The sequence below is a fragment of the Octopus sinensis genome, linkage group LG14, assembly GCF_006345805.1.
Source record: "Octopus sinensis linkage group LG14, ASM634580v1, whole genome shotgun sequence".
NCBI classification, from domain to species: Eukaryota; Metazoa; Mollusca; class Cephalopoda; order Octopoda; family Octopodidae; genus Octopus; species Octopus sinensis.
In genome coordinates this window covers 18,189,981-18,294,980 of record NC_043010.1, presented here as the reverse complement: position 1 = coordinate 18,294,980, position 105,000 = coordinate 18,189,981, and the positions used below count along the sequence as shown (strand labels likewise).

The window sequence follows — 105,000 nt, the reverse complement described above, 5'->3', positions numbered from 1 at the left end:
AGAAGGCCCACGACTTCCAGGCCGGATTCCAAAAGTGGCAGGGATGCTGGGACCGGCGTATTGCTACGCAAGGTGACTTTTTCGAAGGAGAGGATGTTAAAGGTTCGGTAAATAATTTTTTTTTTAAACATAGCTTGTTGGGGAACTCTTTGATGCCACCTCATAAAATTACAATAATACCACCAACAATAACAAAAACAGGGCGACTTCTCTGTGCTCGTAGTATTAATAAACTAGAAAAGCTCTACGACGACGACCACCACCACCACCAACATCATCAGAAACATTGTCATTGCTTCCACTTCAACCACATACACCGCCATCAATGTTATCATGACGGTTACCTTGACAGTCACTTTCACTACCACAACCAGTATAACCACTGCAATACCGCCATCACATAACTAACACTATCATCGACACCACTATTACCACCATCACCTCAGCATCAGACATCACACCGCTCCTGTCGCCATTTTAACCACCGATACTATTTTATCCTCTTCCCATACTTATCTCGACCATCGTCATCATCAACACTGTCTCTCCTCTCACCACAATCACCATCAAAACTACGGTCACCACAATCAGTTTCTTTACACTGTTGAAAACCCATTATCCGATACTCATGGGACCGAGATTGTTGCGGATTTTTTGACTTTTCTGATTTCGGAGTGCTTTATTAAAAAAAAATTGCATCTACAAAACTTCTTCCCACAGAGCCATGCTTGTGTCTACAGTAAAGAAAAAACCCACAAATCACTACCAGCATTAAAGAGACACCATACATGCCCTACACTCGTGAAAAAAGGATATGCAGATATAATGCGAAAAAAAGCCATCAAACAAAGGCATTTTTTTTCTTTTGTCTGAGTCACAAAAGACAGCACAGGAATTGTTAACATCTTAGAAACGAATGTGACTTACGGTCTTTTATTAGAATAGCGAATGGTACATTTGCTGATTTACGAAAAGCTTTGTCAGGCTGGAATAAATTACTTAGGGCGCACTAAACAGCGTTGAGTAAATCCTATTTGTGGACAGTCACATTTTCATCATGTTCGTGTACATTCGGCCATGGAATGACAATACGTTGTTCAAGTTGACTCGAGAGAAGAAATTCTTCACGAAATGCACCCCTAGGTATGAATGGTGTGATCGAGCCGTAAGACGCAGCTACAGCCATCGTTCTTGTTCACTAAGAACCGGTCACTCTTATATTAGAATAGCAAACAGTACATTTGCTTATTTGTAAAAATCTTTGTCAAACAGGGAAAAATGAACTAAATGTACCCTGAGCAGCGTTGAATGAAATACAGTCGTGTAACGTTTTGTGTAACCTGTTCGCGTAACATGCGGACATGGAAAGACAATATGCGGCTCAAGTTATCTCGAGAGAAGAAATTCCCTTTATAGATAATATGCGTGTAAATGCACGACTGGGCCGTGGATGATGTATTGTATAGACGTGAGGGGAATAGACTAATGTGAAATAGGAGACTGTGTCCCAAGAAGAGTGTAGTTTATGGATGAATATTCCAGAGAAGAGTGTACTATAGAAGTTTGTGAAGCAGAAAAGTTGCAGAAGAATATGGTATATAAAAATGTGTCAGAGAAAAGTATGGAGCAGAGGAGGTGTATGTGGAACAGGATTGTGATTGCAATGGGAGTGTGTGATGTAGGAGAGTGTGACATTGAAGGTTGTGATGTGAAAGAGGGTGACCAACAAATTATGTGACAAATAAGGATGTGACATGCAAAACGTGACACAGCATATTGTAAAGTAAAAGAAACTGACGTGATAGTGTGACACAGATGTGTCACGCATTAGTGTGTGGTATGGAGGAATTGATACAGTAGAGTGTGACGCAGAAGAATGTGTCTTTGAAGGGTGCCGTACAGAGGAGTTAAAAAGAGTGTGACGTAGAAGAGCTTGGCTCAGATAAATGTATAGTTAAAGCCATTGATCAGATCGATTGGTCAATGATCAAGTAGGTAGGTCATTGATGAGATAGGTATGTCAGTGATCAGATAGATAGATTATTGATCAAATCGGTAGGTCATTGATCAAATAGGTTATTGATCTGACAGGTCGTCCATTTATTGATCAAATATGATGTTAGGTAGTGATGGAAACGAAGAGGGATAAGTAGGGAATGGTGTTCCCTGTTTCTTCAATTCACGAACATGGCTGGCTTAAAGCATCGAGTCCTACTTCCCCAACCGCAGCCCCACAGCCCCTAGTCTACCCTTCATTCCTTATATCCATTTCCACCACTCCACTATAGACCGGGGTTGTTGACAATATTGGTTTGGTATTTCGTGCCGCAACACTGGTGTGAAGTTGCATAAGAATTTACTCTTCTTACATTGGAACTACAGAGTGGCACATCTCCTCGTAGACAATAATTGCTCCTCTAAACGTCTCTACCAGATTTGTAGCTTAAAGAGCTGAGAGACTCGTGAAATTCGAACATGAATAAAGTGTTGTTGTCTCTCTCGACGCATCAACTTAGCTGATCATCAGGAAAAGTAACGAACACATAAGAAGCCAGCCTCCCTCATAGAACAGGGACTCCCTATTTGAAGCACATGAAAATATCAACTCACAAACATACGCAGGCGCATGCACACACACACAAACATACACGCTTGTGCACATGCACCCTCCCGCTACATATACGTGTAAATACTCTCTATTTATATCACATCGAAACTAACTATGACTTAAATTTTCCTCTCACACCGTCTCCGATGAAGGGATATTATTAATTAATATCCTAGAAACAGCTGTAAGACCTTCTATCTATAAATGCTCTAATATCTATACAGCCTTGGTTTTTTTTATCTCATTACGCAAAAAATTCATATATACACACGCTGACATAAAACCAACGTTGAACCCTTTATTCGCAATATTACCGAATCTGGAACTTAACTATGGTCTGTCTATAGCATTTATTCAACATTACCTGACACCTTTGGGTCTCAATGACACCATTATCTCGGATCTTTTCGGTTTGAACGGCAGTTTTTTCTAGCGGTGTTAGGGGTGGGGGAAGGGTATCCTTTTTTTCTTCACAAATGTAAATAAACCCAATCTGTTTCTTAAACGAGGGACATATTCATACGACACAGAATGTTTTTTTTACCTCAATAGACGTATTTGATTGGTTGAAATTGCAAAAATTGAAGAAAAACAACAACAGATATCTTACAAACTATAGAATTTTCTCAATAAATCCAAGAGAAAAAGATGTTTTATAAACACATTCTACCAGTATACGAAGTTTAAAATTTTTTAGTTACCTAGAAATTATGTTAAAAACTGCCGTTCAAACCGAAAAGATCCATTATCTCTTATATACGTGTAAATATACATACATATTTAAGTGTATGTGTGTGTGTGTGTTCACAGTCTGTTTCGCTTAGGTGACGAAAACTTATCAAAATCCTGGCATTTATGCAAGTGTGTTAGTTTGACAATGGAGGCTCGACTAAAATCCTATAAGACGTCGTCGTACAGTGTTGACACGAATACATAAACAGCTTTATGGGGATCCGTTGGAGAGCTTTCAGGAAACGAAAAATGAAAAAAAAAAGCAGAAAACTAAATCAGTAAGTAACAAGAGTTGGCTGTCAAGGTTACCGATCGTAATTCTTTCCCAGTGGCAACAATATCCGACAGAATAGCATAAAAATCCGAGAAAGGAAGCAGCAACAACAACAACAGCAACGAGGATGTTAATCTACAGAAACCATAACAAGTAGTTTTGTGGAACGACTGGCTGAGATAAAACTTAATCCAAGTGCTCACGTAAGTCTTCCTATGTTATTAACACAAGCCTTTTCTCCGGCATCTTTCTACATTTCTCTAAATTTCATTTTGTTGAAATTTCTTTTTTTCTTAATAATTTGCTAATTTGTTGTTATTTTTTGTTTCTTTTTAGTCAAACCATAGAATGGTTTCGCCTCCGTGCTGTTGATCTTCTTGCTGTGTTATTCTGTGTAAAACGTTATTTGGCCTTGATGTAGATTATTATTATTATTATTATTATTATTATTATTATTATTAATGTTATTTTCTTTTTCGATTTCGTCTTAACTCCTACTTTATGGTGTTCAAATTTATCGTTATTTGTTGTTTTTTACTTCATGTTTGTATGTTTTGTGTTTGTTAACGTGTATTTTGTTATAACGCATTTTTCTCATACATGGTTTAATTCTAATTGTAATTTTTACCTTATATGGTATGGCGCGATAATTTCTTTATTTATATTTATATGTGTTTTTGTTTTTTTTCGTTTTTGTTTTTCTTAATTTTTATATGCCATAATTGGAAGCGACGCAGCTGGAACTGCTAAGAGAGTCAAACCACTACAGAGAGGGCAGCGTGTGTTCAAATCCACTGCAAGTGCTTCAGTTAAAGGACGGAGTGGGGCGATGTCGGTACAGAGACCTACATTGGCGTCTTTCTATTAAAAGCCCTGGTTCCAAAACTTGAGCCTTACATTTCACCGGAGGGCATTTGATATATATAAATATTAGTGCGTGCGTGTAAGGCGGCGAGCTTAGCACGCCGGACAAAATACTTGGTGACATTTCATCTGTCTTTACGTTCTGAGTTCAAATTCCCCCGAGGTCGATTTTGCCTTTCATCCTTTCGGGAACGATAAAATAAGTACCAGTTAAACAATTGGGTCAACTCAACCCCTCTCAACCCCCCAAAATCTAAAGCTAATATTAGTGTACAAACGGAAGTGACTAATGAGTTTTGTTATGTTTAATACTGATAGGAGAATGAATAATCTTCATCGATGTTTATTTATAACACTGAATATTTAAAAAAAGAATATACATAATGTGAATCAATAACGGATTGTCAAAAGAGCAGAGAAGAAATACAGGCGCAGGCGTGACTGTGTGGTAAGAAGTTTGCTTCCCAGTCACAATGTTCTGAGTTCGGTCCCACTGCGTGGCACCTTGGGCAAGTGTCTTCTACTATAGCCTCGCGCTGACCAAAGCCTTGCGAGTGGATTTGGTTGACGAAAAGTGAAAAGAAACCTGTCGTGTGTGTGTGTGTCACCACCGCCTGACAACCGGTGTTGGTGTGTTTAAGTCTCCATAACTTAGCTATTCGACAAAGGAGTCCGATAGAATAAGTACCATGCTCCAAAGAAAATAAGTACTTGTTCTACTGAAAATTCTTCATGGCGGTGCCCCAGCATGGCCGCAGTCTAATGACTGAAACAGACAGAAGATAAAAGAAAAAAGGAAAAGAAAATATACCAGGACATACTTAACGATTCTAACAGGAATAATCTCCAAAAGAGCAAGTTGAGGGATGAAGATTATCTTATTAAACATGGGTCTAGAGACAGACGGTTTGCCAGGCATTTTTTTATAAACTCGCCAAAACCTTCGAGAATGTTCCATAAGGTCTTTAGGCGCAAAAATTAAACATTCCTTTTTGCTGTCACAACCTATCTCAAACTGATATGGCGGATGATTAATTGAATGTTCCGAGTAATCTTACGAGGTTTGGTCGATGCTGTTTTGTTTGTTTGTTTGTTGAGCGAAGTGGTCTTCGTCCTAGAAGTCCGAAACGTGGTCCTTTGCTATTCGTAAGACCCGCAGAAGAGAAAGCAGGTCAGCCCCCGACAGCAAGAGCATCGACGGATGGAATGCGCATCCAGGCTCAGCAGGATGTCGGGGACAAGAAACAGGAAGAAAGAGTGAGAGAAAGTTGGAGCGAAAGAGTATAAACAGGGGTCGCCATCTCCCCCTGCCGGAGCCTCGTGGAGCTTTAGGTGTTTTCGCTCAATAAACACACACATCGCCCGGTTAGGGAATCGAAACCGCGAGTCCGCTGCCCTAACCATTGGGCCATTGCGCCTCCACTGGTCGATGCTGCTATGGTGACTGGTTGAGTTAATGAATGTTTCTTAGGCTGCATGAAGAAGTAACTGAACAGTACCCTCGAACATTTAGCAGAAGAATTTATTGTCGCACATAAAGATAAACTGCGTTGGCCTTTTACAGTTAACAACAACAACAACAACGGTAATTGCAGACTGGGAAAGAGATGCTGTTCTGAGATTGCAGAAAGCTATTGATACGCAACACACAGCTTGCCCAAAATATCTGAAAATAATTGTGCTACGTTCGTGACGACGAAGGATCTTGGTCATCTGTCTTGACTGTCTTCCAGAGTCATCTGGCTGTAAAAATGAGCACCGAAAGGTTTTTATAAGAGACTGAAAACCAAATTCTAGAATGTTCGAGAAAACCCGGTCCACACCATTTTGAAAAAACAATGAAGCTGCAGTTCTTTGGTCAGAGAGTAAGAGCACAAGATATACAACGGTAAAAGCTTGTTTGACAGCATCAAGGACGGGGGCTAAATCATCGCATTGTGAATGTGTAAGAATGGCCGAGAAAATACCCGAATGGAGATTCTTGATATTCAGTCTGCGGAGCGTAGATAACACATATAGATGATGATGAGGAAGGGGAGAAGGATGTACCTAATTTTCAGTCATCTTAGACTGGGATCGCATCAGTGACCAGGTTGCAAATGGTGTAACGAAAATCTTGAAACTCCAATATGATGAAGTGTCATCATTTTCAAATGAAATATAAACGGTTCTCCGTGTTAGACGCTAAAATGACTTTCCCACCATGTTTTTATTTACAAGTTTTTTTTTTTTATATTGGTTTCAAATGTTGGCACGAAGCCGGCAATTTCAGAGGAGTGGATAATTTGATTACATCAACTGCAGGGCTCAACTGGTACTTTATTTTATCGGCCCCGAAAAGGATGAAAGGCAAAGTCGACCTCTGCGGCTTTTGAATTCAGAACGTAAAGACGAACTAAATGACGCCACGCATTTTGTCCGGCGTGCTAACGAGTCTGCCAGCTCATCCCCTTATATTTTCTTTATATTAATATATTAACTGTATCTCCTTATTTTTAAGTAAAATTTCAAAGTCCTTTCTTTGTCTCCCTTAACCAATCCCATGACCCGTTGGGTCACCTGGAAAGTCTGAGTTTCCCCAGCAACAGAATTTTGCTTCGTGGGTTTTTCTTTTTTCTTTTCCAGGTTATTTCGCATGCTTTCAACGAATGTGACATCGAAATCACGCGTAAACGGCTCCTCTCCCCGGAAAAGGAAGGATTTGGCTGCTATTTCTTGCACACCCTGCTACCATGTAACAGGTATTTGAGGTCCTTTATCGCAAATAGCTGTTAGGTGGTAGCAGGGCGTGCTAGAAATAGCATCCAAATCTTAGGAGTTGAGATATGTTGAATGCACTCGAAAGATTTTTTGTAATGTTATTCCCTTGGGGTGATCTTTCGCTTTGACCCTCAGAACTGTCACCCGAATTAGCTGGTTTTGTTCGTTAATTTCCGTAAAAAATTTTTATCTATTTACTTTTGTTTTAAAGTGAAAGTGAAAAGTGTATGGATGTGTATATGAAATGGACGTGTGTGTGTGTGTGTGTGTGTGTGTGTGTGTGTGTGTGTGTGTGTGACAGTGAGAGAATGAGAGAGAATGTGTCACTTACACATATGTAAGAAAACACACGTTCACCCACCCACTCACTCCCTCTTTCATCTCTTTCACATGCACACGTACATACAAAAAAACATGCATATATATGTATTGATGTATGTACGTATACATGACAACACACCCCTTCACTCACTCTCTCTCTCTCTCTTTTTCTCTCTCTCTCTCTCTCTCTCTCTCTCTCACTTTCACACACGCACGTCCATTTCATATACATATACATACATCTTTCACTTTAAAACAAAAGTAGATAGATAAAAAGTTTAACAGAAATTAATGAACTCCGGATGACAAGCGAAAGATTGCCATTCACTTTAAAATAATTTTTAAAAAACATTGAAATATTGTCTGTTTAAAGAAAGCTAAAATATAAACACTTACTGTACAAACAACTTACATTTTTGAAATCACATTCAGTTAAAAATATTTCTAGGATAATAATATGCAGTTCAATGCTGGAAAATTCCAAGCCCTGCGCTACCAGCATCCAAAACTGAATATGAAACTTTCAGGGTACACTGGTCCACAGGGAATTACAATACCAGAGCCTAAATCAGTGCGGGACTTGGGTATCGACATGAGTGATAATGCCTCTTTCCAAGTGCACATTTCCAGGATGGCGACAAAATGCGGACGACTAGCTGGATGGATCTTGAGAACATTCAGAACCAGAGATAAGGAAACCATGATGGTCCTCTGGAAGACATTCGTCCTCGGCCGCCTGGATTACTGCTCCCAGCTATGGTCAACCAACAGTGTAAAATTATAAGTGGACCTTAAAGCAATCCACGAAGCTTCACAAAGGAGATCATCTCTTTGCAACGGCTCAGCTACTGGGAAAAGCTGAAACACCTAAGACTCTACCCCCTGGAGCGAAGGCGGGAGAGGTATGCAGTAATATACATCTGGAAGACCCTGGAAGGAATTGTGCTTAATTTTGGCTTTGAAAGCTACACCAATGCCAGAACGGGTCGACACTGCACAGTGCCAAAGATCCCAGCAAAGCTATCGTGCTTCAGGACCAGTTACTGAAACAGCCTGGATTTCAGGGGTCCACTGCTTTTTAATACTCTCCCAAAGAGCCTGAGCAACCTCCACAAAGTAGATGAAGGTGTTTTTAAATCAAAGCTGGACCTCTTCCTGTCGAGAGTCCCAGACGAACCTACCTCACTGCAAGAGGTGCAAATGAGGGAAGCTACATCAAACTCCATTCTTCACCAAGTGCCACATATTAGAGGAGGATCTCAGTAATAACAGTATAGCAAAACGGTGGTGCTCCAGCATGGCCATAGCTCTGAGCTGAAACTACAAAAAAAAATGAATAAAATATTGTGTACGTCAAAACGTCAACGTTTTTTTTCTTAGAGAGCACGAGGACTATGTGTGTGTATATGTCACAGAAAGCGGACGTGTATTTGTGTTGATTGACTAGCCATGACATTCATTATATGTGTGTGTATTCTGTATGTGTGTTGACGTCACGAGTAAACACAAAAATTGTGTTTACTCGTTTTCATTATTAAATAGCGGTCCAAATGTCGCAAAAAATTGTACTGCACTGCTGAAGGTAAGTATGAAAATAAATATGTAAAAAAATTAAGATAAAATATACTATTTCTGGGATATTACAGGTACACACAAACATCCTTAGAATTTTAGTATTATTAAGATTGTTCTCTTATCCTAGCGTGATACTGTAATGCTGCTTCCCCAATTATTCACATTTCAACTCATTTTTATGTATGAATGAAATTTAAATATCACTAGTTAAATAAATAAAAGAATCGTGGTAAATGCGTCGAATCTGCACGAAGAAAAAACAACTTCCGGTACAAACGGAAGAAGCAGCATAGAAACGGCATGCCCAGTTTACAAAATCGGTCATTTTACATAAGTTACGACTGAAATGAATTAAACTGAGGCCATTTTATGATAAATTCTGTTGACTCAAAACTGCACACCTTAGAATTTTTGTTGGCATTCGAGAATCCCACGTACGTAATGAGCCTAGAAGGGGACCTGTAATTACTACGACCAATTAAACTGGCTGAATAATTGTTTGTGAGTATATTTTATAAACAACGAAACCCACACTTTGTCAGTTTTGTAACCATTCAGGGCGTCCATCTTGTCATTTCTAAGTCTTCCGATTTTACCGAATATGTTTCTTTTCGCAGTTACTGCTGTTATTCACAGTGCAAGAGTCTAAGACAAAAACAACTGATTTGTAACCAAGGATCGAAATCTCAGTCTTAATGCTCGTTTCCATTGTCGTTGGATGGTACACGTAAAATATGTGCTTAACCTGTCAAATTTCCCACCATCTTAGGTTAAACACAATTTAATCGAGTAAGCTCAGCCGTTTCTAATTTCAGTTACATAGTTCAGCTTTAACACGGGCATATATTCGCGATACCTGCAAAAAAAAAATAGAATCAGTCCGTTTCTTTCGGGACTTTCAGGCAGTTTACTTGTGTCATCTTTACCAATTTCCAAACTTACAGAGAGAAAGAGAGAGAGAGGTCATCGTTAATGTATAGAGAATTAGTTTTACCCAAGCTCCTCCAATATTTGAAATTCTTGTTATAACAAAAGAAAAGGCTGAAACATAGCATTAAAAGACATTGTCTTGATAAGAATTTAATCTACAAAAGCAGAAGAATTCACTGAAAAACGGACAGGGGCAAAATGCAAAATTGGTTTCTTTGTTTCACAAAAGGAGGGGCTACTTTTTCGGTCCTCACAAAACAAGAATTAAATGAAACACTTGTGGACATATCGGCTAGTATTATCTATTTGACATTCAGAACCAAAGACTAGCTTATGCACGAAACAACCGTCCAAAAGCTTGTACCGCTGTTCATAAAACAGCGTAACACAAGAGTCAGGTGTACGGCGTTGATTTGTTGTAGCTCCTCTAAAGAAGTACGAGCGGGTATTAAGCGCACAAGTAGTAAGGACTGATGTGTGAACGGTGGAGGCCCGTGGCTTAGTCATGTGGCATTCATGATTGGAAGATTGTAGTTTCGATTCCTGGACTGCGAGATGCGTTGAGGTCATGAGCAAAACACTTCAGCTCACGTTACCCCTGTCCACTCAGCAGGCGGGGGAATTATATACTCTACAGAATCTAGGAAATCGTCGTTATGAACCTACGGTTCGGAAAGGACGTTTTGACGTTTTGTGTATGAACAGGAGGGTGAGCACGGACTTGTAATTCTTTGTCACCCCTTGTAACCCCCGAGATATGCCTTGTTGTCAGTACAGAATCTAAAGCCGTAACACTGAGGATACGGGACAGAAAACCCGGTTGTTTCATTTGAGACAGCAAAATCCCACTGAAGGTTTTCTGGCCAAATGAACTGGAAGAACACAGAAAGATTGAGTAGTGTCGAGAGACTGCGGGTCCAGAAGCACCTTCCATCGTTGCTCCGACCATGACCGAGGATGCTGAACTATGATTGAAAAATATATGCTACGGCATCAGTTTTGTGGAACATGCCCATAAATTCAAGTACGAAAAGTTTGTGCACGTCCGCGCGTGCATGCGATTGTGGGTGGGTGGGTGGGTGTGTACACCGGCTTCACTGCTTGTATGCGTATGTGAGGGTGTGTGTGCATTAGCCATCTATGATCTCTTTTAGGTCAATCTGGTCTCAGATCTGGACGGACACACACTCACACTTAGACACACACACATAAATTCTTCGTTTACACTCACCCTTCTTCTAAACAAACACACAGTGACATACACACTTACAAGTGTACATACACACGGGCATAAGATCAGATCTCGGACAGACTCAGCGCAAACCTTGAGAGGAGAGGACAAGTCATGAGAAGATGGCGAATAGCGACGAAAGGACTTTGACTAACAATAAAGAAGCGATATTGAACTAGTGCGTGTGTTGTTATTGGCGAAATGACCCTCCCAGCACACACGATTATACCGTTCAGAAAAGACATACCAGTTTCTCTCATTCTCGAAGAATGATATACGACATAAGTAATTATATTTTCATCCGATGGCCTTTGGATTTAGGTACACTGATAAAGAAACAAAAAAGAAAACGAAACCAAAAATCGCCTTTTATACTAATAAATACAATTTTTACTTCTGCAGACGATCTCGCTTCTGGAATAAGCTCTCTCTCTCTCTCTCTCTCTCTCTCTCTATCCACACACATATACACACAAAGTGCACAAGATAAGTTATCGAAAGACATGGAATGACCGTTTGCCTTGTTAAGTGTAGCTGTTAAAGCTCCATAAAAATTACATCTTATAAAGGGAAAAAAACAAACACATCGAGTAATGAGGTCCAGAGTACACTTTTTCTAAATAAAAAATGTCGTGGCCTCAATCAAAACTTCTTTCATCCTTATCTACTGTGTCACAGTTGAATCAACGGCGCTGTGCTATTTATTTCAGACGGGAGAGTTTTTCCTGTGACACCGTCTTAAAGTTTGTACACCGGTAAAACATGGCTGATGTTTCTGCAAAATTGAAAGAAGCTTTTCAGTCGGGACCAGTAACAGCCCTAAAAATAATAGGAGACACCGTTTTAGCTGGTAGGTATTATATCAACTCAACTCTCTTTATCCTCCTTATTTGCTCACATAATTAAACACAGTCGAAGAACTTTTTGTGTACAAATATTTTCTCAATTAAGTCCGCTTGTTCGTATATCAACGTGTTGCATACACATGGTATACACTCGTTTATTTATATGTATACACTCACTGATTACTATGAGGTGTTGAACCTTCCGAACGGCCGAGGTGTAGCACATGTACCCCACCGTTTGCACTTTCTCCCTCCCTCTCTCTCTCTCCCTCCCTCTCTCTCTCCCTCCCTCCCTCTCCCTCCCTCTCCCTCCCTCCCTCTCCCTCCCTCTCTCTCTCTCTCTCTCTATATATATATATATATACTAGCAGTATCGCCCGGCGTTGCTCGGGTTTGTAAGGGAAATAACTATATAAGCATTTTTAGAGATGTAAAGTATAATAGCCATCTCAATATGGCTAACCACAAAGGGGGATGTTACTGTAGCTTTTTACGTTCTGAGATTTAATAATACATTTTTAGAGAGTTACTTCCCTTATATAATAGCAAAAAAATACATTGAAAATGGGAAAAAGTGATGGTAAATTTTGTTTTAAACCGTAGACTCATCGTAGACGCGCACTCCCAGAAGGGCTCAATATGAATCACGACTATAAGATACCCGCTTTTGGTTACACTGTACCGCAAAATGTGGGAGTAGTTAGGAATCTAAATCGTAGGAGACAGACACGCAACTTCACTTTTATATATAAAGATATATACATATATATATATATATATATACATACATACATACATATATATACATTTATATATATATATATATATATATATATATATGCATATATCGTTTTTGTATTTGGTTTGCAAGATTCTTTATGTGAGTTTGTGTGTTGAAGTATATTCTGTTGTGTCTGGGGAGAGTCATTCTTTTTGGGTACCTTATAGTTCAACACACTCACCGGTAAAATTTCCACATTTATTTTTTATTTTTTTAAAATTTCGTTGCGTCTTGCAACTTCTTCAATAGACTCTCCCCACACACAACAGAACACACACACACACACACACATATATATATATATATATATATATATATATATATATAGTGTGTGAGAGAGGTGCTTAGCCTAGTGGTGATCGTGCTTGTAGCTTGCTAATGCAGTGCTTTGGGATTCCATCTCTAACACTGTTATACGCCATCTTTCCAACCTGTAGTTCGTTCTTTCACGCATGTCAGTGGGTCTTCCACTGCCATCAGTGGGACTGTCTCCATGGTAACAACATTACAGTGGACATAAACATTAGAACTGTTCTGCCCCATTGTGGTTGCGAAGCAAACTTTTTACCACATAGCCACCTTCGTCCTCCTCCGATTAACAGAAATATTGTAAGCTCTTCTGAATCCATAATCAGCAGGTATCTCAAAGGTATGAACATTTCATCCCTTAGCCTGTACAATTCACCTGATTCGGGCAGCAAGGACTGAATTAGTCTTTGCTTCTCGAAGGGTTCCATCTTTGGTCTCTTATCAACCATAGTCACCTTGAGTTGGTTTCAGCTGCCATGCCTGTCTACTCTGTGGTTTTCTTTAGCTGTTTGGGTTCAAGTCCAATCTTCTGCAGGCAATATAGTGCTGCAACAGCCAACTTCAACAGGTAATGAGGCTGCATACCATCCTTTGACAAATGCTTTGTAGACCAAGTCCTGATATTTGGTTTTCTTCAGCTGTTGAGAAATATCAAGTCTGTCTTCCCTGGGCTCTGTGAGTCTAGCCATGATGATTGTTTTGTACTCTTGGAGAACAAGAACCTGTCTGGCCAAAATGATGTTACCACCACCTTTTCTAGGAAGATGAGGTGACCCTTCAGGTCTATTTGCAACTCCCAGTCTGGTGCCGGATGCAAAATAGAAATATACTATACTACCATTTCCAAAATCAAAATAGTTCCAAATTCCAAATATACCTGCTGCCAAGGGATTTGGATAAGAGATTGTGTTCTTGTAAGCGTATTGTGTAGAGTGCTCAGGTTCAAAATTTATTAAAGTTGATGCAGGAGATGCTTGATCTGAAAGTAAATTCTCTTTACTTTTTAGGAACTTCATTCTCTACACAAAAATATACCAAAATTTGTACTAATTTTCTCAGTCAATCTTATATTTAACTCCTTTTTTTTTAATTCTTAGACTTGCCTTTTTGTTTTTCACTCTGTTGTATTTTTTTTTTTTTTACATTTATTTCCTGTCATTACAAATTATGAGCTCCTTCATGTCTGCTAAAGCCATCACCAATAATTCTTTATTGGGTTTTAAATGAATAGTGGGTCTTTGTTGGCAAGGATCAATTCATTGTAAAGATATCTGTTAGTGTGTCACCAGGAAATATAACATTCCAAGACTTCACCGGATTTCTTGTGTGTTATGTTCCATTTGTCTAAAAGTCCAACCCTCACTGAGAAACTGTTTAGAAAACCAGCCTATATATATATATATATATATATATATATGGTCACAGGTGCTAGAAATAGCAGCTGAGATCTACATCAAGCCACAGACAATTGTCTGAGAGAAAAAGAAAAGAACACATGATAATCATCATCATCATCGTTTAACGTCTGCTTTCCATGCTGGCATGGGTTGGACGGTTTGACTGAGGACTGGTGAGCCAGAGGCTGCACCAGGCTCAATCAGATCTGACAAAGTTTCTACAACTGGATGCCCTTCCTAATGCCAACCACTCCAAGAGTGTAGTGGGTGCTTTTACGTGCCACATGCACGAGGGCCAGTCAGGCAGTTCTGGCAACAACCATGCTCAAAAGGTGTTTTTTTACGTGCTACCTACATGGGAACCAGTCTGACAGCACTGGCAACGACCGCGCTCAAATGTTGTTTTTCACGTGCCACCGGGACATGTGCCATAAAAGTTAAATTTAATCCATCTCTAAAACTTGAATAACATTAATTGTAGGAACATGAGTAAGATCGACCTATGACAGAAGCCTTACTAGAATAACTCATACCATGAGAAGCTGACAAAATATTAAACCATTACTTATTGAGTAAAAGAAATTCACTGCCAACAACTAACCCACCATCGAGGAACTGACTAAAGTTGACTTATCAGTAAGACGTGGCTAACATCAACCCACCAAACAAGAACTGTAACATGGGAGAGAATTTTGAATTCCAAATACATGACAGGTGTGTTTAGGGCAACTCATGTAAATACAGTGAGTTGGAAAACTTCAATTAGTTGATGTTATGCAATTAACACAAAAATTGCAAAAAGATCAATTAATTTAATTTTTTTCTTTTTTTTTTTGAAAATAAAAGCAAGGTAAATGGGAGTGAGTCTTGATTTCATACTCATCTGTCAACAAACTGGGAAAGCATTGAAGTTGAAAGTTTCATAATATCATTTGTACTTGTAGATGTTCATAAAGAATCTACTTGTATATAGTCATGGAAGGAAAGATTGGTAAATATTTCACCAATGCCAGATATAAAGCTTGAATGAGTAGAACATTTACAAAAGAGCTGAGTGTCCACTTGGGGAAAGCGGGAATATTGCAATTTGTTCCTCCTTTAGTTTGGTGTAACCAGGGCTATCAGAGTGACACAAGGACAGAATGTGGAATGCCACTAGAATGGCAGAACAGTCCAAACCATCAGTTATCTGTCGGTTTGTCCATTACTAAATTATTCTTCAGGTGATTCAAGGAATAATGTATAAAATACACAAAATCTAAGTAAAAAAAAAGGAGTGTTTGTTATGGACACTGTGTCATCATCATCATCATTTAACGTCCGTTTTCAGTGCTGCCATGGGTTAGACAGTTTGACTGGAACTGCTAAGCCAAAGAGCTGCACCAAACCCCAGTTGTCAGTTTTATTAAGTCCTCCAATTGTTTTTCACTTTCCATTTCGCTCCACTCCAGGTATTGGTTGTTATTTACACATCTATGACTTGATCACAACTCGCAGACTACAATCTACAAAAGTTTTACCTCATCAGAACATTCATGGCATTGAAAAAGGTAAGCTCTTGTATTTTTGTAGTTTCCTTTTTATATTTTCGAATTTTCTTGTTTCTTCCTTGAATTCTTTATTTATCAACCATGTTTCAGGGGATGGGGAGCAGATTTTCTGCAGTTGCAGAGCCTGGCTATGTAAGAAGTTCATTTTGAACCATCAACCTACAATCAAGGAACTTACAAGTTGACCTACTGCTAAGAAATGGAATCTTGGTGGTTTTTGGTTCAATCCCACTGCACAGAACTTTGGTCAAATGTCTTCTACCTTAGCCTTAGGTCAATCAGTCAAATCATTCTAAGTGGAATTTCTCAGAAAGATCATGTGGAAGTCTGTTACCAATGATCATTCCAGTTCTCGGGTGGTAAAATTAATCCTTTGCCCAGTTTAACACCACCACATGGTCTCAGGGTGAATTCAGTAGGGTCCACATCATCACCATCATCCACGCTCTTTGTAATTATAGGGACCAGGTCTTCACTCTTACTTTCTTCCTCTTATGGGTCTTGGAATCCTGAGGAATGCCATTGGTGCTGCTCATCCACCTCTGAGAAACAAACACTGACTTCAACGTTGGTAATGAGGTAACCTACTGAGCTCATAGTTATAAGTTCAAATCTTACTAGTGTCTCATTGATTGCATTTCCAAGTAAGACGTCTAACGCTGATGTGGTTTGTGTCATAGCTGTTAATGTTAGGCCAGCCCTGACTGGTTAGAACTGTTACCCTAATTCTTCATGTGACCATACTGTCTCCTCTTTTCTCCCCCCCCCATCACCACTGCTCTAATCTAAACCACTTCTACTCCCTAATTACTCCTCTTCCACCACCACCACCCTAACCAAATTACTGCTCCCATTTCCATTTTCAGACCACACCACTACCACGACCACCCCCACAGAAGGTTTCCTCTGCATTTATGGTGAGAAGATACTCAATATTGTTTCCTATTCTGGCAAAAGGTAAATATTTTTGTTTTTATGTTGTTTTTACTGCTGTTATTTATTCTCTGGATCCAGTATGGTCATTATAACCGGTTTGGGTGGGGGTTGGGGGGAACCATTGCTTGTCATGAACAATGATGATGATGGTAGCAGTGATGGTGGTGGTGTGGATGTGGGGTATTTGTTGAGGGTGGTGGTGGTGTGGTAATGGTATTTGTTATGGTGTTGTGGGGATGTTGTAGATGATGATGATGATGATAGTGATGCTGAGGATAGTGGAAGTAGTGGAGTTCTTGTTATGTACTCATCTCATCTCATGAGCTCTGATCAAATCCATTCCAGACATGACCACCCTGTCCTTTTGTGTTATTACCCGCTTTACATTGTCCAATGTTTTTTTTTCTTATTATTTTGTGAAGAGGGTGATGAATGAATTGAGAGAGATTTGGTTGCTATAGCTACTGGGTTGATCAAACGAGTAGAAGACCCCATATTGAGATGATAATGTCTAGGGTGGTGATGGAAGTATTTACCAATTCTCCCTGTGTCCCCCCACCCCACTTATCCTTTGTAAGCCTAGTACTTATTCTATCGGTCTCTTTTGTTGAACCACTAAGTTACAGGGACCTAAAAACACCAGCATCGGTTGTCAAGCGATGTTGGGGGGGACAAACACACACACACACACATATATATATATATATTTACTGAATATTTTCTTTTAACAGAATCACAGAGGAACACAGAAGTCGAGAATTTCAGGATTGGATCTGGGATGTTCGATGGCTGACAAATGTACGAGCAACATTATTAACTTCTAACCCCATCATTTTGATATACACGCATGCACCCAACACGTAATTTTTAATTTAATAATTGAATAATAATTATCTAATACTCTGAAATTAATTTCTATAAATATATCTTAGTACAGTTTTCTAAATTGTGTTTTGCTCCTATATTTTTTTTGCCTCTATCTCCATCTTGTTTCCAGACTGACCAATGTCCAAACAGCAATCTTGCCATTACATTGGGCCACAATGTCATTGTTCAATGGAATTGGACAGCTGACCAACTGCTTAATTATGTTCACTGTCAGGAACAATGTATTCTGTATCCTTTCATTGCTTCTCTCTCTCTCTCTCTCTTGTCTTCTGACTGTACTCACTCACCCTTACTCTTTTACTTGTTTCACTCATTTGACTGTGGCCATGCTGGAGCACTGCTTTCAGTCGAGCAAATCGACCCCAGGACTTATCCTTTGTAAGCCTAGTACTTATTCTATCGGTCTCTTTTGTCGAACTGCTAAGTTACAGGGACCTAAAAACACCAGCATCGGTTGTCAAGCGATGTTGGGGGGACAAACAAACACACACACACACACATATATATATATATATATATATATATATATATATTTCTTTACTACCCACAAAGGGCTAAACACAGAGGGGACAAACAAGGACAGACAAAGGGATTAAGTCGACTACATCGACCCCAGTGCGTAACTGGTACTTAATTTATCGACCCTGAAAGGATGAAAGACAAAGTCGACCTCGGCGGAATTTGAACTCGGAACGTAACGACAGACGAGATACGGCTACGAATTTCGCCCGGCGTGCTAACGTTTCTACCAGCTCGCCGCCTTACATATACATACATACATATATGACGGGCTTCTTTCAGTTTCCGTCTACCAAATCCACTCACAAGGCTTTGGTTGGCCCAAGGCTATAGTAGAAGACACTTGCCCAAGGTGCCACGCAGTGGGACTGAACCCTGGACCATGTAGTTCGTAAGCAAGCTACTTACCACACAGCCACTCCTACATTGTAATGTCATCATCATAAACCCAACCACAATGACATCACATCTATCTCAACCTTCTCTCCTTCAAATTATACCCTCCTGGGGCTGACCTGGGGTTAAACAGCATCTCTGTAATCTTTAACTCGTTAACCAGATACTCTGCACATTTTATAGGAGTCAGTTGGAACCAGCTGCTGTTAGCTTCTGGTACAGTGTTCAACCAGGTTGTAGTGTGGTCACCTGTGGTCAACACCACAGTTGATCACTCTGGTCAAACCTTCAGTAAGCCATTGCAATACTTCACAGGACATCAGGTGAGTTGGTTCTTTAGCTTCTAACTTCTACTACCTCCTCACCCTACCTCCTTTCCACACCTACCACTACTCTGCACTCTACATCTATGCCCTCCACCTTACTCTAGACTTGTTTTCTTCACATTTTCTCCACTCCTCCTCTCTCTACATCTCCCTCTTTCTACCTCTCTCTCTCCCCTCTCTCCTTCCTTCCCTCACTCCACACATATACCAAAGTACTTGTCTGCTGGATGGTGTACTACGCAATATTATACCCTGATAGAATCAGATCAGTCTCCTCGTTTTCCTTGTTAATTACAATATTTCAGTCAATTTGCCCTCTGGACCCTTTTATTGGTATCTGTCATATTCGATAATATTTTTGGAACTTGGAACCAAACCTGCTAATAAATCCATGGAGTTTAGTTGTTCTCTTAGAGTTGACCATAGCAAGACCAGTCTCCAACATGTGGTGTTGCCCACTTGTTCTGCTTGAGCCAGTGTTTATTACCTTACCTAAGGATTGAACCTTTGTCCTCTCACTAAACTCCTACATTTAATGCTTGATACTTTATCAATGCTTATATTCACTTTGCCAATCATATTCCTAGTATGACTTATCCAGATATTGTTGCTTTTTATTTCTATTCATGTCCAATGTTATTCAGTCAAGGGTGTAATTATGTTTTTTTTCCAGTCATGAATCTCAAATGGTCCCTTTTACTAACGATTCACCCTCTCCCTAGAGATATTCAAATGTATAGAGAACTATTCCCCTCCCTTTATGTATCTTCAATTAAAATGTTGCACTCAAAGTTGATACTTTTTTTCTTTTATTCATATTGCTTCTATCCAGGGAGTGATTTTCTCAATCCATTACCATCAGCACCAACAACTGATGTGCAGTGTTTCGGATGACCGAAGTATCCGAGTATGGAAGCTCACATTCCAAGGGAAGAATGCTCCTGAATCTATTTGGCCTGAAGACTGGGCGATGGCCACCAGTGAAATTGTCCATGTATTATATGGCCACTCAGCAAGAGTATGGAGGGCTCGACTGTTAACGACTGGAATCATAAGCATTGGAGAAGTATGTTGTTTTGTCTAGCTTTACTGAGCGATTCTTAAGTAAGGGCCTATAACTCTATCTGACTAACGAAAACTGATTTCAGGATGCTGGGCCTCGCATGCATGATATCAGATCACCCAGGTCAGTAATGATAACTGTAAAGCAAACCTTCAAATCCATAGCAACATTAAAAACAAACCATGAATATATGTATGTATGTATGTATGTATATATATATATATATATATATATATATATATATATAAATATGCTAAATGGGGAACTTGTGAATGGAAAGAGACCCCAGTAGAAACTAAGGCTGCAATTTGACTGTGTCAAGTCCTCATTAAAGGCCTGTGATATGCAGGAGACTGACTGGGAGAGCACTGCCTGTCATCACCACAGATGGAAGAAGCAGGTTAAGGAGCGGGGTTTGACACTTTAGAGAGAGCACGTATTCTGCATGAAGAACTTAAGCGTGTTGCTTGAAGTGCACTGCTAGTGTAGTGAATGGGGAAAGCTTGGTCTGCAATGTTTGCAGTTGTGTATGCTTGTCAAGAGCAGGGCTCATTAGCCACCAACAGAGCTGCATATGCAGAATGTAAGTTAGTCTTAGAGCGCACAATGTTCTTGAGGGTCAGCAATGGTCTTCCTCGATCACGAGTGGACGGCCATCATATATATTCCAAAAATTTAACAAAAACACAAAAAACGAAAAATTTGTTGCTAATTCCTCATCAGTCAACGTCCAAAAGATCATAACAATTTTGCGCCTTTAACAATGATATTGTTCACTTTTGGTGGCGCCAGGGGTGAGAAGCGACTGGGAATAGCTAATGGCACACAGGACAGTGATAGAAACAAACATGACAACATAAAATAATTATACATAAACAACAACAAAAAAATGGCTGTGTGGCCACAAGATGGACAAATAAGGGGTAATGCAAAGGACAACGAAAATGTTCAATAGGATGGAAAGAAGAAAGGGACAGATAGAAAGTCAGAATGAAAGATGAAGAAACCAAATGGTGTATAAAATCTGTAGGAGCAGAGAAACATGACTGACGGAGTCAATGGTGAGGTGATGGCTCTCTTGGTCAAGTTTCTCTAATTGTCAATGGTGAGGTGACGGCTCTCTTGGTCAAGTTTCTCTCTGCTCCTATTTTTTTTCTTCATCTTTCATTCTGACTTTCTGTTTGTCCCGTTTTCATTTCCATCCTGTATTACATTTTCATTGTTCTATGCATTACCCCCATATCTGCCCATCGTGTGGCCGCACAGCCTTTTTCCATCATACAATTATTGTTGTGTTTGTTTTTGTCATTGTCCTATACATCCTTACCTATTCCCAGTGGCTTCTCACCACTGGCACCAGTAGGGAGAAGCCACTGTTCTTTAACAACAGTAGTAAATTGATTTTGCAAAATTCTCTTTAATAGTTTTGTTTCATTTCTGTCCTCTTTTCCCAGGATGCAGCTTGTTGTATTTGGAATGCAGAAGGTCAAATAATTCAGAAATTTAAAGGTCATAAGGTGGGTCAAAGGTCACATAGATGACATCCTCAAGACTTCAGCTTGGTCTCTTTTTTTCTTTGATTTTCATCTCTGTTTTCTGTCCTTTCATACAACCATCTCTAACACTTCATACTATAACCCTAACCCACCCACCACCTCACACTCCACAATGTTGCTACCATCATCATCACACTTCTGCCACCACCACCACCAACACTTTATTGATTGGCTTAGGTGTGATTTGAAGGCAGTTTCATTGGTACAACAATCTCAACCTTTAATCATCTGTCACACCACTTTCCTCACTCTTGTGTTCCTCCTACATCTCTCTCTCTCTCTCTCCTTCACATGCAGCCTCTATGTTATGGCCTGACGGACTATGAGAAACAAGAAGGAGCTGAGAGCCAATCTTTGGTGAACTCCTACCTGTACTCTCAGTTCCTTGCCATACTCATTGCTGACTTTCACCTTACTAGCAACATCCCTGTACATGGCTTGGACAGCTCTCTCTCCAACCACTCACCTACCCATAGCTTCTGCAGTGAACTCCCGAGGGACCCTATCAAAGGCTTTCTCCATGTCAACAAAAGCCAAGTGCAGAGGTTTATTTTTGGTTAAATACTTCTCCTGCAGTTATCTTACCAGGAATATAGCATTAGTAGAGCTTCTCCCTGGCACAAAACCAAACTGCATCTTATCTAGGCTAACTCTCTCCCTAATTCGTTGAGCTATGATCCTTTGACCCTTTCTGTAACTTTCATGACCTGGTCCAGCAATTTCATACTTCTGTCATTATTCTTGTCCAAGGCATCACCTTTGCCTTTGTAGCAGTTAACTATAATGCTGCTACACCAATCATTAGGTATCACTCTCTCATGATTAACTACACAGGTGACTAGGTTGTATCCTACTCCTCCAGATATTTTAAGCAGCTCAGCAGTAATTTCTGATGGACCAGGGGCTTTCTCTCATATTGTTGCTGTTATTCATCATCATCATCATCGTTTAACGTCCGTTTTCCATGCTGGCATGGGTTGGATGGTTCGACTGGGGTCCGGGAAGCCAGGAGGCTGCACCAGGCTCCAGTACGATCTGGCAGTGTTTCTACAGCTGGATGCCCTTCCTAACGCCAACCACTCCGTGAGTGTAGTGGGTGCTTTTTTACGTGCCACTGGCACGGGGGCCAGAGGGAACTAGCAAACGCCCACGATCGGTTGGTGCTTTTACATGTCACCGACACAGACGCCAGTCAGGCAGCGCTGGCATCTGTCACATTTGGACGGTGCTTTTCTTTTAACATGTCACCAGCACAGGTGTCTTAACTACTATTTCCATTCAATTTTCGTTTGATGTTGGTGTTAACGTACTTGACTCAATAGGTCTCCTCAAGAACAGCAGGTCACTCTACGATCCAAGGTTAGCACAGCAGGCCATCCTGCAAGCCATGAACTCACTTCATTCGTCGGGTCTTCGAAGTCACAGCATATCTCCAGAGGACTTGGTCTTTCGTCATAGCCTCTGTGAGGCTCAACGTACGAAGGTCATGCTTGACCACCTCGTTCCATGTCTTCCTGGGTCTACCTTATTAATACTATATTATGCTTCAGGACCAGGTTCAACAACCACATGTCCTCATTTAATATCCAAGAGAGGCATCTTATGACATTCCTAGTGAGACATGTATAGACATTGAAGGAAAGTGCTGCACATTATGACATCGGGGGATATTATGCAAGTGCGTTCCATTACTACTAACAGCAGTAGGAGGTGTAGATTCTGCTTGGCTGGGAAAAGAATCATAGTGAAGAACTCCATTTAGCCACGTCTCCTACCTAAACTTTAAAGGTGAGGGGTTAGCTCCTGCCCTCATGATTTAGTAAATTGGTCAGTTTAAAATTTAAGCATTAGTCCTTCCCCTGGCAGTGTTTCCACTGGACACAATGTGAGGAGTTGTTTGTTCCCCGTACACCCAACTTTGTTACATACCAGCCTGAATACGTACACCTGGATGTATGCAACCACACACGGTTTTAAAACCAATCTGAATGTAACACTTTCAGGCCTACAGTAACAAAGATTCCAGGCCATACTCTTCCATGCAGCCATTTCTGATGATTGCTGGATTTAGTTTTCCATCTCTGGTATGAAACTATTTGCTAATTTAACTAACATGAGATTGATTAAATAATATTAGATTAATAGTAATTTAGCCACCCTATTACTTTTTTTTTTAGAGATATTGTTGCTTTCTGTATGTGTCTATACATTTACATGTGTATGTCTATATAATGTATGTAGATGTTGTTGTATTTCAGGGCAAGAGTATCTGGAGCCTGGCCATAGATGAAGAAGAAACTATTGCAGTGAGTAAACCCTTCTTATTAAGGGTTTAGTTAGAAGGAGGAGTACGGGGACAGTGCCTACAGTCTTTCTAGACCCTCCTACACTAAACAGATTGCTATGGGGCATGGTCAATAAAAACATTTCTCCATCAAAACATGTGGAAAAATCTATGTTGGTCAGTGGAGAATTCCAAAAGCCTTACAATCATGGAATGGAAATGGTTAAGGTGTCTGGGGAAGGGTTGATGAGTTGTGAGGGAAACAGTGCGGTATGGGGGTGGGGGGATCATACCATGTGGCAGGTACAGTCCACTTAGCTGTAAAAAGGCCCCATATGGTAAAACTGTTTCATCAGCAGGAAAGGGGCTGATGAATGTTGCTAGGAAGGAAAGGAATTTCAGTGGGTGACAATTCAAGGCAGGATGGAGTGGAATATTTAGTATTGGATCTGGAGAGCAGTGGAGATGTTTTGATAGGGGTATATTGTTAGAGGGTTCAGGGTAGCAGTGGCCATGACAGTGTGTCTGAGGGTTTGTGGTTGCAACATGATGAGAGTTGAATCAACCAGAACTTTAGAGGAAAAGGAACATCAACTGACCGGCGCTGAAGTGTTTTGGGTGTGGGTCTTAGCTATTTGTGTCTGTGTAACTATAGCAACACTAGCCTAGATTTGTGGCAGAACTGAAATGTGAGTTTAGGAGATTTGTGTGTGTGTGTGTGACAGTGGTACAAACGAAGATATAAGGGAGCACCATATGGGCTGACAACACTAAACAGTGAAGTGCATAAATACAAACTTGTTACCAATTCAAATATGCTTCAGGCTTATTTGAACCCACAAGAAAGCCATTCACTGTATTTAGTGATGGTGGAGAAAATTTCTTGCTGGAGACAAATAAGTATTAAATACAGTTCTCCTTAAGCAGACTGGTGGATGTATGCATTTCAGAGTGATTATTTCTTCTTCAGCAGCAGAGACCAGAAAGGTAGACACTATGAACTGACACAAGAGACAGGTCCTTCTTGTGATGACTGGTTTTGCTATTCAGCAGCTCACCATAAATAAAATACAGTATTGTATGTAACGTTCCCAATATGTAAGCAGTACAGTATTGTCCATATATGTGACAAGTACTGTAATACCAGTTATACTTCAGCTTTGTAGAAGGTCAGCAGTTGGTCAAAGTTCAAATAATTTGGCATCTTGAAGAGATACCTGGTGTTTGTGAAGCAGTTCTAACTATTTATGATTTAATCTTTGAGATGAGAAGGATTAAGCTACAATACTGTAAGATATGTAGTCTGGTGCTTTATATTTTCTAACACCTCCATCACCAACAACATAACTACTCTTATTGTAAAAACATCTACTAATATTAAGGGTCTTGTTTTTAAGGTTTAGCCTCAGGTCAACTCTGATACAGCAACCGCCTCATGATGAAACCTATTTTCTCTATAACAATCCCATTTCATCTTTTGTCAGGACCCATGAAAAAGGGGTTGTTGGATTGTGCTTTTTTATGTCAATGATGATGAGGTGGAGGTAACTTAGCAGTTCAATAGATAGGAATTGATGAAATAAATACTTTGGTGATCTTGCATTTGGTGACACATGAGGCAGTCAGGGAAACTCCAGCAGGGTCGACGCTGTTGCACTTTGAACTGTTTTCATAGCTTGAGAAAAGAGACCTAAAGTGCAGTTGCTTTTGTTGACTGTTAGCTAGGGTCCACAAAGTATAAATGTAGGTCACCTTCAGTAATCCAGTAAAACAACTGAAGGCAGTGTCCCAGTTTAGCTACAGAGGAATGACTGGAGCCAGTTATCCAATGTAGTCTTCACTTTTTAAGGTTGTTTGTGAGAGAGATTTGGCTGTTGTTTCTAGCAAGTTGAATGATCACATAGAGGATCCCTGTTGCTGTTGGTGTCATTTCTTCTTGAGATAATAACAATGTATGTCATGTTGGATTCCATTCGCAGGTAACAGGTGGAGGTGACTGCAGCATTCGGGTTTGGAACATTGGAAATGTGGAAGAAAATTGTAAAACTATTAGCAAGACACACCTGAAATTGGACAAGTCTATCTTGGTAACGTAATTTTTATGATTTATACAAACATTTCTACTTGCCTGTCTGCCTCATTTTTATGCGTGTTTTGGGGGGTTATTTTTCATATTAGCATGGGTTGGACAAAATATTATGAGGTGGGGTTCTGCAGCCTGATGCCTTCTTGTCATCAGTCCTTACTTGTTTCTCAGAAAGAATGAGCTTCCATACAGTTTCCATCTGCCAAGGTCTGTGGAAGGAGTCATTTGCCACATGGCAGGAACAAATCCAAAACCATGCGATTGCAAAAGTAAACTTCTTAACCATTTAGAATCCAGATTACTCTGTCAAATGTAAAGCTTATTTATTCAGATTGCTTTGAATTAATCATGGATTATCTTGTAATTTAGAGATTTTTGAAGATGTGATTGTTTATTTTTAGAATGACATTGCAAAGTAAGTGTGAAAAGCCAGATCTGGCCAGTTTAAATGCTAAAGAGTTAAACACACTGCCATACCTGTGCCTACCACACACGCTCACACACACAGATTTTTTTTTTATTGCCCACAAGGGGCTAAACACAGAGGGGACAAACAAGGACAGACAAAGGGATTAAGTCGATTACATCGACCCCAGTGCGTATCTGGTACTTAATTTATTGACCCTGAAAGGATGAAAGGCAAAGTTGACCTCGACGGAATTTGAACTCAGAACTCAGATGAAATACCAATAAGCATTTTGCCCAGCGTGCTAACGTTTCTGCCAGCTCGCCACCTTATTTGTCTCTTTCTCTCATACACACACACAAACACTGATAGATATATACTATAGAGTGTTGAAAAGTTCTTGGCTTTAGGTAAAAGAAAATAAGAAAATAGAGGAGGATCAGTTAATTATGATTTTATTCAACATATTCCCCTCTCAGATTCACACACTTATTGCACTGGTCCTTCAGTTTTTCTAAGCCCTGTAAAAAGAACTCGGAAGGTTGAGCTTCCAACCAGGCCTTTCGCGATACCCTTAAAGCCAGGATCTTTTCAGCATATATATGTACACAGGTAACCCTAACCACTATTCTTCCAGCACCTCTTTTAATCCAGAGAAATTACGTGGAGGAACTTGACATTCTTATGGCTGCCAGCCTACGTCACTGCCCCAGCACAGGTGGCATTGTGTGTCAGTCCAGGAGATTTAAAAACTCTAAAAACAGAATTACCATCTTAGAGTAATCAAGTGTAGTAGATATGTACAGATATAAGCTATTTGATAATAGGAAAAAGTAAGTCTACCAGGACCTTGAAATGTGTTAAAATTTACCCTGTAACATACTGGCCAAATAAAAATACTTGGGTTACATCGAGATTATAATAATAATAATAATAATAATAATGAAATTATTGTATACAGTGCTCAGGTGCACCACAACTTTTCAAAAGTGCGTATAAAGCATGTGCCTTAATGTACAAATGTCTGGGAAGTGAACAGTGTATGAGTCAGATACATGCTTGTGTGTGTATGGAGGGGAGAAAATCAGGTGTTGTGTTGGCGAATCTCAGGAAGCATGGAAGTTTTGAAGGATGCAGTGCTCCGACAACTAACAACTGATGCTGGCAGTTTGTTCCACGCTTCGGCAACTCTTAGCATGAAAAAATGTTTCCGAAAGTCATGGGAGCTGTGCTGTTTTCTGACTTTGTAAACATGTCCACGGGTGTTAGACAGATGGAGGTTGCTAGAATGGTTTAAAATTTTCTTATTTAAACTTCATTCTTCACTTTGTTTTTGCTAGAATGGCCTGGAACCCAAGTTGTTCTGTTATGATATGATGTGTTTATACTTCTACAGCCACACACAAGCAACCAAGAAGACTTTCCACGTTCTGTAACTTATTTAAACTTCAACACAGTTTTAATCAATGCCAACAGTGGGTGAGTTAACTTGTTACTCTTCTTGCCTTGTTTTTGCTTCCTTTATTGTTTTTTTTCAGGAGTGCTCTGTGTGTGTGTGTGTGGAAGAAAGTTTAACCAACCAGACATCATTCTGTCAAGCTAATTTCTTTCAAAAGAACTAATAAATGAAATAATTAGGAAAAGTATCCCATTGTAGAAACCATGGCAAAGTAGACATTTGGGCTGGGTGCAGCCCTCCGGCTTCTCACCTCCATCTAACCCACAACAGCATAATGATGATGGTAATATCTGAAACCTGAATGACTCGGTGAGTCACATATTCTTGTCTCTACCATGGAACATTTCCACCGTCTTAATGTGGGAATGGAGACATATACTGACCCCAGAAGGAATGGAAGACAAAGTTAACTGGAATGGGATTTGAACATAGAACATAAAAGGCAGTAACAAATACTGCCAGATATTTAGTCCAACGTACTGTTGATTCTCTCTTCACCACTACCCACACACACACACACATGGGTAGGGGTGTTATAATGTATGATTTAGATATATATTGTTTAACACCAGGTCAGCCCTTATCAAGCGGACTTGAGAGATTTTTCCCTCAGATGAAAACCTCAGTACATGAGTTAAGTGAGATATACAGACTTGTTATTATATATATATATAAGTATATGTACATACATATATATAAGTATATGTACATACATATATATGTGTATATATATGCATATGTGGGCACAGGACGTCACAAAATGTGTATGCTTGAAATATGAGACTAGAGCCAACAACTGATGAAGGGCCATTCTTTGTTGCTTGTTTTGTTTTCCATTTGTGTCTTTTGTTGTTCAAAAGAATAGTTCATGTTCCATGTACTTGTGCTTCGTACTTTTTTTGATGTACACGTTTCGTGACGTCCTGTGCCCACATATGCATATATATATATATATATATATATAATATATATATATATATATACGTATAGATGTAAGTATGTACATATACATATGTATATATGCACATTTATTATATACTAGCAGCATAGCCCGGCATTGCCCGGGTATGTAAGAGCCCCTAGTAGGCAACGACTAATCTCAATCTAGTTCTTTCCCTCCAGGGAACGAAGGCGCATGTGTAGGTTGCAATGTCTTCTCTTCACTCGAATACTTCTATGTATACGATGTTCCTAGCTGTCTCTGACAGAAAATGTGTTGCATATAAAAAGCTTAGATTCTCGACCCCATGTCGAATTTATCGATTTTTTTCAGAACTGGGGGAACTTTTCAAAATTTTTGCTGCGTTAGTTTTGAATTATGACATTGGGCTATGTGTGTGTCAAGTTTCATCAGAATCGGTTGAAAGTCAGGGTGAGGGTACAACCTGACAGACACACAGACTGCCGTTTATATATATATAGAGATATATATATTATTTATATTATTATATGATTGAATGCCATACATCCCCTTCCAAGTAAGTTTTATATATATATATATATAAGTTTGGTCTCTTACCTAAGCATAAGCCCTACAACATTCAGTTCAATGTTTGAACCTATAATCAATTAAGATTACATTTTAACATTGTTTTCTCTCTCTTTCTCTATCAACTCTAGCTCCCTCTCTTCCTCTCTACTTGTCATTCTCACTTTTCCTCTCTCTCTCTCCCATCAGGTTACTCTTCATGTATTGCCTCTCCCATCTCAAGTGGAGAGTCATCGGAGGTGATGACACATTTCTGTCTTATTCTTGCCTGGCAGTGTCACATGACACTCAGTCAATTGCGATGGGCAACCTCTATGGTTCTGTGGTGGTCATCTTACCCACAGGTAAGTATCCTCCTTTCACTGCCTTTCTCTTTTAAATACTCGGTTTTGGGGTGGAGGGTATGGTCTGGACATTTGTAATTTGTGGTGGGGAGTTTCATCCTTTGAACTTCAGTGTTCCTTAATAATATTGATGGTCCCTTCCGTGAATTTCAACGTATGAATGTTTTAAGGAAAAGATAAAAAAAAAAAATTAAAACAAAAGAAGCTGCATCCATTTGTGATGGATGCATGAATGTGATTTGAGTCCAGGGATGGGTTTTGCTATGAAGTCACAGAGGGGACAATAATGATTTTGATTTTGCCTGGGATTGGGCAAATGTGTCTGTTGAGTTTAGGATCTAATTCTGCTATCGTTCCGTTTCTTTAATTCAAATTGTTTCGATGCCAAAGAAGGCACTGGAATATGATGCAGTCGTCCAGATTGCCAGATCCTGCCTGACTATCCAACCCAACGTGCCAGTTTGCAAGAGGGACAATAAGGAAAACATGAAGAATGATGATATGATGTGTGTGTATGCATGCTTCTTTACATGTGTGTATATGTGTGTTTGTATATGTATGTATGTACATGCACCACAGTCATTGCCTCCACCACTACCAGTCATTATATAAGTTAATATTACCAGTGGTCTTTGCTTCTCTTTGCTAATTTTCTTTCATATTTATATGCGTATGTGCGGTAAGTATAAAGTGTATAATATTTATATGTGTATCATAGTGACCAGGACCTTTGGAAATATGCTGTGCTTGAGAAGACTCAGCAAGCCCAAGTGAGACCATAAACTCGTGGCCTATGCCAGGGGTATAACCAGCCTTCTTATGCGTACCTTTCCTTCATTGGACACTAAACTCTGCTTGTGAAGACCTGTTGAGGCAAGTGAAATCGAAATCAAATTCGATGACTGGCATCTGTGCTAGTGGAGTGCTAAGAGCACCATCCGAGCATGATCGTTTGCCAGAGCAACAAACTGGCTTCTGTGCTGGTGGCATGTAAAAAGCACCATTCGAGTGTGATCGTTATCTACGTCGCCTTACTGGCACTTGTGCCTCGTGGCACATGAAAAACCATTCGAGCGAGGTTGTTGCCAGTGCCGCTGGAATGGCCTCTGTGCAGGTGGAACATAAAAAGCATCATTTGAGCGTGGCCGTTGCCAATACCGCCTGACTAGCACTTGTGCTGGTGGCACCTAAAAACACCCATTACACTCTCGGAGTGGTTGGTGCTAGGAAGGGCATCCAGCTGTAGAAACTCTGCCAGATCAGATTGGAACCTGGTGTAGCCATCTTGTTTGCCAGACCTCAGTCAAATCGTCCAACCCATGCTAGCATGGAAAGCAGACGTTAAACAATGATGATTATATATATATATACACACACACATATATACACACATGTGAGTATGCATGTTAATCACACCCATCCCATACCAATTGCAAACATTAATACTTTTAGAATTGTCAATATCTAAACTTTTACTTTTTATGCAAAAATGCTTTATTTCTGGCCAGAAATAGCAGCTAAACATTAACAACAAAACAAGAATCATTGAATTCCAATCAGATTCCAGTGTTGAAGACCTACTATAACAACGAATCCTATTGTTTCATCTCTTTCTGTGTTTTTGACAGGTGACCTGGACCCTAAACAATTGTGTCACTGCAACACTAATTTCCTTACTTCACAGCCATTCTATATCTCAGTTGTCGGAAAGATCTACAGTATCCATTGGTTGACAGACACACAGATTTTGGTCTCTGAACACACTGGTACACTGGTTTGTATTTATGTTTTCAATTCTTTTAAAGTTTATTTTCTATGGATTTTCTATAAAATTAAGAGCCAGCACTGCAAGACAAGACAATTCGTATATGAATATGTCCATGTAAACAGTGTGATCAAAGACAGAACTAAATAGGGGATGAGTGTAGATGCATATTTCAAGAGTTTGTAGAACTAACGCAAAAACTAAGGCACAGCATTGACTTGTAAACCTTTAATATGTTAGTGTATTAGGGTCACAAGTCCAAATATTATATCCTTGCTAGCAATTATAATTTTTAAAATAAATAAATTATAAAATTGAAAAGTTCAATTATAAAATTTCAATTATAAAAGTTCAATTATAAAATTATAAAATTGAAAAGTACTGCATATTTCATTTGAAACAGAGGAAAAATTCATTTATGCTCTCTAAGAGAACTCTCTAAGAGAACTCTCACGGAAAAAAAAGAGGTGACCTGGACCCTAAACAATTGTGTCGATCTGTGAGCCTCAGGCAACCATGATATGAAAGAAGCCTTAGCACACATCCAGAGACGGTGTCCTATCAAAAAGCTAACGTTGGACAGACAGGCCCATCTCTTAACCCTTTCGTTACTGTATTTTGAGATGCTCTGTGTTTTTTTCAATTACTTTAAATATAACAAAGAATTTAGTAAAATAACTTAGTTATCATTCAGCTAGTGTTAAGAACATAAATTGTGACTAAGGTTTGGTGAAAGATTTTAATTCAAAACTTATGAAAACAAGACATCTGTACTCAGAGCCAGAGCCGGTTTCAGCCGGGTTGGTAACGAAAGGGTTAATGTCACTGCCCAAATGAAAAACAAAACTGGAAGAGAACGATGGGCAGATGACAACATTGAAGTACTAAATGCATTCAGCACTGCAACACTTCACCCAAAATCCCAGCAATAATATTGTTTGGACAGGTTTTTGTCTGAAGGGCTGTTTGTTCATCATCGTCATTATTTTAATGTCCACTTTTCCACGCTTGTGTAGTTGGATCGAATTTGCTGAAGCTGATTTTTCAATGGTTGGATGCCCTTCCTGTCACCAACCTTCACCTGTTTCCAAGGAAAATAATATTTCCCCCATGGTCAGACATGTTTTTCATGGAAGATTGGAAAACAAAGAACACAGCATGCATGACAGCTACATTCATTTACAACTCCCATACGAACTCAAAACATTTTTGACGTAAAATAAAGTACCTTGCTCAAGGATACAACACACCACTGGGAATTGAACTCACAACCTAACGATTGTGAGCCGAATGCCATAACCACAAGCCATGCACTTTCGCATTGGCAATTAGCATATGGATGAAGATAGGTGTGTGAGAAAGTGCCAATCCCTAGCAGTTGAGGGAACCCGTGGAAGAGGTAGACCCAGGAAAACCTGGGACGAAGTGGTGAAGCACGACCTTCGGACGTTAGGTCTCATCATGGAAATGACTAGAGACCGAGACCTATGGAAGTATGCTGTGCGTGAGAAGACCCGGCAAGACTAGTGAAGCCATAATCCGTGGTCCCTACCTGGGACGTAGTCAGTCCACCTGTGCATACCTTCCTTCTTGTGACACTTGTGAAGACCTGTTGAGGCAAGTGAGAATCGAATCGAATCAAATCAAATCAAATCGAACCAAATCAAAATAGATGAACATCAATGGAATTTGTATCCTTGTGGTACCAGTGCCGGTGGCACATAAGAAAACCATCCGAATGTGATCGTAGCCAGTACCGCAACGACTGGCCTCCGTGCTGAGGGCACGTAACAAACACCATCCGAGCGTGGCCGTCCGCCAGCCCCGTCTGGCACCTGTGTCGGTGACACATAAGAAAACACCATCCGAGCGTGGCCGTCAGCCAGCCTCGTCTGGCACCTGTGTCGGTGGCACATAAAAAACACCATCCGAGCGTGGCCGTCTGCCAGCCTCGTCTGACACCTGTGTCGGTGGCACATAAAATCACCCACTACACTCTCGGAGTGGTTGGCGTTAGGAAGGGCATCCAGCTGTAGAAACACTGCCAGATCTGACTGGCCTGGTGCAGCCTTCGGGCTTGCCAGACCCCAGTTGAACCGTCCAACCCATGCTAGCATGGAAAGCGGACGTTAAACGATGATGATGATGATGATGATGTCCCTATCTGCCAGGACCTATTAAAAATCAATGTCTATGTCATCGTCCCCCCTATAATGTCACAGTTTTCCCTTTTTTCCTGTCTCTTCAGTCCGTCTGGAAACTCCACAGAAGCAGTTTGATGCCAACACTGGCAAAATTACAAGAATTCTGCCTTCCTCCCTGCAAACATCGGTGGATTACTGCGGCCTGTTTACTTCCAGGAGATCTCCAAATGGTTTGTGGTGATCGCAATGGCTCCCTCTATGTGTATCCCTTTGGGAAATCTACTGATCAGGTAAGGCATCTCTCCCTTTTCACTCTCTCTCTCTCCCTTTCACCCTCTCTTCACCTTTCATCCTTTCTCTCTCTCTGTGTCTGTGATTTCAGGCATTTTCATAAGAATAATGAATGTTTTCTAATTTAGATTCAAGGCTGACAATTTTGAGGTGATTAAAGTGACCCCAGTACTTGACTGGCCCTTTTATTTTGATGACCCCACCCCAAAAAGGATCAAAAGTAAAGCTGACCTTAGTGAGATTTACCGAAGACAATACCTCATAGTATTTTGTCCATTGTTCTCATAGTTCTGTCAATCCACCACCCTTATATGTAATAATAATAATTATTATTATTATAGTTATAATAATCCTTTCTACTAAAGACACAAGGCCTGGAATTTTGTGGGAGGGGATGAGTCGATTACATCAACCCCAGTATTTCACTGGTACTTAATTTATTGACCCCAAAAGTATGAAAGGCAAAGTTGACCTCGGCAGGATTTGAACTCAGAACCTAAGGACAGACCTTTGCCCAGCATGCAATTCCTTCTAGTAATAAAGCACAAGGCTTGAAATTTTTGAGGAGGGTTAAATTGATTGTATCTACCCCAAGGATCAACTGCTCCTTATTTCATTGGCAACAAAGTTGACCTAAATGAAGTTTGAACGCAGAACATAAAAATGGATGAAATACCCCCAATGCATTGCTTGGCATGCTAATGGTTCTGCCTGCTAATTATATTGACCCAGATATATAACTGGTATCTATCAAAAATCAAAATCAATGACTGGCGTCCATGCTAGCGGGGTGCAAAGAGCACCATACAAGTGTGATCATTGACAGAGCGGCTAACCGGCTTCCGTGCCAGTGGCACTTAAAAGGCACCATTTGAGTGTGATCGTTACCAGCGTCGCATTACTGGCACTCGAGCCCCGTGCTTGTAGGGTATTAAGAGCAACATTTGAGCGTGATCATTACCAGCATCGCCTTACTGGCACCTGTGCCGGTGGCATGTGTAAAAGATTCGAGCAAGGTCGTTGCCAGTGCCGCCTGACTGGCCCCCTTGCCGGTGGCACGTAAAAGCACCCACTACCCTCTCGGGTTGACTTTAGGAAGGGCATCCAGCTGTAGAAACTCTGCCAGATCAAGATTGAAGCCTGGTGCAGCCATCTGGTTCACCAGCCCTCAGTCATACGTCCAACCCATGTTAGCATGGAAAGCTGACGTTAAACGATGATGATTTATGACCAAGTCAACCTCATTAGCATCAGGGCGAAACAGAATGTCGAAAAGCTCTGCCTATTCTGTCACTGATTGCACAACAACAACAACAGCAATAAATGTAAATAACTGTCTCCGTAGTTTCCTAGAGACTTGTAGGAGAGAGAGAAGTCAGCTGATTGAATTGTTTATGTATTACTGGTACTATATGAAAGTAATGAAATGATGAATTCACTGGCAGGGAAATGGTGTAGGTGCTGTTGGTGGTAATAAGAGGGGGAGTAAATATCAGCAGGCAAATTTAAATTCAATAACTCTGTACCCCTTTCTTTTACCCAGCTTTGCCACCCTGAACAGCGTTTTCCAAAACTTCATGGCAAGGCAGGTGTCACTGATGTATGCTACCACAACAACTACCTGTACACGGCTGGGAGAGATGGACGTTATCGGCAATACACGGTGACAGAGGACGGCTCTTTAAAACTTGTGAATAACAATAAGGTTGGTATTGTTGTCAGTAGTGGGTGGTCATAAGTGGATGTAAGTCAACTCTGATTCAGCAGATTTATGATGACACACATTCCACCCATGGCCATCCCATCTGTTTTTTTTTTCTGAATTTTTTCTTTGGTAAAACAGTAGATTTGCTACTATTTCTAGAAGCTTGACCAATCACATAAAGATTCCATCATTGTCATGATCTAACAGAACTATCACAGAGATATAAACAGCAGATATGGACTTCCAGGGATGGCCCTCCTCTGCCTAGCCAGTAGAGGTGGTCATATTATGGACTCTCACACACCTACAGTGTTGGACGCTGGTGCCATGTAAAAAGCAGTCTGTAAAGTGGTTGGTGATAGGAAGGGCACCCAGGCATAGAAACCTTGCCAAAGAAGAACAAATGGTGCCCAGAGCAATCTTTCCAGCCTTGTCAAACCGTCCAACCCATGCCAGCATGGACAACAGACGTTAAATGATGATGATGCGCAGTGAAAGAAGACATGATATGCATGTGATTGTGCATCTGGCCTTCACTGCTGCATGCAGTTTGCAGTGAAAGTTCTGTCAATCCACCACCCTTATATGTAATAATAATAATAATCCTTTCCACTATCGACACAAGGCCTGAAATTTTGCTGGAGGGGACTAGTCGATTATATCGACCCCAGTGTTTCACTGGTTCTTAATTTATTGACCCCAAAAGGATGAAAGGTAAAGTTGACATCGGCAGGGTTTGAACTTTCTTTGTTGTGCAGTCTGTTTTTTTGAAAGACAATCTTGATCCAGCAGACCTATGATCAAAACCATTCCATTGGTGACTATCCTGTCTTTTATTCAGGCATAATGTATCTAGGACTACATTATAAAATGTGCCTGTCATTTTTAAAATCTGATTAAGATGAATTTGATTTATTTTATAGCAGGTGGAGTGATTATTTAGAAGCTGTTACAGTTTTGTGCCTGGTGTGGTTGGTGGTGGTGGTGTTGATAGTGTTGTTATGGTGATGGTTGTTGTTGCTGAGATAATCTTTCACACTTTCATCAACCCCCCCGCCACTGCATACCTACTCGCCTTCTCTATACTATGTACCCCTCTTCACTAGAGCACCACCACTCATTCCTCTTCTCTCTCTCTCTCTCTCTCTTACATCTTTAGATCTACAAAGGATTCGATTGGTTTGAGAAACTTCTTTTTGGAGACGAGTTACTCTTGTTTGGCTTTCATTCTGTAAGTATTCTTTGTTTAATTTGTGCATTGAGAAATGTCAAATGGTAGATTTAAGGTTACTTTTTAAACACTTAGGGTAAACTAAGCATTAATTTTTAGATTCTGATGTTTGTTTGCAGATTATTTTAAACGGCAAAAGTGAAATTTGTATAGAGTTTTACCCTTTTCAAATGGGTTTAGATCAAACCCCTACCTGACACTGCATAGGGTATGAATTCTAAAGGGGTTCTTCAACAATGGAAGCAGCAAGAAATAATCATTCTGTCTATGGAGGTTTAAGTGTCTGGACATGGTTTGGTGAGTTTTACTTGGGAAATTTTCCTCTCACAGAATCCCCTTAATTTGGATGACTAAATTCTGTTGAAATTAAGTTTCTGAAAATCGTATTTGAGGAAATTCCAAAGCAAATTGCATGAGAAGTAGCAAAAGAATTAGATTCAAGTCACACTTTAGTCATAAAGCACCCTCATGAACTAAGAAAAGCATCTAAAGTGGGTGAGTGGGTCTCATCATCAAACTGCTTCTCAGCTTTATCAGAGAGAAGCCCTTTGCTCATCATTGAAGAATAGACTTGCTACCCAACCTTTCCTGGGTAGAATCATGACAGGTGATGAAATGTGGGTTCCCTATAATCATCTCCAAGGAAAAGCAACAATGGTTGGCACCCATTAAAAAAGGAGAATCCGTTCCCAAACCAGGACTACAACCCCAAAATAGTTATGCTCTGTGTTTGGTGAAATATGAAATACATAGGTTTTGGAAAAGGATGCGAGGTGGACAGGGTCAATGAAAAGGCTTTGAACATCTTACATTGGACCTGGGTCTGTACTCTAAATCATTGTTCCATCATAAAGGGATGCCAAGAGCACAAATGGCCCGAGTCATTCAAGCAAAGTTTATGGCACTGGGTTTTAGCTACCAAAATTGAGTGTAGAATGTTATTTGAGGAAGATTTGACTGTGATTTCTAGCAGGTTGACTGGTGACATAGCACCTCCCTCATTTATTTTGTCTTTTGTACCAACAGGTGAATTTCATATTGTGGAATTGTAGCAAATCTGAGAAACTTCTGGAAATACCCTGTGGGGGTGGCCATCGCAGTTGGAGCTGTTTGTTAAGGAATGATCTGGTTCACTTTGTGTATATTAAGGTTCAAGACATTGTCATATGCAGAGCGTCGATCCGACCAACATTGGTTTTAAAGGTAAGGCAACATCAACTGTATATTCTGGGATGTTTCATATCACCATCACCACCACCACCATCATTCATCTTGTCACCACCATCATCATCATCATTGCTACAAATTCTCCACTAGTATTCACCACTCTTTCTCTTCTCGTTTCTTTCCTCCTCCCACTACTCTAGCAAAGCCACCATGGACGTCAGATGCTGGACATCAAACATATATCATCAACATTGACACGACATTCAGGTAAAACATTTATTTTATGCTGTCCCACGCATGAAAGAAGCTGTTTGGCATAACTCCATATGTCAACGGTTCTTGAGCATTGTATGAGCATCTACAGAATGGTTTTGTTATTCTTTCACACATGGCTGATGGTAGGACGATGCCTATAGACTTCATTCCTAACTGGCAATGCCCCCTAGTGTCAATGCCAGGCCAGACATTTCTGGAAATTATCCTTGGACCTCAACTCAAAAGTCCTTAGGAAAAGACCAGCTCGTTGATTTTCATCAATGCCCAGAATTTTCCCAAGGACGTCTTCATTCTTACCCACCATTAATCCTCTATAAGAGCACCAGAGAGGAATATCCACTGACTGCATTACCCATCTGGCAGAAGGCTGTGAGCACCCGATAGCACCCGACCTTGGTCTACACTTGATCCAGGAAATGCTGGAAATGTCACAGCCTCAGCACATATCTGTGGATCATTGACCCCGGCATTGCCTAGTCCTCTCTACAGTAGCAGACATTGACAGCAAATGGACTGAGTGACCAGTGAAACACCACATGCACACACACACACTCCACAGAAAGCAGAACAATAAACACTTCATTATGGTCAGTCATGAAGTATGTTTCCCAGTTCTTGTCCACCTGGAGGTCTAGACCAAACCAAGTTCCAAGCCATTTAACCAGTCCATTTGTCCAATGTTCCATGATGTTGGAAGGCATGGACCTTCCTCGCCTGGTACCAAGTTGTAGACCCCATAACTCTCCTGGTTAATTTTTGATCCTGTCACTGCCTTGTATTCCTTCAGAGTGATGCCAATCACCTCAATATTTTTGGTGTCTGACATTGTCTACATATGCAAACATGGATCTTCCACATCCTAGTTCTTATGTGATGCCCCTCAAAACCTGAACTTTTGCAGCAGTGGCTGTTGGGTCAACATGTTCAAAAGGGGAGAGAGAGGGCACCCTTAATGGACTGAATGCATAATACAGAACAATTTCAACAGTTGGCCTTATTCTGACCACCAAGCAAATGTCACTGGTTCTGAAAATCGACCTTAAAACCAGCCACCCTGAGGACTGCTGCTGAGTACTAATGGTGGACCCTATTATCAAAAGCTTTTGACTGATCCACATTGATCAGAGTCCCACCCACTTTGACGTAGTGTGAGGTGTTCGTATCAACTGGGAATCAAGTGGCACACACCCCTCCTGATCCATCAAAGACTGAAGTGTGGCTTTGTTACTGCATTGCACCTCTGCGCCCCTCCCTGGGGCCATCAAACAGCTTTTTGTTCCTTAGAGTACATGCCCTAACTCTAACACTACAACCTTCATGTTTATCATTGGAGAAACAATCAACAGTCTTGCTGCCAGCACATCAGTTGTGATGCCTTTCCAAATGCCTCTTCTAGATTACAAACTAGAAAGTCAGTTTGTAACCAAGGTCACCATGTCATGCACATGTGGTCGTGATGCATCTGCCTGGTGTACCTTTATCAAATGGGTACTCATGATTGGGTTATTGGGCTTCATATATTTGTACCCCAGCTTCACTTTGGTGGCAGGCACTGCTCTCTCACTCATAATAATAATAATAATAATAATAATGATTTTAAATTTTTGTCACAAGGGCAGCTTGGGGGAGGGGATTAAGTCGATTACATTGACCCCAGTGTCTCACTGGTACTTTAATTTATCAAGCCCCGAAAGGATGAAAGGCGATGCTGACCTCAGTGGAATTTGAACCCAGAACATAAAGACGGATGAAATGTCGCTGAGCATTTTGCCCGGCATGCTAACGACTCTGCCAGCTCGTCACCTTAAATAACAACAACAATAATAAAAACATCAACAAAAGTAACTGATGATGATGATGATGCAGGAGGGGAATGTGAGTCTTCTTCAACATGAAATCTTTCTTTCTTTCTTTTGCAGATGTCAGCCACCATTTCTGTATTAGCTGCAGTGAAGACACCTCACTTCAACTCTTTCACCTCAACTTCAGTATCCTTGGCTCCTTACTCTTCGTTTCATACTCTCCTTCTTCCCCCTCCACCCACCTCTCTCTCTTTTGGCTTCATTCCTTTTACCTCTCCCTGTGTAATAACACCAGTAGAAAAGTCTTTATGCTAGAAATGGCAAACAACTCTTCCTTGAATCACTCTCTGTTGTCTTAAAACAAGGACCCATTCTATAATGAAGTGCTACATATCTCTAACCAAACATGGTAGTCACATCTAGAATGTCTTTGATCATGCATCTGCTAAACAACTCCACTTTTAATAATTGGAGTATCTCTTTACAACTTGGTGGCCTGTAGTACCACATGGTGCCTGTACCACTATTTGTTACCTATTTGCAGCTGGGTGGGCTGTGTTATCATTTGGTATCTGTTTGCAGCTAGCTAGTCTGTACTTACTGCACGATACTTAATTGCTGCAAGATGGACAGTCTCTACCACATGGTACCTCTTTACAGCTAGGTGGGCTGTGCCTATCATGATATCTGATTCAGTTGAGAGGATTTGGTCACTTAACCCTTTTGTTACCATATTTCTGTTGAGATGCTCTGTGTTTCTTTCAACTTATTTCAAATATAACAGAGAATTTAGTAAAATAACTTAGTTATCATTAAGCTAGAATTAGGAACATAAATTGTGACTAAGGTTTCAAAAGATTTTAATTCAAAACTTTAGAAAACAAGACATTTGTACTACAGAGCCAGAGGTGGTTTCAGCCGGGTTGGTATCAAAAGGGTTAAACATTTGCAAGTTGTTGTTGATGGACTCAGAACCATTTTTATGCCACAAATTCCTTCAAATTTTTATCTGAGAATAAAGAATCCTGCCATGTTGGTCGGCTGTGATTTCTTTTTTTTTTTTTATTGATGATTCTCAACCCTTTTTTTTTTTACCCTTGGACCCCTATGATTCCTATTTTGCTCTCAAGGACCCTCAAAGCCATTCAGTGTTTAAACAATCCCTTTATATTTTTGTAATTAGATATTATCAGGAATTCTATAAAAGAGAATTGTTGAAATATTTTGTGCATTGTAGAAATATCTATAACCAATTTATTGTAAGCTTTAATAAAAAAAATATTATGTGGACCCTAATCAAGAACCACTGATCTATATTGACCTTAATTTTAATTAACCAAAGAACACTCTGGGGCCCCTAACACAACCACCACAGACATGAAGACCCTAGCTACTTTACAAGCCCATATATCCAGTGTTCGGTGTTTGACTGTTCTACCCAGCACAGGCTCATCATTGCATCCTTCAACATTGGATGCTGAGGCCTTCTTGGTGATTTCTGGAGGTGGACGGGCCCAGCTGAATGTGTGGCGCTTCATTGTGAATTCAACATCTGACAGAAAAGAAGAGAAGGTGGTAAGTGAGGAAGAAGAGACAGAAACAGAAGATGGAGACAAAACCGAATTCAATTATATCCACGAACACCTCTGTTCAGAATTTCTCGTCAAACGTCCTCCGAAACTTTGGAAATCCCGTCTGCTCACCCTCGATCCAGAAATGCGTATTTTAAGCCTCACAGCTTTCCATGGACACCAGATCAACACTAGTGTAGAGAATGGGTTTGTGTTTGTTGCTGCAGCCTGTTCTGATGGTACTCTACGGTATGTCACCTTTTCTGTGCAACATTACTCTAGCTTTTTTTTTTTTTCTTTTTTTTTAAGGTAACAAGCTGGCAAACTCGTTAGCACACCAAGCTAAATGCTTACCTGTATTTTACCTGTCACTATGTTCTGAATTCAAATTCCACCAAAGTCGATTTTGCCTTTCATCCTTTCAGGGTCAGTGAATTAAGTACCAGTTGTGCACTGGGCTCGATGTAATCAACTTATCCCCTCCCCCAAAATGTCCTCGTGGCAAAATTTTAAACCATTCTTGTTGTTATTTTTATTATTGTTACTCTTGAAGAATTGGTAGACTCATTGAGCATTGGTGAGACTGCCATTCCAAGTTCAAATCCCACTCAGATCAACTTTGTCTTTTATCCTTCTAGGGCTAGTAAAATAAAGTACCAGTCAAGTACTAGTAACTGATTGACCCCTCCTCAAAATTTCTGGCCCATGAGCCTATCTTACAAACAATTATTGATATTGAGTTGACTGTACCAGTTATACATACATCGACACATACAACTAGTTACACTACACAGACATGCAGGAAGTAAAGACACCTTTAATTTTCAAAATCTTTTATTTAATATGCAAAGTGAACAATTGAAATGTAATCGATAGGTAGGACTACATACTTCAGTATTTAGTTGACATTCCCTTTGCAGATTTTAATTCAGAAACTCTTTTTGGCATTGAACTGATGAGCTTTTTGATTGTCTCTTGTGGAATCTCTGCCCACTTTTCATGCAACAATCGAAGCAATTCATCTTTAGATTTAGGTTTCTGTCGAGTTTTTCGTACAGCTCTATCTAGTATGCTCCAAAGATTTACAGTTGGGTTGTTCATGTCAGGAGATTAGCTCGACCAAGGAAGCTTTTTGATCCCATTTTCAGTCAACCATTGTTGATTCATTTTCGCTGTGTGGAATGGAGCCCCATCTTCCATGAATAAAAACTCATTTTTCGTTATGTTATCGTGTGAATACATAGGAAGTAGTCCTTGCTTAAGTTTATGGTTCCAACACATTCAATTAGCTCAGAACGACCATTACTGGTGACAGCTCCCCATACCATTACAGAGATAGCGCCATGTTTCACAGTTGGTTGGAGTCATTTCAAATCAAATTCTTGATTGGGAAGCCTCCAAACCCAAACATATCCACTGTCTGAAAATAATGCAAATCTGGATTCATCTGAGAAAATCACTCTATCCTAAAATGAACTGGATTTTTCTGACATCTTAGCCCATTTCTTTCTTTTCATGATATTAATTGGTTGAAGAGAGGTTTTCTTCTAGCTGCTCATCCATAATACCCAAGCTTATTATGGACTAACTTCTAGCTGTTTTGCAATGTCAGAAGCCTTTGAACAAGATTCGTTTTCCACAATTCTCTTTGAACAGCAAAACTTCCTTTCCGAGGGCCTAGGTCAGCCGGGACGAGAATCTGTTGATTCTTTTCTTTGGCTTTTGAATTGTACTATAATTCTATTAACAGTAGCAAGAGGAATTTGAAGATTTTCAGCAATTTTTCACTGGCTAAGACCAGCCTCAGATTGCCCAACAATACATTTTTGAAAATCTGACAGTTCTGTTGAATTTTTTGTGCGTGACATGGTTATTCTTCGCAAATGTTTAATATAATGGCACCTGGAATGAAAAAGAATAATTACTTTGTAAATTCTATACCGCTGAAAATTAAAGGTGTCTATTTACTTCCTGCATGTCTGTGTACATACACATTTACACAAACATGTATATATATATATATATATATCATCATCATCGTTTAACATCCATTTTCCATGCTGACATGGTTTGGATGGTTTGACTGAGTATTGGCAAGCCAGATGGCTGCACCAGGCTCCAATCTGATCTGGCAGAGTTTCTACAGCTGGATGCCCTTCCTAACGCCAACCACTCCAAGAGTGTAGTAGGTGCTTTTTATGTGCCACTGGCATGAGAGCCAGTCAGGCGGTACTGGCAACAGCCATGCTTGAATGGTGTTTTTACATGCCACCTGCACAGGAGCCAGTCCAGTGGCACTGGCAACGACCTCACTCAAATGTTGTTTTTCATGTGTCACCAGCACAAGTGCCAGTATGGTGATGCTAATAACGATCATGCTTTAACGATGCTTTTTATGTGCCACCAGCATGGGAGCCAGTCTGCTGGCAACAATAGCTCTTGGATGGTGCTCTTAACGTTCCACTAGCACAGATACCAGTCAGGCGGTGCTGTCATTGGCCACATCAGCAAATTTGATTTCGATTTCACTTTCCTCAATGGGTTTTTGCAAGCAGAGTTTAGTGTCCAATGAAAGAAAAGTATGCATAAATGGGCTGGTTACATTATATCATCATCATCATCGTTTAACATCCGTTTTCCATGCTAGCATGGATTGGATGGTTCGACCGGGGTCTGGGAAGCCAGGAGGCTGCATCAGGCTCCAGTCTGATCTGGCAGTGTTTCTACAGCTGGATGCCCTTCCTAACACCAACCACTCCGTGAGTGTAGTGGGTGCTTTTTACATGCCACCGGCACAGGGGCCAGAAGACGTTGGCAAACGGTCACAATCAGTTGGTGCTTTTACATGTCACCGACTCCTTTCTTATAACAATCAGCCATTTTGTGTGTGTGTATATATATATATATATATACATACATCCACACATCTATAGCTACAGACATGCATATATATATATACTTACTGACACACACATGCATCTATACACAATCACATGTGTACATCTATACACTGACACACATACATGCTCATATACATTTTGACACAGCAGTGGAAACTGTTACTGGAACAGGCTAACATTCTCTCCCCTAGGAAATGTATCTCTCATCCCACTCCCATTGTGAAACTGATAATAAATGATGTTTTATGGCTTGTGAATCACTGTAATCCAGCCACGGACATTCGGATCCTGTCCACTGATTCTTTCATTTTGTTTACTGTTGCAGACTTTTCTGCTTTGACGAGCGACAACACAACAGAAATGGCAGCAACAAGAACAACAGAAACAGCAGCCAACTGCACTCGGTTTGGCAGCAGCAGTGCCATGGTGGCAGCTGTGTTCTGCAAGTGTCTCATATTCTGTATGAGTGCAGTACCAGTGGTGTGCCTGGTGCCAACAGGACCCTTGTAGTCCTTGTTTCAGCTGCAACAGATGGTCACCTTGCCTTCTGGGACATCACTGCAATCTGCAAGGGTCACCTTCATCAGCTCCTCAACCAACCCCACTGTTCCCATCCTTCACGAGATTTTGCTGAAACTTCTGTGAACTCCAACACCTCAGAACATTGTTTCAAATCCTCCTCAATCCGCACAATCGAAGAAGACAGTGACCCACTGGACAGGCAGACACAAACATTGATGGGAAATGCTTCATCTGGTTTCTCTCAATGCAACGAGGATGGTGGTGGTGATATTGATGATGAGGAAGAGGAGGCTCATTGTAATAGTATTGATGATGATGCTGATGATGATTGTCTTATCTACAAAACGTCTGCCCATCAATCGGGTGTCAACAGCTTACATCTGTTACAACAGCAAGGTAACATTTACTCTTATAAATACCTTTAGACTGTCTGCATGTGTGTGCTCAGTGTGATTGTTCAGGCTTTCATGTATAAAACCCAAACAATTTCCCATCCATGAAACTAAGAACTGGACGATGGAGTGACCCATCAACTGCACAAACCAACACAGTTTTCTCTCTGACATTGAAAATCAGTGATACGCAACATTAAAACATGCTGGCTTCATTTCTTTCTAGTCTTCATAAGTCTTCTGCATTCAGGGCCCACATTTCACCACAATATAACAGCATTGCTGTTTGCACACAAGCCTCATACAATCTGCTTTTAACTCAGACACAGAGATCTTTTGTCACCAACCGAGCTAAAAACTCTCTGAACTTTCTCCATCCTGTTCTTTAGTAACTATAAATTCAGAACAATCTCCTTCATTGCTAATTAGCTCATCCAGGTAACAGACACTATCTCTTATGTCTAGGGATCCTCATATACATTGGAGAAAATCAATTTTCGATGCACTCTTCTTGTTTATTGCTCCTGCACATCTTCTCTATAAAAAGTCTACTTTCTCTGTTAATCTTCCTGGGATTCCACTGCCCCTCTGGTGTATTCATAGTTTGCACTTTGTAAATTGTATAGAATTTCTACCAACCCTTTTTTTTTCCCTATATCAAACAAAGCCATTTCCATGATAGAAACCAAGTCCTGTTTTCCTATTTCCTGAAACTTTGGTCTTTATCTTTGCTAAATTTACTTTGAGGTCTCTTCTTTCCCTCCCTAGAATTTCTTTTTTCATTTTCTAATTCTACTATACAGTCTGCTATGACAATAAGGTTATCAGCTTATAGCAGTTCTTACAAGTACATGGTCTTACACTCTCCTAGTCTGGAGAACAGTGATGAATAGAAGGGGACTGAGAACCAAACCCTGGTAACCCCCTGCACACTATGTTCATTGTTACTCTCACTTTACTGTCAGTATCTGTTTATAATTTCTATGGCTTTCACAAGCCAGTCTTTACTCCTGGTCTCCTCAGATCACATAGCAAGGGTCCCTGTGGAGCTTTCTTCAGGTTGACCAATGTATGAATGTTTATGAGTATACACGTGTAGCTCTGTCCTCTTCCGTACTTTCCATCAAATAAACTGGAAAGTGGTAAGCATTGAACCTGAAATGTTTATCTTTTATTTCAGATTCCAGTTTCTTGTTGGCTTCTGGTGGTGATGACAATGCTCTCTTTGTCATGAAATTTGCCATCTCCCTTATGGAAGACAGAACCGATATTGTCTGTGAAAGGTCTGTGAGCCACTGCAGTGCCCATGCTGCACAAATTACAGGTGTTTGGTTTGTAAACAGCACTTACCTCGTGTCTTCGTCCGTTGATCAGCGCATCTGTGTATGGCAGCTGCTGTTTGGAGAGGAAATTGCTCAGGTAAGACGAGAGAACTTTTGTTGGTTGTTCTTCTATAGATACATGTCAGGACTGGTCCACCAGATATAGACGTTCCAGACGTGACCATCCTACTTTTCCCCAAGCACTGTAAAACTACATTATCCAATCTCATTCATTTTTTTAAGGTAGCAAGGCATGATTTGAGGGAGATTTGGCTACTCTCCCTTGCAGGGTTAACGAATGACAATGGCTTCTTCATTGCCTTTTTTTCAAGAGATTACTTTGGAAAAGGGAGATTACTCTGACAAGAGCAGTAACTGGCTGCCTTCGTGGTTTCTTTTTGCTCCATTTTCCATCTTGCCATCGGTTTGGACAGTGACTTATTGAGGCAGTATTTATGCCTGGATGTTCTTGCTGTCTCCAACCCTTATCTGTTTTCAAATTAGATTGTTTTTTTTTTCTGTTTTAATCCAGATCTCTTCAAAACAATTGGTTGTGTGTGTGTAAATATATATTGCACGATTGGTGTGTGGTTGTCAAGCTTGCTTCCTAATCATGATTGCAGGTTCAATGCCATTGTGTGACACCTTGGGCAAGTGTTTTTCTATTTTAGGCCCAAGCTGATTAAAGTTGTTAGTTGTTTTGGCAGACAGAAACTCAGGCGTACAATGGGGACCGAACCCAAACGTCATGTTTGCAAAATGCACATCTTAACCAAGTAGCTGTACCTGCACCATGTTTATATTTGTGCATGGTGATATCTGGTGCATTCAAACAGAAATACCTTGCAGTATTAAAAGCCAACTGAATTATTTCCCTTCACACCAAAGTATGCTTTACACTTTGTATGTTCTGTGAACTAAGTACCAGTAATGCACTGGGGTTGAGAGACTTGGCTAAAAGTCCTTCAATGTGATGCCCTCATGCAACAACAGTCTAATACCTGAAACCCTTATGTGTGATGCTCCAGTCTGGCCACTGTCTGAAATCAGTAAAAAAATGTTTTAAATGTTTAGGCCTCTTTCATTTTTTGTTGTTTTTATTTCTTATGAATGTTTTTCTGTTTTATTTATGCCATTTCCTTGTTTCAGATTAAATATGTAATCAGTCAGTTTGTTACAATCGCTGACCTTTCTAACATAGACGTCTGGCAACACAGGTAAGCTTTTACATTTTTTTTTGTTTTTTTTTAACTGAATTATTCTGTTTTGTTTTCATTTCACACTAAAAGTAATCACCCTTTTTAGGGAAACTTTAACAGTGACAGCATCAAAATAATATTTTAGATTCCATACCAACACTTTTTGCAAGTGTCTCCTAGTCAAAGGTGGACCAAATGCCATCTGAATGAACCTTGATTGATAGCTGTAGAGAAACCCCTGAGGACTATTGTGTGATAAACTCCATCAGTCCATTCTGTAACAAACATTCAGATCAGATCTTTGCTTTCAGTGCCATCCAGCCACCAGTTCATGGCTGCTGGCATTTCTCCTCTCCACCAAGTCTTTATAAACAATACACTTCTATGTGGGTGCTTTGACTTCAACTTGATGGGAATACCTCACGATAAATCAACCCTCAGTTTCGTGGTGATATGCAACTATATGAAGACATCTCAACTAGATGGAAGTTTTCTTAACTAGAGCCAGTAATCTCAGACATTCAAGAACCATATTTTCCAACCTACAAGTCAAAGCAGTATATAATGTAAGCATGTGGTTTAAGCATTCAACCGTTGTTGCTATCGTTCCAAATTCTGCTGCATTTCACAGAATTTTTGGTTCTCCAAAGTCGTTTTTGGAGAACTACCTTTTTTGGTAGTAAACTCTGGCCTGAGAAAAGTAGATGGAGAGACTTCAACCAGACATTGTTCCAATGTGCAATATTTCTATCCTGTCTGGTATAACTGGTGTTATGGATCTACAGTTTACACTGAGCTATTTGACCAACTGTCAACAAACTAGGTGTCTGTCTGTTGGATCAGAAGCTGACCTGGGGTTAAACAACAACTGATGTGACATAAGTCTGTTGGTGATTATGATGACAATGGCCTGGATGATGCTATATGCTTTGATGAAGATGATGATGTCTTCTCCAGAGGAATTTCAGGTCACAAATTAAAGATTTCAAAAGTTTGTGATCTGTCACTACTGACAGTTGAGTTAAGCTTTTAACAGGATGTGGGGAGAACAATAAAAGTGTCCTTCAAGAACTCATTAAATGTCAGAAATGATTGGAAAAACCCTAAATCCTCTCAGACTATTGTTCTCTCACACAGGTTCGGTCTCGTTATTAATCCAGATCACAGCTGATCCTGCAGAAAGGATTCAAGTGATATATTTTCTACTTTCCTTTAATAATTTTGGGAGGAAGAAGGTGGGGGGCTCCATGCTGATAAATTGTCTAAAGCTGCCAGTTTGATTTGTGCAAGAGGATTTCTTCACTTTCATGAGGAAAGGTCACTCAGGTGAAGATTGCCAAGTTTTGGGGCATTTATTTTTCTCTCGTTAATTATTCCCCATTTTGGAGACCAACATATCAATTACTGTTGTTGATTAGAAATCATTATTTATGTAATAAATTATAATTACTATTTGCAGAAAGCGAATCTTTATAGCTGTGTGTGGTACAGGAATGTCACTGCTAACCCTGGAATTACCAACACCATCAACCTAAAACAGAGTCTGCTGGATGATACAGTATCATTAAAGATATTTTCTTAAATTTCTCTTAACTTCTTTCTATGAATATATCTCAAGACATGAATATTGTCTTAAAATCTTAGTGCACTGCAGAATGGCTCAACACTTTGCCAGACTGCGAAACCCTTTAAGCTTCAGATTACTTCGTTAAATGTAAAGCAGGCGTTAAATGACGATGAAGGCTTATTTAGTCACATTGTCTCGTATCTTTGAGATTTTGATGATGCGATTGCTTATTTTTAGAATGACATTGTGGTGTAAGGGGTTGGATCTGGCTGCTTAGATTATAAAACAGAACATCTGGGTCTGATATGGCTGGTTTAAATGTTATCGGGTTAAACCACGAAGATGTTCAACTAGACAGCCTTACACACACACATTAGGTGCGCAGCAAATGGAGAGACTTTCTGCATGGATGAAGTCTTGCTGACACAACCAGTATGGTTGAGAGATGGAAGGAAGGAAGATTCAGTGGAATTGGTAGAGATGCTTTTTGTAAGAGACTGAAAAAGATTGGCAGGCTGTACTTCATGTTTTGGATGAGAAATAAGACTTAGAGAATGAAGCTGTCAGTTTGTAAGGATGAGTGGTTTTAGGTGTTGTAAGCTGAAGCCTTTGTCATCACAACTCTGTGTCAGCAGATCTGACAGAGACACAGCAATTAGGAGAGGAGGAAGAACAAGTCAGTGATTACAACAGAGGTGAAATCAGTCCATTTATTGTACAAAAATAGAATCAATAGAAAAAAGAAAATGTTTATTAAACAAATTGATAAAGACAGAGTGTGAGCTTTAAAATATTATTAGATGAAGTTGTAGAGTAACTGCATAGAGAGCTCAAATTGTTAGCCAACATCTATATACATATATTTTTTAATAATATATTATTATTATTATTAATTTAAGGAAATCAATATTGAACTCTTCATAAAGATATACACGTGTGAAAGACCTTGTTGTATTAAAAATATATATAAATAAATTGATCTGGTAGTATTGTATTTATTACATGAGACTAAATACTACTTCCCATCTTTGATGGGAAGATTATAAAGAGACGACGCACTCCTTGTCTATAACGGTAGATCTGAAAGAGGAATTACATAAATTTTATAAAATTTTCAGCTTATCTATTACATTTGAAGAAAGTTATTCTAAAACAAAAATTTTTACCTTAGACCTTAATAATGCAACCTACTTTCCATTTCACAAACCGAATGAATACCTTAAATACATAAATATTAATTCTAATCATCATAGATCATTACTTAAAAACATTGTAAATAGTATATCTTATAATGAAGAAATTTTTAATAATCATGCCAATTATTACAATTAGGCTTTAGTTGCTAGCAGATTCAAACAAAATATTAAATACATAAAGGATACCAAACTAAAAACTTATGTGGCACAAACGGAATTAAATGAAAATACATACGATACTAAAACAAGAAATCAAGATAACCTTAAACATTATAATAATATGCAATTAATAATAAAGAAACTTCTACACAATACAATAAAAAACTTAGAAAAAATAATGATAGGCAAAGAACTAAATATAATAATAATAATAAATACTCAATGAAAAATATACAAATCCCAAAACCAATATATAATTGTAATAAACTACCTAATAGGAGTGGAGAGAGAGACATTATTTGGTACACACCTCCATTCACATTAGATGTTAAAGGACTAGCAAAAAAGTTTTTAAATATAGTTAAATTTATAGGGATCGTAAATATCATATATTTAATAGATCATCAATTAAAATATCTTTCTCTACAACACCAAACCTAGGATCTATTATAGCCAGTTCTAATAAAAGAAAAATTACCAAATATAAAAATAGCCATAATAATGATGACAGTAACAATAGTAATAATAGTGATGGTGATAAAAATAATAATAGTAATGATAAGAACCAATAATCGGAGTATATGTAATACTCATAATACAGGAATACATAATATTAATATAAAAAAAAAACGAAGCAAAATTCTAAATACAATACAAGTGAAAATATACAAAATGCCTTAGATAATACACCACAAGATAATAATAAAAATAATAATTTAAAAGCAATAAATATACCTAATTCTACAACAAATAATACCACACACTGAAAATAACAACAATAATAGATACGACATACAATAATAAAAATAAGAATTGCTCCTGTAAAAATTTTAAAAAATATGTCCTTTAAAAGGCAATTGTAGAAGATTTAATGTAATATACAAATGTAGAATTACAATAATTAATAATTCACAAAGTAAGGTATATATAGGTAGTTCCGTTAATTTTAAGCAAAGATTTTTAGCGCATATACACTCATTTAAGCCAAATACAGCCACCAATTTATTGGTGGCTGTATTCATTATAGGGACAACTCTTCTGCGAAACGATTGTAAGATGCTTAAATAATTAATTCAAAACTTTTAAACTATCAAATTTATCTTATACATTATATTTTTATATCTATTTATATATTTATAATACAAGAAGGTCTTTCACAAGGGTATATCTTTATGATGAGTTCAATATTGATTTCCTTATATTAATAATAATAATATATTATTAAAAAATATACGTATATATCGCTCATATTAAATATATAAATACTTTAATAGCATTAATATTTTTATACAATCAAGCACTCAATATAAATTCAGTATATAATATTCTTATTGAATATATTTACCTAAAGATTTATGCCAACATTTATATATTATACACACACACATATATATAATTTCAAATATTGAGTAAAAGTTCCCACTTTCAGCCCTTTTCTCTTCAGTTAAGCTTTTGTGTGGGTAAAACTAATGTGTAAGTCACTCACACGATTTTCATAGCTTTTTGGGGTTTTTTTACTTCAATGTCCATAATATGGATATGTTACAACTAACAATAAACACCACTGTTTCTGGCTGGGTTCACAATTTTATGTTCTTGCATGGTTTGTCCATTTACTTATTGCAAGGGTGAGAAGCAAGGGTTTTTTTCTTTATATTATTATGAACAAGAAAGTGATTAATGAAAAACAATATACTTGCTTTTCTGTCGACAGCCAGTTGCATCATTAGAACTGGTTACATTAAACAAGTTCCATCTCCAGTGAACATATTGTTCATCAGAGTTGTGTACTCGTTTTGGAGTATTCCAATCCTCGGAGTTTTTCCAAGGGTTTATGTGGACTGAAAGCCCAAAACATCCAGTATGCTCTTTATAACAAAATTAGATGGCATATAAAATAACAAAAACTACTGAAATGTCGAAACAGAGAGATTATTTAATATAAGGGAAAATAATACTTCCTGCCTGCTTCTCTGTCTTACAAAAGTGAGCCAATTGCAGAAATACTGCCATTGAGAACCCAGCCAAAACACAAGTGTTAGATCTGTGTAAAAAGAACTCCTATTAAGGCATACACATTAAAAGAAGTTTTTGAGAGAAAATAACTAAAATTGGGAAGTTTTTCTGTAAAATATTTTAATATATCCTGCTTTGAGCTTTTGCTGCAGGAAAAAAAAAAAAACGAATTAAATACATTTTACTTTTGTCATTCTCTCATATGAAGTGAAAACACTTGTAATCTTGTATATTATGAGAGCTAAACCATTTTTAACATATGGAAGACTATAGGAGTCCAAAACAGTTGCTCTTTGGTGAGTATATTCAGTATGAAGAGTAAAACTGATTTCAAAGAGTCTAATCTCAAAAATGGGGAAAGAGTTGCTAATAGCAAAAGTCTGGAACAATGCCATGAGACAACTGCAATTCCCCAGGTGAGAAGACAAAATGAGGACCAAAAAAAAAAAAAAACCAATCCAAGCAGGCAGCACCTCACTTATATCTGGTTTTCAGTGGAAGAGTTGTAAGGACCAACATCAGGGTGATCAATCATGAGCAGAGCTACAAGTTAAAAGGTTGCTGCTCGGACCATCCATAACACCCAGCAAAGGCCATTAGTGAGTGTGTGTGTACAACCAGCAAACTCAGGGATTATTAAGATATATTTTTAAATATGTACTTTGACTTTTTTCTTACCAAACATTAACAAAATTCACAGAACACATTTCTCTTTGACAAAATCACCCCCACCCACACTAAATATTGCCAAAACATACAAGAAAAGCAAGGAACACCTCAAAAGTAAAAAACAAACAAATTCCACTTCTCATTTTAGTAGATTTACTTAGAGCCAATAATGGAGCTTCTGAATAGGTGCCTGACTGGCTAGAAATAGCACTCAAATCACACAATGCCATCTTCAAATAATATGTTGTGGTTTTGGACGTATATTGTGTGAAGAAAAGTCTAGATGGTCATGGCTGGAATGCATGATCAGAGGTCAGCACAACTGCTACTATGCTTGCACTAAACAACAGCATAATTTAATGGGTTTTTTTTTATCCCAAACTGCAACTCATCTGATGCAGAGGGTTTATATATTGGATGGTGGGTGAGGAGGATAAACCCAGCCGAGTTGCTAACAAGTTTGTTTACAATTAGAAGGCTTCAAGTTCAGTCCCACTGCACAACACCTTGGGCAAGAATCATCAACTATAGGCTTGAATTGATTAGAACTTTGTGAAATTTGGGGCTGCTGGATTGGTACCTGTTCTTGGGGTGGTAGAATTAATCTATCACTCAACAACACCTGGACACCCTTGGGTGCTTTCAGATATATAAACCAGGTTCCCAATCTCTAAATACCCTCCAGATTTGGGGACCCTAAAAAGGAGCTATGGACACATTTCATCCTTCTGAAGACAATAAGTACTAAGGTACAGCAGACTGTAAATGGTGCCCAGTATGGCCATAGGTCAGTACAGATATATAGGTGAGACATACGTCCATAATTTTCTCAACACCATTTTATCACAACTGTTAGTTATCGGAGTGCTTAGCCACAGGTCAGTCCTGTTCCAAGAAACCTTTGATCAAAGCCATCCCAGCCACCCATGACCATCTTGTCTTTTCTTCAATTTATGCCAAATGGTACAGCGCAAGCAGTGCAGGTAGGTGGCTGACAAGTGTTTCTCTTCTCATTAAAGCTAAGCAGTGAATAGCGAAGCAGGTAAAATGTGCCCTGGAGAGAGAGAGAGAGAGAGAGAGAGAGAGAGCAATGCAAGATGGAAAGAGGTCAACTTGCTGATTCTCACAGACATGGTCTGAGGAATGGACAAGAAGATAAGATAAAGAAAGATCTGTCAGTAATAATTAGTGAAATTTACTTTCTCATTATTTCAGATCCTTTGTTGGAGGATCTGAATGCAAGCAGAATCAGGGGTCATTAAGGATGAAGACAATCATAAAAGTGGGGAGTTTTCTCTAAGGGTTTGTTCACTAGAAAAGTTGAATTATGTCTGCATAAATTGTAAATTCAAATATTATGAAGGTGCTGATCAGAAGGGTTCCAACCATCCCATATTTTTGTAAGGGTACATTATCTAGTATATCAATGCACGTTAAGGGAACTTTAGTGCTTCCGGAAGGTCAAATTACCATTTAAATAGTCCGACCAGTTATCTAGTGAAGTGAGAAGTGGAAAGTGTGTGTGTTGTGTGATTAGGTCAAGGGAGTGAGATGGATGTGTTCTTGGAAGTCTATGTAGGATGTGAGATACGTAGAAGTACTGGTAAGGGATCGAGTAGTGCCAGGTGACAACAGAGAATGGTACTTACTGAATCCAGTGGAGATAACACAGCAAATAAAAACAGGGAAAGGCAAAGAGTCAATACATACATACATGTATAGTTTATACACACAAAAATACATACACATATGCATATATATACACACAATATATATATATATTATATATATATATATATATATATATAATATATATATATATATATATACACACACACAACTTATGAATCGCTCAGATGTGGATGATGATACACCTCAATGTAGTAAATACCTTTGATAAGGTTAATCACAGGATGATGTGGTAAAACTAAGATAGTCGTTACATGACAACTCAAAAGATTGAGATAGAAGCCAGGCTGAAGTAGCCAATGGGTCCTCTCCAAGGAGACATTAATAGTGAGTGGAGCATATCAGGGAGCTATCTTAGAACTGCTGTTCTTTGTGGTGGCCCTCACAGACCAGCCATCAGTTATAGAGGCAGCCACTCTTACTAGTTGTGCCAGTGATACAAATGTGGCAGAAGTAGTCATGATTCCTTGATGCTAGTCTTGTACAGAAAGATTTTGGAGCCATATGCAAATGGGCTGAAGAAAACCATACAATTTAATGCAGGAAAGTTTCCAAGCCCTCTGCTGTCAGTCAGCCAGCTGTGCTAACATGCTGCAACAAAGCTACTTTGGACCAAAAGGAACAAAAATTCTAGTGTCAAACTGTGCAGGACGTGGTAATTAGTATGAGCAGAAATGCTTTGTTTCATGTAGTTATCACCAAGAAGGTGGCAATGTGCAGGCTAATGGCCAGATGGATTCTGAGAATTTTTGGGAGAAGAGACAAGGAAGTTATTGCTGACCCTATGAGGGACATTTGTTCTCAGCCAATCTAGACTATTGCTCTCAACTATGGTCACCCGACAATGTCAATAGCAGAACACAAAGCGATTCACCAGTACCACACCAAGAAGATGGCATGAAGGAAGCCCTTGAGAGTTGAGTGGGAAAGACTGAAAGAATTGCAACTCCACTCACTGGAGCGAAAACGGGGGAGATATGTAATTATTTGATTATACTGCATACAAGAATAGAAACTGATTGAACACAATCCCTAGATTAGAATCAGCTGATGCTTTTGAATTCAAGGAACATTCCACATGAAAGGTTACCCCAATTTCATTTATAAGGCATGTGTCATCCAACCTGGAACCACATGAATGAGAAAAGAAGTTTGTAATGACCCAGCAATGCATTCCCAGACTGTCTGTATAACATGGAGCTCCACAATATTGGAGTTGCACTGTACATAGTTCCTTGTCAAACACACACCAAACTATCAAATATCCACTGTCTTATGTCTAATCAATGACAGTAAACAATATGTAATAAATAACAGAAAATTGCTTTCCACGCAAAATTAATGGTTGTCAGCAAACCCGCATTTAATAATAATTGAGCGGATTAATAAAGAGAGGTAGAAAAGGTAATCAGCATCATCAGCATCATTCAACGTCTGTGCTGGCATGGGTTGTTAGAATTAAGCTCCAGTGGAGTAAAATACTTTATAAAAAATATTGCAAGAAAATATCACAGGAAATTTTTAACTTCAGGTTGTGTGTGTGTGTGTGTAGCTTAGTGATTAAGGTGTTGAGCTTCTGATAAGGTCATTAGTCCATTTCCTGAACTGGTGCAATGTGCCCTTTGACTGGGTCCTTTGCTCCCCGATCTGCTGCAGAAGCTAGGAGCAAATGAATGACTGATGAGACCCATTCAAACCATATAAAGGGATGTTGTCAATAAGGTGAAAGAAACAAATTTAGTGTGCAGGTACAAGTTCACCGGAGCACAGTTGTCAGTCAGCTCCCAGAAAAGCCTGGAATCAAAAGACCTTGAAAGAAACTGAGCAAAGTTCTGGTAAACAGATAAAAAAAAGAAAACCCAGTCAGCACTTGACTCCGTTCAGGTAAACAGCCCTGTTCAATGTGTAAAAAAGGGACAGGTAGAAGTTCCATATTGTACCCAGTGCAGACAGGGGACAAATAAGGGACGCTGTGGAAGACTGTGGCAGATGTGTAAAAACAATAAACACATGAGGAACATATGGGAAATATTTCTTCCCAAATCTTCAAGAGAATCTTCAGAGGATGCCCCAGGTGTATGTGTGAGCCAAATCTATATGTTAATTAAATCCAGTGCACCTCCCCACAAAACTGTATTAGCTTCTTTTGCTTTTTTAACCATTTCAGGTAAGATTAATTGGAACTCTGTTCTCGTATCATGTCTTTCTTGTCATCATCAGATCAATGAGTGAAAACGAGAGTGTAGATCTCTAAATTCTTAATTTGAATGTAATCAAGGTTCACCACCCATTCTAGTAAGGCAGAGGGAGGGAAGATACAAAAGACATACCAGTCATACACTGGGTCAATTCAATCAATGACATTCATTCACCAATAAAAAAAAAAACATTTAATGAAAGAAAATGGTCATAGTTATGCTCTTTAGCAGCTTAGTGCTTCTGAACAGCTGTCATTCAAGGCCATGCTGGAGTAACACCACAAATTATTGTTATTTTCATCATCAAAAACAAAACAAACAAACAAACAAAAAATAACAAAATATGTGGAGAAGCCATGTTTCCGAATGTGTCTGGGTTCTTAGGTTGATATGGCTTGATGTGTATTTTCTTCTCTGTGATGAAAAACAAAAAAAATTAAAACAAACACCAAATATAAATGGATACATAATTATTACATAGACAAGATGAAGGAAGTACACAATACAAAAAGTAGAGTGCTGTATTACTGATTAGAAACTAAAGCTTCTAATAAATAATTATTAGGGACACTGTAATGTATTTTCAAACAAATACTCTGACTTCCCACTACAAGAGGGTCTGCATCAAGGCCCCAGGGACTTACCCCTAGCACTTAATAAACTTTGGTCCATTGTGCAAGATCATTTCAAGCAAAAGGGTATAGAGAAGGGAAGTGGGTACAACAGAAAAGAAACCATCCCATAACATAATAATGCAAGGCCACATTCATTGAAGATAATCTAAGAAAACAAATCCATTTTTCGCTGAGAAGTTCTACCCCCACCTTCCCTACTCACCAAACCTTAAAAAACCCAGATTTTTTACTTATTCAGGTCACTTAAAAATATTTAGCAATGAAATAACATTCTGAAGCAGGGACAATGTCAAAACAGCACTCCAAACATTTTTCTATTCTAACAACAAAATCAACCACAACCAGAGCAGCAGCAACAACAAAATCAACCACAACCAGAGCAGCAGCAGCAACAACATCAACAACAACAACAGCAACAACAAAATCAACCACAACTAGAGCAACAGCAGCAACAACAACAACACCAATTGACCAGTGCGGTTCTTGCAGAACTGCAACAATCGATCTGTGCTTTAAAAGGGGAAGTAGCAGGAATAAAAGCAACCATTCAGGTTGGACTCCACAATGAGGGGTCTTATCGGAATGCTCTGCTAAAGAACCTCCCTGTACCTGTACCTCTTGTCGCATTTAAGACCGCGGATTCTGCCACCCATGAAGTCATTGCCATTGGGGTGCCAGAAGACATGGCTGATCTTCAGGCTTTTGCTGCCAACTCAGCCAAAGACCTAGGCTGCGTTCCCCCAACGGGTGCTATCCGCCTTGGACGACCTGGCCCAAAACCTAGGCTCATCAAGTTGTCTTTTACGGACCACACTGAGGCAACCTCTTACCATCTGGCCTCAGTTAAAGCTGGGCGTGAAAATCGGACCACCTTCCGAACACGTCCGATGTACGTCCGAAGCTACGTGTAGTGGCTTCCCTGAATAGGAACTCAGCTCTACAGGAAAGCTTCAGTCTTCGGGAAGATGGACAAATCTGGAGATTTGTCAAGACTGCTGAAACGTGGAAGAGAGATACCAGCTGGTCTGAGTGCTCTCTACCCACAATAACTAAAAAGACTACAGCAACTCAGGGAAACTAAGCCAGAACAACCTGCCATCCTCTACACACCATCATAAACTGTGAGCAGGGTACAAATTGTTGTCCTTAAATGCTCGCAGTTTATGCAACAAAATACATTTGTTCAACGCCTACGTCAGAAGTGTTGACCCTGACTTCATCACTGTCACGGAAACATGGGCGCATTCCTTACTCTGTGATGGGGTTTTCAACATTACGGGGTACAACCTCTTCCGTAAGGACCGCACTAACCGCCGTGGTGGTGGTGTGATGGTCTACGTTCGTTCAAATTTTTTGGTAATTCCTTGTGCCAATTTGAACGAATCACAAGAAGAAGTTTTTTTCTGTGACGTGCGTATGACCATGTCAACACTCCTGCTTGGCGTTGTTTATCATCCCCCAAGTTACCATCGGGACACACAGCTTTGCAATGTCCTCCGAACTGCTGCCAGGAAAACAGCCACTTATGTGTTTATTGCAGGCGATTTCAATCATCCTGAGATTGATTGGGAGACCTTCCATTGGCCACAGAGTGCAAACGATTTTGTTGAGCTTGTGCTGGACTCAAACTGGTCACAAGTAGTCACCTCTCCAACAAGAGGCGACAACACCTTGGACCTGCTCTTTACCACAACTCCTGAAGCGGTTATCAATTGCACTACGGAGGAACCTCTAGGTGACTCTGATCATGCTATGATCATCGCCAATCTGGCTCTTGCGGGCAACAAAAACCTGAACCATCTCCAATCTGCTTCCTTCGATTGGAAGAGAGCAGATTGGAACCTGTACCACACTGAACTACAGCACCCAAACTGGCGTGAATTCTACAACTCTGGAGATGTAAATACTATACTCCAGAGTATCCTGGACTCAATATGGGCAGCATGTGCAGCATCAGTGCCACGTAAACAAAAAAAGAAGAACCACCCCAAAAGGGCAATTTGGTCAACTTCAGCGGTCCGACTTGCCAGGAGGGAACGTCGGACTGCTGAACAGGAATACAGGTTGCATAAATCAGACACCAACAGGAAGAAGCGGAATAAATCCTCCAACCATCTCAAGCAAGTAACAAAAAAAGCAGTGCTTGAATTTGAACAGTGCATAGCAGCCAATCCTGACAGTAAGGTTTTCTGGAAATATGTGCACTCAAAGCAGAGACCTCACTCTCCAGTGGGCCCTCTTCGCAACCCTCACACAAACCAGATCACTGACGACCCCAAGTAATGCGCAGAACTCATTGCCGAGTGCTATGCAAACATATTCACTGTTGAAAGTCAAGATGTACCATCTTCACCATCACTAACAGCAAACTCCATAACAACTATGGAATTTACACCTGCAATGCTGCGACGTCACCTTCAAAATAAGCGCAACTATGCCTCCCCTGGTCTCGATGGAGTTACATACCTGCTTCTCAAACGTGGCAGGCACTTCCTTTTACACCAGCTTTCTATTTTCTTCCAGTACTGTCTCAACAATGGTGCTACTCCGGAGCAGTGGAAAACTGCCAGTGTCATTCCTCTGTTCAAAAAGGGCGACCGCACATCACCTGTCAACTATCGCCCAGTCAGTCTCACTAGCTGTATTGCAAAACTGATGGAATCGTGTGTCAGAGAAACACTCTGGAACTTCTGGAGCTCTCACAGTCTCATCCGACCCTCACAATATGGATTTGTCCCTAACTCCAGCTGCAGTGACCAGCTTGTCGAGTTCCTTGAGGACATTACTCAGATTACTGACAGTGGCTCATGGGTGGATGTTGTCTACCTTGACTTTGCTAAGGCTTTCAACTCTGTGCCACACAAAAGGCTTATGGTGAAACTCTCTGCAATGGGTGTGGGGGATGACCTTTTTAACTGGTTGAAATCCTTCATCCTCAGCCGAAAGGAGGTTGTCACAGTTCTAGGACAGCACTCTACACCATATGAGATGTCATCGGGTGTACCACAGGGATCTGTCCTTGGTCCCCTCTTGTTTGTGGCATACATTAACGACATAGATGCCAATTTAAAGAATGCCACAGTATTGAAATATGCAGACGACATCAAGCTGTACCTTGAAATCAAGAGGACAGATCCTGATGTCTACAACTCTTTCCTGCAATCAGACCTAGACACAATGCAGCAATGGATCACAGACTGGCAACTGAAACTGGCTGTGGACAAGTGTACCACCATGCATTTTGGGAGAAAAAACCCTGCGTTCACATACTCCCTCCACAACACTGATATCAAGAAATCCTCTTGCGAGCGTGACCTAGGCATCACTGTCAGCAGTGATTTGCGTTGGACAAAGCATATCTCTAAGATTGTCAGGAAGGCCGAGGGTGTCTTGGCATCACTCAGCAGGTCTTTTGTTAGCCGCTCTCCAGCCATCTATTTAAAACTGTATACAGCTATGGTACGACCACACTTGGAATTTGCATCATCAGTTTGGAACCCCTATCTTGCACAGAACATTGACCTCCTGGAATCTGTCCAGAGACGTGCAACCAAACGCATACCCTCCATCAGACACCTACCATATTCTGAGCGCCTTGTTTCCCTGGGCATGGATTCACTGAAGCTCCGGCGTCTGGCGACGGACTTGGTAAACACCCACAAAGTTATCAACCACCTCACCAACAACAACACTGAACACCTTTTTGATCTCCATGTGTCTAACACACGTGGACATGCCTACAAAGTCAGAAAACAATACAGCTCTCATGACTTTCGGAAACATTTTTTCACGCTCAGAGTTGCTGAAGCATGGAATAAACTGCCTGCGTCAGTTGTTGACTGCCATGACACTGCATCTTTTAAGGCCCTCATGCTTTCCGAAATCCGCCGAAACTACACCTGATTATATATACACTTTAGATGAGTTGTAGTGCACCTGAGCACTGTACACAATTATTATTATTATTATTATTATTATTATTATAAAGCCTTATTTTTTTTGCTCAAGAAACAAGAAAACAGGTTCCTAGGTGTGAAAATGTTTTTGCTAACAATAATGATTATCTCTTATATAAAATCCGTTCTGTGTGTGTGTCTCCTAGGATCTCAGACATCCTCCGTCCGATTGCACTCAAATTTGATATGTAGATACCGACGGTATCAGGGCATGTATAAGTCTTGAAAATATTACAAAACTCGATTCCAGGTGAGAATGCGATCGATAAAGCCGTGGGAAAATGCATTTGTATGCGCAAGTACATCAGTCGAAATCCGTCTTTTGCTGTTGTTTCAAATTTAGGTTAAATCAGTGTTTCTCAAAGGGGAAGCCTATGGATGGTCAGACAAGTTCACACCAAACTCCTGCAAGCCATGTGACTGGCAATTTTCAATTATTTAAACAAATATACAGCATTCGTTATATATTGATTAAAACAGTGTCTTTGCAAGATTTATTCTGAACCCTAGCCCCTGTATCCACTTTACTAGGGAAACTAAGCTTTCTCTAAATCAATAAATGCTTCGAGTAGAAATTTGTTCTTACCTAAAACTTCTCCCTTAGCTAAGAACAGGCATCAATTATAAAAACCAAAAATATACCTCATCAGTTGTGCTATAACTCTGCTCCAGCAATCTGATGTCTCTTTAGTTCCTTGGACATTTCCTTTGCCCTTTAAACCAGTCACCAGAAATAATATCTTTCTGTATTACGTGTTTGACTTTGTAAGGCAGTAACATTTGTCCTACTTTGCCAGACAACTTCAGCATCTCCGCAACGATTTCTGCCTTCATATCCTTATCTACTATTCCCTCGTGTCCGATGGCATCACTTTGTCTCCAACAATTCGGTGCGACACCAGTGCAGAATCACCTCCCTCCGACAAGTCATCCTAACGAGACGTCTGTGTTGGCTGGGTCATGCCCTCCGTCGTCAACCAGGAGAAAACCCAGCTCCCCTTCAGGGTTGGCGAAAGCAATGTAGTGAACAACAAAAAACCTGGCTGATGACAGTCAAGTCTGATCTGGAACCCAACTTAGGGCCCCCATATCTATGGTGTTCGCCACTGGAATAAGGAGTGGTTGGAGATCACACGGTCGTTAGCCTCAAATTGCCAGGCCTGGTCGGCATTTGTGAGAGATGCAGCATTGAGGATGAATGAAGCCAGCTCAACCCACCCCGGGTGAATGCTGTCAAGTCAAGTTTACTATTCCCGCTATATTAGCTCTTAACTTCATTATCTGTTCCCTAATGTTGGGTCTACTTGAAAGAGTTCCACCTTTTTTCTAAACATTCTGCTCAGTCAGTAGCACGGTTTAATAGCATTTCTAGTGACAGTGAGAGCTCCATCATTTTATACAGGATTTTCACATTAGCCCTGTAGAGGGGTTGGTGTGAGGAAAGGCATTCAACCTCAGAAACTGTGTTAAACAATGGAATGTATGAGTGAGACATGGTCCCCATCCTGTCGAAGAGAACTGACTGGGGCTGCAATAACCTATGCTAACCCATGCCAGCAATGGTATGCAGATGTAAAATAACAATGAGGACATTATTGGAGTTGGGAATTGGAAATTATGGGTTGTGAAATTTGAGTTCTACAGAATGAGGATTGTGGAATATGACAAGAGTGTGTGTGTGTTATGAAATGCGGCAGAGAAACAAAGTAAATAGAATGTGAAGATTGTGAAATCAGGAAAGTCTCTTACTTGTCCTCTGATGTGTACAGCTTCTCTTTGATGATGTAATCAATGACAGCATCTTGAACAAGATATTTCACACTCTCACCTCTCCTTATTGCTCGTCTGGAAATTAAAGAACAAAGAACCATTCTTTAACCCTGTAGCAATCAGAATATTCTGTCGACTTATTTTATTCATGTAGTTTTGAATTAATCATGACTGGCCCCTGTGCCGGTGGCATGTAAAAAGCAGCCACTACACTCTCGGAGTGGTTGGCGTTAGGAAGGGCATCCAGCTGTAGAAACTCTGCCAGATCAAGATTGGAGCCTGGTGCAGCCATCTGGTTCGCCAGCCCTCAGTCAAAATCGTCCAACCCATGCTAGCATGGAAAGCAGACGTTAAACGATGATGATGATGATGATGATATTTCATAGCTTTAAGATTGTGATGATGTCAGTGTTTATTTTTAGAATGACATTGTAGGGTAGGTGTGAGAGACTGGATCTGGATGAGTCAAACATAAAACTGATAGAATACTTGGGCCAGCGAAGGCTGCTTTAAATGCGAAATGTTTAAAGAACCTTCAAAAACAATGCGTATGAGCTTAAAATGAGAAACAAGGTAACAAAAATAAATCTATCTGCCATGGCACAATTTGAACCTATGAAAGGGAGAGGGGAACCTACCCATGACAAACCATTTCTACAATGTTCACCCTTTATTTTATTGCCTGCTTATCTTCTTAAATCTGGTTTCTCTATCATTAAACACTTAAGACATAATACACCTCACATAAGGTGCCAATCTTTCTTGGGTAAATCTAATTTACTAATGAATTCTCAGTCAACTTTACAGTATTGCAGCAAATGCTTACAATAGCAACAACACTAAACCATACCACCATGGGGCACCTACATACGGCCAGGTGGAATGACTTAGAGTGCTTAGTTATGGATACAGTGTATCATCATTTAATGTCAGTTTTCCATGCTGGCATGGGTTGGACAGTTTGACAGCAGTTGGCAAGCCAGAGAACTGCACCAGGCTCCAATTGGGATTTCTAGGGCTGGATGCCCTTCCTAATGCCAACCACTTTACAGATTGTACTAGATACTTTAAATGTGGTACCAACATGGGTTTTTTTTTACATGGCACTAGAACCTGTGTGTTATATGTGGCAGCAGCACAGGTGTTTTTTTTTTTCGTGGCACCAGCACTTGCAATGTCACAAGACAAGGACCTCTCAGATGAAAGAGGGAGTGGAACTGAGAGATTAGAGTATACGAGGGGTCAGAAGTAGCCCTCTTAATATTGAGGTGATGCCTGGCTACCTCAGTAGGACAAGGAAGGTGGGTGACAGAGACAGTGTAGTGAAGAAGTAGAATACACTGTGGTACCTGTATACAACAAAGCGATCCACTGACAGTTCTCTGTTTTGGACACAGTACAGTGAGCTACATCATCATGTGGTATATATTTACAGCTAGGTAGACTGGACTAGTGATCGTTAAGTATCTCAGTCATGGTTAACCTAGAGTGAAACAATAACAATTGAACTATATCGTGCACATCTTAGAAATGTTTGTTCTCCATCAAGTCTTGCTTCCAGTTGCACAGAGCATGTGAGGGTAAACAGGAAAAAGAAGGCAACAGTATATTGGGATAATAAAACTGACTTAACCCATTAGCATTGAAACTAGCCAGATCTGGCCTCTTACGCTTACCTTACAATATCATTCTAAGAATAAACAATCACATCATTAGAATCTTGAAGCTGTGAAATAATGCAGGATTAATTAAAAACAAAGTGAACGTTAGAGTTGACAGAGAAATCTGAATACTAAAGGGTTGAAACAGAGAAAGGGGAACTGGAAACAGAATGGAAGAGAAGGGAGCAGAGAATGTGGAGGTGTGGTTAAGAAGTTTGCTTCCCAACCACATGGTCTCAGGTTCAGTTCCATAATGTGATACCTTAAGCAAGTGCCCTCTACTATAGCTCCCAAGCCAACCAAAGCCTTGGGAGTAGTAGATTCGGTAGACGGAAAGTGAAAGAAACCTGTTGTGTGTATATGTATGTATGCGTGTGTATATATATATATATATATATAGTTGGAATTTACAAGAAAACAAAACAAACAACGAAGACGGGTGTGTAAACAACAAACAGACGTATTAGTTTAATGCTCAGGAAGTAAGTAAGTCTTTTATGTTTCAAACCTATGCTCTTTGATAGAAAGGAACACAATTAAGCGGTGACACATAAAAAGCACAGTCCGAACGTGGCAGATGCCAGAGAGCCACCTGATTGGCGTCTGTGTCAGCGACACGTGAAAGCACCAACCGATTGTGGCTGTTTGCCAGCCTCCTCTGGCCCCTGTGCCAGTGGCACGTAAAAATCACCCACTACACTCACGGAGTGGTTGGCGTTAGGAAAGGCATCCAGCTGTAGAAACACTGCCAAATCAGACTGGAGCCTGGTGCAGCCTCCTGGCTTCCCAGACCCCGGTCGAACCATCCAACTTATGCTAGCATGGAAAACGGACGTTAAATGATGATGATGATAGAGAGAGAGAGATCTATCTACCTATCTGATAGGATAGAAAGAGCGAGATGAGTGTGTGTGTTACTGTCTCCTTTCTTTGAGATTGCTTGATAGTTGTAAGTGAGTGTCACTGTCATACAAGCGGTGTCCTTTGTTTCCAATATCCTGCGAGAACATGTCTGGTTGGTGAGGAAATATTCCCATTGCTTGGAAATAGGTGAGGGCTGGCAACAGGAAGGGCAACCAGCCCTACGAAATCAGTGTCAACAAAGTCTGTCCAACTCATGCAGCATGGGAAAGAGGACATCAAAATGGGGACAATAATGATGAGAAACTATATCTAATGTTAGTGAGGTGAATGTGGAGTGAAGAAAAGAGAAGACAACACCAGCACCCCCTGGCTGAAATGATGTACTGACCTGATTTTGGTAGAACTTATTTCGTTACTTAACCATTCCGTCACAATTGTTATGTTGTCCTGAAATACAAAGACATGAGAGTGAGAGAGAGAGAGAGAGAGAATCAACATTATCCTTATCCACATTATAATTATAATCATTATAAACTGTCCCATTCCAAGCATGACCAACCTCACTTTTCCTCTTTCAGAGATCAATAAAATAAAGTAAAACAACAGCCCGAGTTTGCTGTCTTGCACTTGTTTGGAAATCCTTATTGGAATGGTGGAATATTCACTGAAATAATTACTTTGTGGTATTTGGTAGAATTAGACTCCATTAAAGGTAACCAAAAGTGGCCCGTGGGTGGGGTTCACCAGTGTTATGGCCACAACTGAGGATTGATGAGGTAACCATCAGCTATGTAATATCAGAATACACTCAAATGACTGTTCTACATCCAAATCTACCCCCATTACATAATACGCGTGAAGCTTGTGTCTATGTGAAATATTATTATTATTATTATTAACCATAGATAAGGCAGTGAGCTGGCAGAATCGTTAGCACATTGGATGAAATACGTAACTGCATTTCACCCATTTCTACACTCTGGGGTCAACTTTACCTTTTATCCTTACGGGGTCGATTAAATAAGTACCAGTTTAGCACCAGGGTGTATGTAATGGACTTACCCGTTCCTTCAAAACTGCTGGCCTTGTGCCAAAATTTGAAATTATTATTATTATTATTATTATTATTATTAACCGTAGATAAGGCGGTGAGCTGGCAGAAACATAAGCATGCTGGGTGAAATAGAAAAAAAATAAATGTGCCTTTTTAAAGCCTAGCCAGGCTCATGGGTCCAGTTTCCCAGTTTCAATGGCATATGTGTTCCCCAGCTGGATGGGACACCAGTCCATCGCAGAGGTTTTTGCCAGCTGAGTGGACTGAAGCAACATGAAATGAAGTGTTTTGCTCAAGAATACAACGCATCGCCCGGTCCAGGAATCGAAACCACAATCTTATGATCATGATGCTGACACCCTGACCACTAAGCCACACGCCTCCGGGTGAAATGCTTAGCAGTATTTCGTCTGTCTTTACGTTCTGAGTTCCTAGAGTAGAAAGGATTGTTGTTATGCAGAAGGCAGTGAGCTGGCAGAATCATTATAGACTGGACAAAATGTTTGGCATCATTTCGTCAATGTTCAGGTTTCAAACTCCACCAAGGCTGACTTTGCCCTTCAAGGTCAATGAAATAAGAACCAGTTAAGCATTGAGGTTGATGCAATCAATTATCCCCCTCCCCTCAAAATTCAGGCCATGTGCCAAGAGTAAGAAAGGATTATTAAGCACAGATAAAGGAAATGTTACAGAAAATGTTAATATGACCAAACCAGGACAGTTTCTAATCATGAATGTAAAGGTTTTGTTGAGAAGTTTTTGCTGGTCATCTGGTCATTCTACACTTGAACATTTTACCATTTTCACCTCAACTGGAATTACTTGATTTTGCTTCCTTGCTTTCCTCGACATCTAATTCAAAGACTTGGCTTCCACCATGCTGGTGTCACGTGAAAAGCACCCAGTACATTCTTTGAAATGGTTGGTATTAAGAAGGGCAACTAGCCACAGAAACCATGCAGCCTCTCTGGATGGCCAGCTCTCGTCAAACTGTCCGACCCATGCCAGCATGAAAAACAGGTATTAAACAATGATGATGATAATGATAGTGAAGTATGAAGGTAAGTTTTAGGTGCTATTTCTAGCAGGTCAAGCACCATGTAGAAACTCTCTCAGCAATTCATTGGCCTCAATAATATAAGGCAGCGGCAAGTTGGCAGAAACCTTAGCGTGCCAGGCAAAATGCTTAGCGGCATTTCGTCTGCCGTTACGTTCTGAGTTCAAATTCCGCCTAGGTCAACTTTGCCTTTCATCCTTTCGGGGTCGATTAAATAAGTAGCAGTTATGCAATGGGGTCAATGTAATCGACTTAATCCCGTTGTCCCCTCTGTGTTTAGCCCCTTTTGGGCAATAAAGAAATAAATATGGAAGATTTTCTCAGAGCAGGAAGAACTGTGCTGATGCTATTTGAGGTTGTAATATCGATGGCAACAGCTTTTTTTATTGAATAGAAAAATACTCCTGATTGATTTACTGGGATTTATTCAAAAAGCTCAATAAAAACTTTGCTTAAATATTGATATTTCTCCACTGAAATAAATGTAATTCATTACAATTCAATATATTACTATAAAATTGTATCCTGACCCAAATCATAGAAAATTTGATAGTAATGCATTTCAGATAATCCTACCAAATGTATAAGTAAAATTTAACCCTTTTGATACCAACCCGCCTGAAACTGCCTCTGGCTCTGTAGTACAGATGTCTTGTTTTCATAAGTATTGAATTAAAATCTTCCACCGAACCTTAGTCACAATCTATGTTCCCAACACTAGCTTAATGATAACTAAGTTCTTTTACTAAAGTCTTTGTTATATTTAAAATTAATTGAATGGAACACAGAGCATCTCAAAATAAATACAGTAACGAAAGGGTTAAACCAGGAAGCACATATATCGTTCGCTGGGCTGGAATAATGTACCTGCCTCAGTCGAGCATGGATTCCATCAATTTAAATGCATCTCTTTTGATGTAAAGAGACACATCTCAGCACACCAATTTACACAGGTAAACAGACACACACACACAGGTGGCATAGGGATTGGCTAAGGAAGTTAGCAAATATGCAGTTTTGGGTTCATTCCTATTGTGTGCAGATGTCATCTGTTGCAACCTCAGGATGACCAATGTCTTGGAGGTAAAATCTGTGGACAGAGATGCTCACTCACTCTCTCTCTCTCTCTTCATATATACATAAATTATTAACCAAGATAAAGAAAAGAGAAATGTTGATATATATATATATATATATATATAATATATATATATATATATATGATGATGATGATGATGATGACACACACACAGGGTGTGATGAGTAAATTGTCACCATTTTATATCTTTAATTTCGTGCATGAGCATTGATTGTTTTTGATTTTGTCAACTACATGGAAACATGGGCCGTGACTGCCGAGGATATGCGTAAGCTCGTGAGGAATGAAGCCAGTATGCTCCGATGGATGTGTAATGTCAGTGTACATACTCGACAGAGCGTTAGCACCTTGAGAGAAATGTTGTACCTAAGAGGCATCAGTTGTGGTGTGCAAGAGAGACGATTGCGCTGGTATGGTCATGTGGCGAGAATGGATGAAGATAGGTGTGTGAGAAAGTGCCAATCCTTAGCAGTTGAGGGAACCCGTGGAAGAGGTAGACCCAGGAAAACCTGGGACGAGGTGGTGAAACACGACCTTCGAACTTTAGGCCTCACTGAGGAAATGACCAGCGACCGAGACCGTTGGAAATATTCTGTACGTGAGAAGACCAGGCAGGACAAGTGAGCCCAGCCCACTTATGAATGCCTTTCCTCCCTTGGACACAAAGACCTGTTGAGGCAAGCGAAGTCGATATAGAACCTCATCCGACGACAGGCACCCATGCCAACCCCCCTTTGCTTGCGAAGACATGTTGGGGCAAGCGAAATCGAATTGAACCAGCCAGGATCCCTGGTCTGGTGGTACGTAAAAAGCACATAAAATACACCAATCCGACCGTGGCCGTTGCCAGCCTCGCCTGGCACCTGTGCAGGTGGCACGTAAAAAGCACCCACTACACTCACGGAGTGGTTGGCGTTAGGAAGGGCATCCAGCTGTAGAAACACTGCCAGATAAGACTGGAGCCTGGTGCAGCCTTCTGGCTTCCCAGATCCCCGGTCGAACCGTCCAACCCATGCTAGCATGGAGAACGGACGTTAAACGACGATGATGATGATGATGATGACAGTATAGTAGGGTCAGTTGGGCACCGTCTGTGAGAAAAACAGCACCATAATGCAATTCACTCTGCTAGAAACTTGGAAACGACATACTGTACTGCTTGACATTCATGTCAGAAACTCCAATATGAACATTTCAGAGTGTTTGAGTGTCAATCTGAGGACCTGTACTGAAAGTGATAAAAATCAAACATCATGGTGTTTGGAGCGATCACTACTGATGGCAATATTATGCCTCCATTCATCTTCCCATATGGCCTCACACTCAACACAGATGCCTATATCAGGTGCCTGGAGGAGATAGTGCTGTCCTGGACCGAGAGGGTGACTGCTGGAAGACCCTACGTCTGGTAACAGGACTCTGCACCATGCCACACAAGCAGGAAAACCCAGTTATGACTATCAGACAATTTCTGCGACCACACCACCCTTAACATCTGGCCACCTAACTCCCCAGACTGCAACCCCCTTAATTATTATGTGTGGGATGCAGTTGAATGATAGACCAACAAAACCCCTTGTTACAACAAAAATGAACTGATGGCAAGGATTATGGCAGCATTCACCAACTGAAACAAGGAGAACATACAGAACAGTAGCAGAAGATTCTGAAAACGTCTGGAGGCTGTGGTTGAAGTCATTGGCGATTTTATGGAATAAGTTTACTCTTTAGTATTTCAAGATATTTTTATGTAATTTTGGTAAACATATCTGCTAAAATGAGACGTCAGGGTTATTTTCATTTTTGCATAATTTAGACAACAGTTTATTCACCGCAGCCTGTATATATATCACCATTTAGCATCTGTTTTCCATGCTGGCATGTGTTGGACAATTTGACAGGTGGTGGCAAGAGCAAGAGCTGTACCAGGCTATATGTATATATATATATATATATGTGTGTGTGTGTATATATATATATATATGTGTGTGTGTGTGTATATATATATATGTGTGTGTGTGTGTGTGTATATATATGTGTGTGTGTGTATATATATATGTGTGTGTATATATATATATATATATGTGTGTGTATATATATATATATGCCAGCATGGAAAGCCAACGTTAAACAATGATATATATATATATATATAACGGGAAGGTTTACGAAAATAAACAAAAGACGGAGGCAGGTGGAGTACACACAAACAAATGTATTAGTATGGCACTCAGGAATAGAAATAGAACAAGTCTTTTATGTTTCGAGCCTACGCTCTTCGACAGAAAAAAAATGAGAGAAAATAAATGCGTGTAGGAGCTAACGATCTAACATGGCGTTCTGACCTATATATATATGCATGCATGCCTTCCTTTTGTCTTGACATTGTTTGCACACACTGCAAGTATAAACTATAACACAATCAATACAATGGGGACTTTGTTTAAATCTTACCATGAGACATCAGATGTCGCAGCTGAAAGACAGAGGCTCAGATGTAACTATACGTACATATTTGTTTCTTTTAAATTCAATAAATACAATACAACTCACCTGGTACTTCGTTAATACATCAGATTCATAAATAAACTTGTAAGGATCACTTCCTGCTCGGCTGATGCACACTAAACCATATTTACCAACAATTTCTTCGATCTGGAAATGGAAAAAAAAATTTAAATATATGAAGCCTGAACAGAACAAATGAAAGACTAAAAGAAACCAACTCCATTCTCGTTGCCTGAAGGAAAATAAAGAGCTGCACTGCTGCCATTTTGATCACAGGTTTTAAGGAAGGAGGGGGGGTGTAAATGGTTAATTAGGGTTAATGCCAGGAATTAAGTGATACTTTATTTTATCAACATGTTGGTTGAAAGCAATATAGAAATCACAAACAGCAAAATACTGAAGACCTGAAGGAATTGTTGCCCTTAGCAACATCCTCAACCGTTTAGCATTCAGGTGCTAGCGCGGAAAACGGACATTAAACGATGATGATGATTTCTCTGCGGAATGTAATCTCTATTCTCGTTGAAATAAATCCGGCATTATCTCACAGCTTTGAGATTTCAATGATGCGATTGTTTATTTTTAGAATAACATTGTAGGAGAGGTGTGAGAAGCCGGATCTGTCTGGTCTGAACATAAAACAGGGAAAATATCTAGGCCAGACGGGGCCGGTTTAAATGCTAAAGGGTTTAACAAACATGGAAGCCTCTATGTGGCTTCTTTCTTGATTTCAAAATAGTAGCTAAATTTCCCTCTAATTACAGTCCATCACCTTAAAAGAAAGAACACACATAGTCCCAGATATCTGGGAATAAAAGGTTAAGGTGCTCACAACTGGAGTACTGAATCAGGGCTGCCTAGGGCTTAAAGCAACAACTACTGATAAGAGAGGGTCTATATGCTAGAAACTGCAGTCAAATCTCTATTCAAATTACATTCCATCTAAAAGGGTGAAAGAAAGACATGGTAGATACTGTGGTCCAAGAAACAACATCTAGAAAAAAAAATGGGATGGTCACATCTGGAAAGTCTTTGATCAGAAGTCAGCTGAATCACTTCTAACTTGTTGCTAAACAACAATTACTACACATAACAAACAAAACAACATTATGATAAATTTAGCCCTACCAGCCTCACCAAGTTATTGTATATCTCAACTAAAACCCAAACATTAAGGTAGACTTTGATCCAGCCCATGTCCTGGTGCAAAAACAATACAGATAACACGAAAGGTGACAGAACAGCAACACAACTAGTCTCTCTATACAACCCATACCAACACCCAGTTACATATCACACTGAGATAATAATCACAATAATTACTCTTCACTAATAATTATTCTTCACTAATTACAACCATAGCAAACAATTCTCTCAACTCTCTCCTCACACCAACAAACAAAACAAAAGCATTTTTGCAGGCTTCAAACTAAAACAGCAGAACCAGTTCTATCAAGAAACAAAATCCTGCAACACCCCAATCGCCAATACAGGCATACTACACACATGCTCGTAAAGTATAAGGAGATGTAAGCCCCTTGTTTTTACACACAATAATTTTGTGGATAGAAAAAGAGGGATCAGCCAGTTTAGCTTCAACCCTAAGTTAAAATTTCATCAACAACCAAGAACTCCTTTAAACTGTTACCCGGGGATGCTGCTTATAAACTCATTATGTAACATTCTTGGCCGTTGGTTCAATTAAGAAATTACTGTGGTGTTAACAACCAGTTTAGATGTTTATATAATAATTGTTCTCATTACAAATTATTTAATTCTAAATGGAACAAAGGAAGCTTCTAACAATGCACAAATTTTTTTTAAAAACCTTCATACTTCAGGTACAAAGGTCTACCTTCCGAAGGATACAGTCAAAGAGAAGTGTGTCTGTGTAGATCCAGCCATTTTTGATAGCTGGATGGGCAACGACTCCACCTCAGCCTGGTGCTTGTTGGTGCCGGAGAGGTTACACTGGGGTCAGTGGGAGAAGACCAGCTTCACCATAACTGCTGCCAACCTACAGCCAGTCTCTTACCAACAAACACCACACTAAAATGGAGTCATTGTCCATCTGGCTATCAAAAATGGCAGGATCTACGTAAACACACACTTCTTTGTATCCTTCTGAAGATAGGCCTTTGCACCCAAAACAAAGTTTTTTTTTTTAAACTTTGTGCATTGTTAAAAGCTTTCCTCATTTCATTTATTTTTCTACTTCTGTGACTACAATGCTTCAAGCTAATTACAATGCTCTTCTTATTAACTGTAATTAATTAAAACTTCTTTGCTTATAACAAAGTATTCTACAGTTCACTTTTTAATAGGGTAAATAATGACAACTCCAGTATACAACTGGTACTTAACGCCACAAATATGAGAAAGGAAGTTGATCATAGCAAAATGTTATTTCATCTGGCAAGAAAACAACCTGCAAAAAATAGCAGCCAAATCCCAATCAAACACTACAGTATCTTAAAAATGCTCACATTTGATAATGTTCTCTGAGGTACAGTATTGCATAGAAGACAGTATGGGCATGACTGGATTGGCCTTTGACCAGACAAGGTCAGTCTGTTCAGTAGGAGCTAACCTAAGGCTGAACAGCAACAAAAAGAAAGTAAAAAAAAACTGAAAATGAGAGAGAAGATGAAGAATTGCAGCATACATGTTCTTTTCTCCATAAGTTTGGTACTCCAAAGGATTCTAAAAGATCAGCACCACACAAGAGTTTCACCAATATTGCATTCGGATTCTGGTTTTCATCACCTAAGAAACAAATAAAAAAAATCAACAACAAAAATGATAATGATGATGGTCTTAGATTTATTCACATTTTAGGTTGTGTCCATAGCTTTGACAGGTGCCCAGAGATCGCAAATGTTCCTCTATTTGAGCAGCAAGGGAATTCCAGAGGAAGGATTCAGAAAAGTGCTTTGTGTGGAACCTGGTCAGGTAGGATAAGGGTAGACATCAGTGGCGTGCGGTGACTTCCGGCGTTGGGCATGCAATTAATTTCATTGCCCCCCCCCCCTCCCACCGGCAATTTTTCAGTAAAACATTTTCGTATTCCTACGATTTACATATAAGAGATTCTGAATATGCAGAATAAACAGGGAATAAAAAATGGCTGTGCAGAGATGATCCTGAAATAAGTGTATTGTTTGTATTATTCTTTGCTCTTCGAAACGTCAGTACTTTCCCATCCTCATTCTCCCTTAGAAAAGTCTAAAAATCATAAGTGAAATGTAATAAAGATGAAATTGGATTCTGTCAATATTTTTGCATATTCAGAATCTCTGTTAAAGGTAGGAATCCGAAAAAAAATTTTCACATAAATTCGTTTTTCAAAGGGGTGCGATTCTGCATTAGCCCCTATACCTATCGGTTGAGGTGAATGAAATGATTTAATTAAAAGAACACATTTAGTTACATTATATGGCCATGGTTTTAGATCATTACTCTCTCGAAGACAAGTCAGGTTCTTTATCATGCTACTTGTCAATTCCGGGAAAATTATTGACTGTTCTGAGACTTACTGAACTCCGTACATTAAAAGACTACGTCTCATGCACACACATTGAAAATACACGCATATACATGAATACGCACACAATGAAAGACAGCGAAAATTCAACATTGTAAAAAGCCTCCCAAAACTGTTGTGGCAGAAGTCAACATCTCTGAGATTGAAACAAGACACTTATTGAAAGTGAAACAAAACACTTATTTACGGCCGTAAATAGACTACACCCAGCAGCACAGAAAGGGAAATCTATGTAGGTAGGTTTCACGAACAAATCAAAACATTTCTCCTGCGAAACAATACTGATGTAAGAAGGTCGAACCTTACGTTATAACAAACACTAAGCAAAACCTGTAATATATGCTCTTTAATATATATATTTTTTAATGTTTTAAAATGTTACTTAGCTCATTTATAAATTAATTCAATTCTTCGATCTTTCTGGGCAAATATATCTATCACATTTTCATAGAAATCTTCTCTTTTCATCAATTCTTGTAATAAATCTTTTTCAATTGACATTAGTGCTAACCCAGACAGTCTTCTTTCTCCTGTCGCATTTCTTTGGTATGTTTTAATTCTACTTAATGCAGAAAAGGATCGCTCTACAGAAGCAGTGGTAGACGGAATTGTCAAAATCAACTTGCACAGATTGAAGAGTTCTGGCATAGCTTCAACAAGATCAGTGTTGTTAATGTAACTCATTAAATGACTTACACTTGGTTTTTTAAAATCTTTCATTGAATACATCACATTGAGCTCACTTTGTAATCGTATTACATCAAAAAATCTGCCATAAGTTGTTCTTAAAGAATCTAAAGAGTCCACAGGAAATTGTTTGCAATACTCATCAACTTTGTTGAAATTCAAAAGTTCCATGAATTTAAACTCTTCTAAGGATGAATATCGTGCTTTTATTTGGTCAACTATTGTACTTATAATTTTGTTATAAAGCGTTCTATAATGTCGTTGGGGATCAATAGATATATTCTTGGATCTCTGAATTCCGATTCCTGCATCGACTCCATATTTTTCCCCTAACCTATCATAAAAGACTGAAAAATTATCAAGTTTGTTTTCGAGTACAGTTCTAGTTTTATCTATTTGCTGTTTACAATACACTATGTCATGACTTTTACTCTGGAGGATGTTAAATAAGACGTCAGTAAAAGAAAAAATGTCACTGAATACCTCTAACAAAAATAAGAAATCAGGAGCTTTTAAAATGTGTAAGAATCCAATTGCTGAATTTATGGTGGTCTCATCCCATGCTTCAGGATCTTCAATGATGTGTTCAAAAAGGCTGATTATGAAATTATAATTTTCCTTTGTGGTAATAATAAGACGTGAGGAGTAATTCCATCTAGTTGCTGTTGCTTTCGGAAATCTTTTTTTAACAATATTATCTAATGCATTAGTCCTTTTCGGTGATTTCGTAAAAAATGTACCGAGTCCATTTATTGTAGAAAAAAATATCTTGCATTCTTTCATAGCAGAGCATGATTGTGAAAGAACTAAATTTAGGATATGGGCACAACAATGAATAAAGATCGCACATTCATATTTCTTTCTTACTTTTGCCTGTAACCCATTTAGTTGTCCTGCCATTGTAGCGGCACCATCATATGTCTGCGCAATCAATTTGTTTCCACATTCCCACGTCTCAATGCATTTAAAAACATGTTCAGATAAAGCATTTGCAGATCGATCTGCACTAACATCACTAAAACCTATAAATCGTTCTTTCGTCACACAGTCTTCTGTAACATAACGTAAAACTGTTGACAGTTGTGAAGATGCTGAGACATCAGATGTCTCATCAACAAGAATAGAAACAAACTTAGCTTGGTCAATTTCCTTCTGCATCTCATTCAACATAACTTTATGAATTGCTTCGATCAAGTCATTTTGAATTCTGTTCGACAGACCAGTGAAGATAGAAGCTGTATCTAAATGACTTTCCATTTGTTTGTCATACTTACTGATCAAATAAACGAGTTCTTTATAATTTCCCCGATTATTAGAGCCTTCAGATTCAAAATGACCCCGAAACGATAATTCCTGGAGGCCTAAAAAAATAACAACATCGATCAATCGTTGCAGAATGGATCTGTTTCGTCGAACTTTCTCATTATGCTGTTGTATGCTTTGATTTTTACGTGCATCTAATTGTAAGTCTATGCGAACATTCCCGAATATTTTAAGGTCTATCAAACATTTTATATGCCTTTGAGAACGCTCGTGCTTTAGCATAGCCATATGTAAATTATTTAAATCATCATAGCCTTTATCATTCCAAACATTTTTTTCTAAGCCAAAAAGTAAACACGGCCAACAGAATAATTTATTAAGAGCAACACTTCCAGTTAACCATTTCTTCTTTTCATACGAATTAACCTGAAATTGTCTCGTGAATTTCTTGTTGTAGCTTCGCAAATTAGGTAAATTTGGTGTTGGTCTCCCGCGATTTATAATTAATTTTTTCCCATCGAAGTCCCTTTTAGAAAAACTAGTTCTCAAAATATCGTTTATAGCACACATTTCACTCATTTTTAAAAAGGCTGCTCTTATTTAAGGACCCACGTGGAAGCGCCGGCGTAAATTTTAAGTCAATTTCAACAAAACGGAAAAATACCCTTTGTTAAATTAATTTAAGATTAATTAGCTATTTCTGAAATAAGAAATATAATGTAGATATTTTTGCTTTCAAAACATTCTAAAAATATGATAGTGCAAACGGATGTTTTGGATAAAAAATTTCAAACTTACATGCGAAGGCTATTCCAACATTTCAGCTGGCTAAAACAAGAATTATGGGACGGCTCGTGTTCCGGTCAAAATAGCCAGAGGCGTGATATGCGATCTAAGCACAGCATGACATGCCAAACTGAATTTGTCGAATCGCTGAGAGAGAAGGGGTGACCATTCCTCGTAGTATATCTTTTAAACAAAGAAAGAGGGAGAAGGGACAAACTATCAAAGACAGAGAGAAGGGACTCATGCTGTCTTCCCAACGCATGACAAGCGATAAATTTATCGAGTCACTAAGATAGAGAGAGAGAGAGAGGAAGGAAGGACAAACTAATACAGACAGAGAGGGAGTGTGTATCATGCGATCTTCTAAAAGCATTTATCAAAGCAGATGTACGAAGTGGAGACAATATTTCTAAAACAACTGGACGTATTTTCTTTGAAACAAGGAAGGCATGCAGCACATACCTTGCATTGCTGAGAGTGCACGCCCCTGGTAGACATGATGCAGGAATGAGAAGAGAAATGAATAAGTTGTGAGGGTTTGAATAAGGGCAGCATCCGAGCAACCAGCTCGAAAGGGGCCAGAATAGAAGTAGTAGAAAAGAAAGTAAAAAATGTTTGTGAGCCAGAGAGCGTTTATGGAAGGGGAGACAACTCATCTGTGGCCAACCAGAGGTCGGAGTGCGTCGACCAATTTGCTCTGTGCCAATTTGCCCTGGATGGAGAAGCCATATGCTGTTCTGGGTCTCACCTGAGCATTCTAAAGGATTAGAAATTTTTGCAAGCTGAAGAGAATGGTCATCTATGGTGTTAGGAAAGAAATAAACATCAATACTCCTTTACCATTTTACTTGGCACAAGTACCAGTCATACACTGGGATCATTTCTATTCACAATTATTTTTAGTCTTTGAACTGGGACCCCCTCCCCCACTGTAATATTGATTACGTCAACCCTAATATTGAATTGACCTGCTAAGGAGGAGTAACGATAAATTGACCCTGTCCCTTATAAATTTCTGCTGCCTAAGAAATTGGAATTGTCAGCAAAATAGACTATGATCAGCATTTGGCTATTGGTCAAAAGTGCTAGCTGGACATGTAGTACAAAAAATTCAACAAGTCAGATATTGGTTCCAATAGAATATCAGATATTGGTTCCAAGCAGAATATCACCAATGCCAAAAATGGTTTCTCTTTGGACTAAAAAACATTTAAATATAAAACAATTTCAGCAGAAATTTTTAAGGGACAGGGTCAATTTGTCGTTACTCCCCTTTAGCAGGTCAATTCAATATTAGGATTGACGTAATCAATATTACAGTAGGGGGGAGGGGGCCTAGTTCAAAGACTAAAAATAATGGTTAACAGAAATGATCCAAGTGTATGACTGGTACTTGCTCCAAGTAAAATGGTAAAGGGGTAAATGATTAAATTAACTCTAACAGAGAGATAAAATTAAATACAATAAAACTGGCTTCAAATCTTGGCGCAAGACCAGCTAGTTTGGTGGGAGGGGTTAAGTTGGTTGACTGGTATTTACTGACCTTGAAAGGAAAAAAAGCAAAGTCAGCCTCGGCAGAATATGAACTCAGAACCTAAAGACACGAAATGTTGCAAAGCGTTTTACCCAGCATGCTAACAATTCTGCCGTTTTTTTGATTTCATGATAATAATAAACTTACAACCAGCACCACTATCGCCAACACCATGAAACCCAACATTCAATGACCTACTATTCTAGCAGGTCATGTGACAACCAAACTACTCTCAAATCACATGCATAAACAGCACAATGAAAGGAAAGATATATTTGATATGTACTCCTAGATACACAATACCTTGGAAATGAAGATAGGATGGCCATGGTCGGAGCATTTTGGTCATGGGTCTGCTAAATCAGAGCAGGGCCTGAAACAACACCAGCACCATGGTGCTGGAGATTATCAAGCAATCAACACCACCACCAACGCCATAACCACTTCCATACACACACATGCATACACACACATTATCTATTTCTTTACTAACCATAAGGGGCTAAACATAGAGGGGACAAACAAGGAAAGACAAACGGATTAAGTCGATTATATCGACCCCAGTGCATAACTGGTACTTATTTAATCGACCCCGAAAGGATGAAAGGCAAAGTCGACCTCGGCGGAATTTGAACTCAGAACATAACGGCAGACGAAATACAGCTACGCATTTTGCCTGATGTGCTAACGTTTCTGCCAGCTCGCCACCACACACACCCATTAAAGTGTTTATGAATAACACACACATACACACACGTGCACACATACACATTACCATTAGAGTGTTTATGAATAAATGTACCGATATGGTTGGTTGTCTCTGAACTATTCAATCTGTTGCTGTGGTAGGCCAACACATGACGAGTCTCGGTCCAGCAGTTCAGGTCGCTCTCCCACCGATCTAATCTATAAAGCAAACAACAAATTAATTAAGTGAAACTCTAATGAAGAAATGTTTTAGACATGCAAACAGATTCCAAACAGAATTTTTTGGTTTTTTATTTGTTTCAGTCATCAGACTGTGGCCATGCTGGGGCACTGCTTTAAAGAATCTTTTTTTAGTCAAAGAAATTAGCTCCAGTATTTATCAATCTCTTTTGCTGAACCGCTAGGTTACAAGGACATAAACACACCAACACTGGTTGTCAAGCAATGGTGGGGACAAACGCAGACATAAAGATACACGGATATATACATAAATATATGACAGGCTTCTTTCAGTTTCCATCTACCAAATCCTCTCACAAAGCTTTATTTGGCTCAAGGCTATAGCAGAAGACACTTGCCTAAGGTGCCATGCAGTAGGACTGAACCTGGAACCATGTGGTTGGGAAGCATTCCTCAACCAAACTTGCCTTAGACAATCCTCAGAGCTAAATTTTCCACAAAAGTTTCAAATCTCAAATCAATTCCAGTTGAAAGTATTTTGGCAACTCAGGAAGAATTGCAACATTGAACAACAACCAGGACAAGAACTTCTCGTGGATTTATATTTAACAGCACCGATTTTTGCCCCCCCCTAACAGAAACTCAAGCTATCATTCCAGGATCTTTTCGGTTTGAACGGTAGTTTTTAACATAATTTCTAGGTAACTAAAAAATTTTAAACTTCATATACTGGTAGAATGTGTTTATAAAACATCTTTTTCTCTTGGCTTTATTGAGAAAATTCTATAGTTTGTAAGATATTTGTTGTTTTTTTTTACTTCAATTTCTGCAATTTCAACCAATCAATGACGTCCATTGAGGTAAACAACATTCTGTGCCGTATGAATATGTCCCTCGTTTAAGAAACAGATTGGGTTTATTTACATTTGTGAAGAAAAAAAGATACCCTAACCCTAAAACAGATTGAAATGCAATAGATCGATTCTAGGATCATAATTATGGGTGACAATTTCATATGACACCGCTAGAAAAAACTGCCATTCAAACCGAAGAGATCCTCATTCTGTGGAACTAGTAGAGAAGATTCAAGAATTGGTGCAAGTGACCAAACTTTCTCTGAAGTTCCTTGCTTACCAATATCAAAACGTTTTTACCAGATCCACAACTGCAATAAACAAAGTCAAGATCTCGTGGTGTCTCCCACATTTCTCCTAAAGTTGTTTTATAAAGAATATGTTTCTTGGTCTTCTGTGGCAGCTGCACCGTAACTCTGTTCTGATGTTCCTTTTATTGATTGGATCAGTCTTTTGAACATGTCCCTCACCATGAGCTTCCATAGCAATGGACAATGGGGGGGAGGATTCCATTACTGTTGGAACAAACAGATTTCCCTCCCTTGTTCTTGGAACTGGTGACTAAATTAGTATCTTTTACGCCTTGTTCCTGATTGTCAGATAACTCTATCTTCCATTTGCTTATTTGATGTCCAATGGGTTGGAGAAAACATTAATTTGAAGCAGGATTTTACAGATGAATGCTCTTCCCCTTGCTAACCAATACCTGCTTTTCAAGTAAGGGATATATCATTCCAGAGGTTTTCAAAAGTATGGACAGACCGGCCAATCATAAGGAATGTCAGCACTTCCAGTCTTTTGTTCAACTGGTGATGAGTGAAGAATACATTTATGCACACACACACAGAGTTCAGGGGTATCACAAGAATATTAATAATGTTCAGTTAAAAGCAGCTAAAATTCTGCCCTCAAGTTCTATGTCTAAGAAGGAAAGTTAAAAACTGAAGCAAGAAGAGGTCAACTTACATGATCCAATCAGAACTCTCTAAAGATTTCTCCACCATTTTACATCGATGATATGAGCTGATCAAGTCCTGAAGAACATTTAAGAATCACTTTTCATGTGTCTAAGTACATACTTATATACATACATAGCTAGCTTCTTATTCCTCTCTGCCTCTCCTCTCATTCAACCTATAAATCTCTTGCACAATGATGTGAATTACCATCTGCCAAGCTTCTTTTCCTGACAAAGGGAGCCCTTATTATGGTAATGTTTCTATGCAGCAATCAACTGGTTGCATATCTATGACTTTTTGCACGTTTCATCTACTAATTTTGAACATTACAACAACTACATAATTCCAAACTCCCAGAAACAGCTGTTGAGTTTAAAAAAACTATGCATTCTCCCCTTACTCTTCTGTATTCTTTATACTCCATGTAAAAAATATATATATATATATAGATAAGTACAAAGACTAAGTATATTCAGATAAAAACACATATGTACAAGCACTTTCACATTTATATGCATTGATAAATAAATTTATTTATATATATATATATATATATATATATGTATATATATATATCCCTATATATATATCTATATGTATATTTAAATATATATCAAGCCTAATTGTATTTATCTGCTTCACAATCTCTGTATAGGCTCGCCTGGATTTCTCATAAAGCCACTTTTTACCCCATGGACCTTGTAAAGACCATGGAGTTTAAGTTCTGATCATTTGAGCACCACTACATGCTTCCTACATTGAGCATCTCTATGTCTCACATACTGACTACCTCGCTGTATCAACCAGACCATGTGGTGTTGTCATATTCCCCTGGCCACAATGTGCTTCCTCACATTCTTGTAACATTCAAATGATGCCACCCTATGAGGATAGGCCTACATTCCCCCTGATTTTAATGCCAGTCTATTGCAAAGTTACTAATTTCTGCCAAGTGAACTGAACAACATGAAATGAAGTGTTTTGGCTGCTGGTTTGACTATTGAAGCTACATACAATGTGCAGGAGATGCTCAAAATATTCAGATGTGGAATGCATGACACAACACAGATTAGTCGTTAGTAACTTCAGAACCAATCTGACACTGAAACGAAAAGCAGGGAGAAGGAAACTAAAAGATTCTGCAATTTGGAAGATATTAAGGGAAATTCTGACACATATGACTGTAGGGAGCAAGATTTGGGTACCTGCAACATAGATAACAACTGGATATCTTTTAAAGATGAAATGTGGCTGGTGAAAACTCCTGGCCAAGCTAAAAGAAACGCGGTGGTGGACTGATATAGTTGATAGGGTGATAAAGACAGGCTTGGAAACCCTAGTAGAAAAGGGGTAGTAGGAAGCATTACCTCATGGCTAGAAGGGCAGCCAGGTGACAGGAATATTTGGCTATGGGTGAAGCAGAAAGGAAAAGATCTGCACATGTCCTCCAACATGAGGATCAAAAGTGTTCAGGATTGTGGGACATTGTGTGTGTGAGAAGTGTATTTAGAATGACTCACCTTCAAAATATGGAAGACAAGAAAGCGACAGGAAAGTGCTTTTATGAGTGGCTATTGAACATAATGAATACATGGGATAAAGAGGGTCTACTTCATGCTGACCCTACAAAGGGACCGGCAGCATGGCAAAGCTATCAAGGGCATGAAGAGAGGGAAAGCTGAAGGTCCATAAGGGATAGTCGCAGAGATGCTTAATATAAGCAGTGGAGCAGGATACACGATTACCACCTGGATGGTTAATCAAGTCATCCAAAAAGGAGACATAGCAAAATGATTGACATAATAGTATCATTACAAATTGCTACAAAGGCAAAGGAGATGCTTTAGAGAGAGGAAATCACAAAGGAATCAAACTACTGGATCAGGATTTGAAGGTCAGAGAGAGAGAATTCTAGATTTGGGACAAGGAAGACTTAGAGCAGATGCAAGTTTCCTAGGCATTGCAAGAGAAATAGTTGGCTAAATTCCAAGCAATTTATTGACTTGGAGAAAGTGTTTGACAGGGTACCACTAACAGGAATCTGGTGGTCACAGAGGAAACTAGGCATTGACAAATTTAGCGTAAGGGTTAAAGTCCATCAAATCTCAGTTCTTAGTCCCTTCTAGTTCCTACAGGACATCGCAGTAGGGTTTAAGACTGGCTGTCCATAGGAACTCCTATATGTTGATGACCAAGTTCTCATAGCAGAATCTTTAAAGGAAATTCTATGCATGGAAGCTAAATCGAGAAGCCCTAAGGTAAACCTAGCAAAAACAAAGATTTTAGTGAGTAGGAAAGAAAACAGGACCCTGGCATACAGAAATGGAGTAAGTCTAAACTCCATATGCTGTACCAAGGTCAGCTATATACACACAAGAGATGTAATGGAATAACAGGCAAAAAACTAGCAGAGAACATAAAGCTTCAATATGTAATAGATGGCACTGCAACAGTACACAGTACAAATACACCAGAAATAGATTCTTGTAAATACTTGGATGGCTCACTAGAAGCAGTTATCTAGAAGATGTCATTAGTAAAAGAGGTGCACTGCTCCAAAAGTAGGTTAATCAAAGTATGGATTGGAAAATGTTCAGGGAATTACAAAAGTCTTTCCTCTCAGAATGAAGGGCAGATTGCATGATGCTTGTGTTAGAACTGCAATGCTGCAGGGTAGTGAGATATGGACCTTGAATGCAGAGGAATTTAGGAGTCTGGAAAGGAATGAAGCAAGCATGCTCCATTAGGTGTGCAATGTGAGTGAGCATGAATGACAGAACACAACATCAGAAATGAAAACAACAAAAATATCAATTACAGAAGGAATTACCTTTTTGCCATAATTATCGTTTACTGGAGAGACAATTCCACCAATCACATCGTACCGACCATTCCTTTGCAAATTATCACGAGCAAGTTCTGTAAAAAAAATAAACTTACAGCTGCAGGAATGGTAGAAATGCAGTTTCAAAGGTTGTGTGGTTTGGCTGGTAAGGCCTAGGATTGAACCAGGTTCCATTGTCATACTTTCTACGGCTTGATGGCCTTCCTAACACCAACCACTTTACAGAACGTACTAGGTGCTTTTCTATGTGGCACCATATATATATTTCGATTTTGGATTTGGTTTGCAAGATTCTTTACATGAGTTCGTGTGTTGAAGCATATTCTGTTGTGTCTGGGGAGAGTCATTCTCTTTTAGTGCCTTATTATTTAACATACTCACCGGTAAAATTTCCATTTATTTCTTATTTTTATTTTAATGGTCTTGACTGAGAGTCAAGACTATTGAAAAGGTTGCAAGACGCAACAAAAATTTTAGAAAATAAAAATAAGTATAAATTTTACCGGTGAGTGTGTTAAATAATAAGGCACTAAAAGAGAATGACTCTCCCCATTCACAACAGTACATATATATATATATATATATATATATATAAAGAGCGAAGACCCATTTCGGTCACGAATGACCATTGGATTACACCTAGAAGTTCCCCTCCAAGACACAAATCCAAGCAAAATTTTAAGAATTAAAAAAAAAAGAAAGTGTTGGTACAAATAATGGTTCTTCTGTCTCTGAAAAGCAACACAGTTGATTCCATCTTTAAAGTTTCAGCCCAGTGAAAGCACACCATCAAAGAAGGAGAATAGTTTATCTCCAACCTAAAATGTTATGGTGAGATTTTGATTGCATTTCTGGTTGAATTCTGACAAGAAGGTCTTGTACCAAAACATCATTTGGTGATTATTTGTTTACCGAAATTGAGTCAAAAAGGACAGTGCACCAGATAGCTTTCTAACATTTTATTTGGAAAATAAAATGTGGTTCATTTGTGCACACATGTGCAAAACTTACGTCTTTCAATAAATCTATCTTTCTTCCATGATAGCCTTCCATGACTATTCAATGTGGTTCATTTGTGCACACATGTGCAAAACATACGTCTTTCAGTAAATCTATCTTTCTTCCATGATAGCCTTCCATGACTATTCAATGTCTTTTTAACATTTTGGCATTTAATATGGTTATATCTGGCCCAAATATTCTACTTGTCTTATGTTAAAACTGACCAGATCCAATCTCTCACACCTACCCTACACTATCATTCTAAAAACATACAAACACACACTTTGAAATCTCAAAGCTACAAAGACAATGAGTGATTAATTTAAAACAATGAAACAATAAGCATTACATTTGATGAAGTCATCTGAACGCTAAACGGTCAAGCCAAAATGTCCTTCATATCATATCATTTCAGCCAGTTGGATGACCATGTAGAGGGCTGCTCTTGGCTGAAATGAGTTGAGTTTGTTGCTTGTTAGTGTGTATTTCTGAGTCAGTAGACCCAGGATCAAGAGCATTTCCCTAACCCCCACATCTTTTAATTTTCGGATTCAATTTTTCCCCAGACTACATTGGGTTTTTTTTTTTTAAATAAATAGTAGGGTGTGGTATAAGAAAGATTTTGGTTTTAAAAAAAGGGATGGTCATGATAGGAACGCTTTTTAAAATACTGGATAGTCACAGATTAAACAATTCGACAAACAATTGATTGGCCTGGACCGGAAAGCCTTCCAAAAACAGACAAGTTAGCCATTGTTGGCAAGTAATTAAAAGAGGATTATAGCTTTTAAAGAAAGACAGGCATTTAGAGAGATGCAGGTTTTCAGGCATCCACAAACGAATGAGGTTTCATTTTCCATTTGGAACTTGTTTTCTTCCAGTACTCCTTAATAACAACATTCTGTTAGAAATAAGGCAGTTCTACTATATATATAAATATATATATATATATATAGATACACATGGGCCAGTCAGGCGGTACTGGCGCCGACCTCACTCAAAATTTGAGGGGGGGGCACGTAAAAGCACCCACTACACTCTCGGAGTGGTTGGCGTTAGGAAGGGCATCCAGCTGTAGAAACTGCCAGTTCAGGACTGGAGCTTGATGCAGCCATCTGGTTCGCCAGCCCACAGTCAAACCGTCCAATCCATGCTAGCATGGAAAGGGGATGTTAAACAACGATGATGATGATGATATATACATACATACAGGATCTTGCAGGCATGAAGTGGATTCGATCCACCTTAGCCAAATTTAAATTAACAGTTCAACAAAACTTTTCTCACGGTGGAACAATGGTTTTTCTCTGATGGCAATTTATATTTGCCAGATTGCCTTTAGCTAGGCCGAAATAATGTCTTCATCACTTGACCCTTATAACCTCTTCTACTTCACCAAAAGCTAGAATAGAGATACAGTACCACCAATGAAGCCCATTGTTCTCAACGATATGTCTATCCTTCTGGATAGTTATAAAAACAAGAACCCCCAAGCAAAAACCAGGTGGTCACTCGGCGACAACGGAGCGAGGCGGCTCGTGACGACTCGGTTAGGGAACGGACTGCTAGAATCATGATCACAAGGAATGCAGCTACTAAAGATAATGGTCAGCGAGAGAAATGAAATTTACTGTCAGCAACCGTGAGACAATGTCCCACAACACAACTTTCTCTTACAACATCATTCGGATCTTTTCGGTTTGAACGGCAGTTTTTTCTAGCGGTTTCATATGAAATTGTCACCCATAATTATGACCCTAGTATCGATCTATTGCATTTCAATCTGTGTTAGGGTTAGGGGTGGGGGAAGGGTATCTTCTTTTCTTCACAAATGTAAATAAACCCAATCTGTTTCTTAAACGAGGGACATATACATACGGAACAGAAAGTTTTTTTTTAACTCAATAGACGTCAGTGATTGGTTGAAATTGAAGAAATTGAAGAAAAACAACAAATATCTTACAAACTATAGAATTTTCGGCCTTTTCGGCGATGTTCTCAATAAAGCCAAGAGAAAATGATGTTTTATAAACACATTCTACCAGTATACGAAGTTTAAAATTTTTTAGTTACCTAGAAAGTATGTTAAAAACTGCCGTTCAAACCGAAAAGATGCCATCATTCTACCGCCATCTGCGGATTACGACTAACAATTCGTTTACGCCAAACTATGCAAAGAAAAATTCTACCATATCTAACTTTCTTTCGCATGCTCTCGGATTTTATAACCTGCCCGTCGAGGTATAGTATTATTCAACGTAACGGTAAATAAACATTTCATTAAAACTTCAAGCATTGTCCATCTTTCACATTCTACAACATGCCGTTGTAACAACAATTTTTATCGTTACAACTGCTGACTCCGACATCTCATATTATTGTTTACTAATCAATCTTACCCGTTACAATTGGTTAACTAGACTAATTAAAACCTAACCGTTACATACATACATACATACACACACACATACATATATATATATATATATATAGATGATGATCTTTCAGAGAAAGTATATTGAAACTGAAAGTATTTATTCCGTAATTTCCATTCCAGTGAATCATACATGCACATAAACACACACATGCATACATACATACATACATGAAAAATACAAAAACAAGCGATTCAGCTGAAAGTAAAATTAAAGAAAAAATTTTGGTACTACTTAAATACAGAGCTCCCTAAAAAGTAACCCTAACCCTGCGGGACCACTCGATTTAAGTAGAAACAAAAAAATTTTCACAGAATTTGTCGAACAAGTACTTTCAATTTCGATAGACTTCCTCCGAAAGCACGCCTGTATATATATACGCACACACATATTTTATATATATATATATATATATATATATATATATATATACACACACACATACACACACACAGAGGGAGAGTATAGAAGGGATAAGTTATCCTGGCGGATACCGTATTATCTCCCAAATTGGTACAGATGCCGGCTATCCACAACGATCCAATTAACTAGTGCACAAGCGTAAACGTTTTGTAGAAAACTTTATAATAAAAAAACATTTTAGATGTGAATATATCTCTACTCTCCTCCCGGTTACCAATTATATATATATATACTTTATTTAAAAGCAGCAGAAATTCAACAAAACCTGTTACTCTGAGTTTCACGTTCCCGTTCGTCGGACAGACAATTCGTTCGACGAACGGGAACGTGAAACTCAGAGTAACAGGTTTTGTTGAATTTCTGCTGCTTTTAAATAAAGCATATTACTCTACCCATATATATATATATATATATATATATATATATTATATATATATATATATACACACACACACATGCATACCTACACAAGTGCGTACCTAAGTGGGTGTTTTTTAATGAAATTTCCTAAAGATACCTTTCAGATGGCGTAGATTCCGATTATATCAAAATATAATGCATAAAAAAAGAAGAAACTGCTGTCCACACATCACACAATTATTTTCAATCTCAGTGAATGTGTTTAATAGGGCGGCGGACAGATAAGGGTCGATGTGGGATTTGAACTCGGAAAATAAGAGTTGGAATAAATATAGTAAAACATTCTGTCCGAGATCCTAAAAGTTTTGGCGGCTCCCGAAATAATGACAAGAAAAGTTGATCTCAGTGAATTTGAACTCTGGGCGCAGAGAATCGGAACATACTTTCCGATGTCACAGGACAGCTTTCTATTATTTCGTATTATATAACAATAAAGAGAAATATAAAATATATTCCCGTGCGCAGTATAGATACAGAAACAACATACATTTCGCCCCTTAAATTCCGGTTTCTTTCTAATTTTACTTTCATTTTAAATAATTGTAAATAATATATAAAATAACAAAGCATTTTCTTACCAAACATTCGTAAGTGCATATTGGTTATCGGATTGTAGGAACCACAGCTTAGCAAAACAACTTGAGGCATCTTCGTTCTGTACCTAATTCACAAACAAGAGGAATACATACATATATATATATATATATATATATATATATATATATATATATATATATATATATATATTATAGATAGAGAGAGGGACCTTAAATTTCGATTACAAGAAACCTTACTTTACATTAATCGTGACATATAAATTTATGTGATTGGTACAACTAACTTTACAAGTCAGTGAAAAGAATATATTTAGAGAGTTGGGCATAGTTTCCGAGAGTTGAGAATACTTAATTTCAGCTGCGATAAATTCAAAGAAACTTCAAATTTTTTTTTTTTTTTTTTCTCTAGTTTCAGCTTAGAGTTACAGGGTATTGCAAAATGACCTGACTGATTTGTAGGTTTTAATAAAATCGAAATAGAGAAAAGAAGGGGAAAAAATGTTATTAAACCTACAAAGATGTCAAATCATTTTGTCCCACCCTGAATACACACGTAAACACGAGGATGTACGTACGACCTAGAAAATCAATTCACTCACTGTTTGTAGAACTACTTCAAGCGACAAATTATCTGTTAAACCTGAACAGGAGAAAACGGAAGACTGAAAACTAGAAATGGAATACAGTGGTGTGTAATGGATTTCTTGGAAATTTACCGAACATAGTTTTACTTTTGGTACCGAGAAGTTTGGCAGGAGTTAGCTCTCTTAGACGTAAGCCCCCCCCCCCACACACACACACACAGTGTTTGAGAAGAAATAAAAAATAAGAGCTGCCAAACTTGAGGAGGGGGCGGGGAATTCATATGGATATGAAGTGTGAGGAGGAAAACTACCATTTTTCTGAAAGTTATGAGGAAACAAAGTCTGGGAACTGCACACTTCTGTGTGTGTGTATATATTACTCAAAGAAATTCCAACTTCTATTTACAATCTGATAATAATATAACATAATGAAATGATAGAATATTAAAAGTCCATTCATTAAACTATGCAATTTTCAGGTTCATGTAGCAGTGGTGACGGTTGTGTTTTACAATTTACAACTGTAGGGAGATGCCTAAAATATGTGCCTTAAATACATTTGTATAGGCTCCAGAATGTTAATTTTGCAAACTGTATTCTGACCATATATATATATATATATATATATATACACACACATACATATATATATTTATATACGCAAACATACACAGAGGCAATAACAGAGGAATTCAAGACAGGTTGCCCCTGGGAGCTCCTCTATGCTGACGACCTTGCTCTAATTGCTGAGTCACTATCAGAACTAGAGGAGAAGTTTCAAGTGTGGAAACAAGGATTAGAATCGAAGGGCCTTAGAATCAACCTAGCTAAAACCAAAGTCCTAATAAGTAGGAAGACAGGCAAACCACAAATCCCTTCAGGTAGATGGCCCTAAAGACGTAGGTAGAAACTCTATAAGATGCACCAAGTGTAAGCTATGGACACATAAGAGGTGCAGCAATAGTTTTTGCATGTGGCAGATGCTCAGCAGCAATAAATACTGAAAATGGGCAGAGAACAACTTTCGCCACATTCCAGGAAGAAAAACTAGAAGTAGTTGATAGCTGGGGAGGGTGCGCTGAAAGTGTAGCTGCTAGAATAAGAATAGCCTGGGCTAAGTTCAGAGAGCTCTTACCTCTACTGGTGACAAAGGGCCTCTCGCTCAGAGTAAAAGGTAGACTGTATGACACATGTGTACGAACAGCCATGCTACATGGCAGTGAAACATGGGCTGTGATTGCTGAGGACATGCGTAAGCTCGCAAGGAATGAAGCCAGCATGCTCCGACGATGGATGTGTAATGTCAGTGTGCATACTCGACAGAGTGTTAGTACCTTGAGAGAAAAGTTGGACCTAAGAAGCATCAGATGTGGTGTGTAAGAGAGACGACTACGCTGGTATGGCCATGTGGCGAGAATGGATGTGGATAGCTGTGTGAAAAAGTGTCACACACTAGCGGTTGAACGATGATGATCACACACATATATATATATATATACACTTGTATAATATACACACATATATATTTATCAATATTTAGCAGAAGTAACAGAGTGAACCCATGCGTTTTGTACAATGACACTTTGATAAGTGCCAATGCACGAAACTCTCAGCCCTTGAGTCACTCTCTTGCTTCTGCTGAATAAAAATAAAAATATACTCATGTTTTCAGTTCTAGTTATGCTGCTTGCATCACCATACCCATGTATGTGTATATATATATATATATATATATAAACGTTTTGGTTGTTTTGCTAAATTTTTCTTGAGAACATTTCTTAGTGGTTAGACCATAGCGGATCTATTTCTAGCATTAGGGTGTCCATATAGTGGTTTCCCTGTAATATGTATATAATACAATTTTACTGAACCTTCAGTTTTTTTATATGCTAGACCACTGGTGTGAAATAGATGTTAATTAAATTAATATCTAATTTCTCACCCTCATTTTAATTTATATATATATAGGAGTGGCTGTGTGGTAAGTAGCTTGCTAAACAACCACATGGTTCCAGGTTCAGTCCCACTGCGTGGCATCTTGGGCAAGTGTCTTCTGCTATAGCCCCGGGCCAACCAATGCCTTGTGAGTGGATCTGGTAGACGGAAACTGAAAGAAGCCTGTCGTATGTATATGTATGTGTGTGTGTTTGTGTTTGTCCCCCTAGCATTGCTTGACAACCGATGCTGGTGTGTTTACATCCCCATCACTTAGCGGTTCGGCAAAAGAGACTGATAGAATAAGTACTGGGCTTACAAAGAATAAGTCCCGGGGTCAATTTGCTCGACTAAAGGCGGTGCTCCAGCATGGCCGCAATCAAATGACTGAAACAAGTAAGAGTAAAAGAGAGTAAAGAGTATATACATGGGTATGGTGATGCAAGCAGCATAAATAAAACTGAAAACATGAGTATGTACCCACATATATACACCTATTCAGGCACACATGCAGAAATCCAGTCCATTTAACATTCCAATAATATATAAAAATTTTATAGGAAAGAAATTTACTTTCCAACTAGATGGTTCCAGGTTCAGTCCCACTGCATGGCACCTTGGGCAAGTGTCTTCTACTATATAGTCTTTGGCCAACCAAAGCTTCTTCAGTGGATTTGGTAAAGGGAAACTGAAGGAAGCCTGTCGTATATATAGATGTGCATATGTTTTTGTATCTGAGTTTGTCCCCTCCCACCACTTGACAACCAGTGTTGGTGTGTTTACATCCCAGTAACTTGAAAGTTCAGCAAAAGTGGCCAATAAGAATAAATACCAGGTTTGATTGATTGATTCAACTAAAATGCTTCAAGACAGTGCCCCAGCATGGCCACAGTCCAATAACTGATACAACTAAAAGATAAAAAGATCTATACCATTTTGTTCTGATATATTTTTTAAATATTTTTCTTATATTCTTATATATACATACATGTGTATATAGCATAATTTTTGTCAGTGAACAGGCTGCAGTTTCGAGCAATGAAAACTTTGACACCAAAGGACAAAAATGTTTAAGTGAAGTTGAGGTATATAATTTTTTATATACATCAACCGCTTTACAATGTATTGAGTGCATTAGAGGTGTAAACTATGGTTAAGTGAACAGAGAAGCGACGGTACGATTCCGACTCACCAAGGTCATTGTTATCATTATTTTTAAAAACATAAATTGTTGAGGACGAGTTGGGGCACCTATAGAATCAGAAATTATTAATGAACGAAAAACCTTAATTTCTTCAGATGAGTATGTTTGAAACAACAATGGTAACGATACTGAAGTTTGGGCGGGATGAGCAATCTTTTGCCTGCTTCCCCCGTTTTTTCTCTCCCAGATTTATGTTTTAAAGAATTACGTCTATTTTTTAAAAATTATCGTCTGAAATGCTGAAAAAGGTATTGAAATGAAAACCAAAACAAGAAAATTATGGGAAAACGAAGTACATACCATATATATAAATATATATATATATATATATATATATATATATATATATATATATATAGCGTGTGTGTTTGCAGAATCGTAATCTACGACGCTTGAAGTATATACTTCTGAAGAAATTAGGAGTTTTGACTCAATAGTTAATTTCCAATTCAATTCTTTTGACAGGGCAAAAAGTTCTGAAGGTGGAAGCAGGGCCTAGAATCGAAAAACCTAAAAGTTTTAGAAGGAAAAAGAATGAGAATAATATCCACCCTGGTCACCTGTAGACGAAATGACTAAAGGGAATACGTGTACCAAGAGAGAAGCGGGGTGGGCAGCAGATGGAAACCCACAAATAACCGGACCTTACAAGGATCTGTAAAAGTTAAGGGTATGGCTCACTTGCTTACAATACACCAATAATTAAACTGAAGGACGCTGTCATTTGATGTCAATGGCCAACAAGTTGACAATGTCTGTTTAAATGATGGGCTTACATAGTTTTTATATGACGTTTCGCATTGACAGTGGTCGAACAGAAGTGCCGGACTGCCGTGGCCATGTTCGCTCCAAGCTGGGGTACTTTAGCCATTGCAGAGCTGTCACGAACAATAATACAGTTGTTAATTCGTACTTTCGTATTCAAATGCGTTTTATTTTATTATTTTTTTTTGTTTTCTATTAAATTATATTTTAAAGCAGATTTATATAATTAAATTTGCTTTAAATTGCATTTGTGAAAAGAATAAACTTTTAAAAAAGTTTGCAACATTCAGCTTAAAAGACGGTGTCTTGGCAAATGTAGTAAACTATTTACTTTTAATCTCTTTACGTGTTGTAATCTTGTTAGTATTAGCAATATTCCACTGCGTTTTTATTACAAATTAACTTAAACCAGATTAATTAATCAGTATTTTCGACCATAAATGAAACTGTTAGATTACGTTTAAGTAACTTAACCAGATGTGACGGGTGGGGAATACGAAACTATTGCTCCGATCCCAAGCCATCGGTTACCGTGACAATTATGGCGGGCGTCAGTTCCGCTTCTAAGTCAGCGACGACGTCAATTGATAGAACCCTGGAAAACAAGATAACTACATTATTGAATCAATTAAATTTCACTTACGATGAGACTATACCGAAACCAGACAATAATTTATTTAAAAGATTTCCAGAAATTATAGGAATACTTCAACAATTAAAGCAGTATTTATCAGAGAAGTCTAATGATAGTTCGTTATTCTCGGACGACATGAAAAATATCTATCGCTTGTTAGACTGTTTGACTCAGGTAAATAGTTTAACGTTACATTCAGACATCAATCGACTTATAATGGAGTGTATTTTAAATACATATGACTTTGGTTATGTCCTACCTACAGGAATACGAACCAATCCGTGGGTCATCTCAAAACTTCGAAACTGCTTAATGAATGTCGATGCCGAAGGAAAATATCTTCATGATCAACTTGGCTTGCATACCGAATTAATATGCAACAAGGCCATAACAGTGTTAAGACAGTATATTATGGACCTTAAGATAAGCACTGATACTGTTAATGGTACACCTCTCCCCAGTGGCATAGTCATGTCTTCTGACAGTCTTTCTGACGTTTGCTCGGTATTGATTTATCTCTTGCACAATTCGCAGCAACCACGCCTTCAGACTTTGGTTGATGCATTCATGGACTATCTTTCAACACAGCCTTGTTCGGGTGTCGTTTTAGACTTTTACCAAAGCTTGGATAGTTTAGAATCGAGTATATATACGGGTAGCCGCGTATCTACTAATCCGCCTTCTCCCGGGTACCTAAGCTTCTACAGTCAGTATAGATTATGGATCAGTCATATGCCTAGTTTAGAACGAGAAATCTTGTTGTTGATCCGCGCAAGCTTGGATTGGTGTTACTGTAGGAAACACGTGGAGAGAATAATAAATTCCAGACAACTTCCCAAAGCCTGTGCTGAGGATACACAATTATTTTTGGAAACTTCGAATGTATTCCACTCTGTCGTTAAGAATATGATAGCTGTGGACGAGAAAAACAGTACAGTGAGAAGACATTGCGGTGGTGGGGCCAGCATTTTCAATGTATTGTCTGTTTTCTATGACTGTGTTCATCGACACACAACAGAATACAGCTCTAGAGAAGATTCCATATCACTTTATTGCTTGTACCCTTCATTTCTTCATGAAATACTTAAACAGTATATTTTGATTCCTTACCAGGACGTATCAGAATGTGTTCAAAATATGAAGTCTTTCTTCCAGCAAACAGAAATCTGGAGGTGTGCTGGATTCGATCTTGTTCACGTTTGGTTTCAGACACAGCACTTCCGTTTGAAATTTATAGCTTATCTATTGAAACATAGTTTCACTGTACCAGAAGCTAACCTAGAGGCTTGGTTAATCACTTTGCTGTGGTTCTACAGAGCTGACCTTAGTTCATCACACTATGAAGACACAAAGAATATCCTCCATGGGTTTATTAAAGAAATCAGGCTGATATTTCATCAGTACAGCCCCACGTGGGATCAAGTCAAGCACATCTTACCAGTGACTGTTAATCTTCATCCTGAGTTCATCTTTGTCAAATCAGTCGTTGATAGTCTGTTGTTAACCTTTGTGCTTTACAGCAAGGTCGACCTCAGTTTTGTAGACAGCGTTCTGCAATTCATTACAGACGACAAGGGAGATCATTCCATCCATTCATACCTGGTTCTTCTCTTATCAGCTGAAATCTTGTTACAGTTTGAACCCAGCAATAGTTCATTAGCCATTCGAAGTAGATATGTAAGTCTAATCAAACACTATCAATCCAAGTTGAAAGATGATCAGCAGGATAACTTTCATTACAGCAACCATTTGACAACAGAAACTCAACAGATTTGGGTTGGATGTGAAGATGTCATCAAAGATTATTCATAAACTTTGGTCCTGGACTGGTCATGTAGAATATAGTGTTCTGTCCAGAAGCACAACAAATCAACAACCGGTGTCTATTATATTTCCCAGAGCCTCCAAGGCTGGTGGAACCAGGTAACCCTCAAACTAGACACTTGGACTGAATACTCGTCACAGAGTGGTCCCTGCTAAAGGTTCACAATGGCCAGGTGGTGGAGTTGTGCAGCTTGGTGATGTATTAAGTTTATCACTCAATAATGAGAATGCTCCTTTAAGCAGGCTTCCACACAGTTCCATCTCACTGACAAATACCTCTCACAAGGTATTTATCAGTTCAAGGCTACGATTGAAAACATTTGCTCAAGATGCCATGCAATGGAATTGATCCTGAGACTACGTAATCACAAAGCGATCTTCTTCATCACACAGCCATGCTTGTAGCTAGTGACATAAATGAGAGACGAAAATCCTAAATATGTTTTTTAAATTTCTAATACACATTTGATTCCTGTTGAAAAACCTACAGGTGGAACCTTAAATAAAACTGTTTTATATAATAATTCTTTATTTCAATTGTTTATAATTCTTCATTGGTTTCAGCTCTTACGCAGAGTAGTGAGAACTCCTTTATCTTGCATGGTACAAAGCAACCCCACTACAGCTGGTGCCTGCATAAACTCAACCAGGAGACTGTACAATCGCCAGTGAGTAAGAGAAGAGAAAGGGTCAACAAGACACTTTACTTGGATATCACCATCTCTCTAGTGACACAAGAAAATGTACCCACTACACTCTAAAGTGTGAGATTGAGAGGACTTGATGAGGACACGACTATCTCTCTTTTGTTGGGGTCATGATAAGATGTACTCAGGGCACTTTGCAGGGTGGTTGGTGTTAGGAAGGGCATCTAGTGGAGGCGTGTGGCTTATTGGTTAGGGTGTTGAACTCGTGATCGTAAGGTTGTGGTTTTGATTCCTGGACTGGGCAATGCGTTGTGTTCTTGAGCAAAACACTTCATTTCACATTGCTCCAGTCCACTCAGCTGGCAAAAATGAGTAATCCTGTGACGAAACACCGTCCCGTCCAGGTGGGGAATTTCTACGCCACTGAAACTGAGAAACCGGCCCTTATGAGCCTAGCATGGCTCGAGAAGGAACATTACTTACTTCTAAGGGCATCTAGCTGTAAAAAGCCAAAATGAAACACAAGATGTGGACCTCTGATTCATCCTGGAGAGCAATATCTCCAAACTGGATTTAACTTGGACCATGACAATCTATCTAACCATGCAATCATGGAAATGCCATGTAAATTAATGAATATACAAACACACACAGCGTTATCATCATTTAATGACTGTTTTCCTTGTTGGCATGTGTTGGGCAGTTTGACAGGAACCAACAAGTGAGAAGACTGTCCTTGGCTTCACTGTCTGCTTCGACATGGTTTCTACAGCCAGATGCCCCCTTTCTAACGCAAGAAAAACATGCTATTCAGTTTTGTGTTTTTCAGCCCTTTTCATTGTTTTATATTTTCACATTATTCCGTGTATGTCTGAGAATGGTAAGTTATTCTTTTGTTGGCCACCATCTTTGTGAACCAGGATGATTCACTGGTTGTGAAAATTAAGCTTAGTGTTAATCTTGTTTTTAAAAACAAACTATGTCCACAAGGCAAAATTGGTGCAGGCATGACTGTATGGTAAGAAGTTGCACCTTGAGCAAGTATCTCCTACTATCATTGCCTTGGGATGGAAACTGAAAGAGAACAACTAAATAGAGAAAGTGGGGCAGAAAGACCAAGAATTAACATGAAAATATCTGAAATAGTGTTCACTGAACTCAGCTGAAATTCCTGCTATTAAGGGACGGGGTAACAGCCCCTGAAACTGCTCCACTGTGGACAATTGATGACATCATCCCCAGGTAGAAATAAAGAAAGGGAATAACAAATCACTTTGGGTTTGGCATGTCCTCTCTTTTATCTTTTACATGTCTCGGTTATTAGACTGTGGCCATGCTGGGACAGCACCATGAAAAATTTTAGTTGAACTCAATCCCAGCACTTATTCTATCAGTCTCTTGTGTTGAACTGCTAAGTTTCAGGGATGTAAACAAACCAACACCTAATGTCAATCAGTGGGGGTGGTCAATCACACACACACAATGCATACCATAATTCCTCGAGTATAGTCCACATTTTTTCCCCAAAACTTAAAGGTCAAAATCCCTAGTGCATACTATATACGAGGTTAAAAATGAAAAATATTTTCTAAGCAATGTCAGAGTCTCTATTTTCTGCCCGGCAATGTTTATTCAGACTCATTTTGTGATGTCGGGCGCAAAAATATCTTATATAGTTATATCATATGCTGAAGAGCATGGTAATAGGGCTGCCGGAAGAAAATTTGATGTTGATGAAAACAATGTCAGGTTATGGAGAAAAAATAAAGACGATATTAAACGGATGCCAAAGATAAAGAAGGCAATAATAAAGGATGTTACCGTATACATTTTTACAAACCAAACACATTATATAGACCTCCTTGAATCAAGTTAGAGAAGGGGTGCATATTATACACAAGGCTGAGGTTTTTCAGAGATATAGCTCCCTAAAAATCCCCTGCGTATTATACTCAAGTATTTAAGGTATATAAAAAAAAAGCTGACAGAATGGACTCTAAGAGGCCACAAAACAAATGGATGTTCGTTGTGTGTGTGTATAATAGCAACAGCACTGCCCTAGATACATGTGTAGCAGACACCTGTAATGTTGGTCTTCAGTTTTATACTGGGTTAGCAAGCTAAAATGAAAGGGATTTGTGATTGTGTAAGAGGAGGGGTTGGCACAATGCAAAAACAATAAAACAAAATTATTTGATGAAATAATTACAAAAACAACTTTATTGCTGTAGATTTTTTTTAAATATATTTTATTAACAGAACTCTGAACTGATAACAGGTAGCAAAACAGTCTTAAATACATCTTTCTAGAATATTCTGGGTGAACAACATAATAATAATAATAATAATCAATGGTAATAGAAGTAATAATATAATTATAATAATAATAACAATAATAATCATGATCATAATGGTAATGTATTCTTACATACGCATGAAGCAGGTGAATTTTTTTTATTTTTCAAAGGGAGGGAAGGTGGGAGTTGTGGCATTCATACCTTTCCCAATGGTATTAGTAACATTTAGTGAAGTGAAGAAGATCCAGTCAGGAATTGAAAGCAACTAACATAGGTCTAGCTTTACTACACTATGTTACCTGCAACAACAATAACAACAATAGTTTTCTTATAATAATAATCATAATCATAAACGATGACATACAGAGGTTGGAGGCCGGGGAATTTTAGTTTTGTTTTATATTTTTGAAAGGGTGTTGGGGATGAGTGTAAGATAATGTGAAGGAGATGCCTTTCTCAAGGAAGCGACGATGAGAGAAGGTTTTCAAATGTGTTTGGGAATATAACTGAGAACAAACTGTCACATCACAGCACACACTTTAAACAACAACAACAATAATAATAATAATAATAATAATAATCATGGTGATTTCTTGGTGACGGCCATTCATTAATTGCTTCCTTTTCCCAGTTCTTGACTGGTTTCTTAATTTTATATACTGTGGGCAGGATTTGAACTCAGAACGTGCAAGTGTGAATCTAAATACTATAAAACATTTGGTATGATGCTCTGTCACTGCCCTAGCAGTGGGAATAATGATGGTGATGATGTCTAGCTTCGGCGCAAATGTTGCAGAGCAGAGGACATTGTTACATAAAGTGACCACAATGTATAACTGGTACTTATTCTACGGTTTCCAGGAGGAGAATGAAATTAAAGCATTCAGCCACATTGAAGTGAAGGAGGAAGAAGTACAACCTGGACCTCAAAATATGACTGGTATCTAGTTTTATAGACTTAAAGATAAGCCAAGTTGCCTTCAGCAGAATTTAAATTTTGAACAAAGAAATATAACAACAGTAAAGTGAATCCATCTCCCATTTTAAAGACACTCCCATCTGACCACCCTTGACCGCTCTGTGTTGTCAGGCCTCTAGACCAAGGGAAACATTTTTGTTTCCTCTCTCACCAGAGTCCCAGAAGAGCAGCGAATTGAACTTGTAACAATAATATAGCCAATCTAGTAATCATTTGTTTATATACCCCACCTCACACACACACTATGACTTATTAATAATAATAATAATAAAGATAATTGTTACTTCTAACATTAGAAATTTAGGGTGGTGGATAATCATATTAACCCTAACATCTCCCCGTATTTTATTTTATCAACCCAAGAGGGAAGACAAGCAAAGTTTATCGTTGCAGGATTTGAATTCTGAATGTGAAGGGCTTCAGGTAAATCCTGCAAAACATTTTGTCCAAAGACACCAACGATTCTATCTTTCCACAAGGACAGCAATTTTTGAAAAGAGAAGCTTTGTTGATGAAATTGACCTCAGTATGTGACTGGTACCTGATTTTATTGATCCTGGAAGGGCGAAAAGCAAAGTTGACTGGGGTGAGATTTCAACAAATATGCAAGATGCATTGGCTGTGGTTAGAAGTTTGCTTCCTAACTACATGGTTCCAGGTTCAGACCCAATTTATTGCACCTTGGACAAGTGTCTTATACTATAATCTTGGGCCAACCAAAGCCTTGTGAGTGGATTTGGTAGATGGAAACTAAAAGAAACCCATCGTGTATATATATATATATATATTCTTATGTCTGTGTTCCCCCCCCCCCCCACTACTACCACTTGACAATTGATGTGGGTATTTATGTCCCTCATAACTTAGCGGTTCAGCAAAAGAGACTGACAGAATAAGTACCAGGCTTGAAAAAAAAAATAGTACCAGGGCTGATTCGTTAGACTAAAATTCAAGGCAGCGCTCCAGCATGGCCACAGTCTAATGACTGAAACAAACAAAAGATTAAATGCTTTTAGCATTCTGCCAATCCTCCAACAATAATAATAATAATAATCCCTTAGGTTGGCCCTGGCCCCCAAAGGTATTCTATAAAGGGAACAGTTTAATCAACATGGACTATTATATTTGCTTGGTATAACAAGTTAGATTGATTTCATTTGTTTCCAACTCATCAACCTGATGACATTTCATTAATATTCATGATTTCTAACGAGCACACATTCAAAAGGGAGAAACAGTCAGGTGTCAGACCATTTCCGTAAGGATGATTTTAAACGCTGCCCCGCCTCACATTTTTTGCTTATGTGACATCTATGTCTCTTCCAGACCCCAATAACACTTAAAGTAGCTGCAATGCAGGTGGGGAAAGAAACCTTAGCTGGAAAGGGACCACAAGATTGTGGCCCTTTTACATTGTTTAACATTGCAATGAACCATAATGATGATGACTATTATGATGATGAGGGGAAAAAATATAATAAATAAGAGTGAAGTGGGAGCGAGTATTCAAACTGCCTTATAATCCAGTTAATCACACAAATATGTAGTGTTATTATCACCATCATATATATATATACATATATAAATATATATATATATACATATGTATGTATATGACATGTTACGGATTTATTTTTCTCTCAAATTCTCCCTACATTTAAGTTTAATCCAGCATTTAAAATTGTATGCGTGAATATATATATATATAGATATATACACACATATAAATACAGGTATATACATATATATAAATGTGTGAGTGTATATATATATATGTATATATATATATACATACATAAATATATCATATATACATACATGCACATATAGTTCATGTGTATTTGAATAAGTAACTAAATCGTTAAATATAAACTTTGGCTTTGTGTTTGTCCTGACATGAATCTAATCCTGAGTGAACTCAGTTTTGCCAAAATTATTACACACACACACACAACACTAGATTCTCATTTTCCCCAGAAATGAAGAGAAAATTTGCTTTTTAGAGGTAAAAACCAGACATTAACTGTTCATTTGTGTATGTATGTACACATACACACATATGTGCAACTATATGTGTGTATTGTGTGTGTGTGTATTTTATGAAAATTATAACTGATCTAGTTTAATTTTTGGGTTTTCAAGAAAACCTCAACAAAAAAGAAAACTAGAAAAGACAATTTAATACATTGAAAAAAAAAAAGATGATCCCAATAAACACACACGTGTGTGTGTATGTATATACACAAATATATGTATATATAAACAGATATATACATTTGTTTTTATATAACATCCACATGCACCATATATATATATATATTCAACACCAATATTTCAGTAACATTGTTATAAAGATTTCTTTTACATCTTGAGAGAATTTTTTTTCTGAAGAAAAAATATAAAGGAAAAAGGATTAACATTTTTGTGTTCTTTCTCTCCCCAATTTTTTGAGAAAACAAATTTAAATTAATATAAATTGGGTTTGAGAGATTTATTTCCAAAAAATTTAAAGAAAATATATATAATTTTTTTTAAAGTCTTTAAAAAAAAAATTAACAAAATAAAAAATTACATTTTCATTGTTTTTATTTTTTATATTCAATTTTTCTCTCTTTGGCTAGGATCCTTATCCACTCCTTCCTCAAATTTATGAAACCTTAGCTCTACAATAACAACAACAGCTGAGTGTATTTAAAAATGCAGTACAGTAACAACAGGGAAATGTTTAAAAAAAAAAAATTATTAAAAATTGAAAAAACTGCCCAACAAATATTCTCTTCTGAACCATAAACGATCTCTAAGGGTTTGATGACTGGCAAGCTCTCTCTCTCTCTCTCACACATACACACAAACGTATACCTGCACACACATACACACACACAGTTTTACAAGCCAAAGTAGGTAATTTCAGTTGACCCCAGGCTAGTCTTTACGGAGCAGACCTATGATCAAAAAGGTTCCACTCCTGACTATCCTGTTTTACACATAACTGATGTAAGACCACATTATCCAGTGTGTTCAATTTTACAACTACAGTATGGTTTGAGGGAGATTTGGCTGCTATTTCATGTACAAAAGCTTACCTTGCAGACCTTTGTAACCCTCTGTGCCAGTAAGCTGGAGGGAGAGGAAATAATAGCTCCACCCCAAATGGAAGGAGAAACTGAGAAATAGCCCCACCCCCAACTAGAGGGAGTGGCATGAAAGATAACCCCATCCCCAATGGGAGGGAGAAAGTGAGAGAGAGAGAGACCCCTTTCCAAATGGAGGCAGCTCTCCTCATGACTGGTTAAGATTCAGAGACAATTTGGTACCCTTTCTACTGAAATAATATGGAATTTACAAGGTTCCACCCTCAAGACGGTAAAAAGCAGAGTGCTTTTAGCAGGGGACAAACACAGACCCCAGGAGTAAGTGGTCACAATAACACAGCTATGCCACTTCTAGACACAAACGTAAGTACATTAGGTTTTACAAAATGGGAAAAGAGAACTCAATACATGAAGCAGAGTATATGTAAGTTTTTAAACTGAGAAAACTAGAGAAGTTGGTCAGAACATAGTGCTTCATGGCAAAACACCAAAGGTATGAAACAGTAAGTCCTTAAGTAACTCCTATGG

The 105,000-nt window shown here is 38.9% G+C and overlaps 2 protein-coding genes across 7 annotated transcripts; one reads left to right on the top strand and one right to left on the bottom strand.

Annotated features, from left to right (window-relative positions):
- Positions 1-11,994: 11,994 nt before the first annotated feature.
- Positions 11,995-94,719, top strand: LOC115219028 (WD repeat-containing protein 6). 2 transcript variants are annotated; one of them, XM_036508705.1, is made up of 25 exons: positions 12,006-12,145; positions 16,079-16,177; positions 17,044-17,134; positions 17,845-17,911; positions 18,111-18,229; positions 19,080-19,239; positions 20,075-20,308; positions 21,760-21,822; positions 24,120-24,167; positions 26,125-26,232; positions 28,034-28,116; positions 29,775-29,929; positions 31,558-31,703; positions 33,943-34,128; positions 35,673-35,834; positions 36,994-37,065; positions 38,092-38,268; positions 38,433-38,499; positions 40,428-40,496; positions 41,653-42,130; positions 45,107-45,699; positions 46,876-47,114; positions 48,167-48,234; positions 49,676-49,774; positions 94,700-94,719. In XM_036508705.1, the coding sequence occupies exons 1-24, from the start codon at positions 12,058-12,060 to the stop codon at positions 49,749-49,751; spliced, it is 3,648 nt and encodes a 1,215-aa protein (XP_036364598.1). In that variant the 5' UTR covers positions 12,006-12,057; the 3' UTR covers positions 49,752-49,774; positions 94,700-94,719. The 2 variants fall into 2 exon arrangements, with proteins under 2 accessions (XP_029644930.1, XP_036364598.1); XM_029789070.2 differs by lacking the exon at positions 94,700-94,719 and having other exon boundaries at positions 11,995-12,145; positions 49,676-49,799.
- On the bottom strand, positions 52,656-95,148 carry LOC115219046 (nicotinamide/nicotinic acid mononucleotide adenylyltransferase 3-like). Of its 5 annotated transcripts, XR_005001818.1 has the most exons (11): positions 95,011-95,148; positions 90,533-90,615; positions 85,660-85,748; positions 82,837-82,904; positions 80,931-81,034; positions 74,980-75,080; positions 72,360-72,461; positions 66,985-67,043; positions 64,051-64,146; positions 56,584-58,124; positions 55,637-55,872 (listed from the first exon to the last, which is right to left on the bottom strand). XR_005001818.1 is itself a non-coding variant. In XM_029789095.2 (10 exons), exons 1-10 carry the CDS (start codon positions 95,103-95,105, stop codon positions 55,357-55,359), a joined length of 912 nt encoding a protein of 303 aa, XP_029644955.1. In that variant the 5' UTR covers positions 95,106-95,148; the 3' UTR covers positions 52,656-55,356. The 5 variants fall into 5 exon arrangements, 4 of the variants coding, with proteins under 4 accessions (XP_029644955.1, XP_029644957.1, XP_036364602.1 ...); XM_029789095.2 differs by lacking the exons at positions 55,637-55,872; positions 56,584-58,124 and adding an exon at positions 52,656-55,471; XM_029789097.2 differs by lacking the exons at positions 55,637-55,872; positions 56,584-58,124; positions 95,011-95,148 and adding exons at positions 52,656-55,471; positions 91,111-91,247.
- Between the last annotated feature and the right edge of the window lie 9,852 nt (positions 95,149-105,000).

Bases quoted from the DNA above. Each gene is read 5' to 3' on its own strand.
- LOC115219046 (XM_029789095.2), bottom strand. From the start codon at position 95,105: ATGGCTAAAGTACCCCAGCTTGGAGCGAACATGGCCACGGCAGTCCGG. The intron at 85,749-90,532 runs GTAAGAAAATGC...TTTTTTTTACAG, and splicing joins TATGCACTTACGAATGTTTG to AACTTGCTCGTGATAATTTG. The intron at 55,472-64,050 runs GTAAGAGACTTT...CACTGGATTCAG, and splicing joins CTGTACACATCAGAGGACAA to TAAGTACCATTCTCTGTTGT.
- LOC115219028 (XM_036508705.1), top strand. From the start codon at position 12,058: ATGGCTGATGTTTCTGCAAAATTGAAAGAAGCTTTTCAGTCGGGACCA. The intron at 20,309-21,759 runs GTATGTTGTTTT...CTCTTTTCCCAG, and splicing joins GAATCATAAGCATTGGAGAA to GATGCAGCTTGTTGTATTTG. The intron at 24,168-26,124 runs GTGAGTAAACCC...TTCCATTCGCAG, and splicing joins ATGAAGAAGAAACTATTGCA to GTAACAGGTGGAGGTGACTG.